General features: G+C 50.8%; 9 protein-coding genes across 13 annotated transcripts; 3 read left to right on the top strand and 6 right to left on the bottom strand.

The window, feature by feature from the left end:
• Positions 1 to 2,014: 2,014 nt before the first annotated feature.
• On the bottom strand, positions 2,015 to 14,005 carry DMC1 (DNA meiotic recombinase 1). 2 transcript variants are annotated; one of them, XM_075155283.1, is made up of 13 exons: positions 13,837 to 14,005; positions 13,163 to 13,207; positions 10,126 to 10,272; positions 9,742 to 9,824; positions 9,089 to 9,141; positions 8,129 to 8,170; positions 6,849 to 6,921; positions 6,130 to 6,221; positions 5,208 to 5,281; positions 4,996 to 5,110; positions 4,087 to 4,147; positions 3,429 to 3,545; positions 2,015 to 2,713 (listed from the first exon to the last, which is right to left on the bottom strand). In XM_075155283.1, the coding sequence occupies exons 1-13, from the start codon at positions 13,891 to 13,893 to the stop codon at positions 2,644 to 2,646; spliced, it is 1,029 nt and encodes a 342-aa protein (XP_075011384.1). In that variant the 5' UTR covers positions 13,894 to 14,005; the 3' UTR covers positions 2,015 to 2,643. The 2 variants fall into 2 exon arrangements, with proteins under 2 accessions (XP_075011384.1, XP_075011374.1); XM_075155273.1 differs by lacking the exons at positions 6,130 to 6,221; positions 6,849 to 6,921 and having other exon boundaries at positions 13,837 to 13,940.
• A 24,547-nt stretch (positions 14,006 to 38,552) lies between these two features.
• Positions 38,553 to 41,903, top strand: CBY1 (chibby 1, beta catenin antagonist). Its single transcript, XM_075160009.1, has 5 exons — positions 38,553 to 38,608; positions 39,243 to 39,509; positions 39,975 to 40,080; positions 40,165 to 40,280; positions 41,315 to 41,903. The coding sequence occupies exons 2-5, from the start codon at positions 39,432 to 39,434 to the stop codon at positions 41,393 to 41,395; spliced, it is 381 nt and encodes a 126-aa protein (XP_075016110.1). The 5' UTR covers positions 38,553 to 38,608; positions 39,243 to 39,431; the 3' UTR covers positions 41,396 to 41,903.
• Positions 41,904 to 42,120: 217 nt separating this feature from the next.
• TOMM22 (translocase of outer mitochondrial membrane 22) lies at positions 42,121 to 44,152 on the top strand. Its single transcript, XM_075155260.1, has 4 exons — positions 42,121 to 42,275; positions 42,386 to 42,504; positions 42,840 to 42,957; positions 43,401 to 44,152. The coding sequence occupies exons 1-4, from the start codon at positions 42,168 to 42,170 to the stop codon at positions 43,473 to 43,475; spliced, it is 420 nt and encodes a 139-aa protein (XP_075011361.1). The 5' UTR covers positions 42,121 to 42,167; the 3' UTR covers positions 43,476 to 44,152.
• Positions 44,153 to 44,383: 231 nt separating this feature from the next.
• On the bottom strand, positions 44,384 to 54,300 carry JOSD1 (Josephin domain containing 1). Its single transcript, XM_075155249.1, has 5 exons — positions 54,229 to 54,300; positions 53,001 to 53,810; positions 48,577 to 48,705; positions 48,266 to 48,460; positions 44,384 to 46,865 (listed from the first exon to the last, which is right to left on the bottom strand). Exons 2-5 carry the CDS (start codon positions 53,183 to 53,185, stop codon positions 46,766 to 46,768), a joined length of 609 nt encoding a protein of 202 aa, XP_075011350.1. The 5' UTR covers positions 53,186 to 53,810; positions 54,229 to 54,300; the 3' UTR covers positions 44,384 to 46,765.
• A 1,483-nt stretch (positions 54,301 to 55,783) lies between these two features.
• GTPBP1 (GTP binding protein 1) lies at positions 55,784 to 75,668 on the top strand. 3 transcript variants are annotated; one of them, XM_075155227.1, is made up of 14 exons: positions 55,994 to 56,009; positions 57,402 to 57,565; positions 58,753 to 58,894; positions 61,617 to 61,728; positions 64,215 to 64,395; positions 65,446 to 65,794; positions 66,245 to 66,368; positions 68,320 to 68,434; positions 68,895 to 69,039; positions 69,182 to 69,364; positions 70,165 to 70,300; positions 70,884 to 71,062; positions 71,577 to 71,774; positions 73,376 to 75,668. In XM_075155227.1, the coding sequence occupies exons 4-14, from the start codon at positions 61,623 to 61,625 to the stop codon at positions 73,466 to 73,468; spliced, it is 1,809 nt and encodes a 602-aa protein (XP_075011328.1). In that variant the 5' UTR covers positions 55,994 to 56,009; positions 57,402 to 57,565; positions 58,753 to 58,894; positions 61,617 to 61,622; the 3' UTR covers positions 73,469 to 75,668. The 3 variants fall into 3 exon arrangements, with proteins under 3 accessions (XP_075011319.1, XP_075011328.1, XP_075011337.1); XM_075155218.1 differs by lacking the exons at positions 57,402 to 57,565; positions 58,753 to 58,894 and having other exon boundaries at positions 55,784 to 56,009; XM_075155236.1 differs by lacking the exons at positions 55,994 to 56,009; positions 57,402 to 57,565; positions 58,753 to 58,894 and adding an exon at positions 58,928 to 59,860.
• A 1,537-nt stretch (positions 75,669 to 77,205) lies between these two features.
• On the bottom strand, positions 77,206 to 87,755 carry SUN2 (Sad1 and UNC84 domain containing 2). The gene is made up of 18 exons (XM_075155202.1): positions 87,673 to 87,755; positions 87,060 to 87,217; positions 86,290 to 86,462; positions 86,008 to 86,142; positions 85,712 to 85,807; positions 85,427 to 85,520; positions 85,135 to 85,205; positions 84,751 to 84,875; positions 84,144 to 84,374; positions 83,984 to 84,061; positions 83,853 to 83,896; positions 83,235 to 83,400; positions 82,922 to 83,149; positions 81,862 to 81,946; positions 81,647 to 81,762; positions 81,295 to 81,462; positions 80,769 to 80,861; positions 77,206 to 80,654 (listed from the first exon to the last, which is right to left on the bottom strand). Exons 2-18 carry the CDS (start codon positions 87,185 to 87,187, stop codon positions 80,541 to 80,543), a joined length of 2,145 nt encoding a protein of 714 aa, XP_075011303.1. The 5' UTR covers positions 87,188 to 87,217; positions 87,673 to 87,755; the 3' UTR covers positions 77,206 to 80,540.
• A 2,298-nt stretch (positions 87,756 to 90,053) lies between these two features.
• Positions 90,054 to 95,235, bottom strand: LOC142086619 (extracellular serine/threonine protein kinase FAM20C-like). Its single transcript, XM_075159880.1, has 10 exons — positions 94,757 to 95,235; positions 93,093 to 93,268; positions 92,927 to 93,005; positions 92,348 to 92,440; positions 92,049 to 92,164; positions 91,565 to 91,745; positions 91,337 to 91,446; positions 90,573 to 90,654; positions 90,374 to 90,433; positions 90,054 to 90,288 (listed from the first exon to the last, which is right to left on the bottom strand). The coding sequence occupies exons 1-10, from the start codon at positions 95,233 to 95,235 to the stop codon at positions 90,054 to 90,056; spliced, it is 1,611 nt and encodes a 536-aa protein (XP_075015981.1).
• A 4,294-nt stretch (positions 95,236 to 99,529) lies between these two features.
• Positions 99,530 to 104,505, bottom strand: DNAL4 (dynein axonemal light chain 4). 2 transcript variants are annotated; one of them, XM_075155181.1, is made up of 4 exons: positions 104,447 to 104,505; positions 102,829 to 103,050; positions 101,897 to 101,980; positions 99,530 to 100,696 (listed from the first exon to the last, which is right to left on the bottom strand). In XM_075155181.1, the coding sequence occupies exons 2-4, from the start codon at positions 102,898 to 102,900 to the stop codon at positions 100,532 to 100,534; spliced, it is 321 nt and encodes a 106-aa protein (XP_075011282.1). In that variant the 5' UTR covers positions 102,901 to 103,050; positions 104,447 to 104,505; the 3' UTR covers positions 99,530 to 100,531. The 2 variants fall into 2 exon arrangements, with proteins under 2 accessions (XP_075011282.1, XP_075011289.1); XM_075155188.1 differs by having other exon boundaries at positions 102,829 to 103,053; positions 104,447 to 104,462.
• A 6,280-nt stretch (positions 104,506 to 110,785) lies between these two features.
• NPTXR (neuronal pentraxin receptor) lies at positions 110,786 to 121,799 on the bottom strand. The gene is made up of 5 exons (XM_075155168.1): positions 121,182 to 121,799; positions 113,797 to 114,019; positions 113,439 to 113,683; positions 112,926 to 113,105; positions 110,786 to 112,519 (listed from the first exon to the last, which is right to left on the bottom strand). Exons 1-5 carry the CDS (start codon positions 121,770 to 121,772, stop codon positions 112,295 to 112,297), a joined length of 1,464 nt encoding a protein of 487 aa, XP_075011269.1. The 5' UTR covers positions 121,773 to 121,799; the 3' UTR covers positions 110,786 to 112,294.
• Positions 121,800 to 122,102: the final 303 nt, after the last annotated feature.

Below are 122,102 nucleotides of genomic sequence, written 5' to 3'. Positions count from 1 at the left end.
CGCGGGTTGTGCAGTCAGGGTTGGCGGAGGGTCGGAGGAGTACGTTAATTTTGCAGCGTAGTCGGGTTTGGAGAATACGGCCTTTCGCCTACGCGCTCGGTGGCCCCGTGGAGCGTGACAGCGGGGCTGAGGAGACAATAACGGGAACGTGGGTCGGCGTCGGGGGCCCGGCCCGGCACGGTGGGCGGGGAGCGGCCCCTCGGGCCTCCACGTCGGCGAGGCCGCACGGGTCCGGCGGGTTTGGGTTTTTCCTCCGCTTTTTTCCCTGGCAGATCACTAGGAGGATCTTGGCGCGGCGCTGGGGCAGGAGCGGGAGTGACAGCAGCCATGATGTTTGCCTTCGCCTGAGCGCTGGGAGAAAATGGCATAATGGGCCGTGCCGGCAACCCCCGGTCACACAGCCCCCTCCGTAGCTGCAGGAGGTTGATGGCAACCTCTCCAGAAAGTAAACTGATAAACTAATTCACCCCTTTGCCCACTGTGGTGTTACTGCATGCGATCAATGGAAGGTTTTGAAGTACTGGAAGGACACCAGCATGGCATAGGCACCATGTTTATGGCTAGCGTTTGACTCCCCAAATCAACCCCCCATCAAGACTCCTAGCTAAATGATAAAATAAGCCATGAGGCAATTAACGTGGCATAGGCTGTAAGTTCTTTGGTGCTGTGCTTATGTTTCTAGCACCTACCAACAAGTAGCCAGTCGGTATGTCCTGGCACAAGAAGGCATGTCTGGTGGGTGACCTGCGTACACCAGCCAAACCAAGCCTTGGCCCAAACCACAGTTGCGCTATCAGCAGTGCTTTCTGGGCTATCAGGTTATAAAAAATCAGTTACATTGGGAGAAGAGAAAGTGAGTCGCTTTTACTTTCAGACTTTTGAAACAAATAGCCTGGAACGAGACACAAATTGTTTACCATTTTAGTTTTACTTTGTGTATGCATATATATGTGAGAAAGCAGAAGGCAATCTTGGTGCTTAAAATAAAATACTGGAAGAAATTTGGGCCTTTCTAAGTGGTGGGAGGGAATCCAGTGATAATGTAGGCTCTCACTGCCACTTGATACTTGGCCATTAGATATGAATGCCTGGTGTGGGAAAGACTGGCACATGCAAAGAATTAGAAGTTACATGAAATAACAATGGCTGATCCATCCCCGGCTCTCTCAGATCAGCCAACCTCTCTGCCTTTGTCTCTGTAGTCTTCTCTCCACTGTGAAAAATACTGCTTTACCTCAGGAAAAATATCAAAAATACGTTAAGAAACGACTCAAGGAAGGCAAACACTCTAGCTCTGTCACAAGGTAAACCCTGGCTACAGTGTCAGGCTTTGCTTGGATGAATTTCTGGTTATTGCTACCTTTTTACTTCGTGTTTTCTTACATGCATTAGTTAATCTAAATGAAAACATTCTTGTATCAGTGAGGACAAGTTCTCTAACCAGACATCAAAGTTAGACCCATTCTAATTGGCATTTTTATACAGGAGGACAAAGTAAGGCCTTCCCTTAAAGCATCTAATATATAAATGTTGAGTTTATTTTAAAACAAGCAATTCCATGAGCATCAGAGGCAATGCAAACTGAAATGGTATGTTGTCCCCTGATCCCCCATTTTTCTCTTTACTCCCGGCTTCTTCGTTTGCCCCCTGTGACATGCGGCTGGTTTGGAGCTGTGCCTGTGCCAGCTGGCCTGCGGGCACGTGCTCTCAAGCCGAGTCATAAGCGCCTTTCCCTCGGTGTAAGTACCGATGTCAGCCTCTCTCCCCTATCTACCCACTAGTTTTGTTTTCTTCTGCTTTTTAATAATAATATTTAATACTATTTGATAATAATCTTTAATATTCTTACTTATAGTCGGAGACTGTCAAGGCAATTATATAAAGTTTGTTTCTTTAGAGAACTAGACAAAAGGTTTTAAAATGTTGGGTCGCATCCGGTTTATTTCTCTCATGAAAGATCAGTGAGATTATTGAGAGCAGAGTTTGATTCAAAGCACCCAAACATAAGCAGAGTGCTGTTTTAATTCATAAACTTTATTTTTAACTTTAATAAGAACAGTTTTAAAACATTCTGTCCAAAAAGTAGAAAATGCTAAATAAAAATACAAAAATGACCTAGTCAAGATAAAAATGCCTAAAAACATATTTTTAAAGTAACTTGTTTGTCTATGGTACATGAGAGTCCATCAAGGTCTTGGGCTGTTCCTCCTGCCACTGCCTTTTCCAACTATTTATGTCAATTTTATAACTTGAGTTTATTCCAATTCTGGTCCATTGCGCACTATTAAATTCTACTGCATAGACACTCTCTTTGAAAGAAACTAAGAAAAAGTATATTAATCTCATGTGAAAGGACAGTTTTGATTTTCACAAAATACAGGAAAAAGATTCTCTGAACAATTCACAAGCTTATTTCTTAAATCTTTGCTGAAAGGTCAACTGAAAAATGAAGACCCGAAATGAACCAAATTCTATTAAGATCACGAAAACTGAACTGTACAGAGCTCATCCCAGTGTTCTCCCAAAATATCTCAAATGGTTCCCAAAAGATAAAAATACAGCCAGGCAGTCGGTGACCTTGCACAAATCTTCATCCCAGCTGCCCAGGTGGTTTTCAGCTGTACACTTACATCGGTTTTCTGCCTATTCTTTGGCATCCCCAATCCCTCCAGCAGTTATTGCAAATGTGGCTTCGTTTTCAGGCATCTCAGGGCTGGGAAAAAGAAGAAACAAGGAACTTGTGGGTTTCCCCGTGTTAAATGCAGTTGTGAAACAGTCCCCAAAGTGTTGTAAGTGTAAGCAACCTGGAATACTTCAACATCTTTATACCTATGTGCAAACTGTAGAACGTGATCAATATTATCAAGAGCAGAAAATGTGAAATCCACGTCTTGGAAGATGACAAACAGAAAAGAGGGGAATGGAGAAGGTGCAGGAAAGGGAAAGATTTCATCTGTGCAAACTCTCATTTCAATTTCTGAGTTCCTGACCAGAGAGTCAGGAGAGTCAGAGACAGTGGTCTCCCCATGCAGTTCCACTAATACAATTTTTAATGACTTGCATCTGCCACAGCTTACCAGGTAAACAGATACTAATTGTGTCAGCAAAACTTAGTAATTTAACAGCTCTGGAATTTTCCTGCCAAGGGACCACTAGTCTTACCGAACTATTTGATGGTCTTCTTTAAGAGATGAGCACCTAGGAGGATTTATGATTAAAGATTACATAATTTAATGCGATATGCAAGACAACTTTAAGTCTGTTAATTAGTTTGTCCTTTCAGATTTTCTCTCAACTTACCATCCAGAAACGTGGTTAGTTTGAAACCGTGCATGAGTTGTCAAGTTATTAAGTTTCATACCATGAACTTTGTCACCTTACGGTTGCTCATAACACAGCTTCCTTCCTGTGAAGGAAAAGTGATTTACCTGTCATATATCTTTGCAATACGCAGCTCCCCTCTCCCTTTCCTCAAACTAATCCTGGTAGTCGAAGCATGAGCAAGGATGTGGCCCCCAATGGGCTTTTTTGGGTCCACCTGAAAGCTAAATTAGCAAGAAAATTGTGATGATTCACTGTGCAAATTCCATAGGTTAATACTGTGATTAACTGTCAGACAAGGCATATTGAACTCAGTAATGAATACTAAATAGGTACATATATCAAAAAAGGACTTTAACACACTTGGCTCAAGATAGGATGTTCAAATGTTTGATGCTGGCATAATTTTCCTCTGATTAAATTCAAGAGGCTCAAGAAATACACACCTTAAACTTCATATATAAACTGCTCCAAAACAAAATGGAGTGCTTTTTCAATACTTTTTATGGGTTGTTCTCTTCGTTCAAGTCACCGTGAAAGAAGCCATCATGCCAGGCAGCAGATAAACATAAAAAAATTCATTATGAAAACTGAGAGAAACCTGTAGGTGTCATCCATAAATGATTTGTCATACCAGAGAGACCAATGACCAATCTCAACCGTCATTTCGGTGCCTCTTGCTCTATACAATCTCAGTTCTCATCTCTGTTAAATATGTAATACAAAAGAGAAGAAATTTTTTAAAAAAGAGAAAAAGTATCTTACGTCATAGTTGCTCCCGGATCAGCAGTCATCTGGTTGGTCACAAACACGGCCACATTATATTCTGCAATAGAAAACAATGCAAGCAAGGTGGATTATATCCAATTAGAATTCCAAAATATTCTCCCATCCATGCTAAAAGCAAGGCTGCTGCTGAAGCATTTCAAATTTCAAATGAAAGAGAAGTAAATATTCTTTATGTCTGATGGCTGGAGTTAATCAGGAGACAGCCTAAATTTGTTCCTGTGTGACTTCAGCTGTAATACTTGTGCCAAAAATGAGCATTTTTGAGAATTCCACTGAACAAGTTTCTCTCAGTTCCCATCTTCTCTGTTGGCTCCCTGCCCTCAGCCCCCTCTCCCCCACTTTGTCTGTTTGCCTTTTTTTTTTTTATTTACTGCATGAAAAAAACATTTACTCATTCCTCATCAACATTTCTGAGTCATTCCAATGAGGAGGAACCCTATTCATCCTGTCATCATCCCTCAGAGCATTCCAAAGTACTGGGAACATGGCAATGGGCACGGCTTTTTTATCTCTCTGTGCCTTCATCCTTTTTTCTGTTCTTCATGTTTCTCCTGTATTTAGACTGTCAAAATTTGGGGAAGACAATTTCTCCTACTGGATATTTGTTGAGTTCTACAACCTATTCTCTCATTTAGGACTTCTCTTAACAGTATTTCTAGGAAAACTCTAAAGGTTGAATAGTTCTAAAGACTCCTTAATCTGTCATCCTGAATAATATATCGGTTTGATCTTTTTGGTAACTGACAGAGGTGTAAAGTGAGGAAAGATTCCTGGGCCAGTGCCTGATTGATAATATATTCGGACTACTAGGTGGTGGTGCTACCAACAGCTACTGTTTCAGTAACTCCAGTCCATATTTTCCAAATTTTGCAATGTTTCCCTTACCTTCTGATATTTTTTGGAGCCTTGACAGCATCTGAGCCAGTTTCTGTTGTCGTTCAGCCAACTCTCCACGACCACTGAAATCCACACGGAAAAGTGCCATTATGGAGTCAATGATCTGCATTGTAATTATGCTAGATAAGTAAATATAGTGAAAGAAAATAGGAAAACGTATTCTGAAAGCAGTAAGCATACAAAAAAAATTAGTCTTGTACCAATAGCTTGAAGATACCAGCTTCCTCGTGGAACTTGGCTGCTACATAGTCAAGCAATTCCATCTGATGTTCACCTGGTGGGAAGTACAGTTGCCAAATGAAATTAGGACCAGAAAGAGCTCTGAAGGAATAAAAGTCTGAATTTTAAAATTCCACTTTAAACATCTGCACTGTTTATATTTTCACTGGCAGTTTTAAATCCAGTGCCCAGTAACAAGCTACCTCCACAATAACCAGCAGTGCCTGTGCTTCTGCAGGCTCCAGTTTCCACTTGCCCAGCTAACAAAACTTCTTTGTGAAAAGCTTCACAACAAAACTATGCATGAAGACAACTTTTCTGTTGTGTTAAGAACTGAAAAGCAATATAAACATTTGAATTTAATGTTGAATTAAATGACACACAGAAATTGTATTAATCATATTATTCAGGTTCATATTGTAGTCTCAAAGTAAAAGTCCCATTTAAAACTTCCGTGAAGTTTTAATGCAGTATCTTGTGACAGAGTGGTTGGAGCTGTCCCTATAAAGTTCCATGCACAAGATCATAGAGAATTTCTCAACAGCATTTATAGAATTATCTTACATTCAGCAATCATGATTATATTAATTGGTGCTTCACTTACTAAGATGCTACGCTGACGCTCATCGTATACATGGCAGAGTTCACTTAATGTTGTGGCAAACTGCAAAACTGTGTTGTTTATGTAGTGCAGCTGAGCTGGAATACTTATGCTGAGCAAGTCTGCTCAGTGTACAACACCAGAAACCGAAAATGGAAGCAAGCTTACAACTTCTTTTGTTAGCAACAAAACATTCTTTATGATCCCCAGTGGGCAATCTCAGTTAATAAACTGAGAACTATTAAAACGGGAGCCTTAGAGAAAAAACACAGATATCATGCCAGCTGCAATAATGATCTTACTAGTATATGCACGCGCATACAGCACATTGTCAAGTACTGCATCGTGGTCAACATTGAAGCGATCAGCAATGTCACGAAGACGATCTGGTCGGCTGACATTAGTCAAAGTTAAGGATTTCTCTTTGTACAAACCATGCTCTGAAAATAATAAAACTCCATTCCAAAATAGAACTATGGAAAAACAAAGAAAAATATTTATTTTCATCCTAGAGAAGACTGACTTTTTGTCTTCACACACCCTGAAGATAGTTTAGGGCTCATGATGATAATTGTTTTGTGTTTAGGGTTTGAGGGCAGGGGGGTGACATACGGATATCTGTGCTTTAGGAATTTAGCTGTGAGCAAAACGTATTTATACACAGTCTACCACAGATATGAAGTGTTAAAAATAGTGTTTAGTATTTAGATTAATCTCTCTTGAAATAAATAGAAAAGCTTCTATCACCTGTATCATTATCAAGAAGACATACTAGATCTCAAAAAACCCAGTTAAAATAAAATCTGTATCCTAACTCTAATTTTTCCAGGTTGGATTACATCAAATAATAGAAAAAAGTCACTGCCTTGCGGGCCACTACACACTGTGCTCTCCAGGCTTTTTGTGTCAGTCATAATATTTTACATGTGTGAAGCTATCTGGAGCCTCCTACTTGGTAATAACGTAATGAACTGTCTTTCCAGTTCATCGTGCCTGTAGCTATCAACAGTCCAAAAGATACAAAGTGTTTTCAGTATCAATGAAGATAATCTTTCCACCTGTGTAGCCATTTGGTCCTGGAAGCTGAGCTGTCACTACAGTGAATCATAGATGATCAAAATGAAAAAGCGGGAAAAATATTTTCTTACTCTTTCTATTGTTATTTTTTAGTAAAATACGACTGCTTATCCATATCACAGAGAACCACCAGTTTTAATCAATGTGGAAATCATGAGTATCTCAAGTCTTACTGCCAGCTTGAGAAGAAACCCAAGCCACTTTTCTCGATTGGAGATCAGATGAGATTTAATTAATGGTGTCAAAATTGTGTTTTTCTCAGTACCATCACTAAATCTGTATATTTTATATTGGAAATAGGTAAGGGTATTATTAATAAGTTCTTACGCACAAAGCATCCTCTTAATCTTCTGCCCAAATTAATGATACTCATTTAGTAGGGTTTTTTTCCAGCTCTAACTCATATGATCAAAAATTCTTTGTATATGAGTATTTCCTGATATGTGAATAGTTACTGATTGTGGGTTTAGTCTTTGGAGTGAATAAGCTAAAATACTCAATTCATTCAGTTGTAATCATTCATGCAAAAGGGTATGACTCTGCTGACCATTAGACTGCACTAAACGGAAGAGGCCTTATTTTTCCAGAAGGTGCCATAATTCCCTTTATAATATAGGGTTCATTTAAAGGAATGTTTGCCTATCCAGTGTCTGGTAACTATATTCCAGCAGCATTAATAGTTACATCAGTTATTATTTACTACTATTTACACATTGAGAGATATTGCTGGGAAATCAGGGTCCTGCTGTATTTGGCACTGCCTAAATATGGTGACTGCCAAAGTCTTTGTTTATCCAGTTACTGTCAGCCAGTAGTATCCTTTCAGTGCCCTTTCAGAATGTCATACTCAGCAAAATCTGTAGAAACCAGGAAATTAAAAGAGTTGCTGAGAAAGAATCTTGCCTTTGCCCTTTTCTGAGCAATGCCCCTGTCCACCTGTAACCCGTATTTGTGCTGTGCTTTTCCAGATGGTGTGTTTCACTGGTTTCTCTAAGACAGTCTATTACCTTCTCTCTCCTTATGGCAAAACTTAACATTGATGTGAACAGTATTAAAAAGTGATCATTTATAAGAGTTCTCTACTCAAAGACAATTAACAGAGGTAAGACTCACCAAGGTCTCTTTCACTGTATTTCTAGAGATAAAAGATTCTCACTTGTCTCTATGTATTTAATTCTGATATAGTTGTAAAGAATGGAGAAGAAACGGCTGTAGTACACCTACCACAAAGGGTGTGAGATAGTTGGGTTTTGCCTGTCCGGAACTCTGTTAAAGAAAGAAAAAGAAAACAAAAAAAGGTCAGGGTTTCTTTTTCCGAGTTTCCCAGATTCAGGAGTTACTGCTGTTAGAAACACTCTTACTTACAAAACTCACCTCTATCTCTGCCTTTTTAAATCATTTAACCCAATTTATAAATCTCATTCTGTGCAGTAGAAATGTGTTACGTGAAAAGCAAAATCTGAAATGCTTTAATTTGATCATGCTTGACTGCTTAAGGTCATTTATTCTTTTCTATGTATAAGTTAAAACAACATGGCACCTGGGGAAAAATGTTAATTGAGGGAGGGGGGAAAGAAATGGTTGATTCCACTGACCTGGCCCAGTTTCATTTTCAGTAAAATAATCAAGGAGAAGCTTATGAGTTTATTAATCTCATTATATCAAATCATGTCAGTTTGCAGTTTATCTTTTCTACAGGGAAGAGTACTGTGTTTTATGAACTCTTATTGTTGTTGAAGTGTTAACCACTAACTGATCAGATTTACTATAATAGAGGCTTAATTGTGATTTCAAAATCTTATATGAAATGCAATGTATCCTAAGTGTGCATAAATAAAACATGCTTTGTGTCAGTTTTGTTACTGGAAAGGAACACCGATTGCATCAGGGAAATCTTTCCTATATGACACATTAGTAATAGTATTAATAACGCTATGTTGTACTGAATCAGCATGCCCCAAATGATTACTCAGCTCAAACTTAGTCTGCAAGCAAATGAAGAAAAGAAGAGGAAAAATGGCAAAATACTAAGAGAAGTGAATTCTTTCTTCTTACCCTCATGCAGGCACTTGTCTTTATGACTACAACGTGATAAGTTTGATAGAAGTAATCCAGCTTGATTTAACATCTAAACTAAGTTGCAATTCTTTGTTCAGTAATACTCATTTAATGTGGTTTTCTCACCTCCAAAGGCCTCAGTGATTGCCATGCTTTCAATCCCACCACCCAGAAGTTTACTGGAGAAAGGGAGAGGATTATGATATAGTTAAACCCACAAAATCACAAGAGGAAAGTAAAAAAGAGAAATTTTTGCTACTTTAAGAAAAGCTATTTCTGCCCTAAAGCCCCTCACTTGATGCATTAAGTGCAGAGCACTAAATGATCACTGATTCATAAAGAATTAACCGTTCCTTTCTGTGTGCAAGAGAAAGATCTATAGAAATTATTACTGGAAAGAAAGGAAAGAGAAAATACCTTTGAAAAGATAACATTCCATAAAAATATCTCAAGGGAGGTCTTGGAAGACTTATTTTGTCCTGAGACCTGCAGTTTGTTTTGACTAGGTGAAAAAATGATGATACATTCAGGATTTCTGGATGCAAACTCTGTTTATTTACAATGACTGTACAAAGTCCAGTTTCCCCTCAGAAAAGGAGTTGGTTTTGTTGCTTACTGATGCAGCCATCTTTGAGCCAGGGCTAGCTCCAAATGCAAGGTAACCTACGTGTCCCACCTGAATATTTGTTCCTTTACATTTTTGTGTTTCATTATAGGCAATAAATATGATTATTGGAACAATTTGGACTAAGGAAGGATTTAAGTAGAGATTAGCTTACTCAAATTCCTGGCTGCCAGTAGTAATATGAAATACCATCTTCCGTTTTTCACTGTACTCGAAGGCAGTCAGGAAGCCTGGTTCCTATGGAAGACGAAAGAGAACATGAGAGGTTTATTTTAGCTTTAACCTGAAGGTAAAGTGCAATATCCCATATAAATACTTCTCTCCACCCTAGCCTTATTTACACAGGTTGTGTATGAAAAGCACCACAGCATTCGTCTGGTTGTTGTAGAGTATAAAGTATTATTTCTTTAGAGTAACAAGCAGAATAATTTTCAAAATTATCTTGATGATGTGGTGAAAAAATCTGATAAAGAAACATTGCACAGCATTTTGGAGATGCCAGCATAAGTTTAAACCATCAGGAAAGTGGTTGACTTACAATAAGCTTGTTTGCAGCTTCTTTAATCTTGTCCACTTTGGCCTCTGAAAGCCCTTTTACATTGCACAGTGCCCGTCTTGTGGTCATCTGGATTCCTTTGATCGTGCAGATCCCAACTGATTTTAGTTTTTTAATATCTGCTACATTCTGTGAAGAAAGTTCCCTTCTGTTGAGTACTCGTGACTAGAAGGCGAAGTAAATCTTTGAAACACATTTTATTCTACATTCATAAGTATGTGTATTTTCACAAAGAAAGAAATAGATTTACAGTACTCTTTGTTATGACACCAACAACAGAAAATTTTGAGTAATGTTGGTGTGAAGGATCATGGCGCAGAGACATCCTTGTGCTTTTGAGAGAAAGGTATCTTGGGTCCAGTTGTATTTACTTGTCCCTGTTCAGTGCCAGTCTTTCTAGACCCAAGCTGGTAGTAAAGAAACAGTACGGATTATTTCAGGCAGTGTGGAGCCCAGCCTAGTAAACCCTGTAACACTCAATCTGTCCTTGGTCCCTTAGCACAGATAATCTGTAAACCAGATAATCTGATCATGGATAATTAGGAGCTGACTCGCAAGAATCGTTGGAAGCTGACTCTAACTGCTGTGCTGTTTCTGGATGTTCACAGTATGTCAGTTTAAAACACACTTATCCTCCAGATCTGACCAACACTTTGGGCTGGAATGAACTTACTAGTTTTTCATAAATTGGGTACAGCATGACTTCAGTCAGCGCCCTACTGACACACTTTGCCTCCTCTCACCTCATTTTATGATTCTGACATCACTGCAAACTTAAAGGCAAGCAACAGATTACTCACAAGAAAACATACCATGTGAAAGGTTTGGGATAATACTTCAATTTACCATTTCCAGCCAAGTTTTTTCCTTGAAAAAAATCAGGAACTGGATGTATCATCTATTTATCTAGAGCGTGTGGGCGCATAGGACGTAAGAACGGAGCGGGGCTATGTTAGAAATTAGTCATGTTCATTGGGAAGCTTATTTCTCATCCTGTGATGTGTTTTTTGATTATTACATTAATAGAGACAGATGAGGTAAAATCGGTCACGAATAAAAATTACTCTTCCACCCAAAAGAATGTAATAACCAGCAATATAAAAAGGATTGAGCTGTTTTATTGTGTTTTTCTATTAAGACAACAGACTACTGCTGCAAAGATCTTTTTTCTAGACCAAAACTTAAACGCATTACCCTGCTTCTGCATTTCTTCAGTGTTTCTGTCTTTCTGGTCACATCAGCCTTTAGGCTGTTCTGCATTACAAGTCTCTGTGTGGTAGACCTGGTTATAGAAGTTCTTGTTCTCTCCCTTACCTTTCACCAACAGCTTACGTACCAACCAAGGTCCTAGGATGTACTCCTTCCTAGACTACAGTTCAATACTATGACGTGTTCAGCAGTGCTCCTGGTTTAACATACTGACTTGCCTGCCCCCTTACACCAGCTGCTCGTCCTGGTCCTCTACCTTATGTTGCAGCCCTGTCCCAGTTTTATGCCTCTGAGGTGGAAAAGGGAGCAGACTGAGAATTTACAAATAAAAAAACTAAACCACGTTTTTTGTTGTGATAATTTTTGGACTAATTGATTCACAAATCCAGTTCACAGGTTGACTACAAAAGCAGACGTGCCAGAAGAAGGGATAGCATGCTCCAGGGGCAGGAACACTCAGCAAAGGCTGTGGGGTCACAGCACCTTAATTCTTACGAAACACTTTTGAACATCAAACCACAGCCTAGGTTGTGCTAATCTGACTCTCTTTGTGGCCACATTGTCAGATCTAGTAAATACTTCTCTCTACTCCTAGCAAAAAAATTCTAAACCCACAAAAACTATTTCTTTAAGCAAATGAATTTAACAGATATGGGCCATCATATGTTCACACAAAGATTTTAACTGGCACAGCTGAGAACAAAAACTTCCCCTGGGATGTGGGAATAACCACTTGGAAGGAAGAAAAAAAAAAAAAGAAGAGGAGCAGGAAACCCTTATCAAGCCAGAAGAATAGCCTAAGTCATTATTCTTTATTTTCAAGATCTTTCATACCTTAGTATCATTCTCTGCATACCATGCCTCATTTAATATTGACAGGCTACTACAGCTCCCTTCTAGCTCATGAGGTCAGCCTCTTTGGTCAACTTGTTAAATTTTTAACACAAGAATTTGTGCATTTTTCCTATGTTGCCCCATAATTAGAGCTCCCAACCTCATGATCCTTCTTCAGAACTCTCTTTAAAACTGTCAATGAATTGCCAATAAAAAAAGTTGACAACAATTATGCTGCTGACATGCTGAGCCCAGTAACTATAGTGCTGACTAATACTGTCTCATGGTGTCTGTGTCCTCCCCATCTGTATCTGTCTGTAGTCATTTATATTAGAGTTAAATCTTACATTACTTTGGGCAAACCCAACTTTTTATTCTGCTTCTGTAACACTGAATGTGATAGGTTTCCAATCCATAGGCCAGTCTCCTGGATAAACATATAATAATAGTAATTCAAATAAATGGGTGATGTTTATGTGATAATGATGATGATAACGATTATAGGAATTTACATTTGATGAAGAAAACTAACCACTTATTTCTCTAGCTCCTAATATTTTCTTCACTCCCACTCTCCCCCCTTCACCAGCATGCTGAAAATAGTATAGCAACAATTGTCACAGTGTAATTTCACAGGCACCAAAAATGCAGGAGTAATTACAAAGATTGGCAGGAACAGGAAGTAATCTATCACACAGTTTTCAAATAAATTAGCAAGTAGTTGGTTTTTCAAGAGTGCTGGGTGCTAAATACTTTGAATATCTTGTCACTTTATTTAGGAATCTGATGGGAATGAGATTTTCTGAAAACCTGTCTTATCACCAAAGGCAAAATTTGTCTTCACATGACTGATTTAGAATTTATTGCAAGGAGGAATTTCAGTTATTTGTATCAATGTGTATACACTTTTGGAGAAATGACCTTACAATAGCTTTATGTGGGCAATTCTGTGTGTAGAGTCTTTGCTAATACTTACAATTCCATGCTTCTGTAGCAGGTCAATATCCTGAAAAAAGGATTCCTAAAAAAAAAAGCAGAAAAAAATAAGAATAGATTTTGCTTTTTCTTGTAATTACATCTATCTCACTATGTGACTGTTCCAAATTTGTAAACATTTAAATGGTTTTCCCTAATAATACATAACTTGTTGGACTACCCAAATAAGCAAAGCCATAGTGAGCCAAGAAGGCCTACACATTTCCTATCACCCTCTTCATAAAGTGTATCTTCACAGGCAAGCAATCCTCTGCTGTGCTAATAAAACCTGTGTTATGATCATCATCATCTTAATTTTTTCCGTCCCTGTTCCTCAGCCTTTTCAGGCTGATGACCATTCCTTGGAAGCATAAAATTAACTGATAGTCCCTTTGCATTTAATATAGAACTGTAAAATATAAACAATTAATGATAATCCCATTAAAAACTGTACATAGCTTTTGAAAGGTTAATGACAAGCACTTGAAGAGCAAGGCTGTACAGGGACTAGGAGAGTGAGATTTTCTTGGTATTAGACTGGAACAAAATTTTAAATGCATTGAACTCCCTGATGGTCTTTGGGGACCTCCTATTTCTCTGTGGATTTCATAACACTATCAAAATATATTCAAACAACATTTGCTGCACATATTTTTCAATGAACTGTAAATTTACCTCATCATCCTGGTATCCTGGTTCTTCTTGGACTACTTGATCCTCCATGGCCTTCATCGTGAGAGAGCAGGCAATGAAGTATTGATCACTACTGGGAAATGCAAACAAAGATAGTATTGGGGTGGCAATAAATGAGTAAATGACTCTAAAAGGACTTTTAAGAGGTCCTTGAACTACAGAACCTTCTCAGTATGCCATCACATATGGATTTAAACTCGGATTCTGCTTTCAACTCTTCGTTATCTGACCAAAAGGAGAAAATCTGCTGCATTACTCTCAGATGAACCAGTTTGGCTAGAAAGGGTTTAACAGGTGTTAGGAAAAGAGGTCTTATTCCCTTGTGAGAATCTTGGGTCAGAGTATGAGTCTGGAGGTGGGAACATTTTATATGATTTATCATTAGTGGAATTTATTCTGGTAAGGCAGTCTGTATTTTTATAACAAAAGTCAGCAGAGTTGCAGACAGAATGGGTAGTGGAAAGGCTATCAACATTTCAGCTTCCCCATCTTTTCGTGACAGAAAGCCCACAAAACAGTGCTATTAAGAAGACTCCTTAGTCATATCTCTTCAATGAATAGAGTAGACTATAAAGCTGTATTTGTTTTCAAGTTCTTGCTGGAGTTCAGAATACCTAATAAATGCTGAAGATGTGCAAGTAATGCCTGTAAGAAGTATGCTTGCATGAAGAGAATAAAAAAAGGGTAATAAAAATCTGAGGCTTTTATTACACAGAAATATAAACAGAGAGCTTATTTCGTGGGTTTTCATGGTTGCCATGTTGGTACTCCACTACAGCTTCACCGTCCTCTTTATGTGACTTCCTATAAGCAAGGCCTAAAGCCAGAATAGGCACTTATCGATAGTATGGTACAGTAAAAGGCAAAATATTATCTCCTTAAATTTTATGAATGCAAGAAAAATTAACACAAAGTAGTTCCTTAGAAATATGATCTTATAACCTGCTGTATCAGTTTTGTGATTTTGTAAATGGATAGGTTGCTTCTGTTTTAATTGTGAGCTTGCCTTCACTGTTCTAGCTACGGCTGATCAGAAGTTTTGTAAACCACCTCATCCAGATGTGTGTATATGTTTGCTTGCTCATCCTTGTTAATAAGATCCATGAAAGGTAAGATGGGTTTATTATGAAACTACAAGATGGGCTATGTCTAGCAGACCACAGGATATTTTAGACTAAATATCTGCAATTAGCTTTTTTCAGCTTCTAAATGAATACTTAAGGTCTGCCTAATTTGCTTGCAAGAATCTTGTGTATACAGAGGATGGGAGAAGTGAGAAAGAAAATATTATAATTTTAGAATTATCTTATTTGGTTTTGGAGTGAAAATACGATGGAGTCACTTCTGTTAGTATTTAATGGAAATAGCCTTGGAGGGAAGAGGGCCCCAAGAAAGCTGGTTATTCAAGGATCACCTCCTCCAAGCTCAGGAGCGATGCATTCCAACAAAGAGGAAATCGGGCAAAAGGCCAGGAGGCCTGCATGGATGAACAAGGAGCTCCTGGACACACTCAAACACAAAAAGGAAGCCTGCAGAGAGTGGAAGCAAGGACAGGTAGCCTGGGAGGAATACAGAGAAATTGTCCAAGCAGTCAGGGGTCAGGTTAGGAAAGCTAAAGCCCTGATAGAATTAAATCTGGCCAGGGATTTAAGGGCAAGAAGAAAAGCTTCTATAGGTATGTTGGGGATAAAAGGAAGACTAGGGAATATGTGGGCCCTCCCCGGAACGAAATGGGAGGCATTACCCAGGATACAGAGAAGGCAGAGGTACTCAATGACTTTTTTGCCTCAGTCTTCACTGGCAAGTGCTCAAGTCTCACCACCCAAGCCGCAGAAGGCAAAGGCAGGGACTAGGAGAATGAAGAACTGCCCACTGTAGGAGAAGATCAGGTTCAAGACCATCTAAGGAACCTGAAGGTGCACAAGTCCATGGGACCCGATGAGATCCATCCGGGGGTCCTGAAGGAACTGGCGGATGAAGTTGCTAAGCCACTATCCATCGTATTTGAGAAGTCGTGGCAGTCCAGTGAAGTTCCCACTGACTGGAGAAGGGGAAACATAACTCCCATTTTTAAAAAGGGAAAAAAGGAAGACCCAGGGAACTACAGGCCAGTCAGTCTCACCTCTATGCCCAGCAAGATCATGGAACAGATCCTCCTGGAAGCTATGCTAAGGCATATGGAGGACAGGGAGGTGATTCGAGACAGCCAGCATGGCTTCACCAAGGGCAAGTCCTGCCTGACCAACCTAGTGGCCTTCTATGATGGAGTGACTACATCAGTGGACATGGGAAGGGCTACAGATGTTGTCTATCTGGACCTCCGTAAGGCCTTTGACACAATCCCCCACAACATCCTTCTCTCTAAACTGGAGAGGTATGGATTTGATGGGTGGACTGTCCAGTGAATGAGGAATTGGCTGGATGGTCACATCCAGAGAGTTGTGGTCAACAGCTCAATGTCCAGATGGAGACTGGTGACAAGTGGTGTCCCACAGGGGTCCATATTGGGACCGTTACCATTTAATATCTTCATCAATGACATAGACAGTGGGATCAAGTGCACCCTCAGCAGATTTGCAGATGACACCAAGCTGAGTGGTGCAGTTGACACGCCTGAGGTACGGGATGCCATCCAGAGGGACCTGGACAAGCTCAAGAAGGCCAAGTGCAGGTCCTGCACCTGGGTTGGGGCAACACCCGGTGTCATAGAATCATAGAATCATTAAGGTTGGAAAAGACCTCTAAGATCATCGTGTCCAAACGTCAACCCAACACACCATGCCCACTACACCATGTCCCTAAGTGCCTCATCTACACGTCTTTTAAATACTTCCAGGGATGGTGACTCCACCACTTCCCTGGGCAGCCTGTTCCAAGGCCTGACCACTCTTTCAGTAAAGAAATTTCTCCTAATGTCCAGTCTAAACCTCCCTTGGCGCAACTTGAGGCCATTTCCTCTTGTCCTATCGCTAGTTACTTGGGAGAAGAGACCAACACCTACCTCGCTACAACCTCCTTTCAGGTAGTTGTAGAGCACGATGAGGTCTCCCCTCAGCCTCCTCCAGACTAAACAACCCCAGTTCCCTCAGCCGCTCCTCATAAGACTTGTGCTCCAGGCCCTTCACCAGCTTCGTTGCCTTCCTCTGGACACGCTCTAGCACCTCCATGTCCTTCTTGTAGTGAGGGGCCCAGAACTGAACACAGTATTCGAGGTGCAGCCTCACCAGTGCCGAGTACAGGGGCACGATCACCTCCCTGCTTCTGCTGGCCACACTATTTCTAATACAGGCCAGGATGCCGTTGGCCTTCTTGGCCACCTGAGCACACTGCCGGCTCATGTTCAGCCGGCTGTCAATCAGCACCCCCAGGTCCTTTTCCTCCGGGCAGCTTTCCAGCCACTCTTCCCCAAGCCTGTAGCGTTGCCTGGGGTTGTTGTGGCCGAAGAGCAGGACCCGGCACTTGGCTTTGTTGAACCTCATACAGTTGGCCTCAGCTCATCAATCCAGCCTGTCCAGGTCCCTCTGCAGAGCCTTCCTACCCTCGAGCAGATCAACACTCCCGCCCAACTTGGTGTCATCTGCAAACTTACTGAGGGAGCACTCGATCCCCTCGTCCAGATCGTTGATAAATATATTGAACAGGACCGGCCCCAGTACTAAGCCCTGGGGAACACTGCTCGTGACCGGCCAACTGGATTTAACTCCGTTGACCACAACTCTCTGGGCTCGGCCATCCAGCCAGTTTTTTACCCAGCGAAGAGTGTACCTGTCTAGGCCATGAGCCACCAGCTTCTCTAGAAGAATGCTGTGGGAGACAGTGTCAAAGGCTTTACTGAAGTCCAGGTAGACCACATCCACAGCCTCTCCCTCATCCACGAGGCAGGTCACCTGGTCATAGAAGGAGATCAGATTGGTCAAGCAGGACCTGCCTTCCATGAACCCTGTATCATTACAGGCTGGGGGATGAAGGGATTGAGAGCAGCCCTGCGAGAAGGACTTGGGGGTGCTGGTGGATGAAAAGCTGTACATGAGCCGACAATCTGCACTCACAGCCCAGAAGGCCAACCGTATCCTGGGCTGCATCAAAAGAAGCGTGGCCAGCAGGTCGAGGAAGGCGATTCTGCCCCTCTACTCTGCTCTGGTGAGACCCCACCTGGAGTACTGCGTCCAGCTCTGGAGTCCTCAGCACAAGACAGACATGGACCTGTTGGAGCAGGTCCAGAGGAGGGCCACAAAAATGATCAGGGGTGTGGAACGCCTCTCCTATGAAGAAAGGCTGAGAGAGTTGGGGTTATTCAGCCTGGAGAAGAGAAGGCTTCGGGGAGACCTTATTGCGGCCTTTCAGTACTTAAAGGGGGCTTATAAGAAAGATGGGGACAAACTTTTTAGCAGGTCCTGTTGTGACAGGACGAGGGGGAATGGTTTTAAACTAAAAGAGGGTAGATTTAGACTAGCTATAAGGAAGAAATTTTTTACAATAAGGGTGGTGAAACACAGGAACAGGTTGCCTAGAGAGGTGGTAGGTGCCCCATCCCTGGAAACATTCAAGGAGGGGGCTCTGAGCAACCTGATCTAGTTGAAGATGTCCCTACCCACAGAGGGGGGTTGGACTAGATGACCTTTAAAGATGCCTTCCAATCCAAACTCTTCTATGACTCTATGAAATATTCCTATAAAATGTTGTATCTGATAGTGTCAGGATATTTCATTTCTATTTCAGAACCCTGACAATTATGGAATGAGAAATCATGCCTTCACATCATGCTTTATATCAAGCAGAAAAATAATTACAGTAAACCACTAATTAAGAAATACTTGAAGAGATTTTAAAAGCCCCTTAGTTTCAAATACTGAAGGAAGAAAAACAAGTAATGCAAAAGGCATTACAATTGTATTACAATCCCCTTCTCCATTAAAAATATCCTCCTGAAATGCACATAATCCTGCCCTCCAAGCACAGCTGAACAGGTCATAGGATCGTTCTCCTACTCCCCATCCTTAGGCAATTGGCATCTCACAGCAGAAAAAAGAGGCAGACCCAGACCTGTGCCTTCCTGACGGCTACGAGAGAAAATGGAGAAATTATACCACACCCTACTACTAAAAGCTTTAGGGATGAACAAAATCCTCCTGTTTAGTGGAGAGTCCTCCTGTTGCTGCTGCGTTGGTGCACTGAAGACCCAGAGGATTTCAGCTGCCGCTACCTGCAATGAACCAGATGGAAGGGTGAGAAAGTCTGAGACAACACAACAAATCCATGAAGAAACGAGGATCTTTGTGAGGAAATACAAACACTTTTGTGCCACCTCGGGTTCCCCGACCCTGCTGTTACCGCCCTGGGAGCTATTCATGAGGGTACGTGAGCAAGACCTGCGTGCTGCACTTTTTTCAAGATACAGACTGTCGGTGTGACAGGGAGCTGGCCCCAGCACATGGCGTTAGGTTTAACGAACCGACAAAACATCACAGCTGACTGGACTGGAGCGGAGTTTGTGCCCCAGGAGGCGACCCGACCTGTGCCGAGGGGCACCGTGGTGGAATTTCACATCTATTGACTCAAAGGAAAATAAATGATTAATCGTGTATCAACACACGGATTTATTTGGCTTTTCCTTGCCAGCTGCCTTTTCAGGGGATGTAAATTTCTGTTCCCAAAGCGTGAGGCACCGCAGAATTTCCCTCCCCCGTGAAGCACCACAATTCCCCCCTCAAAATTACAACAGTCATTAAAACATAGCTCATCCCCAGGCACCTCCGGGAGCGCGAGGCTGCGAGTGGTTACCGTACCCCAGCGCGCAGGCATCTGCACTCCCTAAACCGGCCCCGGCTGCAGCGCCTGCCCTCCTGAAGGGACAGGCCCGGCGCTTTTCCCGCCGCAGCGGGGGGGCGGGGCGGGCGGAGGGGTGGGAGCGGCCCTCCCGCCAAAACGAGGCGGCCGTTAGCTGCCTGCCCGCTCGCGCTGGACTCCCCACGGCCGGCAGGCCGCCCTGAGGGGGGCACGCAGGCTCCTGAGAGGAATGGGGACCGCCCCTTTCCTTACCCCCCCCCGCATTGAAATACAGTTGAATTATTGCCTTGAATTACTTTATCTTCTAAAATTTATCAACTACTGTATTTGCCATCTCTAAAGGGTATTGTATTGCCTTTATTTTACACCTGGCAAAGACAGGCTTAATTAAAAACGTGGAGTGGCGTTGGTTTGGAGTGCATTCAGTTAACTCAGCTCAGCTTTATTTTATCGGGGTGTTACAAGCACGTCCTCCTAAACAAGGCACATGGCATTTTTGGATTGGATGGCCAAAATCTGTCAGAGAGCATCTGTTTCCAAAAGCTGGAAGAGAATTGGACTCGCCTGAAGTCACAGGACAAGAAAATGAGGCTGAGTCATACACATGACTTAATCTGCCATTTTAAAAGGATGGAAAAGGTGCTTTTTAGGATACAAACACTTCTACAAGTCTGCAGTCTTCTTGGAGACAGTATTTGGAAAGCAGTCACTCGCTTTGGCTTGCCTCTGGTAGCACAGTCGGTACAGGACTGCATGTATAGGAGACGTGGGTGTACTCCTGTGAGCAGGACGAGTTGCTGGCTGCCCCTCAGGCGGGTGGGGGTTTCAAATGGCAGAAGGGATAGGAACAGCATCTCAGCCTGTTTCAAGGTGCTTATGAAAACTTCCCCACCCTCCACCCGTGGGAGGTTAAGAGCGTATGCAGGTGTCGACAGTGCTAGCCAAGTCGGGAAACCAACCAACAAACCCCACGGCCCCTAGCCATTATCAGCACACCGCAGGAGTGCTCGCAGGGTCCCCATTCGAGACATCAAGCGATTTATGTAAGCACCTAAAGTCTAACTCTGGGTGCCCAAGGCTTTGTCTATACAGAGGAACTGGCTGGCACTGCTTTTGAAAACTGCATTATTCTGCAAGAGCTATTCCAGAAGAGCACTTAGGCAGACAGTCCTATAAAGATGAATTCCTTCACAAAGTATGCTTTTATTCCAGAACAGAATGCACACGCAGAGAGTGATCCTTCTGGTGCTGCTGAACGGCTCTGCAGCAGCTAATGCCTCTGTAAACAACTTTCCATCCATTATCCTTCTAGTTTGTAAAACTGTTCTCAGAGGGGTCAATGAATGCACAGAATCTGAAGATCATTTCCCACTCCAAAGTGCTACTTTGGGCAATAAATTACATTCTACATCTTCAAAATGTTGTGTGATCATTAACGACTCATTTGGCTTCCAGCTGGCGTTGTGCAATAACCCCACATACCCCATCGCATCACACACCAGCCAAGTGACTTGAGGCATCCCAGAGTCTGCTCCTTCCCTCTTACAGGCTCTGCTGCTGACCAGTGCACCTCCAGCTGCAGGTCAGGCACTGGCAGTAAGACACACCACTGTGATGTGCATTTCTTCTCACTTGAGATCTTATCCCAATTTGGACAAGACAAGAGCCAAGCCAAACCACTGCCATCAAAATACTAAGTATACAGCTGATTTTCTCATCCTCACAAACCATTTTAATCCATGGTTGCAGTAGGGAATTCACATGGGGTTTTTTTGGTTGGTTGGTTTTGATTCAGATTTATGTGGATCAAATGGACTAGAGTCAAGTATAAAAGCTAATGCCTTCTCTGAACTTTCAAGTTGGCAGTTTGCCTGTTCTTAACCAGGACGGAATAATCTGATATTTGGCCTTCCAGAATATAACCCATGAAGATTCAGCCTGGGGTATGAGTGTACATTCATGTCTGAATTGTTTTGGATGAACTGGGCCTTCTGGTTTCCATAGGAATGCATTTCACTTACAGTTGGTCCCGGACTAAAACTGTGACACACCTGAAATCTTCCCAGAATTGCGGAATGCTTCTGGGCAAAGATGCAGCAATTTCTTCATATTCTTCAGCTCTCCCTTTTCTAGCAGCAATTGTTTGGGGTTTTTTTACCTGTAAAGTTGAAAATACATGTTGCGGGGGAGAGGGGATTGTCCTGGTTCCGGCTGGGACAGAGTTAACTTTCTTCCCAGTAGCTTGGGGGGTGTGCTGTGTTTTGGGTTTAGTGTGAAAGGAGCGTTGATGGCCCATTCATGCTTTGGCTGTTGCTGGGTGATGCTTGCACCGGGAGGGGGGAGCACAGCCGGGGTGGTGGACCCAGCCGGCCAATGGGGTATTCTATACCATGTGACATCACGCTCAGTATAAAAACCGGGGGGGGGGGGGGGGGGGGGGGGCGGGGGGGAGAGCTCGCCCCCCGTTCGTGACACGCAGTCAGCAGTCGGTGAGCAGTTGCGTTGTGCATTGCCTGCTTTGTATATTCTGTTATTGTTGTTGTTCTCGTTATTATTACTGTTCTACTTCGTTTTATTTCAATTATTAAACTGTTTTTATCTCAACCCGGGAGCTTTCCTACTTGTGCCCTCCCGATTCTCTCCCCCATCCCACCGGAGGGGGGGTGAGCGAGCGGCTGCGTGGGGTTTATTTTTGCTGGCTGGGGTTAAACCACGACAGGGATGAAAGAGAGAAAGAATACTGAGTATTTCAAAGGCAATCCACAGCACTAGGAAGAAATTTAACCCTATCCCAGCCGAAATCAGGACAACAAGGTAAAAACTTTCTTCTGTCTCCTACAGCAAAGGAATATACAGAGTCAGAGTTCAGCACCACTGTGGAAATTGTTAGCTATTCCATCCCCAAAATTACCCAAATCCATAGATCATGATAGCCTTGCATTGACATCTCACTGTAGCTACTCCCTCAGTCACAGCAGAATTAATGATCACAGCTTCCAAAACAAAGTCTGACGAAAACCTTTCTGCGAGGAAGCACCAGGCCAACAGATTCCATCTCAGACTCAGGGAAAGGCCATGCTGCTTTAATGTGCCCCATGGAATTTGTACTAACTGCATACATCACAGCTCACTCCTCTTTCTCCACACCTGAAGGCTCTTCTGAAAACCACTGTTAGCTAATGAGTTATACCTCTAGCAAAAGACAAGAGTAGCAGAATTGAATTCAGGTTAGCAGAACACAATAGGATGAACCCACACAATTTTTTTGTACTTACGGAGTTCTTATCTTTCTGCCGCTTCTGGTCCAAATCCTTCATTTATCTGCAGTGTCTCTGGTACACTTCTTTGAATGCCGTGTCCATCTTGTGAATATGCCTGAAACTCTGTCTATATATGTTGGGGTAGACTAAGTTTTACATAAAGGAAACCACATTGCCTATGTTTTCCTTCTCTCTGGTCAGAACCAAGATGAACTGCAAAAGCTGTACGCATACAATGGGTCTCAGGATAGGACTGGCAAAATACCAGACCAGCTAAGCTTCATCATTCGGACTGGAGTAACAAGAGGGCTCCGTTGTTAAAATGGAATTACCGGAAGGAACAGAGATGGTACTGTGGGACTGAGTGATGTCTCTGTCGCGGTCTTGAGATCCTTAGGCAAAGCCTTGACAAAATACTCAGTATTACACTGTTGGGAGTGATCCTGCATTAAAAAGACACAGATTTTGCAACCTCTAATTTACCTTGAGTTAATCATTAAGGATATGGTATAGGATTAGAGATCTTCCCTCTGTGTATCAGGATGTCCTGTCCAGACCATGGTTCAGCATTGCAGCTCTGGAGGAAATGATGAATTCGAGGGCTGTGCCCACTGATATTAAAGAGGTGCCAGGTCAAGACAGGACTACAACAGGTTGGATGTGACTGGAGAAGAAAAGATGCCAAAGATAACTTATTAATATCAAAACACAGACTAGAGAATTCAGGCATGGGTATTTTTCTAAACGAAAAAGAAATAATCTCTACGTATGTCAACTATACAAATACAGCAAGTGATAGCAGTCCAAGCACCATAAGCTTCATTTTCTTTGTGATCATTTTAATAGGTGATTGTGAAATAAGTAATTCTTTCTATATAATGAAGAATGAGATGATAAAAAAAATGTAGACTGGAATAAACAAGGCCACTTTTAAGCTTTGCAAAACCTAAACTCAGTTAAGAGGCTTTTTGGAGACGTGCATCAGTATATCGTATGCAGAGTCTATCAAAAAGACAAAAGAGGTAAGAAAAGCATTCCCTTTTGAGAATGCACAAGGAATTTTTTATTTAAGTTAAGAAAAGCAAACTAGTAATAGAGAACAATACGACTGAAAGGGACATCAAGAGATTATCTAGCTCAAAGCAGAATCAGCTAAACTTGGCAGATGTTTGTTTGCGTTGGGAGGCTGTGGATTTTCTTTTATCAGAGTTTTTTTGAGAAAGAACCAAACAATTTCAGTGCTTGACTACCCTTGCCATTACCCTCGTTTTCTACCATTCACTATGTAATGCAATTTTGTTTGTAAAAATATGCAATATACTTTGAGCTAACTTCTAGTTTTAAAAGGTCAGATAACCGGGACTCTAACTCTCACATTCTTGTGTTTTCTACCCCAAAAGAGAAAAAACGCCAGCATACCCAGTTCTTAAAAAAATTACTCAAACCTTATAGATTATCTGGTAGTGTGTACAGCTTTGCTCTTACCTGCTCACAGCTTTTGGGGCTAAAACAATGTAACCACGTATCCCTGTAATACAGTATTGCCATTCTCAGTAATTTGCCATAACGTTTGTACTGAATTTGCAAGGCCTCAGGACTGAGGCTTGTCAGGCTTGCTTTGTTTGAACTTCTCTCAACCCTTCTGTACCTTTGTTTTACTTGGTTACCTGTGACAGCAGTTTCCATAATTGACCAGGTCTATGGCTAATTTGTTTTACTTTTTACCTGTGTGTGGTACAGCCATCATTTTATATAAATAGCAGTAACAAACAGTTATTCAACGTAGAATGAGAGACTTACGACTAGCACAAGAATGCCGGTAGAGAAATACCAGCCTGGTGCAATAGCAGAAGCCCTGAGAAACGGGGACACAAGATGTGCAGAGAAGTACAGGCATGCAAAGGTAACAGGCAAGGCACAGGCTTGGCACTGGAGACCTGGTGGCTATAAGCAACTCACCAGTGATCAGCTGAAGAAATGCTGACCTGGAGCTGGATGAAACCCGTTTTAGGGGTAACGAAGAGAGCAAAAAAATAGTAACTAATACATGTAATAGGCACCACATACCGTAAAATCAGACGTAGTGTGGCACTGCAGACCAATGAAGAAAGGTGTAAATGTGTGCTAGCAAACATATAAAAATGACACCAAGAGCAAGGAAGAAGAAACCATCAACATGAAGATCATATTCTCCCAGCAAAGGACTCCAGATGCTGATAGCTCTCCATATCACCCCACACACACACCAGAATGAAACCACCAACCTTACGACCCACAGGAGCAGTGGAAGGGTGAATGAAATACAAGGAAAAGGGGTAGAAGCCAAGAAGACCATTTTATAGACGTACTCTAAACTGCATTATTATTATTATTCTTTCTCTTTCTGTAAGTTATATCTGCATCAATAATCATTAGACTCTCAAGATTTCAATTATACTAACAATAAATTCTTGGCTTTAATTATACACAAGGTGTGCTTCCTCTTTGTCCATAAACACGCTTCTTAATTTCACTGGTAATTAGAAGAATTAGAAGACCAATAAATTAGAAGAAACGCAAGGATTGCCTGAGCTAACAAGCAGAGCAGTAGCAAAACGGACAGACATGGATTAAGTGCGTATCCTGGTTGCCACTAAAATTCAGTCCTTTAAAAATCTATCACTGAGAACATTTCTAACCTATGCTAATAGATACTAAAAATATTTTAAAGCAGCTTTTTCATTTTTAACAAAATAATTCTTCCTGCTTGGGAGACTGGTGCTGTGACCTTCTGCAACTTATCAATCTCTGCACAAAAATCTCTCTTGCAAGAAATGAAATGCAGTTGGGGAAATATATTACTCTGAATCATGAAATGTATACTTTGGGAGATACAGGTCTTTTTTTAAACTGGGAGAGCTTTCTAAAGAGCTTTTGCAAATTCCAAAATAACTGCTCTTGACTAACTCCACATACATAGATTTTTGTTCTGGAATAAGTGCACCTTATTCTACTTTAGCTTAATCAAAAACCTGTTTATGGTAAACAGGAATAACAGACTAATTATGAAATAAGACTGCCCACGTATGTAGATAAGTGGGAGTAGTAATTGCAGTTACATATATCTTTGTTATTTGAGTTGACTTCCAAGGTCAGCTAAAAGCAGGATGAAGAAAGCAATAGTAAAATTTATTTGCTATGAAACTGTTACCGGTCTTCAAAGTCGGTGACAATGCCACTGACAAGCTTGCATTTGAATTAAAGCTCAGTCACAGGCCTGGTTAAAGTCCATGGGTGAATTATCTTCACTTCACTAAGTAAACCAGAAAATTGACTACATATTCCTCCACTCGCAGATGAAATGGGAAGCCATCACCCAAGGGAATATAGTACTATTACGGCCAGTCAGGAACTAGGGCTAGGCCTGAGCCGATGACAGAGCATGGCCAGGCTTGCATGCTCCCCACAACTAACGCCTCCTGTTGCAGCTCTCAGAGTTAGCCAGAGCTTTGGTTTTAGCCAGCAGGGCATTTCTTATGCTCTCCCTTATCTAAATGGCTTTGCATTTCTCCTATTTGTATTCACTCCGGTGCTCATCTGAACAGTAAAAAAGAAAAGATGGGATCAGGCAGCTGGGGGAGGGGAAGAGAGGCAGGGAAAGACTGCCTCAGCAAGGTGTTGGATCCGTTTTACCATTTGGTGGACTCTCACCATTCCTGGGGAGGGACTAGACAGAGGGACTTCTCTGTGACTGAATGCAAATACAAGAGGTATAATTTGCCTTGCAGCTGTACAGATTGGTGCATGAGACAGGAAAAGAGAGAGAAGCAACAGAGATTATTGCTTTAGGAGGAAGCTGAGGCAGAGAACTTGATTTAACCGCAATAACTCATCAGAAAGGGAGTTAAAACAAGAAAATTGCTCACGGATGCATCTGCCATGCTGCAGAACACAGGACTGTGTGTGTATTCTTCACACCACAGAAATTCTGACTCCTAATATAAACAAGCTGGAAGTACTGCAAATACTGTCTTAACTGTTATGGCCAAAAGAGTCAATGCTTCTCTAACTTACTCACACACCAGCATTGAAAATTAACTGAAAAAGACACAGAGCAAAGCAGCCTTATCCACAGAACATAGGAAAGCAGAGTTTTCAGTGTTACAGCTAAAAAAAGCGTAATTCATGCAGTGGTTCCCCCCCACCACTCTAATACATTCCAGCTCACAGAAGCTGAGTGCTTCTGTTGACAAGTAGATTGAATAATGACTTTGAGTACACTGCTCTGTTTTGTACTCAGGACAACATTTTCATTGGCATGCTTCAGAAAGAAGAATGTATTTAAAGTGCAGCTAACAGAAAATTTTTTATTTCCAGGTCACAGCAGAATTCACTGGTCACATCAAAGAATGGCATTTTACAAGAAAAACATTTTTAAATTCACAGTTGGAAGAGATTCAGCACTGGTATTTGAGACATTTCTTCATTTAAAACAACCCTAAACTTTGAAGAGCCTCTGCTTGAAAAACTAATCATTTTCACAGTGTTTCCACATACCTTATGGGTTTGGAAAAGTTAAGGCTTTATAGCTCAGCCTCTTGGTTGGTAGCAGCTTTTCTTTTAAACCAGCCATGCTGCAGAACTAAACATGCTCTTCTTTTGGCCAGTTTTCTACTCTTGGCTTTGCCTGCTGCTTCTGCAAGTGAGTTTGTATGTAAACCATAGAAAAAAACAATCTTGCTCCATTTGTATTCCATATGTTTGCCAGGCTAGTGGCCAGAAGAGATCATAAGTAGTTTGTTTTTCAAACCCTAAAGCTTGTATAGGCATTGACTGCATCATCACACAGTTATTTTTAGCTTAGAATAATATTCAGAGCTCTCAGGAGTTGTAATTAGCTTTAAAATACTGCGTTTCCTTAATTTTGCTACACATAGAGCCTTAATTTTCAGTAATGGTCCAGCTAATAATTTTCTTCAATCTTGCACCTTTAAACTTCAGAGATTTGTTAGCCTGATTATTCTTGTTTTATCCCTTGTTCCCCTTTCCTTGGATTATCATGGTTTCTTTACCACCCTTACTGGAAGTGTGTCTATTTCCTAAACATTGCCTCTGTCCATATCTGAAGAAAGCTTTTACTCTCTCCTCCTCATGTTTTTGCTGAATTGGTGATTATAAACAACATACAGGTGTCTCTGAAACTCAGTGCAGGTGCACAATTCCCACTCCGTTCAATATACCCCAGTACTTCCTGCTGCAGTCTTTCTTCCTGTTTTATCTGTCCCCACTGTTATTTTCCCACTGGATTATTAAGGCAGCACATATTAATGGCCAGGCAATCCAAGACAGAGGAAAAGGTTAGAGTTTCTGAGACCAAATTTCACACATGACCTCTGTTTTTAGGGCAATGAGTATGAGATAGGTACGAAATCACATGACACTCAAATCTTTGATTTCAAAATAGTATTCAGTACAGAACTGCAGCCACGAGATGTTCCTAACTGACCAGCCACTGTTCCCCACCCTCAGCTATCACAGTGCTAATGCAGCAAAAGCAAATTGGAGAGAAGAAGCTGATGAGAATAACAACCACCTTTCATTGCAGGCATTTGTACGGAATGACTGAGTGGCCTTGAAGGAACTCTCTCTAAAGTAAAAGTGTCTGCAGATCAGCTCAGGAGTCTGAACTGTCTGGGTGGAGGACTTTTCTGGGTGTTGCTTCAGGAGGAATTCAAGTATATTTGATAGGAAAAAAAAGGCAGGGAAGGAAATTCCAGACACAGCTAGAATAAGTATGCAGTATATAGTTTGTCACCAACACTATATTAAAGTTCCTAAAGAGCAACTGCTAAAGGAAGCCTGTTGAGAAGCACACAATGCTACAGACTTCAGAACTGTCATCATTATGAGACTAAAAATATATACAAAGCACTATGGTTTGGAAGCTGTACTTGTCAATAGTTCATCATAACACAAGTTGTTTCAACTATCTTAGAGGACCTGCTTCTGGAGAAAGGAGTAAATTCCTCTCACCCATTCTTCTCAGGAAAACTAAAGGTTTCAACGGGGGACAGGGAAGGGACCTTACTGCCTTAGGGACAGAATCTGTGGTGAAAAACTGACAAAAAAAGCAACGCTAAGAAGTGCAAAGCAATCCCACTTCCACACTCTCTTTACACGAGCAACTGCCCTTAAGAATCTTTTCTGTATTGTAGGCATATGTGGATGCCAAGATCAGCTATGTCAGCAAGAGACAATTATCAATTTATCACGTCATCTTCCATCCTTCTCCAAACGCTGCATCACCTCTCTAGGATGAGGTGCTATTTTTAGTCTTCTAGTTTTAAGCATATGTTGAGACTGCTTCCACACACTTTCCTTCTTATCCTCTTCAAGCTTTGCATCTTGGGTCTGAAGGTCCCCTCACCTAGCACATGTCAGTGAATCCAATATCTGAGGAAGTATTTGCACTAATTAGGCACACACAAGAGGATACACACACAAGCAACTTTGATGGGTTCCAGCTGTCTGGAATTGACAAACATATACACATATATGTACACACACTCTCCTGCTTCTCATATGGGGAGCACATATTGTAGCATAGCAAAGGCCTTCAGAACAAGCAGCCTGCAAAGTCTTAGTAAAATAAATAATATTTTACCTTTTCTTCCCCAGTCTCTACCTGGAAAAGTCACTGTTTTATATTTTACCTGTTAGGACTTGGAAGGCTTTGCTTGTTTGATGAGGTCGGTACTTGCTAGAAGCTTGTCCATGTCTCAGTTCCTTCAAGAAAAATGAAAGGCAGAAAAACTTTGAGTAATTTACCATGTTGGTAGGATTAATGCTTTAACTCTCATGTATTGTTTTTAAAAAGCCTAGCCCATCCACATGTGAAACATAGCTGTTTCTAGGGCAAAATACAGCAGCCACTAGTGCTAGCAGCACCGCAGTGCAGTCATGGGAAAAGGAATAAAAACATCCTCTTCTGCTGAAATGGCAGGAGAAATTTCAGGGTCATAGAAGGCAATTACAGGCTTGCAAAATAGCTGTGACACCAGGGTAATGTCCTTATCTAGTAAAAAATAACTGATGGAACTATTCCATAAAATGCCCAGCCAAGTCAGCTGTCTCCAATGGAAGCAAGTTTGGAAGATTTCATCCCTCAAGATTTATTGATGCCATAAATTGCTTTAACCAAATTAATAAAGCACAACACACTCGTGTGTTTCAATGTGCAGATCTGGGTAAAAAATGGCACTAACATCAAATGGTTACTGTATTTCTCTAAGCCAGTTTTATAAGCAAACTAATCTCTCCCAAATATCCACTCCCTACACAAGTACTCAGTGAAGTATGTTTCCCCCTTGCCATTCCACACTGACAAAACAGCACTGGTAAGGGGGCTTTTTCTAACACTCTGTAATGGCAAGACCCTGGCTGTGGTGAGAGAAATTGATATGCTGGCAACATGGCAGTATCACTTTGATGATATTTAAATATAAGCAAAGACAGGGATTCCAAAGAATAAAAGTGATCTGAAGCCTAGCAGGATTGCTCCAATAGTGTATATTAAAAGAAAAAACACACCAAACTCGATTTAGCTTGGTCAAGAGAAACTGAAGTTGTTGCTTCCACTTGTTGACAGACACGTGACAGTGTAAACTTTCATGACAAAAATATGTAGAAATCAGCAAGATGAAAGCTGAGTAAATTGTGTATTATGCTGAGAGAAGTCCTGTGCAATACGAGTAAATATAAAAGAAAATGTTTGATATACCTAATTTCAGATTTTAGGGAGAATAAGGAGAATAACTTGTTCTCCTGCCAGCTTGTTTTCCACAGCTCTAGATTTTAACAGAACAGGCAGACCTTATGATTGATCACCTATTTCTTTTCCCCCTCTTCAACATATAATTCTGGAAAAAACCACAAAGTATATAACAATACACACATTGCTCTTAATTTCAATTTAAGAACAATATAATTCAATTTATTTACAAAGCATTTGTAGAGAAATAAATGACTATCATTACCGACTTTGAATGTTCTCACTGGCCTCTGTATCAGGTTCAGCGTTCCCAGCCTCCTATTCAATGCAGCCTCTGTGTACGTTTACCGCTACCATTCCTTCCACTGTTCATACTTTTTTCCATGCTACTTTGCCCAAATATCCTTTTTCCTTCTGCCTTACTTTCTTTGCTCTCTGTGCTTAAAACTTTTCCCTTCTTTGGGTGACAAATAACCATCTTTTCCTTTCTCCTAAACCACTAACAAAAAACATGTCTAAAAAACCAGTGAATTTTTATTAGACATTTAAAAGTAATTTGCTACTCTGTATCCAAGTACAGTGGTAATGCTCTTACATTACTCCATCATCCAGGTCAGTCAGGTTCCAAGATTTCAAAACAGGAATTACATTGAGGCTCCTAATTAAACAGCAAAAGCTCAAATGCCAGGCACCTGCAGTTCCCATTGACTGCAAAATAAATGCTTATTATGGAGCATTTTGGAAAGTCTCACTACTTATCTAGGTGACTAAATATCAAATTAGGACATTTGTTTCGGAAACTGCAATCCGCATTTTTTACTGACTTGATTATCCGTATTTGCAACCTGTTGAACACCGGCTCACCTGTCTCAATTTCGATTACAAGCTTTCCTGTGTTCTACACAAGGCTTGAGATACTGACACGAACCCTGACAAGAAGTTATCACCGCCAGTTGTTTAATCTTGGAACTGAAGTAGCACATTACTTCAGCAGTAAATGAATGAATGAATTGTGAGAACAGCCTGTCTGCTGACCCATGAAAACAATTTAGCTTTCTTTCGGAGTGACAAGATTTAAATCTTCAGAGACTCAGATTTTCATCTGCTTTTATTTCCAAAATGAATCAAATTACATCAATGTGTGAGGTGGGAACAAGTTTCTAAATATGATGCCTCTTCCGTCCCAGTAACGTTAAAAGTACAAGATTCTTCACAATATTTAAGCACTTGGTGCATAAGTCAAAGTTAAGTATTATTTTCCCTGTGCCACATTCTTTGCTTACTTCTTTTCTAAAGGAAATGTCTGCTGTATCTGGTCTGGAGAGTACAATATAGACAACGGGTGTTGCCTGTGGAATGATGACCCGCAATGAGCGAGAATCCCTCAACAACAGGGGAAGTGTAATGCTTGTGGGACATGTGATTGAAATCAGTAAGATCAAACTTAGAAAATGAGAAGACTGCTGAGGACCTCAAGGAATTCTTTCTGAACAGTTAAGGAAAAACTCCTTTTTCATGTCATCTGACAAACTGGTCAAAAAAAAAAACAAAACCCCAAACCAACAAACTTGTCCATAATAGGAACAGGATGAAGAGGTCAGCAATGAATACTTTTAATGAAAGCCTTAGCTTCTGTGACACATCCGCTTGCTGGCCGCACATCTTTGTGAACATATTTTTATCTTACATTCTTGAACAGAGTGCTTACCAGTCTTCTCTGGACTGCTTGTCATCTTGAAGGAATCTGGGGAAGGGAGGCAGAATGAAAAACACAGTTCATGAGTTTAGAGAACTGGAACCAAGTGTATGCAGAGAGAGCACCCTTCATAAGGCTCATTTTGCTTGGGCATTCAACGCAAATTCAAAATTCGTATTTTCAGGGTTCTTTTTCCCTTGTGAGCCAATGAAGATCCTGCTTTACTGCTGTTGAACACACTAACACCATCCAGCTATTTATATAACAATTGTTGAGCTATCAAGACCACCTTCTACCTGGTCCTAGAAGGTCTCATGTTTCCATCCCTTGCTACCCCAGGGAACAATGCAAAATTAAGACAGGAAAACAAAACAAAACAACCCGATCTCCCATTTACTGCACTACAGTACCTGGTCTTCATAGGTCTCATAGGAATGGATTCTAAATTTTCTGAGTGTCCCTGAATAGCTTTTACTCCAGACTAGTTCAGGCCATCGGTGAACAGTCATCTGCATTCCCCAAAAGCCTGAAAAGCTACCTCATCTGCATATGAGTTTGCAGCAGATACCCAGGACTGGAAAGGGCTTTTTGGGCCACACAGTCCATTCTCGTGTTTCTGCAGACACCACATCATCTAAAGCCCACGTTATTTCCAATTTTTGCCTTTGATAAAAGGCTGTCCGCAGGCATACCTTTCCACACAAAGAGTCAGTATAGAGTAAGACCTGTAGATCAAGGCATCCTGGGGAGAAAAATGACCACCCGGTTTGGATACGAAACTCTTATTTAGATTAGCAGGGACTACGGAGAACGGCTTACATCGGTGTTCTTACTGTTCTGCTCTCCCTTTTGCAACAGCAGATTGTTCATCTTGAACTTCTCTGGTTCCAGCTGGGAATAGTCCCAGTTAATGTAGCTTCTTGGGGTTGGTAGTGTGCCTAAGTGGAGAGAAAGAAGGAACAGTGAAAGAACACGGAAGAGAAAAGAATACTTAGCACTTTTCACCCATCTTCATAGTGTGTTATACACACGAAGCTTCACATTTTCTCGTGATGCAGTATCACTTGTTTGTATGGACAAAGCACAGTTGATGTTCGTCTAAGGCATGAGATAAAATAAGCTCAGAAGGGGATTTAGAATGCAGGCCCTGTTTGCCCTCCCGTATAAACAACACAGCAGCTCAGCTCAAAGGCCTGACATCTTGTCTCCAGCAGCTGCCAGCTGTGGAGGGTTACAACACCGCGTAAGAAACCGACCCATACTGAGAGATCCTTTCCCTGGTATAGCCTCCCTGTATCCGCTAATCGGGAATCTACAAACTAGAGGTTTAATATTTCTTCATTTCCTGGAAAGGACATCTTAAGTGACCCACAGAAACAGATGGCTGTGAGAGACAAAGAATGAAAAGACAGACATGGAAGCAAGCAAGGAGTAGCCAGGTACTAGGAACAGAATGAAACAGAGCTTAACAGAAGCTTTCACTGCTGCGTGGACTGCATGTGTCCTCTGAACCTTCGGTCTCCCGGTCACCAAGGACAACCTCGTGGCAAACTCCGTCAGGAAGCAATGGATTCTATCCAGAGCATGTGAGTGGCAGAACTGCCTGTATATTTGCTTAAACTCTCTAAGGTGAACAGTGTGGCCAGAATGGTGAACAGTGATTGGAAAACCTCTTCAGAGGCCCGGGAACTGATACAACATCATGGCTTTATATACACTTTTTTTGCTTCTTGGAGCAGAGGATACATGCTTTACACATTAGTACATATAAAAAAGGTCCAAGTACACAAGTGTAAATGTGTGGAATGTATCTGTGTGAATTCAGGGAATGAGGGCAGAAACTGAGTTTGAAAGACAAAGGATAACTCAATTTGCAGCCTACAGCTTGCACAAGCCACATTTCCTGACAGGAGCAAAGCCACTCTCACCTACCATCCATTCTGAAATTGCATTGCAAAGCTGTGTCTTGGACTCCTCAGTACCGAAACATGATCTTGGGAAACCAGAACAGAAGCAGATATACAAGGTTGGACTCTGCAGTGAAGAAGAAAAAACTAGAGTTAAAGGAAAGAAAAACCACCACTCTATATACTTTTTAGTTAAGAGATCACAGACACACTGTTCTTTTGAATAACAAAGTCTACATTTCAGCCAAAGCAATGACTGCAGCTTTGAAGAGCCAGTAATTAAGGAAAGAAGTGCATGATTTGGCAAAAAAAGGATGAAAACATTTCTCCTTCCCCCTTTCTTTAAAGAAGGTCATGTTAGCAAAAGAGAACAATCAGATAGACTGTTAGTGCAGATATTTAGAACTTTTAGGAGACAATAAAAGCCTGCTTTGAAAAGTGAAAGAAAATCAAGAACCCAGGAGTAAGTAAATAAGAGAGAAGGCAGAGCTGAATTACGTGAAGGCATATTCCTTGGGTGAAAGATAGAGGGCAGATGTCAGTGACTAGAAATCAAAACTGTGCTTTACCTCATTTTGTTTTACTTATTAAGAGCTTTCCTATCCAGAAGACAAAGGCATGAACTTTCCTGGCTATCACTTGATGATTCAATGCATGGATGCCACCCACGACACCCCAGTATCCTCAGAAGTTACAGTACAACTGGTGATTGGATATTAGGATTCCGGCAAGAATCAATTAATAGATGCCTGCTCTTGTGTTTTCTTTGCCTAGCTATAAGCACTTTAATGAGGGCCTCCTGGTGGTGGAATCTGCGACAGTCAAGCAAGAGGAAAGCATAATTCTTTGCAATGCAGTGAAACAGCTGTTCTTCTATCTCTTCAATTGGCTATAATGAAAAGAAGAAACAAACAGAAAAAGACACATTTGCTTTGTCAATAAAATATATGTGAGATATTTATGCTAATATCTAGGATACTAAAAGAAGGGACATAATTAAGTGCAGAGCACTGAGGCAACAGGAATTATCTCTGCTGAAGAAATTAATTAGGCATGGAATTAATTTCAATATGCCAAAAAAAAAATTTATTTTGTAGGTTTTAAACTCAGTTTCATTTAGCTCACCAATCAGTGTAGCAAGTTTCAAGCAGCAATAATTACAGTAAATATTCTCTTTGACATCAGAGTAAGCCTGGAGTAAGTCTACTGAATTCACCAGTCAGTGGGGTTTCCCTGTAATTATTAATATAACAGAGAACAATAATAATCCCACAGTGTATATGAAAAAAGGCAAGAGAAACACTATGGAGTTAAATGCAGCTCTGAGACCATCTAAGCTATAGCTTCTGTATCGCTTGTGAACCGAAAAAGCCGAAGGAGATACTCCAAATTAGGCTACCAAGAACAGCTTGGGTCTATTCCAAAATTTCCACATTGTCATGTGCTACAGCCCTATCTTTCGTCCTGTCACTCTCTCAGCCCTCCACCAGCACTCCCAAAGATGTCTTCATAAAAAGATATGCAGTTTTCTTACATGATGACTGCAATATGCAGGTTCCTCACTGTTTAATGAGCTTTTGCAGATCCTAAGTGATATCTCTAGTTATTGTACGGGGAGAGAGCGAGCGCGCTAGGTGTTCGCTTCCCCACAAAGTAACACACACAGAAGGATGCACAGTGCTACACCATAATGCTTTTAACATCGCTTAAAATCATACGTCAAACTACCCGCTGGCAGGAGAACAATGCAACATATTGAGAGGCAATCCTAGAAACAGCAATGGTCAGCTCTTGTCTCAATATCTACCTGATGTAAGTGGAGAAATAACCAACAAAAGCTACTGCCAGAATAGCCTGGAAGGTTGGTGCAGCGAGGAAATTCCACAGCATTTTTTGAGGAAATGGAGTCGGGGAAGAAATGAAATTTAGTAAAACCATGCAAAGGAAGAAAGATTCCTAAAGCAAATCACACTGAAAATCAGACACTGAACCCTTTCTCTTGCTCTCAAACTTCTGGAGAAGCTTTCTGAACTCTCATTCAGAAGCTCTACCAACTGTGAAACTATTCACATACACATGAGCATCCGTGCACGCAGCAATCAGGCACACAGAAGTACATGTTCACCTCACGGACAGGGGGTGGGCTGCCTGGCTTTTTCCAAGTCTCTGCCTCGGAGAAAGAGGCCGATAGAGATTCTCTCTGTCAGAGAATCACTGTGACACCCTGGATAGTTTAGTTACAATAATTGTAATGTATTACTATAATATTCATCGTCCTTAGTGCAAAGAGAACTCAAGCACAAAACTGTGCTGAAACATACAGATTTCTTCTAGGAAGGTGAACATTACTACTCCTGTGTTACTGGCGGGGCACGTCCTGAACAGAGCTTCTTAACATCTGGGTTTTTTCCCCCCTGAAGTATTTATAAAGGAAACATATGTGCCTTTGTCTTTGAGCATCTCGGGGAGATGCTTCTCTCACCTGGAGCTCTTCAGGTCGGAGTATTTGTTTGGAAACTCAAAATTTTTCAGTGCATTTAACAACTGAAAAAAAAATGAAAGCGAGTGTTAAGAGCTTAGTTCCTTACTATCCTGTATGGCTTTTGACTCTTGTAAGCACTTGGGTTAGCTACATTTTTTTTCAGTTCAAAATTGTAATTCTACATTCTCCCAGTTTTTCTTCCAAGGTTCTTGCCCTCATTTAACTTCTGGCCCTTCTTCTTGTCATCTTTCTTATCCAATATATGCACACACACACACATGGATGTTAAATGCTGATACGAGCCACAACTACTTCACAAAGCCCTTGTTCAGAACTGCAAGTTTTTGTTCTGATTTTAAGGGTGTTGGTTTTTTTCCCCACTGTAATCCTTTCTCTTATAAAAAAAATCACTAATTTCCAGTGCACAGACTCTAGTACATAGGGTCAGAAGGCCACTGTTTTTATAGCATACGTCCTGAAGAATCAGTTGTTGCTTAGCTGGACTACCAGAAGATACTGCAGCACCAAAGATTTTTCTTGTCTAAGGTCACCAGGTTGGTACTGTGGTATCTTTCCAATTCTCATTCCAAGTGAGCAGTTTTCTGGTTCACTTCAGGCAGAGTGCCAATTAAGCACACTGAGAATGAAAGACTGTTAAAGAACTTTTTTTTGTGGAGCATTAATACATGTACAAACCAAATTAAAAGGTTGGTGATTCTCTTATTTCCTGCTCTCTTTCCCAGCACTTCTGTTTATCTGCCCCCCCCCCTTTTTTTTCCTTTTCTTTATTGTTCCCCTTTAACTAAAGTCAGCATCCTAATATCTCATTAATCTAAAATTTTCAGGAAAGCCTCACAAAATCCTCAACAGAAGCTTTTCTAACAATGAAGCAAGTAATTTCATATCACTAAGTTCTAACAGATTGGAGAATTATTTTAAATTTTAGAAAAGGAGTGGTATTTCGCCTCTGCAATATAAAAAATATTAGTGATATGTGCTACATACCCCTGCTGTTCATTCAAAATATTATCCAAACCAACTCCCAAAGCCACCTCCCATGGAATACAAGCCAGCAAGTAACACAATAAAACTAAATGTATCCCATCAAGTGCTGAGAAGGGAGGATTTCGTAACATGCACAGAAGATCCGGACGCTGGGACGGCTTCAGAGGACAGCTTATTAAAGAACCACCTGCTCTTCTCTCTCCAACTTCTAACCTATCATTCCCCGACATCGGGGAGTCCAGGACCCCAGACCTTCTCCCCTTCTTCTCCCACGTTCCCAAATAAGAAGGGATTCGCTGCCTAATAGCGTTTCATTGTTATCTGAAAAAAACAATTTAAAAAAGCCTTCCAAGCAATTCAAGCATTTTAGGGAACATGTAAGGAATCAGCGGGCAGAACATCACAAGCTTGATGCAGCCCCACCATGAGAAGAGCCCCATCTCCACAGCAACAGCTCCTCCGCGCTCCCCCCTCTCCACCACAGCCAGCGGGTCCGAGGGGAGGCTGGGGGGCCGGAGCGGGGCGCCGAGCCAGGACGGCAAGAGGACGCCGAGAATACCCGAAGGCCCGTCAGCCAGGCCCTCCGGCGCGGCCTCCTCGGGCTTCCTCGCCCCCTCCCGAGGCGGCAGCCCCGGAGCATCCCTCGCCGCCATCCTCCTCACGGCAGCTGCCGCCCAGGCACGGCCGTGAGTCCCGTCCCGCCGCCTAGGCCTGAGGGCCGCCGCGGGGAGGAGCGGCGGAGCCCCGCCGTCGCTATGGCAACGCAACGGCCGCAAACCGCTCCCGGGGCACGCGGCAGCGGCGGCTGCGCCCACCGACGGGGTGACGGACGGGGAGCGCCGAGAGTAGGCGCAGCTCGCCGGAGAGGTGCTCTTTCCCCCCTACCCCCCTCCCCCGTAATTAAGGCGAACCCCGATGGAGCAGCCTGGCCTCGCCGCCCCCGCACCGCGGGGCTGACCCTACCACTCTGGGGCGGGGGGTGTGGAGTGGTGTTTCTCTCGCCGAGCCCGCTGGTTTCGCCAGTGAGATGTCGGGAGGGAAAACAGGACGTGGGACCGTCCCGGTGGCGGCCCGTGCGGCGAATAACGCTCTCCGCTTCTCCGCTCCCTTCTCCTCAGCGCTCCCCTTGGGTGGTACGGCCTGTGCCCGCCCCCGTGCCGGGCCGCGTGGCGCTGGGGATAGCTGCCGAGTGCGCCTGCGCGGGGGGCGGTGGCGGGGGGGGCGCGAGGGGAGGGGGCGGTGGTGGCGCCGGTGAGGGCGGGGGGGCCTCGCTTCGCGCTTACGGTGGTGCTGAGGCGTGACGTCGGGGGCGGCCTCGCGCCGTTCGCCCCCCTCCCCCCCCCCGGTTGGGTCACGTGGCGGCGGAGGTGCGAGGGGAGCCGGCGGGGCGGGGCGCGGTCCTGTCAGGGCGGCGGCGGGTGGGCCAGCGCCCCCCCCCCCGCCATTTCACCGTTTCTGAAGGGCGGGGCGCATGGCGTGAGGAGAACGGGTCTGGTCTTAGGTGGAAACCGGGCAGCGTCGGTGGAACTGCCGGAAAAGGGGCCGCCGGAGGAAACCCCATCCCCGCCGGTGCGGCCGTCTGGTTGCGTCACGGCTTCTAGCCTAGGCCCGGGACCAGCCGCGCCCCCCCGACTCGGGGAGCAGCACGAGGCCGTCGGGAGCGCCCCGTAGACCCAGCCGGCAGCGCGCGATGCCGCTCTTTGGGAACACGTTCAGCCCGAAGAAGACCCCCCCGAGGAAATGCGCCTCTCTCTCCAACCTGCACTTGGTGAGTCCCGTGGCTTGCCTGCGGGAATGCTTGCTCGGTGGCAGGGGGTGGGTGGCTCCTGCTGTGAGTGCCATAGCCCTTACAAGAGCCCCCAGCAGTGCCTCTTTCCTCCTGCGGTGCGGCACCATTTCTGATCACCAGTGACCAGATATGAAGGTAAAAATGGAATAGCTCAGGGAAGGGTCATCATCGCCCCACCCACAGCCCAGAACTTCCACCTAAAGCTTCTCACCAACGGTCTCTAAGCCCAGGGAGACGAGGGTGTGTTTGGGTGGGAGAAAGTGCAGGCACGGTAGTGCGAGGAGCCGGTCCTCTACTGCAGCAGTACGTGACTGAAGTAGGGTTTCAGGCTCCAGGGCCAGTTGGACCAGCAGCTTTCATTGGAATGCCAGTCGCTAAGAAGTGGGAGAGCAGGGGCTGGCTTTGGATTTCTGTAAAATGCTAAGTGTGATCTTCTCCCTGCAGCTGGATAGATCAACTCGTGAGATTGAGCTGGGCCTGGAGTATGGCATCCCCACCATGAACCTCGCTGGCCAGAGCCTCAAGTTTGAAAATGGCCAGTGGGTGGCAGGTAGAGTGCAGCTCAGCTTGCTTTGATCTGAAGTGGCCACGGTTGGCTGACAATGCCTATTTTGACCTCTTTCTTTCCTTCCAGAATCAGGAAGCTTCACAGGGGATCGCAGGGAAATGCAGCGCTTGCGCAAACGAAACCAGCAGCTCGAGGAAGAAAACAACCTCCTTCGGCTGAAAGTGGATATTCTGCTGGACATGGTGAGTCTTTGCCGAGCCGTCACCTGCCCGTAGCAGCGGAAATGCCTGAGCGAAGGGTGCTGGGACTGCCAAAGGAGGCCGTTCTCGCTGCACCCCGCTCTTTCCGCTTTACCCTGCTATACAAGACAACTTTAATGGCAAAGTGATTGTGGGAGTAAAGTCTGATCTCCTCTGCGGGAAGAGGGGAAGGTTCCCCCCACGGCAGAGCTTGACTTTCCTGAACGCTGTGACTGATTAGAGAGCAGCCCCTGCCAGTGCCGTGTCTCCTCTTTCCCTTTCTGCATGGAATACGCCATTTTCCTGCCCCTCTGGCCTCTTCCCTAACTGTGAAAGCGAGTTGTAGCCACCCTTTCTGGTCACAGAAGAGGAAAGCTTCCATCTGCTGTGACAAGTGGTGTGACATCTATTCCGTGTGTAAACCTATGGGTGAAAGAATTCCCAAGCCCTAAATAAACCGAAATTCAACCTTACCCAGAGATCACAGCTTTCACGCTTAAAATCTGGAGACGTTTTCAGTGAAATAGAATACATGTGTATTCTCAGTCTATTTTAGCCTTTATGTCAGTCCGAGCAAACGCTTACTGCTTCATCATTTTCCTTCCTTACGTTGTTCCCATGTTTTAAAACTGTCAAGCGGCTTTGGTGGCTGGAGCACCGCACTTAGCGGAAACCCCAGCTGCTCTCCAGGTTTTCCAGGCGATCTCTGTGAAGTGTGGAATCTCGGCTTCCTTCCCACTCACACGGGAAGGAATTCCCTCGCGCGGGTGCTGGCCTGCAGCTGTAAATCTCGGCGATGTCTCTGCAGAAAGGTTGTGCTGTGCAATCGGAAAAGCTTCCGAGGCATAAATGTCTCGCCGTGCGCACTGCCGCGACATGAGGAGCTTCTCCAGAGGGAGAGCAATCTCCGATCCCTCTACAGGGGTTTCGCCTCCTGCCGCGCGTCTCCGAGGCTGCGAGGTCGCAGATCCTGTCTTAGCCCCGCAGCTGTAGCGCGGGAGTAGCTCACGCTTGTCGTTGTTCGCTCTGTGTTGCAGCTCTCCGAGACCACAGCCGAGTCCCACCTGATGGAGAAGGAGCTGGAGGAACTGAAGAACCACAGCCGGAGGAGGAAGTGAGGAAGAAGAGGTGGCCGGAGGACGGGGAGCGAGGAGGCTGGCTCTGAGTCTCGGCTGCCCCCGCGCGCGGGACGCCGGCGCTGGCTCGGGCCTCCCAGCCGTCTTGGTACTGTGCGTGGGTACTTCGTTCCGCGGGTAACGAGGTGCCTCCAGCGTTGTGTGGTGCTGCGGGTACCGCGTCACGGCTGGTTCGGCTCCCCAGCGAGCCGTGCCGCCACGCTGTTAATTAACACTCGCCTTTTTTCTCAGAGCACTTTACCTTGCTAGGTTTCCTCACTAGGTACCCTCTTTCCTAAGGCAGCCTGGCCACGGGCGGTGGAGGAGATCCGCCTCCGGGCGGGCCCTTCCCAGCTTTCCGTGCTTAAACACGCAGGGAGACCTCCCGCCCGCCCGTCTGTCCCACCGGGGCTCGTAGCAGTGTCACCGCTTGCCGTTGGCGAGCGGGGTGCTGGACTTGCTTGTTCTCGAGGATTTTGCGTACTTTATATAAAAATTCGCATTTAAAACCAGAGTCTACGGCTGTTTGTTACGTACAGGGTCGTGCTGCGAGCTGGGGGGGGTGGGGGGGAACCGGGACCTGGGGGGAACCGGCACCGGCGGGCGGCCCGGGGGCGCCCCGCGGAGGGAGACGGCCGGCGCTCCTCCCGGCCGCCAGGAGCCGCTGCCTTCCCGCCAGCCCGTGCGGCGGGAGCACCGCCCCGCTTCCGGCGGCGCTCCGGCCGCCCTTCCGCTTCCTCTGGCTCGCCGCCCCCTCCGTCCCTGGCTGGTGGTGATGGCTGCCGCTGCGCCCCTGTCTCCGGAGGAGCTGCTGCCCAAGGGCGGCTCGGGCAAGGCCGAGGAGCTGGAGGACGAGCTGGAGGAGGAGGAGGACGACGAGGAGGTAGCGGGGCGGCTGGCGGCGGGCCGGGCCGGGCCGGAGCGGGCGGGCGGGGTGACCCCGGCGGGCGCGCAGGGCCGGGGCGGGCCTGACGCGGTGCGTGCCGCCCGCAGCTGGACGAGACGCTGGCGGAGCGGCTGTGGGGGCTGACGGAGATGTTCCCCGAGAGCGTCCGCTCGGCGGCCGGAGCCACCTTCGACCTGTCGCTGACGGTAGCGCAGAAGATGTACAGGTGAGGCAGCGCCGGGCCGGGCGGGAGTCCCTCGGGAGCGGTCCTGCGGGCTGCCGGCTGCGTGCGGGGCGGCTCCGCCGGCTCTCACCGCGGCTTTGGCCTCTAATAGCGCGGTGCGGGGCGGGCGGGGAGCGGCCGGGCCGCGGTCTTTGTTTCTCGGCAGCGTGGGCAAAGCCGGGCGGGGGGGAGGTGCTGCGGATGGGCCACCTCGGGGCTGGGGGGGCACTGGGGGAAGACTTTTGTCGGAGGCACGGGAAGGAAACGCGAGAGAAGCCTAGTGCCTGTAAGAAGCAGCTGAGGAACCGATTCTTATTAACGTGCTTTCTCCTCCCTAGATTCTCCAGGGCAGCTCTGTGGATCGGGACCACCTCCTTCATGATTCTGGTTCTTCCTGTCGTCTTTGAAACTGAAAAACTGCAGATGGAGCAACAGCAGCAGCTGCAGCAGCGACAGGTGAGGCGGGAACACCCCGGCCCTCTCCGCTGGCCCTTCAGCAGCCTTCCTCCCGGTTACCGGCTGTTGAAGGAGCTTAGGGAACAGAGTGCAGTTTGTTACACGTTGTGGCCTCGTTCATCCCACCACATGCTCTGGTTGGATGTGCCAATGGGACAGTCTTGCCAATTCCCAGTAACAGGCTGGCGGCAAACTCTGGCAAACGCAACCTGGCTTTCGCTGAGCCGAAATACGCAGCGAGGGCTGCACAACGTCCAAACGTACCCCGTTTGCATTTGGTGTGGCCAAGCATTAACCTTGGTTGTCACAGCAGGGGAGGAACTGATACTGCAAAACGCTGCTGGTGCCTTTGGGGTCCTGCCGAGTGGCTGCGGGAGGGGAGGGCAGCGCGTGGCAGCCATCCCGTGTCCTCACAGCCCCTCAACTGACCGTTTTTATTCCAGATCCTCCTCGGACCCAACACGGGGCTCTCGGGGGGAATGCCAGGGGCCCTGCCTCCACTGTCTGGAAAAATCTAATTTGTGAAAGCTGCGTTGGATTTGTATCATGTGGGAAGACCTTGAGATTATGGTATATTGAACTGTTGATTTGTTGGGTCAGGGCATTTTTTTGTTTGTTTGTTTTTATTTTTGGTTCTCTGTTGGGACATTGACCTGTTCATGATGAGGGGGGGAAGCCCCCTCCCTGGACCTGACAACAGCTCCTGTCTGCGTCCTCCCCCCCATAGAAGTCGTGAATCTTTCCTTTTACGCAATCAGCACGCCATAACCAGTTACAGAGACTTGAAGCGGGAGAGTTCCTCTCCCAGACTCCTTGCCCCCCACAAAACCGCCCCCGGGGGCACAAGTCAGGCTTTGAAAGGCAGCAGCCAAACAAAGCAAATCTTTCTGGGCTGACTCGGAGCCTAAGGACACCGGTGACGGGAGCCCTGTCCCAGCAGGCGAAGCAAAGGAAGGAGGGGTGCGGGTAGCTGTGCCCTGTGGAAAACGCTCTTGGGAAGACGCGCGTGCAAAAACACTTTCACTGCAACTTTGTGTGTGTGCGCGTGCGTGCATACCGAGGGAGCAGCAGGCCAGGTTCAAGACGATCACATCCGCACTGATCCTCTGCCTCATAAAGTAGAACTTCAGATATCAGCTGCGTATTTTTTTGTATTGAATATTAAATAAATCCAACCTGAGCAGTGTGGTTTTAATAGATGTCCTTTAGGGAGGCTCAGTTCTTTCAGAGCTGTCGGTGGCTCTGCGGGTCGAGTCCCTTCTGCTTCCTGTGGGGCGTGGCCGTGGGGGAAAGGATAGACATGGCTTTGTCACCTTCAGGTGGCTGAGAAAGCTTTGCATGGCTTCAGGAAGCTCTCAGAGAGGTGACTCCATCTCGGCACCAGTGACTGACTTTTTGAGGTTCTTAACTCTCAGAAAGCTTGCAGTTTTATAACCAAAGAAAAAAAAAAAATTTTATTTTTCCTTTACATACTTTGTTACAGAACAATTCAGCTGAACATACAGAAGTGATAGGACGTTTATATGGAAATGTTTTTTTCCATTTTTAATATTTGGTTAAACAAAATACATCTCTGTAAACAAACTCAAGACAAGGCTCTAACAAAACCAAACAAGCAAGAAAACAAACAGGCTTCCCCGCTCCCAGGCGGTGGGATTGGACCAGCGTGCCCACCTCTCAGGCACAGCAGCCTCGCCCCCCATGGGGGTGTGATCCTACACTTTCCCTTTACCTGAGCAGCTGGATCACACTGTTCCCCCCCCCCCACGGGAAAGGTGCTGACACACAAGGAGAGGAAAGTAGCCCCAAAATATTTTAAAACATCTTTGCATATTGTGCACTGATCTGTTGGCTTGCAGTTTCCATGCAAATGGGGTTTCTCCAAAGTGCGACTTTAACCAGCACAGAAAATGTTGCTGTTGAGATTTATTTTTTTCCCCCTCTTGAAGAAATGGCTTCAAGTCACAAGCAGAATGCCTGCAGGCTGCGCATCCTGCCTGTAAAGTGTTTAAAAACTCCGCCAGCTGGTATCGGTCAGTGGAATGTGTTACGAAATAGGACTTTTTATAGAAACGTTGGGTCTTTAAAACGTAAGAGCTATTTGCCCTTGACTGCAGGAGGCTGTGCTCCAAAGACTGCAAAATGGTGCTTGCCAGACATCCGGGGGTCAGCAAACATCATCGTCCCGTCGTCACATGGCCTCTGTTCTCTGTTCAGAAGGTGCACGTATGGTGGTCTCTCAGCTTCAAACACCCGCTCGTGCTTTGTGGCACTCTCAAGAGAAAAATAACTGAGAAAAGGTAGTTACAACCCCTCTCCTTTCGCAAGCTCAAACACCAGTAATGAGACTTTCCTGCATGACAGAGCAGGAGGATCCTTCAAGCTCCGTCACGTCCTGGAGATTGCTGTTGAATGGAGACATCCCATGCATAAAGGAGGGAAGCAAATGGCAGCTCACCCAGGAAGAGCTAAACGCAAAGAAGTTTGTTCCAAATTTAACGTTTCCTTCTCCTGCTGTGGAAGGCATGACTGAGCTACAGCTCACCCAGGTGACTGGGAAACAGCCGGCGGAGATTCCTCTTAGCGTCTCCATGTCTAGTTACTCTTCCCCGCGGAAGGGAGGAGAGGAAAAAGTGATTCATCCATTAACGGAATGTTTGTCGGCCAACACTAAAAGAGAGGTTGGTTCAACTACCAGGCCAGGGTCTCTCTAACGCCGAAGGCTCTGGTTGACTCTCTGCATCTCCCACATTATCAGCTCGTAACTATAAAAAGGGCAAAACCCAACTATTACAAAGGCTTCCCTCCTCAGCCGATTTTTGCTTTGTAACTTCACCTCTTTCTGGGACATTTCACATGATGTTCATGACTGTGGGCTAGGCTTCTGGAAAGAGGAAAATAAAAGGGAATGAATTCCTCTCAAAACCCCTTCAGTTTTATTCCTCTCTCTGAGCAGTCCCTGAACTACTGTGTGACCATGCAGAAAACCAAAATAGATACTAAAAAAAGAAAAAAAACCCCAACATAGCACAAAGAAACACAAGCAGACTACGGCCTCTCTCCAGTTCAGAAACTCGATACTCCTCAATTAGCCTGTGCTTGCTGTTTCCACGTCGCCTTAGCCAGCCACATGCTGCTGAACAACCGCTCACCACATACATAAATCCCTGGAGACACTAGGGAAGAATCCTCTAGCTACCTAAAGAATTTCTTGAAAGATGACTCTGTTTTTATTATTGTTTTCTCATTCCTGGCACAAGCCATCCCTAAGAAGCAGAGGGTCGTGCTGAGCACCGTACCATTCCTAGTGTTTGAGAGTGTCCTGAGAGACCCTTAGGAATTGCAAACGTCTTCATGACGACTTGTTTTGGAGGGGGAGACTTGCGAAGAGGCGGCAGCGCGCTTGGCCCTGCTCCTCCCCAGCAAGCCCCAGAGGGAGCAGTGTCCCGCCACACGCGGCCTCAACCAATGCGGAGAAAGGGAGGCCAGAGGCTTCCAGACACCCTAGCCCCAAAGCCCAGTTTTAAAGAGCGCAATGCCTTCTACCTAGCTGAAGGGCATGCAGCTCATCCGCCTTTGCAGTTAAAGTGATTGGCTTCCAGTTTCCTCCACTCTGCCCTCAATTCTTCCCCATCCACCCCCCCTCAATGTCCTGCGCCGTTGCCCTATTGCACCAAGGAAGGAAGAGAAGAGCCTAACAAAGGAAGTTCCAGACGAGAAGAGTCAGGGCACCCGTTATCCAGGTTTCAGGACATCAGGAGTTCAGTAAAGGGGAAGAGCTGTAGTGGGAGGACAAAGTCGGTCCGGGTCACACGTCAGCTCTCCAGCTCTGATGTGCTTCCACCTCCTCTGGCACCACCAGCAGGAGTTCACAGTTCTTTCCTCTCAGCTGGTGTTTCAAAAATTTCCTATCATAAAGAAAAGCAGAAATAAGCACTACTGAATGTAGAACTTCGTTGTCTTCTACAACAACTAAACGCAACTAACTCTGCAAACATGACAAAAAATGGCTGGGAAACCCACACATGCTGTCTTTAGTTATTTTCTGACAAAAAAAAAAAAAGCCCAAATATTAAACTTGCCCCACGAGATTCAACACCTCTAACCCAGCGAGTTGTTGCAGAATCAGATAAGCATGACCTTAACCTCAGCAGAGAGGTCTATATACATATCACTTTCCAATTTTCCAAGGTGGCAAAAATAAAATTAAAACCAAGTTCAGTTTCTTCAGATCTCTGCGATCAAGAATCCCACTGTATTTTAAAATATTTCCAACAAATCTGGAATACTTGCGGGAAAAACACCCCATCATTTAGACGTCCTTATCACACCTTGTAGGAGCAGTGTACCGCCTGGTCATTTGACATGGTTCTGCAGCCCCTTTCTGCCCATAAGCTTTTTTTAATACCAAACTTGGATTATCACCAATAACTAAGAAAGTCAAATCAGTGTTTTCTCTGATGTCTTTTGGCCCGGATTTCCAAAATTCCCTATATAGGAAGCCCTTATTTATTGCTGAAGAACAGCACACCCAGGATAAAATCCACCAGAAGCTCTGCACAGCAGTTCCAGAACTGCGTTACTTTATCCCAGAAGCTCACAAAAGGCTGACATTCACTTTACCAAGACTTTAATGGCATGGTAGGCTCTGCAAATTTGCTCATGTGCAATCCTTACCTCAGAACAAGTCTAGCTGAGGCAGCAAAGCTGCTAGTAGGCTTTAGAACAGGATGGAATGGAAGCTGAATGGCAACTAAGAGCACGTGAGACTTTGCAGTCAAAGTAATTACACCAACCATCTCGTGTTAAGATTGAAGAGGGGAGTCAAGCCAGAAGCACAGCATACACTTACATAGGCAGGTGACTCCTAGCAAGCAACTTTCACTGGAATCTTCTAATCTGGAAAGCCTTTTGCTGGGAACACGCACACAGATTGCTACTAAAGTGGCAACAAGAGGATGATACTCTAGCATTTGAGGAGAGGGCGAGGCAGAGCACATCTCGTTGCACGTGTCACCCACTCATACCAGACTTGGCCTCTACCTTCATCACTAGTGACAAAGTCAGCCATGTAAGAGACAAAGTCGGGCTCTCCTGAGCTCACAGAGATCACCACCAGCGAAAGCATTTCCATAGCTTTGCACAAACGGGGAATAAATCTAAGTGGAGGCACATGAACTTTATTACTCTCAAATCTTTGCTATTGATATTCAACCGTAAATGTTTCAGCTGCTAACTGTTTAAGGACAGATTCCCCACGACTAACAGGGAAGGATTTGAGGAGGAACAGGATACAAAAAAACCCTACCTGAGCTCGCTTTCACCTCCAATCCACTCAGGCACCTTGAGTTTGGAGTCGAGGTTGTAGTAGGTGCCTCCCACCTCCCGGACACAGATCCAGTGCTGTCGCTTGAGGGGGAGCTTCAAGGGGCCCCAGCAAAGGCTGGAGGGCAGATTCATGATGAAGCCCATCACGTTAGACAGGGCAATGACGTTAACATCCCTGAAAGAGTGCGGGAAACAAGACAGCAATAAGATTATATTCTGGTACTTTTACTTCATCTCTTTCTTGTTTTTACAAACAGCAGCCATCTCCAGAATTACACGACTTCTCGGTACCTGCGTTTGTCCCACCAAACCGCCTCATAGCCTTTGGTCTGAAGCGCTGCCATGATCACGTTCACATCATAGTTTCCGTTTCCCAGCATGCTCTTCTTGTGGGGCGTCACCATGGTGTTGGGAGACAGCCTGCAAACAGAACAGGAGACTGCTCTAGCAGGCATTCGCGGAACCTACATTCCACAGTTGGAACGGGCTACTTGCTGTATAACCTGAAGCCCATTTTCAGGGGTTTTGTGTTTAAACAAAAGCTCCCTTCCAACCCAAACTATTCTATGATTCTATTCCGTCCCCCCTTATCACTCAACAAAGGGGCTGAGAGGGCTAAATAACAGATTAAGGATAACTTTGATGTACAAAGCCTCCAAAGATCCTAGCTTTGATGTGAAAGAGACCGCAAAGCAGGAAGCTCTTTTTCCCCTCCTTGAACTGGTACTTCTGAAGGATGCTTCAGTTATTTTTTCCTCAATTCATGGATGGAGTAAATGCCAGTTTGCCATTTAGAACAATGGCTATCACAATTTCAAGAGTTCCAACAGTCAACACCAGTCTTGAAGACTGGATGAGATAACAAGAGGCAGGGCGGGTTGGCTGCAGAAAAGGTTATTCTCCCCCACTCCCTGCTGGTAAATGAAAGAAGTATTCAGACACAAAGCTGTGAAGATACTTGGGCTTGGGAGCTTTCTAAAGCATTGCTGTTGCTATATGATTAAAAAAATATCTGCTGCTGTAGGTAGCTAAACAGCTAACCTTGTTGCAAACACATCTCTTCAGCCTTAATCCATAAGCTTGCCTAGACATCCCTTGCATTACTATAGCATCTAAAAATCCAAAATCACAGTCCATCATGTTGCACACAAAAATAAGACAGCCTTTGCACAAATGCAGATAATGGATGCAAGGCATAAAACATGGAGACACATGGCAAAAAAAACCAGTTAGACACTTTTATTATTTTATGGGTTTTCCCCCAAGAAATTTTGTAAGGAAGGGAAACAAGGGATTGAATTATTATGAAGGTGACAGACAGGCTTCAACAGCTAGAAGAGCAAGCACAGGGGGAAACTGGGAGCAGAGAGCAGCGAGGTTCTCATCCCAAACCAAAGGAAGTCAAGCCTGAGATCAATTCTATTGTGATGAGTTGCTCTTTTGATTGGTAAGGACTCAATTAGCTCTGCTGGCACAAGCTTCAGATGTTTCATATCATCCAAATACCCACATTTCACCTGCCTCTCCCTCATGTCAACTTGGCCCCCGAAACTCCTGATGTTCCTGCATGTTTTCCACTCGGCCTTTAGCACAGTGGAAGTTCTGCAGGCATATTTTGTCCAGTGAAAATCCCTCAGCCTTTCTGCATTCCTCCCCTGACAACATAAGGCATTTGACAAGAAGAAGAAAGCAGTGGATTGAGTAGGGAGTTTCAGACCAGCCAAGGCTAGAGAGGCTACAGACAGGTAGCTTTTTGCATCAGCCTTGAGTTTTCTTGCAGTGGAACAGACTGCAGCAGAACAGTCTGGGAAGTGACTTAACTACAGAAGGGAGAAGAGTCCAAAACAACGTAATAGGAAAAGCTATTAATACCCACCACTGGGCATTTCCGAGCAAGGCAGTGACGTTTTCAGAGAGTCATGGTTTCCAGTCTCCAAAGCTCTGCTGTATTTTACTAATCACAGAGATGCTACTGTAGCTTGTCACAGCTCTTCCAGCATCTCCATAAAGCAAGATCACTTGGCTACAACTAATTCCTCAAGATCATTGCTTCAACCTATTAACTCTCACGAGCGCCAGCAAGCTAGAAAAGCCTTCCAATTAACAGAGCCCTTTGTGTTTGCACAAGCACCCTCTGGTGGCACCGTTTTCCAGAGACAAGCTTATTTGAGAACTGAAAGAACACATTTATCTTTGTTCCCTCCCGTAACTTTCAAAGCCCCAGAAATGAGATGAAGAGACCAAAAGAGGCGACACACTCAAAGAATTGGTACCCGTGATCAAACTTTCACCAAGAATCGCCTCAACGTCTCTATTCACACACATCTAAATAGGGTCCACAATCATCAGCCGAAGGATTCTCATTAGACAAGGAATTAAGTTGCCTCCCCAAAGTTAATTTTTTTTATCTAAACACTAAGCTGAGGAAGACTGACAAAGTTGCACAGAAATGCAGGTAATAATCCTCCTGAGCTTTCTAAGTCAGAAACTTTCATCAACATGTTGTCTTAACACCATGGGCTCCAAGATTCCTGTACGCAGTTGTCTTTCCTAATCAGGTCTCAATACACAGACTCCAGTGAAGCGAAGAGATTTTGTTTGTATCTCCATGCAACATTTGGAATATGCAATCTTACTTCCTGAAACAAAAGCCAGAGGAACATCAAAAAGGTATTTCTTGTGCTAGAAGAAAGAAGAGAAGGACTACAAAATCAGAGGCGAGCTCGAACCAAGTTTTGGCATACAGTTGAGATGATAATCATCAGACTACACTGGCCTTATGCAATGGGATGCAGCAAAAGGGAAACTAATGATTAAGCAATGTGGTTCAATCATTCTTCAAGGGACATGGTAAAAGCTACAGAAAGCTTAAGCTTATTTGTGATTTCGTTACCTTGTCAACACCGGGTTTAAAAATCACACCTCACAACATTTTTGCAGCTTATTAAAAATATTCATCAGTCCTTTATCAAAGTCATCAACACACAGAATATGACTACAGACAGGAAAGACATATGGAAAAATGATGTAAAAAGGGCAACTAAATCCACACTTCTTAAAGGCAAGTCGAAGAGCTAGACATGAGTAGTAACCCAACAGAAATGCAAAGGTAGGGGCCATTCCTAAGCATAGCTTATAGCTTATCCATTTCTAAGAGGAATTTCCACATATATTTCCGTACTTCCACGGGGCTGAATCAATCTGTGTATCTTGATCTGAATATTAGGATGGAACAACATCAGGTTGGAATCAAAGACAAATTTTCCCTTCTAGGGCAAGAGATCTGACAAGACTAACATCCCAGCTCTTTCTGAGAGGTTTCATGCTGCACACTAATTCTCTCTCACCAAACCCAATGAAAGCCAACTAATTAGATCATCACACTCCTACCACATGAACTGCCTTTGTTTGCTTCAGGCCAATAGCAATCCATCTGTGATTAAGATTATGACAATTGCTGCTCTGGAACAAAACCTTAGAGTCTTTACACTGGACAAAGAGTGCCTTGAGCCTGCCGCAGACCAGCTCCACTTCACCAACAGGAATTTTGTTTACAACACTATCATAAATAGCATTTCAATCCAGTATTTGCTGTTTTTTTCTTTTGCCAAAAACAGACATGTGTTTGATGACTCAAGCACCAGTTTCATAAACCTGCTGATTTTCAGGACAGCAGCAACAGGCGCACAGCTCGCTGCTCATCAGCACAGGGTACTGTGACTGCCTTGTCCAACAGTACCTGCGTAACCGCTGCCATGAAGCGCGATTTCCTACCTGTCACAAACACAAGATGCTGTCAACTGCTGGTAATGGGCACTCAAGCGTAACTTATGCAACGTTTACATCTGCAGATTGAAATTCAGAGAAGACCCCTTTTCCTATTTGATTACTTAGCTTCATCAATGAAAGGTCACCAGAATTTTCAAAGGCACATGCAGAATTTCCAAAAAGCATCGAAACAGCATAAAAGAAACACTGAACAAAATATGAGCTATTGTACAGGCCCCATTAATAATTTAAATTTATCCCAGTAAAACTCAAACCACTTTTATTAATTATCTGAGGCTGCTGGGAAACATTTAGCAATGCCACAGAAAATGGGGATCTAGCCACTGAAATTAAATCCAGTTTGAGAGAGTACACAGGGTCTTGCTGCACGGAAAAAAAAACATAATATTTGAAGACCTTCACTTGACCACTTGAATAAGGAGTCACTCATTCGGCAAAGCTCCTAATTTCCAAAAAACTTAGATGTGTTGTGGTGCTAAATCAAGAAGTTTTTATGATGACCCATTTGTCATTCCTGCTGCCTTCACTCTCCCAAGCCAATCCCAAAATCCGTTACTAACATCAAGATAACATACCTACACGAGGGCAGGGACAAAAATATGGAAGACGGGTAGAAGATGCATTAAGGTGGGTAGGGGAGAAGACAGCAGTCCAACCACATGACAGCATCTGCAATAAAGCCCTTGGACACAAAACTGGCAGCCATAATAGTTTAAGAAACAAGTAAAAGGAGAGAGAATTTCTGCATGGAGAGAGGAAAAAAAGAAGGCGGGGGGCAATTTAAAAAAGAAGCTACATTCAGTTCAAAGCAGTGGCACACTCTGAACCCCTCTTTTGCTCTATTCTTCCGCCCAAAAAAGATCTGAAAATTCCTCTGAGCAGCAGAGGACAAGGGGAAGCTAACGCCAGTGCAGAGAGTATCCTACCTCTGAAAAATCTCCTGTAGGGTTTCCCTAGTGAAGGCGTTGCTGTCCTGGAAGACATTGTTGAGGGCATGGAGGGCACACAGCTCCCTACGCTGCTTCTCATGGTAAATATGCAGTGGTGGTAGCTGGGGTGGCTCTGGTGATTCCGATTTGGTCTTGTCACCTTTCCATGGCACGCAACTCATTTTCGCATAGGGTGGATGGAGAGTAGGTGGTGAGAAATGAAGGAGGCTGAAGCTTCTTCCTCCACAGTCACAACAGCAGCCCAGTGCCCCTTTCTTTTGCAGGCTAGTGCTGCTTCCAGCTCACAAACCCTCCTCTTGTGCTTCAGTTTATTCAGTAATTGCCTCTGATGGCTGGTTTTAAAAACCACATAAAGATCTGCAACATATTTTTCCTCCCTCCTCCCATACCCCATAAAATGTAGTACTTCCCTCCCGCCAGAGAAAAAAAAAAAAGTCAAAAGATAAGAATTCCCTTAGTCTCAAGGTACCAGCTGGAATTTATCACATCGCTCCTTTTCTTCCATCTCCTTTGGTCTACAGTGCCACTAAAAAGGTACCCAGAGCAGGTAACAAAGAGAGGCCCACCCCCAAAGTGCCAAAACGGAGAAGATGAAGCCAGCTTCTGGTGCTGCCTATGGGAGCACAGGGTGGTTAAGGACTTATCAGCTGCATTCCTCCATTCCTTTGGGAATGACTGAATCCTGGCAAGATGATGCCAACAGCTCAGGAAAGGAAACCGCTTCTTGCTAGGCCACAAAAAAACCCAGGTCCAGGCTCCGGGGAAGGCAATTCCTCACAAGTCACCCTGCACTCCGGCAAAGGGAAGTCTCCATTAGCAATGAGAAGAGGCAACACAAAGCCCGTGGGAGCGAGGGGAGGGCAGGCAGCAGGCGGGACCAGCCCCAAGGCCTGCCTCGCACCTTCCCACCCCGGCCCTCCCCACCCCGCGCTCTCACAACAACAACCACCACCACCACCACCCCCAGCCCCACCCCCCTGGGCGGCAGCCGCTTCCCACCGCCAAGGCCCAGCCCCGCACCCCGGCCCCAGCAGCCCCCCGGCAGCCCCGTCCCCCCCGCGCTGAGGAGAAGCCCCCTCCTAACCCCCTCCCCCAACCCCCGCCTGGCAACCTCCCCGCCCCCCGGGCCTCGCTGCCGGGCCGAGGCGCCCGCCCTTCCCCTCAGGAGGGACGCAAGGGGAGCCGCTGGGCCCCGCCGCCTCACCCGCTCCTCGGCCCGGCCGCCCCACACCAACGGCCACCCGCGCATGCGCGCCGGGCCCCGCTCTTACACACACCCACCCCCCCCTCCGCCCCGTGACCCCCTCCCCCCGCGGCGCGCGTGCCCCGCGGCCCGCCCCGCACGCGCCGACGTCGCGCGCCCCCTGACGTCAGCGAGCGGCGCGAGGGGGCCCGAGGGGAGAGGTGCGAGGGGCGGGGGCGGCGGCGAGACGGCCTGTCCCGCGCCCCGGGACCGCAGCGGAACCGGTGCCCGCCTCCGAACCGCAGCCGGCTTTTCGGTTCGCCCCCGAAACGTCCCTGGAGCCAGAAGCGCGGCGCGGACGTGGGCCGCGGCGTGGCTCGCGGGCTTCGTGCCCGGAGCGGGGCAGGCAGCCGGCTGGGTTTGCTGCCGGGGCGCGGGCAGGACTTGGCGGGGGAATGCCCCGGCGCGCAGCTTGCGGCAGGCAGGGATCGTTCCTGGCCCTGCGGCTGATTTGCCGCATAACCTCAGGCGAGTTAATTTCCCTGAGCTTCAATTTCCCTTCTCGCCTGCTTAATTAATAAGAGCGCCGAGTCTCACGCTGTGATAAATAAGCCGGGACAAGTGAAGTGGTTTACCGCCTGGTGAATAAACATAAATCCTCCCCGGCTTCGCTTTGTGCCAGGCTGGAGCTTGTGGCGGTTGAGAAGCGGGTGCGTGACCCGGCGGAGGAACAGGACGGGCAGCTTTCCCGCCGGCCCGCCCGCCGCTTCGGGGTCACCCGCCTGCCCGCAAAACCCCTCAGCGGGCGGGATTTTTTCCTTGGAGCCGGCGGCCCTCCCGCGGGCGTGCCCCCCCTCGCCGTCTGAACACGGCGGGCTCGCACGGCGAGCGGCGGAGGGGCTTTCTGTCAGGAGCCCAGGGCCTGAGGGGGCGGCGGGCCCCTTTGCTGACCCCCGACCGACCGCGGGAGCTGGCGGCTTCCTGAGCAAAGCGTGAGCGCTGCCGGCACGCCGGGCCTCCGACGCCCGGGCTGCTCAGCGACGCCCGTCACCTCAGCGGAGCGCCCGGCCGGGACAGCCGGGCCGGCGGCTTGAAGGAACACTCGGCGCGCTTCCTCCCGGTTTCATTGGCTCACACAACTGTCCGTGAAAAAAATCTCCTTTTTCTCATTGGCTAGGCGGAGAGAGTACCCACCCATCAGGGCGGGTGCTGCCCATCTGTGGCAGCGGCTTAGTCCCACCCTGTCGCTCGAGTCTTCTTATCCAATTGGCCTTTAGCGTTGTTTGTCACGAGGGCCAGCTCTCCTATTGGGTAGGACGCACCGGACACGTCGAGCGGGCTTTGTTATGTGTGTATATATAGAAAACAAGTCGAGCTGGCAGTGGTTCTCCCATTGGCTTCGCGCGCTTCGCGGGGGCGTGGCCCTCTCTCATGAATAACAACTACCCCGCCCGCCGTCGTCATGGCTACAGGATAATCGCCCCGTTCCTCCGCCGGTGATTGGCTGACACCGCCTTGGCGCGCCGGGGGCGGGGCTGCCGCGCCTCCCGGGGCGGAGGGGCGGGCGGGGGGAGGGGAGGGGGTGGGGGAGGAGGGCCGGGGCAGGGAAGATGGCGGCGGCGGAGCGGAGCCGATCCCCAATGGGGGGCTCCCCGGTGCCGGCCTGTATGTTCGCCCCGGAGCCCGGCTCCCCGGGCGGGGGGCCTCGCGTAGCGGCGGCCGCCTGTCCCCTCCGCGCCGCCTTCGACGCCGAGGACGGCGAGGCGCTCAACGGCGAGCCCGAGATCGACCTCACCAGTAAGGTAGGCCCGACGGAGGGGCGGGCGGCGGCGAGCGCCATCACCCCGCCGGCCCCTGCGCCGCCCTCTCCGTGGCGGCCGCCTTGCCCATGGGGCTGCCCCCCCGGCCCGACCGGAGCGGGGCGGCCCGTCAGCCGGGACCAGCCCGACGGCCGGGACCAGCCCCTCTCCTCGCCGCTCCCCTCACCTCAGGAGAGCGAGGGGCTGGGGCGCCCGCCTGCCTCCGCCGGGGCGGGGGTGTCACCCCGCGGCTTCCCCGCGGGCTGGAGTTGGGTCCCAGGGGTTCCCCTTCGGCCCAACATCCCTCGGCCGGGCGCGAAGGGCCGGGCGGCAGAGCCCGCCGTGCCGTGGGGAGGCGGCCGGGAGAAGCGCAGTAAAGTTGAGCTACGAAGAGCTGAGAGCGAGCTGTGCCCTGGCCGGGAAAGGGGGATGCTGGCAGGCTTGTCCGCCCTGCTCCTTCCCCTCCTCGGGTCCCCGGGGAAGCGCCTGCAGCGCGTGTTGCATCTTCTCAGCAAGCGCAGGGTTTGAAGCTGACAGCTGCTTTAACGTCTCGCTAACGTTTTTCCTCTGCGCTGGTTCTCTGTAGTTATCTCCACTGCCAGTCGTACTGCTTCCCGGGGCTTTCTTCACAATCTTAAAAGCAGGTCAGGGCTCGTAACTCTTGAGCACAAGGGCTCAGCGACAAGGGTGCCTTGCTCTCGCACAAAGTCTCGCTAAGTCAGCACAAAAAGCTTTGTTCACCTTGTGCGGTTCCTTTCTAGGATCCAAGTCACAAAACTGTGTGGTGGTCTTATTTCTGTCAGAATCTGTTCTCACTTCCATCTTGCAGGAAGGTACATTGTAGTAATACGTGCATGCCAGAGCCCGCCACAGACTACATTAGCTGCCTTTCCACACCGTCTTCTATTTTTTCCCAATTGGCTGATCTCTTTAACTGTATACCTTTTGCTGCCAAGGCTTTGATGTATCGTGATGCCGTCTCCCACTCTAAAGTCTCCTGAAAACTTGATTTGGTCCATTTGTAATTATGTGATCCAGAAGTCAGCATAGCTGGTGTTTCCTCCTGTTTTTCTGCCATCCCTCCTCTTCATGCTTCCAGCTGGAGTTGTTCCAAAGTCCTGGATTTCCTTGCCCTCTGTGGAGAAATGGAGAGAGAGGAATTGTGGTGTGTGGATGTGGAAATGTTTGTTTTTGAGGGGATGACCGGATATTTTACAATGTGGTGCCGTATTAAAATGAATGTTATGAAGATGTCTTATAAGAAAGTAAAGGACAGAAATCAATCCTGCAGTATCTATTGAGCCACCTGTGCGTGTCTTAATGAGCTGGACAAGATTTTGATACAGGATGCCAATATCGATCTGTGCTTTGTCTTGGACGTGGCTGATGTGGAAGAGGGCGCAGGAGGACACCGAGAGCTGTGTCACTGACTCTTGACAGCCAGGAACCTGACCAAAACTCTGACGAAGAGAGAGGAATGTTTTTCTCCCGCAACCTCCGTTTGTGTTGTCAGCCTGTCTTCCACTCCTAGAAATCTGCAGGCAGTATGGAGGCCATAGGTAAGCAATTTTTTTTAACTTTATTACAAGTTACTTTTCCATACAGTAGTGTACACCTGCTATCTTTTGCCTAGACCTCTCATTCATCCCCATCTTGGATAAGAGCAAAGACTATGATCTCTGCCCCATCTCTCCAAGTTAGTCTCCCACTATGTCCTCAAAACAGCAATCCCATATGATGAGAATGCAGTAGCTAACCTGCCCTTCCACCCCGATCCCCCATCTTTTCTGTCTTCCCAGTTGAATTGCTGCCCTCCAATTCCTGCTTAAAATGGTGATTCCCACTGCAGTCAATTTGTTTGCTAGTTGCTACTTCTGTCCTGGTGTGACCGACCCCCTCGCTGTGTTACATATTTTTCTCCCAGTCCTCCCCCAGTCCATTCATTGTAAGGTGTGCTCTTCTTAGAAAGGAACACCTTGGGATTCAGTTATCAAGTGCACCTTGTCAGCTGGTCAAGCAAACAGTTTCATTCATCAGCACAAATTCATTATCGTGTCGATCTTAATGGGTATTTGTTTTCCTTTCAGTACTAACACACTGCAGTAGTAATCATCTTTCAGGTCAAAACCGTATCACAAAAGGCTGTTAGTGAAGCTGATACTTACATTAGATCTACACTGACAACAGAACATTAATAGCACTTGAACTATGTATGTCCACAGGAAATAGAAAGCAAAATATGACATTACAGAAGGTGCCTTTCCCCTGACTTCCCAACGGCTGGTGGTGGCCTTCCAGCCACACAAAATGTCAGGCTGTGTTATTCCAATGAAGAGCAGCATTACATACCACATAGTATTTGGTTTGCCCTTAATCTTTATAGTTTGTCTGCCTCATGGATATGGGATGCCTCTGTTGTAAGGACGGCCTTTAGTAGTGCTGATATAACCTTAGCTCAATCTCACTGGTGTCTTGAAACTGCTGTTACTTAATACCATGGCCTCTTGCTTGCTGTTGGGCAGTGCAGGATGGCACAGTCCAACTTGTCCCCCTGGAGTAAGCTCAGACAGCTGGAGCTATTACCCACCTCTGGTGTATGTTAATCCCAAAACTGATCAGAGGAAAGGTGGGATTGGGAAGGGACTTCACAGAAGGCATTGTGAGATATCTCTCACTTGTGAGATATATTTCCTTCTGCTGCCATAAGAATAAGACAGTAACTGGTTGTTACTTTTTTGCCCTATAGGAAATCTGAGACCCACATGGCTCCTCCTGTTAACTGCTCAATGCTGGCAAAGTGGAAAGAACAAAAGTGAAAATTTTTGACTTTGTGAAAACCTCTGCAAAACACGAATACGTAGTGCAAGCATGGAGGGGATTGCTCAAAGGTGAAAAGCAAAAAAAGCAGAGAGATGGCAAAGAACAGGCTCCCTCTGTCCAGGAAGCTAGCTAAAGAAATCTTCAAAACAGCAAGTGAAGTCTTGCAGTGACTTAGGAAACTGCAGAACTGGCTGGGGGTTGCGGGCTGCAGAAGAAATACTGTTAGAAATATTGAACGGCATTGGGAGGTGTGATCCATGAAAGCTGTGTTTGTTCTACACATCCTTCTCTTGACGTCCCGCTATATCGTATCAGCTGTAAGCTTCGTCGGCCCCAGAGTAGGCTTTGGGAGCAGTCTACCACTGGAACACCCTTCAGCAGCACCGTTGCATGGCAGTGGAAGCAGCGGGGTGGGGAAACTGTTCTGAGCTGATGTGTGTGGGTACCATGCTGTTTGAGCCCCCAGCCCTCCTGCCTGGCGTCTTGAAGAAAGGCTGCAGCGAGCTGCTCAGCTGAAATGTTCCCTGGTACTTTAGACAACACCCTGCCCACTCGCACGGCTGAAGCATTTGATCTCATAGAAGAATGAAGCTGGTGATGAGACTTGAAGAAACTGAAGCTAGTGTGCCTCTGCACTGGTGGCCCCTGTTATTTTATTGATCTTTATGTGCATGACAGCCTATTTAATAGACCTTTCTGAGTCCCTGACCTGTGCTGGTGCACTAGCCTAAACAGTGAGCCTGTCTGCTGTGCTTCCAGGAATTCCTGAAAGTGCGTGCTGGGCAAAACAAGCCCTGCACATCAACACACAGCCTTCCATTCCTGTCCTGATCAAGCCTCCGAACAGTTGCTGATTTCCCTGTCAATACATTAACATCCAGTGGTCTCCTTTAAGAAGAAAACAAAACCAAAAGAACAACTAATAAAGGCAAAACTCAGCCCTGCGTAGCGTGAAATAGAAAGTCTATGTGGCGTTCCAGATCAGAGTGCTTTGCTACCCTTTGCAGACCATGCCAAGTAGTTAAAAGGCTTAGGTAGGACATGTGTCTAAAAGGGGCAGGTAAAGGTGATTGTCCCTCTCGTAGCTGTCTGGCCCTTGCAGACACGTACATGCTCTGTGTGACCCTTAACATTTGAGGAAAGCGTTGCTTTGGCTGCCTTAAACCTTCTAACCAGCACTTACTGTCTGTGCTTCAGTTTTCCAGATGCATGCATTGCTATAGTTTTGAAAGCTGCTTAAGTGTTAGTTGTGAGCTTTTGGGTTCCCTTACACTCTAGATTTCTAATCAAGGTCTTTATCACCTATGTAGGTGGTAAAGGTAGTTCCTCCCTGAATGCACGTTTTGTTAGCTGTGCTAGCGAGTCAGGCTGTGTTAGTAGAGAATGCTGGGCAGGCTTGAAGATGTAATCATTGTGAACTGCTGTAAACCATATGTTTTAGGCACATCTAGCACAGATTTCAGACTGGCCTTTGTGCATAGTGAAGGGAAGTACCTCTTTCTGGAGATGATTTTGGAATGTCTATGTAAGGACAGCTAGTGGAAGTATGGATTTCATTGAGTGTTGTGTGGCACAGGCGTGCCTACCCATAGGGCTATCAGTAGGTGATAGCCTTTACAACTCTTACTAAAAGTGACTTGACTTTTTAATAGCAATGCATATCAATTGCAACAGCGGTTGAGCCACTGTACCAGGATGCTCGGCCACCAACAGATTTGTAACCATGGAGGCAGCCAGAGAGCAGGTAGCCATTCGGTCTTGAATGGGTGATGAAGGTCTCCTTGGTCTGCCACTGCCACGCCACCATTGTGGCCACTCTGTGCGAGTGTCTTCAGCTGTACTGTATGAGCGACACAGGTTTTTGCCAGAAGTGGTGCTACACCATTCTGTTTTAAGAAAAATCCTTCCTGAAGCACTGTCTTGTTGTCCTCATTTTCCACTTTGTTTCTGTCTACTTTTTCCTTCTCTTGATGCCTCTGCAGGGAAGGACAAAGGAAGTTGTGGTTGTTGCAATAACTGCAGTCAAAGCTTGCTGGTAACACAGCTGCTGGGTTGCAAAACTGCAGCTCTCCGCTGGTGAAATGTCCGAATATGCTTGTACAGACTGCTTTGTATGGCTGCCTCTCAGCACTGTAGTGTAAAGTACCTAAAGTTTTGTTAGGAGTTTGAAAATAATGCTTGTTTGTGTTCTCTCCTTCCGCTCTGCCCCCTCAGAAAACAAAATGGGAGATCAAGTATGTGAAAGACTTACGAGATGCCCTAGGTTTCGATGCCTAGGTGTGCTCTGCAGTGAGGTCTGGCTGGCTTCCTCTGGCTGTCCTGTCATGCTTTGGGGGAGCAGCAGCACTCTGTGCAGCGGAGACTGGGGAGTACCCAGCTAAGGAATTTCTTTGGAGAAAATAGCTCCTTCCCTTTCTGTTTTCCTTGCATGGAAACATGTATTACACAGAAGTAGAAGTGGGGTGTTCATTTAAATGTGGCTTTTAAACATTGGTTACCTCAAAATGAGATGCTTGGTATTCTTATTTGCTTTGAAGTATATCTTCCAACATAAATGAACTCTGAGCTCAGACAAATAACCTCGTGCAGTGTCACAAGGAAATAGCTGTCAGTGAAGCTGGGTTTAAAAAAAAAAAAAACCAACCAACAAAACAAACCACCAGAAAGCGGTCTGTGAAAAAGAGCCCTTCTCTTTCAATAAAGCACATGGATTGATTGTCCCTATAACTGAAGCTGGTTTTGAAATTGTTTGCTTGACATCTGCAAATGGATATTTAATCTTTTTTCCAGCTGGTGATGGTGAGTCCAACTTCAGAGCAATATGACAGTTTGCTCCGGCAGATGTCAGAGAGAATTGATGAAGGATGTGGGGAGACCATCTATGTCATTGGTCAAGGATCGGGTGAGTATAGCTTCCTCAGGAAAACAACAGAAAACATCAAAATTATAAGAAAAACCTAGTTCATCTCACTGGGCTGCTGCTGAAGGTAGTATTTACTTCTCCAGAATAACTTGGAAACCTCCATAAAGTATAGCAGAACATGTGGGACAGATTCTTTTATTTTATTCCTGCCTGCAACTGTCTTATGTAGTGGAGCTAAACGTGGTTTTTTGTGCAAAATCATACAAGTTCTTTTTGGAACTAAGGCATAAGTTGTCTGGGCACACCAGGAAAAGACAAAGGATCTGAAATTACAATAATGGTTTTAGGACAGACGTCCTCAATGTCTGGTGGAGGTCTTATTCTGTCTGGTTTTGTTCACTTCTCCATTGTAAGTAACAATATTTTTACCCCACAGCCAAAATATATGCTGCTGACTTACTTTGTTAGTGTGTGTCTGTACTACGGAGAGAAAGGTTTTCCTTTTCTCAGCATGAGGCCTTTATTGTCACGTTAACTCAGGTGTGACTGCAGTCATTTGCTTTTGCAGATTTTAGCAGTTAGCATGGGTTACCTTTTTGTTCTTTTTCACAATTTGAATATTTGCATCTGATGCTGGTAAAATAATACTGAACATGGCCTTGCTTTGAAATTGAGATTTCTTTTCTGAATACAAAAAAATTGCCTATCGGTATCATAAGGCTAAAGGCATGTTTCAAATATATTAGATATCTCCTGGATATCAAATTGTTATGATCAGACGTTCTACTAGTTACTACGTTTGAGGAAGCATACGAAACTGGTGTCATCAGTGCCAGGGTTGGCTGAGATAAAGGAGGGAGAGAGTTGTGTTACCTCAAAACGGTGTGCTTTTTGGGTTTTCTTGGTTTCTTGCGAAGCAGCCAACGTAGGAGAGAAGCCAGGATTAGAAGACCAGTTGTCATGCAGTATCACAGGGATAATGCTCTTCTGTCCAGGCCAGCTTCCCATGTGTAGTCTGAATCCTTGATGTTTGGGATAACCACCTCTGCAGGGGAGATCTAACTAGTCAGGCTAGTAACTGCTTTCTCTTCCAGGATACCTTGTGAGGGTGTTAACTGGTGGTTGTTGCAATGATATACTTGGAAGTAGGCATTTGTTTCTTAAAAGATGAGCTAAAACTTCTGACTTCATTTCGGATTACTGCATAGTCGAGGAAGATGGGGATCTTTTCTGTAAATTGGAAACAATAGCCAACTGAAAATAAATCTTGATATCCCTGCCACCATTCCTCTTTCTCATTCACTTTGAGTGTCTATGATTTTGATCATCATGGATACCCAACTCAGATGACTGAGAGCGAGTGAAGACTGCCTGGTGGCTCACTGCTTCATCAGTAGTGACCCTTCCCTTTCTCCCTTGGCTCTCACCCTCTCCTGTCCCCTACTTCTCATTCCCCTTCTATGTCCCAAGATACCAGCTGTGGTGCTTTTTGTTTTCCCCACCATCTCAACAGCTTCTCAGCCAGCTTACGAGCTAGGTTGGAAATCACCCAGCAGCTTGACTTGTTGTGGAGCTGTGCAGTAGTTAAAATGCTGATTAGTTCATGCAAACTGCAGTTACTGCTTACCAGCTGATGAGTCAGCCATGCGTATGAATGCACACACAGCAATAGCTTTGGTCATCCAGGTGCTATGTGGCTCTCCACCTTTGTTTGTTGCTTTTTTTTCACCCACAGAGGAGATTCTGGCCTGAAATCTGTGCAGCTTCTCAGCACCTGGGTTAGGAGAGAAGCTGAGAGCTGTGGTGGCATTTAAACTGTCTAGATAGTTGCCACTGGCATGCTCTGACTGTCAGCTTTTTGCTTGGGTGGGCTGTTCAGAGGCAGCGGTGCCTCCTTGTATTTTTCTGGCCTCATGTGCTGTCAGCATTTCTTTCAAGTGCCAGGACGAAGGCAGTGAGATATGCCAAAAACATTTGTTTTAACTGGAGTACGTGGGGGCTAAAGAAATTGCTGTGCAGGCCAGACTTGCAGAAAATGTGCGCTTGGGATGTGGTTTTATAAAATAAGCTGATTGTTTAAATTGGTCCCACATTCAGTGGTTAATTGTGGTGATATTTCAATCAGACCTTTCCTTTTGCTAATGCTTTTCCCTTTATTGCAATGCGAGAGGAGATGTTTTATCTGACTGCAGGACATTGCACGCAAAGTACCTTCAGCATGTGAAGTAAGGGAATTGCGCAGAAATGTGTCTTTCTTGCCAATCCCTAAGCATTTGCTTGTAGAAATTGTGAAGAAAACTCCTCTAGATTAAAGATGGTACTTTCCTAGTATCTTTTAAGACTTGGAGTGAAGACCGACCTTTTTTATTTTGGGCAAAGGGTGCTTATTCTGTCTACATGTCTGACATCTCCAGTCCACATAAAAATCCCGATCGGTGTGAGAGTCCCAGGCAGAATGACATTGCTGCTGGCTGTTGCAAGGTGGTGCTCTCTGACTGTCCTTTGTCTCCTCAACGTCATACTAGATGGGACTGAATACGGTCTGAGCGAGGCAGACATGGAAGCATCCTATGCCACATTGAAGAGCATGGCAGAGCAAATCGAGGCAGATGTGATCCTCCTGCGGGAACACCAGGAGGCAGGGGGCAAGGTGCGCGACTACCTCGTTCGGAAACGTGTGGGTGACAACGACTTCCTGGAGGTCAGGTGAGGAGCCGGGTGGAGACAGGGTTAGTCAGCAGCCCAGCTGCATTTTTACCATGTGAGCAGTCCGTGATGCTGAGCCAGCAACGCTAATTGGAGTCTGGGTGTTGTAGCTACGCAACAAAGGGAATTGAGCTTGACCACTCCTTGCTAATAAAATCGCCTTTTTGTTGTTGTTGCTGTCTCTTTTGTGAACAAACTGTTTGTGGAGGTTTGCCTGTGTTTAGCTGAGGGCTGTTGCTGTCTGGGTGACAGCTTCGCAGGTTGGGGATCTTTTGTGGGCTGGAATCCCAGTAGGGAGTCACATGTGCACGTGTGTCTGTATGTGTGTGCATATACGCATGCTGCTGGAATACAACACTTTTGACTAAGGGTTCAATTCTATTCCAAGTCTGTGATGATCCAAGTCACCTTTTAATGGACATATAATAGCTTGTGTAACATGTCTTGAGAGTCTGCCCAGAGCTGGATGGAATGGGTTTCCAACATTTGCCAACAGCCATAATAGCCACCTTTATCAGAAACAAGGAAGGAGATTGCTGTAGGAGAGGGTTTTCCCCTAAAACATTTCATTGTTGTTTGAGCTTTTCTGGGAACAGCAATTTAAATTTCTGTTCTCTCCCTAGCAGCTGGTGCTATTTGCAACATGAAGAATATGAGAAAGGCAGAAGTATTCTAGACCAAGTTGGGATTTAGTCTTTCTTTTGAATTGCCACTGTATATGTTGGATTGCGGAGACTAGGGTTGGAAGAGAGAGATTCTGTATGGCATCAAGCGATGTCGGGTTCAGCTGACTGTGTTCTGGACACCAGTGACATTTCCACAATCTTCCACATCCCAGTCCCCATAGTCTGGGATCTCCACTGTTAACTAATAACTGTGAAAGAATCTCTGCTCTGCTTGTGAAGGTCTAACATTTTTGAATCTCTGTTTGAAGGTTAAGGAGGAAAAGCTAGTTATTTGGAGGAGCAGTGCTGTTTGGAGTTTTTTGATTGCTTGTTTGTTTCTGCAGGTATCAGATTTTACCAGGTTCTTTCTTCCTTTCCCCTCCAGGGTTGCAGTGGTTGGCAATGTGGATGCAGGAAAGAGCACGTTACTGGGTGTCTTGACACATGGCGAACTAGACAATGGCCGAGGCTTTGCTCGACAAAAGCTCTTCCGCCATAAGCATGAGATTGAGTCAGGCCGCACCAGCAGCGTGGGCAATGACATTCTGGGCTTTGACAGTGAGGGCAACGTGGTGAACAAGCCCGACAGCCACGGTGGCAGCTTGGAATGGACAAAGATCTGTGAGAAATCCACCAAGGTCATTACTTTCATTGACCTGGCTGGTCATGAAAAGTACCTGAAGACCACCGTCTTTGGCATGACTGGCCATTTACCTGACTTCTGCATGCTTATGGTAGGTAGCAAGGAAGATGTATGGTACCAGCAGGAGCAGGGCTGTTCACAGCTTTAACAGCCTCAACTTCTTTCCTATTGCAAAGTTCCTGTCGGGTTGTGGAGGGAGGCAGCATCCCCCAGAGGTGGAGAGCAGCATCACTGTGGATATCTAGCCAGGGCTCTGAGGCAAATGCCCCAGGACTGTCAGTTTCAGACAGGCCCAAGATGTACGGTTCTTGAAAACCTAAAGATTTCTAAACTCCAGAACACCTTCCTAAAATTGAGGAGCAATGAGTTCTTAGCCAATGTCCAATAGAATTTGAAATGAAATGGGTCTGCTCATACAGTCCCAATGATGCGCCTACAACCTAATCACAGTCTACTGCATGTCTGACACAAGACCTTCTCTGTAACCCAACTCACTGCAGGAGGAACATTTACATCACCGTATCTTGTATCCCTGGTGTAGGTTGGCAGTAATGCTGGTATTGTTGGAATGACCAAGGAGCACCTGGGCCTGGCGCTTGCACTTAACGTTCCCGTCTTTGTTGTGGTGACCAAGATCGACATGTGCCCTGCCAACATCCTGCAAGGTGAGTCCTACAAGCTCTCTCCAGGGCTGTTTCTTTCCTCTGTATGTGCTGTTGTCCTCTGCCTGGGTTGAGGAATTACTGCTGGAGCAAAGCTGCTTTATCTGGTTTTGACTACATCTTAAACACCTTCCAGAAATCTGTCCTTTTCCCTTGCCCATTTTGCAGGCAGTTCACTCGTAGTCACCATTTCAAAATTACCCGAGTTGGGGGACTCAGCTGGGCCACCCGAATGTGTTTGCTACAGGATTTTGCTTAACTGAGCTCTAAGAGAAGAAGCATACAGTTGGGCTTGTGGCTTTGCTTTCTCTCTGGGTATTTAAACCTGCAGGGAAAGTCTAGAAGTTCTCTTGAAAACTGCTTTCCTCCTTGCCCACAGTTTGAGTGTGATCTTAAGCTGTGATCAAACCTGTTCTCCGGCAGCCGTTAGGTGAAGGGGCAGCTGCTTGTTACATCCTGCTCACCTGGGCACTTCTCAGATATGCTGGCATAACTACAGCAGCTCCTTCCCCTGCCTGAACAACCAACCAACACTTAATAAATCATGGTTCAAAGCAGCTGCGTGTGTGGGCTATGGTAGCAGGACTGGACTACACACAAGCGGGAATGGCAGTGAGCAGCAGGGGCTAGTGACTTTTTTGCTCAGCAGCAGTTAAAGCAGCCCCTCTAACCCCAGCAGTGTCCCTTTAACCTATGCTGGACATTTTTTAAGGCTGTGACCAACTCTCACCTTCAAAGTTCTCTTGATGCGTTTCTCACACCTTCAGGAACATGCTGTGGTTAATTGGAGCAATGTTTTTTTTGATAATCAGTCCTAAGAGTCAGGAAAGTGAATGTTCCTGGTACTATCTGTGGTTAGTTCATTATTGTAAAAATCCTAAATATGTTTCAGGTAAACAGACACATGTGATCAGAAGATAATCTTAATGTCTCTATAATAGATGTTTGGCAAGTAAATGTAAGGCCCAACCACAAGATAATAACTGGGAAGGAAGGAGAACGTTTGGCTCGGGGTGAGGAGAGAAGAGCTGCTCTTGGGAGAAGCCACTCCTGTGTCATGTTCTGTTTAAATTAAATAGACACAGATTTGGCTCAAGTGTATCTGTGAAGAGCAGATGGCATGATTAGATGTTTGTGTTTCTGTATCCAAAACATTACTTTCCCATAGGCAATCGTTTGTTGACAAAAAACATCTAATTGGATGACAATTGTAGAGTATAAATTATTTGCTCTTTTAAGCCCTTACTAGCCTTTTTTCTTTGTCATTTATTGTAAGGCATTTTGCAGGAGACTGATGTTAGTGCATCAGGTAATGCCCCTGCTGGCTGATAGATATGAGCCTTAGACAATAAATTTAAAAGAGGCAAAAGATCAAAGTTGGGAGCCATGAGATTTGTCCCAAAATATTTATTTCTGGATCTGGTCCACCTACACTGTCCTAGTCTGTGATGGTGATCTTTACCTCTTTCATGCTTCTCTAACCTTCTAGGGCAGGTTGATGCCAGGGAAAGTGTGTTGAGGTTTGTTTGGTCAAAATTGATTTCTAATTCACGTATTCTCCAATATTTCAATTCCTGAGTGCTGCTGGTTTTCATTGAATTCGAGATGAAAAATCCTTTATAGGAAGAGGAAATACCTTGTAACTGCTTAAAGCTACTTAATAGACAGCTATAAAATGTCTACTTCACAGCATTGCACTTGCAGATGCAAACATGTATGTCTGTTCATGTATGGTGTCGCTTGGCAGCAGGCTAGCTGGCATGAAATGGAAGATGGAATGGCTCCTAAGTCCCACCTGGGCTGCAGCAAACTCAGTCTCACTCATGCACCTTTAGCCATCTTCTCCTGTCTATTTGTGGCAAGAGCACCAGTCTCCCTTCGGGGAGAGACCCCACAAAAGCGATTTGTATAGAGGGGAGATGCTGCCCTAACAATATTCATTTCACCCTTTAAGAAACCCTGAAGCTGTTACAGCGACTGCTGAAGTCCCCAGGGTGCAGGAAGATTCCCGTGCTGGTTCAGAGCAAGGATGATGTCATTGTAACAGCCTCCAACTTCAGCTCAGAGAGGTAACGGGAGTAGAGGAGAGTCGTTTCTCTTTCGATCCTATTTGGAGACTGGGTGAGAAGATTCAGAAAGAGAGTCCCATTGTCTAGATGTGTGAAGGTTGCATCTGCCATGTGGTGTGTTGATTCCATAAGCATGTGTTGATTCCGAGATTGACCTGTTTGTGTTCCCCTCTCTGAGACAGAAATGAGAGGCTGCTTCTGGGCAGTCTGCAGAAGATGGCAGGGTATTCGGCTTCCTTCAGTCCTGGAACCTTACACTTATTCCTGAATGTCATTAGAAGGCAGAGGCAACGTTGCAGGTTTTCAAAGAAGGGGTGTTGTGCATCTGACTGCTTTGCCAGGCTCTCCCTTCCTAGCACTGTGTATTGAATTCAGTCCCAAGATTTTGGATGTCTCCCTACACGTGGAATTCCAGGCAGAGAGGTGAACTAACTCCATTTTCATCAATTTTCCTTTACAGGATGTGCCCGATTTTCCAGATTTCAAATGTCACCGGGGAGAACCTAGATTTGCTGAAGATGTTTCTTAATCTCTTGTCTCCACGGACCAGTTACAGGGAAGAAGAGCCAGCAGAATTCCAGATAGATGATACTTACTCTGTTCCGGTAAGGGGCCTGGTATTTGGAAGAATTTTCTGCTCCCTCTTTTAGGTTGAAGAAGGCATCTTCCCTAGAGAGGGGAGTTCTAGAGCTCTTCTGCTAGCATGGTTGAGTACCCCCAATTACTGTTTTTTCTTTTTTGGCGTAGGGTGTAGGAACAGTTGTGTCTGGGACGACACTGAGAGGCCTAATCAAGCTAAATGATACCCTGCTGCTGGGGCCGGATCCCCTTGGCAACTTCCTACCTATTGCTGTCAAGTCCATCCACCGCAAGAGAATGCCTGTCAAAGAAGTGCGGGGAGGCCAGACTGCCTCCTTTGCTTTGAAAAAGGTGAGATTATCTGCTCTAGACTCTCAGAACAGGAATGACCCTCATAATTTTAAAGTGCTTTTGGAGTTCAGCTGCAATCAGACTGCTTCTGCAAACCTCAGCTGCCTCATTTCACAGCGCATCAAAATCCCATAGAGCCTCTGTGGGTCCTATGTCCCACTTGCTCCACCTGACAGCTGCCAGGTAATAGCAATGGGACCCAAGGTAATGAGGAACAGTGTTAGAGATGTGTAACAAAGCAGAGGCATTGCAAGAAAAGTCTCCTCTTGTGCTGCAACTGCATTAGTGGCCTAGGCAGGATATTTACACTATTCCTTTCAACTTGTAGGACCAGCTGTATGATTTGGGGTTTAAAAATCAGCAAAATTTGACGCGATTCCTCTGGTGAAAGGTTTCTGCCAATAGAAACTGTTCTGATTTTAAGGGGATATAGTTTAAGCTATACCAAACTTCATGTGTTCAGTGTTAACATCACGCTTTTGGAGAGATCATCTGCTTGGATAACGTGCAACCAGGATGTATGTTTTGCTTTTAAAGGATCAGTGAGTTAAAACTTCTGTGTCAGTGTCCAGTATTCCCAGCACTCTAACTAAAGCTTCCTTAGAAGCTTCAGCTGAATTTGATTTTTGCAACCTTTGCATAACATCGTTACATACTGCTCAACAGCTCTGGCTTTGCCTTTTTGAGCATGAGTTAGTATCTGTGAAATCTCTTAGGATCCTTCTGTGTACAGTCAGCCAGAGAAGCAAATTTCTTCCCTGGAGAATCACACTAAGGTTTTTTGTGTCTCTGCTTTTCAGATCAAGCGTTCTTCCATCCGAAAAGGCATGGTAATGGTGTCACCCCGCCTGAATCCACAAGCATCGTGGGAGTTTGAAGCAGAGATTCTGGTGCTCCATCACCCCACCACCATCAGCCCACGATATCAGGCCATGGGTATGTGTCTCAGTGTTGTCTCATCTTTGTTTCCCAGTGGTAAGAGCTTATATCAGCTCTGGCCTGAGATCATTTTTCTCCTGATGGCTCTGTCAGCCTGAATATAAGCCATAGTTCCTGGTTTGACCTTTCCCAGCAATGCTTTAGGGAGAGAGGAGGGAGCTGACAGAGGAGGGTGGTGAAGGCTGTAGGTAAAAAGGAGCTGTGTGACTCCAAGTGTACTTGGAGCCTGCCTGAGCCAGATCTCCATAGTGCAAAGATTCTTCAGCTTCAAATGCTGACTGAGAGACTCATTTTAGGTCCTGCACTCTAGCTTGGCTGCTTGGCGTGTAGGATTCTGTTGAGGATGTTTCAGGAAAGTCTCCATTCAAAGGCAACTGTTCTAGCTTATATGTCTTTTCTCTTTGAGGACTGAACAAAGGCAGCCGTGTGACCTGTATAGTCTATGGTACACAGTAGGCTTTTGCGTTCCAAACTCAGCGCTGTTAGCTGTAAGGTAGCAAGAGCTGCCTTAGATGTCTGTCTGAAGCTTATTCCACTAATGGCACTGGCTGTTGAAAGCCTTTGTGCATTACATTCACAGTGCATTGTGGCAGCATCCGTCAGACGGCCACGATTCTCAGCATGGACAAGGACTGCCTGCGGACGGGGGACAAAGCCACAGTGCACTTTCGCTTCATCAAAACCCCGGAATATTTGCATATAGACCAGCGTCTGGTCTTCCGTGAAGGCCGCACCAAAGCTGTGGGTACCATCACTAAGGTAAAGGCTGAAGAGTCTGACTTTTTTTTGCCCATTATCTTCTTTTGGCACTGAGAAGCCAGCAGGAGAATCCGGATAGCTCTGAAAAATTGAGGGAAGAGGCCGTCCTTCGATCACAAACGTCAGCCCTGACATGGGTTGCAGATGACCAATGTGCTTTGTCGTGTGGTGGGTCTTAGCTGGTGTGAATGGGGGAATGCAAAGGCGGGCGTGAGCCAGGTGCCTCTGGTTCTTACGGCTTGGTCTCTTTCTGACAGCTTGTAGCTGGTCCCTTTGAGTCACGTTGCGGAGGGCTGAGTGTCACCTCAGCCGAGTGGCCCTTTCCACCCTGTAAAGGTTCTTGAGGGCAGCTCAGGGGCCTAGATTTCTTTGAACAGCTGCTGCTGCATTCTTCTCCTGATGGCTATTGGTATCAATTCTCTCAAAGCTTTTTGTTAAAAAGCAGCATTGAACCTTGCCATATTGGCCTAGCTATTTTAATGCTGATTTTGGCCTCTCCCGTTATAATTTGCAGTTACTCCAGACCACCAATAACTCGCCAATGAACTCCAAGCCACAGCAGATCAAGATGCAGTCAACCAAGAAGGGAGCCGTTACGAAACGAGAGGATGGTGTTCCCCCAGCTGGGACGGCAGCTGGAGGCCCACCCGCTGGGGACGAGGCCCCCTCAACAGCCGCAGCGCCACTGACACCTACTGCCCTGCAACCATTGGTACGTGAGGAAAATATCATGTCTGTCCTAACTGTTTGCGTCCTGGTTTCATCTGTCGGAGGAAGGGCACTCTAAAGCACGAGCATTATCCCCTCATACCCTTGAACTCACCTTGGGACTCAATGTGCAACAGAAACAAATAGAAATATAAGTAGTCTCACAGCAGAAATGAGAATTCTCTGATGACTGGATAACTCCTCATGGCTGACCTTTCAGCAGCTAGCAGCTTAGGGTCCTGGGACAATTCGGGTTGGCCTTCAGGAAGCGTCTAGTCTAACCTCCTGCTCTAAGTAGGATTAGCTGTGAGGTCAGATGAGGTTGCTCAGGGTTTTATCCAGTCATGTCTTGAAAACCTCCAGGGAGGAAGATGCACAACCTCCCTTGGTAACCTGTTTCACTACTTGACGGTGCTCACGGTGAAGAAGCGTCTCCATATACCCAGTAGCTGAACTGGTGAAGCATCTAACAACCAATCACAGAATGGGTCTCTGCTGTCTGAATGAGAGGTAGAACATGCCTACACTAGAGAAATTACAACCTAAGTAGTAGTATCAGACACAGGTCGTCTGCCCTGTCAAGGAGGGAGGATGGAGACGTCCAAGGAGGAGGAAAGGCTTAGCTCTTTTGAGAGAATTTTATCCAGGTTGTTTTGTTGGTTAGGACTTCTCAGCTCAGCTTGTCCAAAAAGGATACCTAGCCTTTCTGGGCTGAAAGGAATGGAAACTTAATCCTAACTGCAGGCTTTGGGAGCTATTTATCAGCTTTATTACATGGGCCTTCTCATTTTAGTGTACTTACCTAGTAAGCGAAAGGTTCAGGAACTGACTCTGTCAGGAGACCTGGTCAGTGTTCCCCCTCTTAATTTTAGCTATCTTAGTTGTCTTGCCCTCTTGAGCCAGGCTGGCTGCTGAAAGAGGGCCCTCTGGCAGGGGTTCTCTCCCTTTGCCTATGCCTGTGGCTTCTTACTGATCCCCTATCTCCTTGTCTTGTCGTAGTGTCACTGTGGTTGTAAGTAGTGCTCCCAGCTTGCTCTTTGTTTCGTCCCTCCCCCCGAGAGTTTGTATTGCTTTTGTTCTTGCTTACCTCTGCCTTTCTCTCCTTGCTGCCTCCCCTCAGCCTGCGCTGGATGAAGAGCCCCACATCCGTGAGGGCAATAAGGTATTTGGCTGCTTTAAAAGAGAACGGTGGGCTTGACGGCCTGAGGCTGGGAACAGAGTCGGGTTAGCAAGAGAGCCCTGGTAGGGGGGCGGGGGGCTCTCCTTCCATTGTGCTCAAAGCCAAGGGAGCCTGAGGCCTCAATTTCCCAGATGCCGAGTGCCATGGCACCTGCTGACTCTCATGGGACTGAAGCATTCAGAAAATTGGGAAATCGGGTCCTCCCCAGCTTGAAGGGCTGAACATGGTGTATCTGTCTGTCTCTCCTCTTCCTTCATGGTGTGTCTATCATCTGCCTTATCTCCTTCCTGCAGTGATAGGAAGCTGATCAGTCACAACTGCCCTCCCGCTGTCTGGATGTGTGTGTAATCCATCTGAACTCCTGCGGTGTTGATACTCTGCTTCAGAGGTCGCTGCGCACTAAAGTGTATCTTCTTGTTTTTCAGTCAAAAGTCGGAGGAGGAGGCCGGCGACGTGGGGGTCAGCGCCATAAAGTGAAGTCTCAGGGAGCCTGTGTGACTCCTGCCAGTGGCTGCTGAATTTCTTACTCCTCCTCCTTCTGAGGAATTCCTCCCCTTCCCTTCATTTCTTATCCAAAAGATCCAGAGCAGCTTAAACCAAAACCCATCCCAGCTGATCGGCTGCAGAAGAATCATCCCTCCTCCCTGAAGGAAGCGATGGAGAGGAGCATAATTTATAAGCTAATGAAGGTGGTAAGACACACAGAACTGAGTAACTGACACCTTCCTCCTCCCCTTATCGACACGTTTTTGTACATCATGGGCTTAGTTTTTATTCTTATTAGTTTTTATTATATTTTGTGTGCATGAAGATGAGAGTCTGGATAGAACTGCAAAGAGCCAGTTAGCTGCCTCCCCTCCTCCCTCACCCCATTGTGTCCACAGGACTTGCTGCTCTCCTCCTATTTGCTGTCTCAGATCCAGGGGTTATCAAACGCCTGAAATTTCAGACTTGCAAAGGTAAAAACAGGTTGCTTAGGATGGCTCCATAGGACATTGTTTCCTCACCACTGTGGCCCCGTGCCAAATACGTTTCTGGATTCCCTCCGTCTTAAACTATTTCTGAGTGGGTTTAATTTAATGTTGTAGTGACTGAAGTTTGAAGGAGATGATAAAAAAGTTCATCAGTTGGAGATCTAAGAGGGAAACAAGTTGGAAAGCAGTTCTTGATGTTGAGGAATCCTATACTAAATGTCCTTGTCAAATACGTTGATAGCACTTACGATTTTAATGAGAGACAGAATGAAATGGGCAGTCATTTGCCCATCCTCTTCCCCTTCCCATCATGCTGCTTTTCCTATTGTTTGTTCAGTGCACATCGGAGCAAATCGAACCTGCCTCTCAAGGCTGCGGCAGCTCAATTGACAGTATTAAGAATACAGTGCAGGAACACTCGGTCCGTCCCTTGAGCCAGAGAAAGCCTTCTCACCTTGACGGACAGAGGTCACAGGTGGTAATATACCTTTGGAACAGAGACACCAGGCAAACATGACCTCCCCCTGATTGTGTTTACTCCAAGATTTCCCAAATCTTTTCTGGAACTCACTGGCCAAACTTTGCCATGGCAGAGGTAGGATTTGTCTTCTCCCCTCTTGGCTGAAGAGGGCAATGATGAGTTGGTATCAAACTAACAGAAGTGCTTTCAGGTTTGGAAGTACTGGTAATTTTTCTGACTTACTTACTTTTTTTTTTTAAGGGTGTGTTTTTTTTTTTTTTAATGACAAATTCTGGCTGCTCCAGGAAGGCCCTGCAAGGACGGTCTATGAATTAACTTTATTGTTATCATGTTTTTTAACCCTGGATCAATTCCCTGCTTATTTTGATTTCTCTTCTTCTAACCCTGCCTCTTTGCTTGGCTCCCGTGAGGACAGGAGTTATCCTCTGCCAGCTTGTGAGCTGTGGGAGTGTGGCAGCATTTTGAGGGGGTAGGTGGCATTCTCAGCAAATCGTTGCTCTCCCAGCAGGTGCGGTCAGCCTTGGTTTCTTTGAGGACGTCCTCCTCCAATGAAGGACTTTTATTTTAATTAGAGGGAGACTGAAAAGTTTCTGTCCCTCCTTAGTGGGTTGTTCCTGTTTCTCACTCTGTGGCACCTCTGTGGAGTTCATTCCAGTTCACCTTGTGATTCGAGGTAGGCTTTCAAGCCGACTGAGGGACAGCAGGCTCCGGGTGGGGGGAGAGCGCATCTCCTGATGCCAGCACCAGCACTCCAAGAGCATTAAGCGGCGTGGGAGAGGTGAGGAACGTGGTTTGGAGACGAGGCTACTTTGCCTTAGAGACTGCAGTGGCCTGAGCGTGGGTGGAAGCGGGGAGGTCAGACAGTCCTTTCCAAGCTCTGTGCCTAAATACCAGCACTCTCCTGGCGAGGGAGGAACTATAGGCGGCTACAACACTAATAGCACCCGCATTGTGAGAGGGTGTGAAGTGTGGCTAAGCAGGGCACGAAGGCCTGGTTCGTTTGTCTTCTGGCCCTGTAGCAGTATCAAACTGCAGCTGATTTCACTGCCCTCTGCTTCCGAGGGGAGCAGGGAGCTCCAGGCGGTTTTCTCTTTCTCCATTCCTTGTGCTCCAAATGAAGGAGACTGCCGAGACTGGAAGAGGGTTTACTTCAGATTGTGCAAAGGAGGTGGTGTGATCTCTCTTTTGTGACCAGCATTCAAAGATCACTCAGGCTGGTGTGATCTATAAAATAAATTTTAAAAAAGTTTGTTCCAAGTTAAAGTATGTCTTGTTGCTTTTTGTCCCTCTGGAAAACCAGCAGTTGCTGCTTTAACGCTGAAAGCCAGACCAAGTGGGTTTGCCTGGCACTGTGCTCCTTTGCTGGCTACGAGAGGAGGCTGCGTTCGTAGTGACGGCGGGGGGGGCATGCCATGCCGCAGGAGAGCTGCCGCCGAGCCTCTGCACAGCCCCGACAGCTTTTACTCTGCCTAAGATTTAGTGCTTCTCGGCGGCAGAGTGGTGAAATGAGAATGCTTGCATGGGGTGAGCTACGCTCTGTGAGATGCGGACGTGTGTGTGTGAAGAGCTGCTACAGCAAATCGTTTGGGTTCAACTCTGTTGGAGACACTTTGCTAGAGGATGCAGTTTTAGCACAACACTTCCAGTGCCTGCATAAGCTTGTGCTTCCCCAGGCCCTCACAGCAATTTGCACCTCACCTGTCTCTGTAAATACAGTGGGACTCTCCAGGGCTTGGAATGGGCCTTTTCCTGCCTCCTCGGTTGATCTCAGAGGTTCATGAAGACTTTTCCTGCCCTGCATGGCTCTTTCCTAACAGGTAAGCATTGGGCTGGGAGCTGGTGGTAGCCAGAGCGAAGGCCCACCCAGCCCCTCTATTCCTGATGCGTCAGGCACTATGGACCCTGCGGGGAATGGAGATGCTGCTGGAGGTGTGCTCGCTCCTCTGCTCATGTCTGTGCTTGAGCCCTTGGTCCTGAGGATCCAATACGCCATCCCTTCCCATTTGTTGCCCATATCAGTTTTTCTGTCTGTTCCCTTCCCCATTTTTGTGTCCCTCCCCCAGCTGGGACACTGATGGTGCCCAGCATCCCTCCCCACAGGGAAAACAGGTGAGGGCAGATGCAGGGCCAGCAGGGAACAAGCCCTTCCCTAGGGTGGCTTCCTGCAAGGAGCTCTGTGGGTGCTCCTCAACACAAGCCTGCCTCTGGTTAAGCAGACACCTGTGTGACCCTCCTCAAGCTCAAACAGTCCAATTTCCCTTTTTGCAGCCTTTTTTTATGCTCTAGGTTAATTGTCCTCAGCATGAGGAAGTTAAGTATTTCTTTTTTACTTGCTCTTAGCTGCCTGCTGAGTAATTTACAGTCTATGTTACGGAAAAGAGAGCAACTTGCAGCTACCCTTAATTGTGGTTTGTGTCAGGCTTTGTCCTGCCCTCCCTGCTGCCCCAGACTCATTTGCCACTCCTCGGGGCCAAGCCAGGCTCTGTTCCTGCCCATGATAAGGCAAAGGGTGGACTGATGGCCAGGGATGGCTCGGAAGTCACTGTGGGAGGGACTGAGCACATAGACCATGGCTGTCACAGACTTAAGACTACTAGAAGTCATCAAAGTCCCAAGGAGTTTGAGTTTTTAAGAGTAAGTCTTGTTTTCATCATTGCTCCAAGCAGTTTTTGCATCCCAGAGCCTGCTCGATAACAAGGTGAAAACTGCTGACCCTAGAGTTAGTATGTCAGGCTGGAAAATAAGGATTTACCATGAAAACACATAGAAGAAGAGCAAATTCACCTGCAAAACACCCACAGCAGTTTTGATATAATTTATTTGTCTTGGTCTTTTTTTTTTCTTGCATAGGCATAAATTACAATCTGTTGATTAAAAAATAAAATGAACAAAACAGTGCAGCATTTGCAACAGGCTACAGCATCAAATACAAACTTGTCTCCTGCCTGTGTAACCATCTGTTTCTGCAGGACTATTTCGTAACACGTGTGTAGGGCAAACCAGGAAGGAGGGAGAATAGAGGAGGGAAATGGAGTCAGTAAGGGAAATCTGCTCTGACAGCTGTTTTGCATTTCTCTTGCCTCACCAGACTCATCTGCATCAGCCCTAGGATTAAATACCCCTGGGTGGAGATGCACATGCTGAAGCAGCAGTTTTAGGTGCCCTCTTTTCCTTTGCAGCTCAGGAAAGTGTTGCAGAAATCCCGCAAGCTGCTGGGGCGAGAGGCAGCTGGCCGGGCACCGATGCAGAATTTGGGTGCTGAAAAACCACACATAGCCCCAGCGTGCCTTCCTGGGGATCCTCACACAGTCGGCGTGGTGAGGCCTCCAAAACCAGCACTATCCCCTAGAGAAGGGCAGAAAGCCCCAGGGTGACCTCTCGCTGGTGTCTCCAGGGGGTTTTACCTCAGAACAGCAGAGACTTTCATCTCCAAAGGACAGGGCAAGCCTGCCCTGTAAAGCCACATGCTCCCTACCCCACAGCCAGCAGTTGTAACAGCCCCTTGGAAGGAGCAGAGACCCTGCTCCAACTCCATTCTAGGGAAAGAGCTCCCCCTTTCCCACCTCTCACCAGCATGCCCGATTTACCATGAAATCATTTTTTTCTTGGGCAAAGACCCTGTCTGCCCCAACAGCCCAACCCAGAGGCCAGGGAGCCAGAAGAGACATAAGAAAAGGGGTTTTCCAGCCTCGTGGTTATGGCATTTGCTCCAGCAGGCTGAGAACCCCAGGGGAGGGGGGAGAGCTTCATCTCTGCTCTCTCTTTATCATTCAATTAAATACAGGAGCTGCTCTGCCGAGGCCGGGACAGGTCTAGGCATTTATAAAAGCACAAGGCCATGCGCAGAGGGCACTCACGGACATGACTCCAAGGCAAGCGGGCAGCTGTAGACAAGTTTAAAATAACTTTGGCTGTGGATGCCAAGAATTAAGACTACGCTCAATATAGGAGAGAATTTGTCGTCACTGGATCTGGCTGCAGGTCTGCTTTCTCCCGGCAGCAGGGCCTCCCAGCTCTGCAGGGGGCTCCACGGGGTAATTTTAACCCACTGGAGACGGGTTAAACCCATTCGGGCTCACTTCCCTTGCCTGGAGTGAGAAGACCCCTCCAGATGCTGCCATCATCCTCATCCCCTCGGGCTGGCAGGGAGGGGGACAGGGCTCAGCGCCTCTGCCCAAGACACATCAGGGCGTGCTGAAGGGAGACACTTCTTCAGCCCCTTCCCCTCCTCTACGCCCCTCGCCCTACAGTGCTTCAAGCAGAGAAGGCCAGAGTGGGAATCAATTCATGGTGCTCCCCTAGTGCTCGCGGTGCCAGGGGAAGGATGATGCCAGCATCGGACAGGGCTGACACGCTAAACACGAGCCCTTTAGCTTTTCTTTCAACAAAACACAAGACAAATGTGGAGGCTGTAAGCGCCATCCAAGAACGTAAGCCAAACTAAGCGTGATGCAGGCAGGAGGTGGAGTGGCCAGATGGCCCTGGCACTCCTCAGCCCGCAGAAGGTCCCCGAGCATCCTTCCTGCAGTCCCCTGCCACGGCTCCCCCCAACCACACCATGGGTACAGACACGATTTACGTGCCCACTGCAGGCAGAATTCCCCATCCTGCTCCAGCAGCCAGAGCTCAGGGAACCGAGCAATGCCGGCGAGGAGAAGGCAGAAGGGAAAGGGAGACCTTCCAAGAGAAAGGAGGTCAGCCTGCGCCAGCCATCTGCCATCGGGGACCGGGAGGTGACGGAGGCAGCCCTGAGCACTGCAGGTGCGGGGAGACCCTGTTGCTCCCCAAGGTGCAGAAGCGTGCTGACACCTGCAAGCCCTGGGGATTGCCCCATCTCCCACCCAAGAGCCCGCCGAGGCACAGAGAGAGTCGTGCAGAGCACTGGGGCAGCAGCTCCCGCTCGCTGCGAACAGTCGCCTATATACAGATGCGGCCACGGGTGAGAGGCCACAGCCACATGTTGCAGTCTCGGAGGACATCTCCGGAGCAAGAAGGGCAGGAATGCCTCCAGCACCCCACCGAGCAGCAGTCCACAGAGGACCTTGTCTCTCAGGTCCAGCTACAAAGCCACCAACGACCCTTATTTTAAACAGCTCTGCTCATCTTATTCTAGCTTATCCTACTGCACGCGCTATTCTCTTATTAAAAAAAGCTCTAGCCCTCTCTGCGTCTAAGCCACTCACTCGAGCGGCACCACATAGCGTTCTCCGGTTAAGTAGAAATTGCACAGAAAAAAAATCTTTTTTCCTTTGTTACTACAAAAAAAATTTCCAACACCCCAACTGGAAAATAACTCACCTCCCTGCCCCCCTTAAAAAAAACAACCACAGAACAAACCCAAAAGGGGAAGCAGGCGACGGGAGTTTTCAATAGCATCGTCAAGCTTAATGCCGGGGAGCCGGCCAGCCGGGGTGGCCAACGGCATCGTCAAGACCCAACACAGCCGCCGGCGGCAGGAGGGCTTGAGCGGACGGATGGCAGCACCGGGGTGGGCTTTGCCACCAACGCGTGCCGAATTTCTCCCCTCCTGCTGCCCCAAACTGTTAGGTTTTATGTTAATACTTCGTTAATACTGTCTTATTTCCCCTCTGCCGGCCCAGCATCGGAGGTCTGGAGATCTTTACCTAGACCAACACCAAGGCAGAAATGACCCTGCGTGGAGGGGAGAGACTCGGTGGCCGTGACCGGTGGCTCCCACCCACTCCGGCAGCACTGAGCCGGTCATCGCGGTCCCGTACGCCCAAGCCCGCGTGAAGCACATTGCAAAGTTACATACCCCCTTCCCAAGCCCCGGTTACACGAGGCGCACCGTCAGAGAGGAGCAGGGTAACGGGGATGAGGGGCTGTGCAGACCCGATAAAAATTAGCTTAAAAAGTTAAAATGTCCGATACGCACTGAAAACAAGCCAGGCTGCGCTAGGACCCACGTGGGACGCTCTTGCCTCACCACCCCGGTCCTTGGAAGAGTGAAAGCCTCACCCCTTAAACACCAGCTCTTCTCCTCCTCGGAGGGGAGCAGCTTCCCGGGGCGGCTGCTGGCACATCCCAGGATTTCTACGTGCGAAGCGGCAAACCGGACAAATCCCCTCCTGCTGTCGGCCCGGCAGCATCCTCGTCCCGCACGGGAGCCGGGGGTCAGTGCGCCGGCTCCCCGTGCACGCGGAAGCGGTAGATGCAGGTGTATTCGGGGTGGCCCCAATTGCTCAGCACCCGGAGCTCCACCAGCTGGTACGTGCCCACGGCATCACCCTTGGGGAGGGGAGGAAGGAAAAAGCTGAGCCCTTGAGAGCTCTTGAGGGCTCAGAGACCCCGGGGGCCCCATTTTCTTCTCGGGGTCAGGTGCTACGAGGGCAAAGCGCTTACCTCCAAGTAAAACGTTTGGATGGGGTCACCATTCTCGTTGTAGGTGAACTGCCCCAGGAGAAGACCCTCCTCCTCTCCCTCCTCCTTCAAGGCCTATGGGGGGGCAGGGAGGCACAAAGGGAGAACCAGGGGTGGTCAGAGAGGGAGAACCGGAGGTGATGAGCGCACCCAGGGCAGGAGAGGGAGATGGAGACACAAGCGCGCTTGGCCCCTGCTCCTGCTCTTCCAGGCCAAAACAGACAAGCGGGGACGGGGGCCAGTGGGGAAGGATGGGGGGAAGACCGAGAGTTACACCCACTCGATCCCCTCTCTCCCAGTGTCCCCCAAAACCCTTCCCCCAAAGCCTGGTGCTCCCCCTCTCCCCCCCAGTAGTGCTTCTTCCTCCTCTTCAGGATAACACCCACCCCCCAGAGCACCCCACAGCCAGGTACGGGGCTCGCTAGCCCTCCCCTCCTGCGCCCTCCACCATGGCATCCTCCCACTGTGTCCCCCCGCTCCTCCCTCGGGTCCGTCCGAGGGCACTCACATAGACAGCGAAGTCCTTGGGGGCGCTGGGGATGGTCCCCTGGGGCGAGAGGGCTTTTGGGATGTGCTCCAGCGTCACGGCCGTGGGGCGGATGATGCTGGAGAGGCGGATGACGGCAAAGCCCTGGGACCCGCAAAACGCCCAGCAGTTCCCGGGGTTGACGTCTGGCTACGAGCACAGGAGCAAGACACCAGCAAGGTTATCGCCATCAGTGCCATTTTCTCCCCCCCGACATCAGCCTGGCCGCTTGCTTGGAGCAACAGCGAGAGCCCAAAAAAACCCACCAAGCCCACAGAAGAACCAGCCTGTCCCGTTCTCCCCCTTGGTGGGGTCTTGCCCCGAGGGTGCCCACCTGCAGGATGACACGGGGGGACTGCGAGTGGTACCACAGGGGGATGCCGAACAAGCTCAGCAGCGCCGTCCGCGTCTCGTAGGTCTCCGAGCAGCGGGTGTTGATGACGCTGGCCCCTGGGATGGAGAGGGGACAGCAGCGGGTAAGCCCCATGACACCCCTTCCCCAGGATGGCTGGCTTGTCCCAGGGAGGTCGAGAGCCCCCCACCACCTACCCGCCGACTCCAAGGCGTAGTCGACCATCCCCACGCGGTCCTCGCTGTAGCGCTTCAGGGCTTGACCCACGATGAGGTGCACTTGCTGCGGCGGGAGCAGAGGGCACAAGAGGGGTGAAGGGCTGGGGCAGGCGTCCTGCCGCCCACCCGCCTCCACCCCACGGGGACGGAGAGGGCACAAGGACCTTCCCACAGAACAGCCAGGGGATGAATCACCACAGCAAAAACGAGAGGACACGCATTTGGCTGGGAAGCTTCGTTAGAGGTTGCTAAAAATACCCCAGATAAGAAGCGCTGTGCAATGAAGGGGCGGCACCCAGGAACACTGGGCTCGCCTGTCCCCATCCCAAAGGGCAGACTGGTCCCGGATCCACCAGTGGCTACCAGACACAACCTGACAGCCCACCTGATCACCACCACAGCATCGTCTGCTTGTCGCCCCTACCCTATTCCATGGGATCCCCATCTGGAAAATATGGGAGCCCACCAGAGCATCCCTCAGGAGCCAACCCCAGGAGCTGGGACCCTGCAGCACCGCTCTGGGTCTAAACTTTACGGTGTGCACAAAGCCTGCGCAAGCTGCGGGGCTGCTAATCCTGCTTGATCCCTCCCTCCTTGGGGAATTGCCAACAACTCTTTCCAAAGCAAGCAGGCTCATTTTTTCCCGTGGTGTCATTCTGCTGAAATGCTTTGCCCCAAATGACTCTGCGGCGCTGCTGAAGGAGGGAGGTAAGCAAGATGTTCAACCCATGGACATGTTGCTGGCACCTGCCCTGCTTCTGGGTGAAAGATGCACAAGCAGAAACTTGGATTTTAAGACAAGCAAGAGCCTCGCAGGCATGCGGATATCACCACCTACGACCCAGGGGAGGCTGATGGAAGAGAAGGGATGGAGGAGTTTCAGGTATGCTCTTGCCAGGTGGGATGCGAGTCCGGGATTGATGTCCCAGCTCTAAGGGCTGTCCCCCGGCTCAGCCATCTGCCAGGCACGCGTGCCAGCTCCCCCCAACACCGTGCCTGTGGCCACCACCATGTCCCCAGAGCTCAGGCCAGATCTCACCTCCTCTGTCACCCCTGTGGTCCCCCCTTGCCGCAGGGCTACTCCGATGCTGGCCTGAGCATCCCGTGCCGACAGCCTCCGGTCCTCCAGGACTTTGGCCAGGATCTTGCGCTCCAGGGCCTGGAGCTCTGCTTGCAAATCTTCCCGCTGGAGGACAAGGCTGGCAGCACCGTCCCGCTGGGGCTGCGACAGGAACCGGCTGATCCATGCCGGGAACTGCGCTTCCACCTGAAACAGTGGGGACAGAGCTCAGCCCCAGGGCAGGGACCCTCGCGCCTCCCTCTGCCAAACAGGGTGGGGACCGGGGACTCACATCAGCCCGCACCACCTTCAGCTGCTCCAGCATCCCCTCCACGTGCTTCCCCATCACCTCCTGGTCCGACTTGAGGCCGGTCAGCTCCCTCCTCAGCGCTGCCACCTCCTGCTCCAGCTTGCCCACCTCCCGCTGGAAGCTCCCTCGCAGGCCCTCCTGCGCCGAGCTGTGCCGACAGAAAGGCAACAAAATCATGCGCCAACAGTCCCAGCTCCCCTCTGCAAACTGGGGGAGGAGGTTCATCCCCCATCACCTATGCTCATCACCCCATCTCCAGCCCCAAATGGTTTTAATTCCTGTGGCAATGACCCCTTCTACTGCATCCCGCGGGGCCAGCTCACCCCTCAGCTGAAGGGCCACGTTCCCCATGGTGGTGCAAAATGACGGTGGCGAAGACAATTTGCTGCAATCGCCCTTTGAGCCCTGCTGCCAGCCAGGGCACTTTCTTGTCGACAAACCCACGTATCCACCCCTCCTCTCCCGCCCCAAGATTGTACCTCTCAACCTCTCCTTTCCTCACCAGACCTGGAAACCCCTCCCAAGCCTCTGTGGGCATTTCACCCTGCTACCCGCCTGCCCCGAAGAGGGCGGCAGCTCTGCCCGGACAGCCAGTGTTACCTCTGCCACTCCGAGTTCAGCTCCAGCAAGCGCGCCTCCATCTCCTGCCAGGAGAAGGGGAAGGGGTGAGACCTGTGATGCCGGTGGTGAAGATGTCCTGCCCGGGTACCATCACACGCTCACCCCCTTACCTGAGAGGCTTGTGCAATCTTCCCCAGGCGCCAGTCTAAATCCCTCTGCACCTGGGCTCGGAGGGCATCCAGCTCGCCCTGCAGGGTGAGGAACAGGGGGGAACATCAGAGCCCGACCCCGCATGCCCCCATCTCCCCTTGTGCCCCCCGCGCCCCTCACCTGGAGGTGGCTGGTCACATCGGTTCGGAGATGCTCCTTCAGCCCCGCGTCCCGGCGGTTCACCAGCCCCTCCAGCAGCGCCAGGACGTCTCCCGGGGGCGGCTCTCCCCCCGCCGCCACCGCTGCCGCCCCCCGCCGCAGCTCCCACCGCAACACCTCGGCCTCCAGTGCCTCGAAGCGCTTCTCCAGGGCCTGGAAGCGAGCCAGGAGCCGGTGCTCACCCCACAGCCCCTGTGGCAGCAAAGGTAGGGCACGATGCAGCCCTCCAGCAAGGTGCAGACCCCCGGGGGGCCGCTTGCTCCACAGGGACCCCTGTGGAAGGGGACCCAGGCCACCCGGTCCCCAGAGTCAGTGGCATCTTATTCATCTGCTGCTTCTCAGGAGAGGACAGATGTTCCCCCTGCTCCATCCCTGGGACACCCCGAGAGTGAGATGGCCACAAGCTGGGGGAGCTATTTCCACCAGCACAGAGCCACCATCTGCCCCATCCTCCACCACTTCCCCATCCCCTGGAAGGGCTCCGTCAGCCACAGACCACACTGTCCCGGCTCTCCCTGCAAGGCACCCACCCCACCCGGGCCACCGCCGTGCCTTTGCTGAGGCTTACCTGGTCCAGCGCAGTCAGGTCCCCTGCCTGCGGACCATCGGAGGAGGAAAGCTTTCCAGCTCCCCACCACGGGAAGGCGGGGAGGCTGAGCGTCGACAGCCCATACGGGTAGAAGTACCAAGCTCCTGGGCACGCAGGGGGATGAGATGGTTACAACGGCAGGCCGGTAACGGGCCACAGCGGGGGACAGGGTGGACGTGCAGAGGCTCAGCCATCAGCATCGCCTGGGGTTACCAGGAGGCCCCAGCACAGGGGTGCAGATGCACCAGGGTACCAGGAGCCACGAGCACTGAGCTTGGAGCCATCGCATCCCCTGGGAACAGCGGTGGGGTGCTCTGCACTGCCCCAGATCTCAGGGCAACAGATCGAGCCAGGCCAACTCACCATAGGCGGCAGCAGCGAGGAGCAGGAGGAGCAATAGCAGAAGCAGGGACCTCTTCAGCCACGGGTAGCGCCTGGAGCACGGAGAAGAAAGAGGCGCCTGCAGGACTGCAGCCACCTTCCCCCACCGCAGCGCTTCTCTGGATGGGGGCCAGAGGGAAAGCAAAGCCCAGCCGGGTTTCGGCACAAGACACCCACCCCATGTGTGCCGGGCTCTGCAGGATACCCCCTCTCTGGGGTCCTGCGGATTTTCCCCACGCCTCTCCCCATCCCGGTGTCCTACCGCCATGCTCACCTGGAGAAGGGGACGCCGCCCAGGCGGGGAGCCGCGCCGGTGAGGCGGTGCCAGGCAGCTGCCAGCCCCGAGAACAGCCACCCCACAAACCGAACTGCCGGGAAAGAAGCTGAGCCTCAGGCAAGGTCCCAGCAGAGATGTCCCCTCTGTCCCCAAGGATGCTCCCACAGGGGGATAAAACCCCTCCACCCGATCAGGGAACAGCACACATGGCACGGGGGGAAGGGAGAAGCTGGCAGGGAAGAAAGGTGCTACTAGAAACCCCCCCGCCAGCCCTCCACTCACCCGGGGAAGTGAGCACCTGCCAGAGGAAGGAGCCCACCCGGGAGGCTGCGGTCCTCAGCCCCGACCCGGAGCTACTCTGGCCTGAGTAAAAGTGACCTAGAAAGGAAGAAGCGAGGCGGTAAGTCACCAAATGGAGCCTGCATCCCTGGGCATCGCCCAGAGCAAGGCTTTGCACAGGGGGAGGCATGCAGCAGGGGGGCTGGCAGCATCCTGGGCAGAGCCAGGCCCTGGCTGGTCCCCTTGGGGACGTCTCCCCCAGCATCCCTGCCATCACAGAGAGGCTGGTGCATCCCTACCAGCGTAGTCATCTTCTGAGGAGTACCCAGATGAAGAGGCGTAGGTGTCATACGTCTTGCTCTCCAGCAGCCCGTTGATCTTACTGGACTCGGTGTCCCCTGTGCCTCTTCTCCTCCTGGTGGAGAGCTCCCCACCTGCCCTCAAAACACAGTCCCCCTGAGAAGCCACCCACAACCACCTTCACAGGGGCCAACCCGGTCAGCCGGCCTGGGGGGCTGCCCCAACACCCCCCCGATGCCCAGGGAGGTCCCCAGCTGCTGCAAGAGGGAGGGAGGGCTCACCCCAGTACGTGCTGCTGTCCAGGGCATCGTCCAGCACAGAGCTGCCCAGGGCGGCGAGGCCCCGGCTGCCCCCCAGGTAGGACTCGCTCATCAGGGACTCGCTGTAGTAGGAGGTTTGGGTGCTGGGGGCAGGAGAAAGGCGCTTTGTGCTGCTCGATTTCCTCCTGATTGTCCTGCCGGGGGTGAGAATGGGCTCATCAGCCATGCGTGATTATGGGGTGGGGGTCATGGTGCACCCGCGGGGGAGAAATGGGGAATTCACCCTAATCCCTCGGCGGGCATCACTTCCCTCCACCCCCCCCCGCCGTACCAGATGGCGGTAGGTTTCGAAGGGTGCAACCGCTGCTTTGCAAAAGGTCCTCCCGCCCGTCCCCAGGCAGCTGCCGGCACCACTTCCGCTCGCACCGCTGCGGTTTTCCGGCCCGGCGCTTGCAGCGCACCTCCCTCCCGCCATCGAGCCAGAGGCGGCCGCGGCTGGGAGGAGGCACGCAGCCGCCCCGAGCCGCCCACGGCAGCCTCCTGTGCCGGGGCAGCGGGGCAACGCAGAGGTGCCAGGGGTGGGGAGCACGGGGCTTTTGCCAGAGCGGGGCACAGCCAGTGCCAAGGTGGCCGGCGGCCATGCCGAAACACAGTGAGCTTGCCGCCTAGCTCCCTTCTGCAAGCCGCCCTCATGCCTCACCCTGGGACGGTGCCTGGTCCGTGGTGTGGGATAGAGTGTCCCTGTCCATATTTGGGAGGGGGGACCCCCCCCACCCCTGCACCCCACTAACCTGCCAGTGCTCTCCTTAAAGGGGAGCTGCTGGCCCCCCAGCAGGGAGCTGCTGCTGCTGCTGGTCGTGGCATCGTCGTCCCCGGGGTAATAGCGCGTGGTGACAAGGCGCTGGCTGCGGCGGGACATGGCGGCGGCACGGGGGGGGTCACGGTTCACCTGGGGGGCCGGGGAGAGAGGAAAGTGTCAGTGGGAAGGGACCCACCTGGAGGGACCCCACTCGCGGGGAACCCCACCCCTGCGATAGGGGTCCCGGTACCTACCGAAACCCCCTCCCGTGCAGGCGGCCGTGGTGCGGCGGGGGGTGCTCCGAGCCCGCCGAGGGGCACCTGCTGCCCCGGGCCGCCCCCGCCGCCGGGGCCGGGCCGGGATGGAGCCGCCCGCCCCAGCGCCAGCGCGGCCGCCTCCCCTTATAGGGTTATAAACCCCCTTCCCTTCCTCTCCCACGGGCCACCCACGCGAGCACCCACCCGCGCGCAGAGCCGCTGCCCCGTCGGACCCTCTGCACCCCCCCCGGCCCGGCTCATCTCCCCCCGGTACGAGCCAGCCGGCCCACCCGCAACTCCCCTTCCCCCTCCCCAAACCCGCCGTGCCCCCACCCCACGCAAACCCACCAGCAAGTCGCGCAGAGCAGGAAGGCAGCCCACACCGTCCCTCTCGGCTGCCGCCGCCGCTCCGCTCCCTTTTGTTTTGCAGGGGAAGGCGGCCCCCGCCCCCGCCCCCCTCCGCTGCCCCCCCTCCCCGGTCCCGCCGCCACCGCCCCGCCCCGCTGCACCGCGCGCGCGCGCCCGCCGGGGCTGCCGCGGGGGGGCCGCCACCGCCCCCCCGGCCCTCGGGCCTCTTCGGTATCCCCTTCTTTATTATTATTATTATTATTATTATTATTATTATTATTATTATTATTATTATTATTATCGCTATTATTATCGCTATTATTATCGCTATTGTCATATTATTATTATACTTTTATTTTATTTTATTATTATCAACATCATTTTGGGCTGCCAACCTGCCCATCCCCACCCCATCCCCACCCCCTGGCTGCCCACGGGGAGCTGGTCACCAAACGCCTCCTCCCCGGGGGGTTCCCTCCAGCCTCCATGCCCACCAAGGGCCGCAGGCAGCCCGGGCAGGTCCCCCCTCCATGCCCACCCCGGGCAGGTCCCATGGGTGATGCCGGCCCAAAATGGGGGCTCCCAGGTGCAGGGCTGTGCTCCGACCCTGTTTAGGTTTTGCTGGGGCAGCCGGTTTGCCAGCCCGGATGGGGTGGGAAATACCCGGCACCCCCACGCACCACCCGGCACGACGGCACGGCTGAACCCGTCCCCGCGGCACGGGCAGCCCCACTTGACGCCCGTGTGCCCACGCCGCCTCGACCGGGCGGGCGGGTTCTGCTGCTCCCCGGGCCCGTGGCCTCAGACACGCCGTTACCATCCCTCTCCCCCCACGGGCGGCCAGGCCGGCTCAGCAGGGGGATGCGAGCCAAACCCGGCTGCTCCCATGGGACCTTGAATGCGCGGCGGCACAGCCGGGACCTTGTGCAAACTCGCTGGGCTGAGAAAACAGCCGCCCTCCCACGCCCCGGCTTCTAAATCCGACAGCACCTCGGAAAATGATTTGCCTGGGAGGGCTCAGCGAGGAGCGGGGGGACCGGCCGCCTGTGTCCGGACACAGTTGTGGGGCTGCATCCGTGGGGCTGCATCCTTGGGGCACGGGGTGGGAACGGCCCCGCCAGCTTTGGGTATGGTGGCAAAAAGGCATTTATAGAAAGGGTTAAAAAATATGAAGCCGGCAGAAGGGGAGTAACCTGTTGCAAAACAGCCCCGAAACCTTTTCCTCCCCATGCCGGGGTTTGGTGCGCTCGCCGAGGCAGAAGCAGGAGGACGTGCCGCCGGCGTCGGGGGGGGCACGCCGCAACAAACCCCGATTCAGAGTCCCCGGCCCTGTTGTGTAACGCGGACAGATCCTCTTTGTCTCCCCTTTTTTTTTTTCTCCCTTTCGAGCCCATTTTTTGTTCCGGCCTAAATCTCCGCCTGGCTTTTCCAGGGCAGCTCCATCTCCCGCTGCACCAGCCGCCCTTTTTCACCCTTTCCTGCAGCTTCCCATCGCTCCGCGGGTGACCGGCCGGGCCGGAGGACAGCTCTCCTCCCCAGTGGCACCTTTATCTCTGGCCATGCCGATGCCAACCCTGTGCCCCGTCCTGGGGACACTGGCGGTGGCCTAGCGATGGCACCTGCCCCAGCTGATGTAACCCTGCCGCAGATTAACCCCCCCGGGAGGCTCAGGGGATAAGCTGGGTGCTGAGCCACCGGGCACTAAATAGGGTGCACGGACCCGGGTCAATCCGTCCCCTCCCAAGAGCCACTTTTTCGGGCAGGGAGGGAGCCGGCGGCAGTTCCCGGAGGATTTGGGGGGATGCTGGGAGGACAGTGGGGCTTGTCCCACCTTGCTGCACCCCCGGTGCTGCGGCAGAGGTGGCGATGCTGGAGCCGAGGGGGTTTTTGGGTGGGCGTGGGAAGAATGGGGCAGGGATAAGCGGTGAGTGGCTGGGAGCTCATGCCTCAGTTTCCCCACACTGGCAGCGGGGAGCCTCAGCTCTCTTTTTGGGGGTCACCAGGGCATCGCTGAGCGGGGGGGGTCAGAAGGAGCTTGCCAACTGCTCAAGTTCGGCAGCTCTTGCTGGGGAAAGACAGGAAAAATCCCTACCCTTTCCTAAAAGGCTTTGGAGGGCTGAAGCGACACGTCCAGGCACGCACGGACAGGCCAGGGCTGGGAAAGCAGCTCTGGTGGGGGGGGATCTCAGCTCGTGTCTCCACTAGGCCAACCTTTTTATTTAAATACCCTCCCCATCCCGGCTATCCTTACAGCCCGCTTTCCTGGTGCATTGTGCTGCCGAAAGCCGACGCTACACGGAGTCAGAGCTGCACGCCGGTCCCCGTATCGCCCTCGGCAGCTGGCCAAAACACCCCAACCCAGCGGGGTACCGAGCCCTCCATCACACCCGTGACCCCACATCATCCACCAGCACCTCATCCGGGCGGGCTGCTCCAGCCAGGCAGCGTCCCACCGCTGCCAGCACCTTCCCCAGGCGTCGGTCCAGCGCTCGCAGGTGGGGCTCGGCCAGGATGGGGGCCAGGGGGTCGGCGGCCAGCGCCTCCCGCAGCAGGTCACTCAGGCGGTAGGGCTGGGTGGCCAGCAGCTGCAGCCGCAGGTAGGTCGACTTCTTGATGCTGCCGAAGATGAGGAGGGAGAGGTTTCAACCCGGGGAACCTCTCCCCGACAGCAGCTCTGGGGCGGGCGGTGGGAGCCCCTTACCTGCAGCATTGCCGGAGGGGGGCCAGGATGGACGGTTCGTCGCGTGAGTGCGTGCCGAAGCTGGGGGGAGAAGCCCGCCGGCCGGTGTCAGGGCAGCATCACGCCGCAGCTCAGAGCCCAACGCAGGGCGCGTTTCGGCAAGATCCGCGGTCTCCCCCCACCCCTTTGCTGGGATTGCTTTCCCTCCGTCCCGCTTTACCCGCGACCGTTGTCCAGGTGAAGCAGGAAGGTGTCGTTCCCAAATTTCTCGAAGGTCTCGTAGTGGTGCCGGTCCATGTTGCCTGCGGCAGGGCAACAAATTTGCCATCGGGTGGTGGGCCAGGAGGTGGGAGCAGGGACATGGAGCACCCTCCTGGTGCGAGATCGAAACGCAGAGGCTGGGGAAAAGGGCTGAGGGCACCTCTAAGGTGCCCGTCTGGTGGCCATGGCCATGGGGGGAACGCGAGCAGAGCCCCCGGGGCCTCCAGGCCCCTTCTCATTCCAGCAGCCCCGTGGAGGGACAACAGCGGCAAATGGAGCAGAAGTAACGGCAAAGGCACGGCTGCGGCGGCCGGGGACGAGGAGACGGGAAGCTCTCCAAGTCAGATGATGGTGGGGGGACAGCGCGGGGAGGAAGGAGTGGCCCCGGGGACGGGAGAGGCAGTGCGAGCCCCGGGGAGCATCACCGCCAGCCCCGGCTCCACAGGGGCTGCACGTGGGAGCTTGCTGGGAGGCGCTTCCCGTGCCCGGGGTGTTCAGCTGGGATCTCCCCGGCATCTCTCGTCCTTTGGCTTCTGCCTGGGGTGTGTGCTAATGGCACAGCCCTTTGCTCTGGTTTTGGGCAAGAGCGCAGCTCTCTGCAGCCCAAGCAATGGTTTGGCCAACAAACCTCGCAGGGTGCGGTACCGCAGGACACGGAGCTGTTTGGGTCCCTCAGTCCTGAGGGGCCCCCGCAGCCCCCAGCGCCAGCACGGCGGGGCTCACCCATAAGGAAATCGAGGACCGTCATGTCGATGAGGTCGAGGAGGCGATGGCCCCTGTTGTAAGGCGGCGTCTCTCGCACCTGAGCGCAGTAATTGGGGTTCAGCTCCCACCTGCAGGCATAGGCCGGGACGGGGCCGTGAGAGCGGCCGTGGGGTGACCCCCTCCTGTCCCACGGCTCTGCTGCCCCATGCCCCCCGTGCCCCCCGTGCCCCCCGTGCCCCAGCTCACTCAGCCTTCTTGCTCTTGTGGTAGGAGCGGCGCCAGGGGCTGCGCCAGGAGCGGCGCTTGGCCAAGGTCTTGTCGGGCAGCAGGGCGGCCATGGAGCCCTCCAGCCGGTCCGGCTTGCCGCAGAGGGCGTGCTCGGTGGAGCAGTAGTAGGAGCACTCCCCGTAGAAGCAGACGTTGCCCGCTGGCCATGGGGACAAAGCAAAGGTTGATGAAGAGCAGGAAGGCAACGAGCCTGCTACCCCCATGCAGGGTGGTCTGGCAGGCAGCCAGGTGAGGATGGTCTATGCACCCTGGCCACGTGCCACCAGCAAATGGCGAGGAAGGCCTTGAGGAGCAGAGCCCCGTGGCAGGGGACCCGGCAGGAGCTGGAGCAGTCCCCAAAGGGACGGTTTGCCCCACTGCAGGGGGAGGCCGGGCAGGAGCTGGCTCCAGGTGAGCTCCATGTGGGTGGCTGCAGGAGAGGATGGACGGCATGAAAGCTCACCTGGGGAGATGAAGAAAGTCTTGGCCAGTTTCTTGTCCGTGGTGATGTCACGAATCTCCTTCGTTATATTGACCAAACGGCCAGAAACTGGGGGGATTCGCCGGAAATCCAGGATCCTGAAACACAGAACTTGGAACAATATCTTGCCGACCCTGGCTGGTTTTCACAGCGAGTTATTAAAAACACCATGAGATGCAGGTATCCCTCGCAATGGGGAGGAAGAGGTGGGATGAAGGAGCAGCTTCTCTGCTGCTTTGACATCACGGGAGGGCAGAGTTGGATGCAAAGCTTGTGCTCACCTGTCCAGGTGGAAGGCTGCAATCTCTGCATTGTGCCGCTCAAAGTCCGAGAAGTAGAAGAAGTCGATGGGGGTCTCCTGGTCCCGGGTCTGCCTGGGAGGAGAGGGGACAGCGGGGGTGATGGCCATGGATGGGGTCACTCCAAACCACCCCTCACCTTGTGTCCCTGGTGCCACTGGAGACACAGACAGACCCAGTCTCCTCCAGTTGCTCCCTGCTGGGCGATGCGGCCCCAAACCCCCCAGCCAGGCCCCCAGGCACCCCCTGCTCCCAAGCCAAGGGCTGGGAAGCCCTCATGGACTGGAGGGTTCTGGGTGGTCCTCATGGGCCATCTTCTTCTTTCCACCACTGGAGGTCACTACCCCATCACAAGCTGCACCCAGTCTGCCGCAAGCACTACCAGGGAAGGCGAGGGGAAGGGGAGCATCCCGCTCGCCTCAATTTTGGGGTGGGGGGGCTGAAGCGAGGCAGCGCACGAAGGATTTCTCCATTTCTCCCTCCGTGGTCTCCTCCAGCCACTCCTTGCCAACTAACGGGACAGTGTGGGTGGGGTATGGCGTTGTCCCTGGCTCTACTCACTTCATGGGCTTGAAGAGGGCCTGCCCGTAATTCGGAAATGTCATGATGAGCTTCAGCTGCGTCCCACCGGACTTCTGGACTGAAAGGGGGCACATGGGGATGAGGGAGGCGGGCAGCAGGCAGCAGGGCAGGGGTGTGGGCAGGGGTGCAGGCAGGCAGGTGGTACCCGAGCTGACGATCCTCTGCGTGGCCAAGTCCCGGAGAAGGGTGGGCATCAGGGGGTCCTGGCGGGGGTACAGCTCGTAGCGGTTGATGCCGATGTGGAATTTAAGCCAGGCAGGGTAGGTGTCGTAGGCCGTCTTCCCTGTCGGGAGGAGCGTCTCGGCTTTACTGCTGCTGACCCTGCAGCCCGACAGCCACCGCCACCCCAACAACAATGACAGCGTTTAGTTGGGACGGGACAGGTCCCACGTCCCCAGGCCCTTCCCAGGAGCCGGTGCATGGAGGGTGAGGCGGGGGGAAGGCCCAACACAAGCCCTGGATGGTGGCAAACCCCCCTGCCCTGCATGCCCTCCTTGGGGCTCCTGGCACCTGGGCAGATCCCACCCATGGCTGGTGGCTGGGGAGATCCACCTGCACGGCCGGCGGGGGCTTGGTGTCTTCCCTCGCATCCCCCGTGGAAAATCCCTGGGGTGATCCTGCTCCTCTCATCTGTGCCTTTATTTCCCTGCTGGAGCAGCTTGTCTTGCTGTTTTTCCCCAAGGGATTAGCTCCCGGGAATACAACCGGCTACACCCCCCCACATGCTCGCTGGGGACACACACGTGTCCATAAAACAGGAGTGGAAGAGCAGGGACTTCCCAGCCATCCCCAGCACTGACCTGAACTCCCACCCTCAATGTCCAGTTCCCCTTGGATGGGTTTATTGCAGACCCCTGGTTTCCCCGGGGGAATGAGTTTGGGTAGCACTATCTCTGTGCCTCCTGCAAATCTGCAGTTTGCTGGCATTCAAAGGGGGGCTCCTGGGGGTATCTGCCCCCCCCGCACCAGCACCCACCGGCACTGCAATGGGACAGTCTGGCCCAGGGCATCTATAACCTAAATCCACATCTTTCTCTCTAGGAAAATGCAGACTGTGCCCCAATTTCATCAAATCAGCCCCATCTCCCATGGTTATCCACAGGCGAGGTGGTCCTCAGAGACATGGCAAATGCCCAGTTATGGAAACCAGCTCTTAAACCGGCTTTTATTCTCTCCCAGTTTTAGCAGCCACCACATTTGGAAGGTGTGCTTTTCGTAAGAAAGCTGCTACGTGTTATCGACACTAAAGCTTTTAATATCTTCCCTCCTAATTAGGGGTTAGTAGACCAGTGGTAAAAATAGGCGGCTGGCAGTGGTGAGCTCACCATACGGCCAAGCCTAAAGAGGTCAGGCGATGTCCTGCGAAATGCAGGACGGGAACGGTCTCACGGTTAGAGGTAACCTACATTGCAGGCTTTGCACCTCCAGCGTGTCGGGAGAGGGGGATAAAACTGGTTAGAAAACTGGAGTGGAGACTTCCTCATATATAGAGGGAGAGACCAAAGGCTAGTCTGCATTGGGGAAGGAAAGAAGACAAAGAGATCATCTAAAAGATACCCTACATAACACTATGAATAATTCAAGAGTCTCCTTTGGCTTCGCCGTGTGCTACAGGCTCCCAGGTAGCAGCCCAGAAATTCAGGGCTAAGAAAGGATTTGAGGCACAAGAAGAGCACGCTCAGCAGTTGGGGCCCCGCCGGGGTAGGATGCTGATCTACGGCAGGGAAACGGCATGTTTGGTCCCTGACGCTTGTCCCCTCAAACCTGCGTATCCCCCAAAAGCAAGTCAGGGCTGAGCTCGTTCCTCACCATTCGTCACTCCCGCTGCTGCGCAGGCTGAACTTCTCCATGGGGTTGACGACAAACAGCTTGTCTTTCTCTGTCACCTCCGGGATTGGGATGTTGTAAAGAGGATGCTTGAAGAGTGCCGCCAGCTTTGATCCCTCGGTCCACCCCGCATTCTCCTCTCCGCGCTGGTGCCGGAGCCCCGGCTCTCCAGCCCTTGCGTGCGGCTCCGCTCCCTGCAGCTGGGAGCTTTTCTCCAAGGAGCCATTGCTGCCACTGAAATCCTGAAGGATTCGCAGGCTCAGCTTTTTGGGGCTGGCCAGCACGGGGCTGCCTGATGGGACACCCGAGGCTTTCGGTGCTTTCGCATCACAGCCACAGGGCCTGAGGGCTGCGGGGAGAGCCAAATCCATCGCCAGGTGCACCAGGAGGGCCAAGAGCAGGAGAAAGAGGAGGCTGACTTTAAATTTCCTTTGGAAAAGTGTTCGCAGCCGGCACCGCATCCTTCCTTGCCAGAGAGGAGGCAGTGGGACAGGGCGGGAGATTGCAGCGGGGGTTTAACAGCGCTGATAAGGGGCAAGCTGGCACTGCCAAGGTTAGCATGAACGGGGCAAGTTCCAAATCAATAGCCGCAAGACTGGCTTGGGGACAGCGATGGCTGCAGATAACCCCCACACTGTCCTGTCCCTCTGTGCTGTCACCTGCACAGGGCTGCAGAACATTTCTTGGTATACAGGGCATTAAAGCGGTTCTGCCCCTCTGCAGCACCCACCCTGCCCAGCACTACGCAGCCCCATTCCCCATGTCCATCATATCCGCACATTGGTCTCCTGCTGCTCAGCCAGAGCAATTTTATCACCCTCCTCCATTCAAAATCACTTGTACTCAACCGCCTTTTAAAAAAACACTCAAATTAGGTAAAACGAAGGGGATGTGAGTATCAGCATCGCTGGGAGGGGAAAAGCTGGGCTGGCAGTGGGAGGAAGGGCTGCCAGGCAGGTGAGGGTCACAGGCAGGGATGCTCTGAAGCAGGCAGGGGAGGCGGGCAGGCAGGAGTTGGGGTGCTGCCTGCTGCCTCGGGCATCAGCACAGAGGGGCAGTGGGACCCACTGAGGACTGGGGAAGACTGGCACCTTGTGGAAGAGAAAGGCAGCCCATTTTTACAGGAAATGCACTTTTCCAGTGACACCCAGGGACACAGAGCTGGGCTGGGTGGGCAACAATGGTTGGTGACTTGTAGGGAGGGAGCTTTGGATTTGTTAAGGGACAAAGAAGAACAGGACCACCCGCAACAAGCCTGGGGGCTTGGGTACAGAGTCCGGAGCGATGTTTTTCCTCGATGCAGAGTGCATGTGAAATACCATGCAGTCCTTCCTTGCTGTGTGATGTACCAGCAGCCAGCTCGGGCATCCTTGCTCCAAGCCAGGGAGGGTATGATGAGCGGGAGACAGGAGGGGATATGCTGGACACCCCCTCCTCTGCTGCCATCCCTGCACTACCCTCTTCCTCACACTGCCCTCTCTGCACCATCCTGTGCCGGCTCCGTCCGTGCCAGGCTCGGCCCCCTCCCAGGCGGTGCGGCGAGAACGCGGTGTTCCCGGTGTTCTCGGCTCGCCGTGTCCCACGGCGTGACAGTTGCCTGGAAACCACCTCCGGCTGACACCATCAGCCGCCCCAGATTCAGCCAGCCCCGCGTTCCCTTCCCCGCTCCTTGTGCTAACAAGATGGCCGATGGGAGCTGGGGTGAATGGGGAGGAGGAGGAGGAGAGCTTTCCAGCCTGGCTGGCGAGCTCGAAGCCCTGCAGAAGGAGCCGGGTGGAGGGGAGCAGATGGCTTCCCCTGGGAAGGGAACACGGTGTCTTGCTCCAGGAGGTTTGCTGGATCCAGTCCGGACGTACGGTTTGGAAAGAAGGCACCTAGGAGGGGCTGTAGCTGGAACACGGGATTGTTAGGTCATTGCTTAGCAAAAAAAAACCACCAACAAAACCCATGTGCTAACCGCTCGCATCAAAGGAGCTGGGCTCGGCTCCTGGAGCAGGGCCACATATTTCTTTATTCCAGGGCCAGCCCTGGGAGACCGAGGGGAGGGGGAGACCCCCCTCCTTCCAGTGCCTCAAACCAGCTCCAAACTGGGCTGGGGGGGATAGAAACATCCCTCCCATGTCCTAGAGCCAGACGGGGACAGGGACCCTGTGGGCTGAAGCCACCCTACTGACTGGGAGTCCCACCCCCGGGCTAGGAGGGCTTGCAATCCTACCCCCCGCCCCTATTTAGCATCCCATTGGAAAGTGGAGGCAGGGGGATTAGGTGGGGCACTTGCCACTCTTAGCACTTCAATGCCGGCATTAAATATTAACCAAAAGATTTTTCAGTGAGTCAGACAGGAGCCTGCAGCAACGGGGAAGAGCTGGAGAGCTTCAAAGCCTGCCCCGCCTGACAGCATGTTGACGTACCTCGTTGCCATGACATCATCACAGAGAAGCGGTTGAGTTTGCACCTCTTTCTTCCCATCTCAGCCCCCCCTCCCCAGCTTTTCCTCCATCTTCCCAGCACCTTCCCCCCTTCCCAGCAGGTTCGAGTCACTCTTGGGGTGGAGGAGGAGCCGTACATCCGAGGACATTTCCACTGCTGGCACCGAGTCAGGACTCCCCGGCAGCCGATAATGATGTTGCCCATCTCCCCTCAGCGGGGAGGGATTAAGTCATGAAGCACAGCCCTCCGAGCTGCTATCGCAGCTTTCCGGGACGGGCGGATAGGAAGGGTCATTTTGGCTGGCACTGATGCATCACCCTGCGTTTTTCATCTCCTTTTCTACATCTGACTCAGCCTGATGCTTTGATGGGTAATGGCAGCAATATGCAGGGGGCAAGAAATGAGAGGGAGAGGAGAAGACAATAGCAAGCCACCTGTTGCCAACTTCCCTGGCTTTCTGCTGAAAATTCGTAAGGTAAAAACCTCCAGCAAGAGACTGCAGTTTTATAGTCAAAAGCAGGTAGGCCCTAGAGGCTCCAAAGCATCAGCCGCAGAGGGGTCTCTTGCAGGAAAACATAGGACAAGGGACAGTCTCTGATCCATGAACCATACTTTTATGCCTGAAAATAGCAGGCATGCTCGAAAGCATGCCAGTTCCACAGCAAAAAGAGGGCAAAAGCCTCTTTCTTCTAACACACAGGGACCAGCACAGCATGGCTCAACCAGCCATGGGCAGGAAAATTGATCTGTCTTATTGAACACTTGCCTGACACGCACAGGTGAATTTTGGGAAGCTGAGGTTTGTGCTTTTGCATACAGCGCCGATGACGGGCACGCAAACCAGCTAACATGGGTTGGCTTCTTCGTGGTAGCTTCTTGTGGGAAAGCCGTTACCCTTGGAAACAAAAACAGCCTCCTCTGAGCCACCTTGCACTTACCTTGGGGGAGTTACAGTGGGAGCTGACTTGCTGCAAATTCACACCTAGCTCACCTCAATCTGTTTGCACGCTCATGCTTTGAGAAGGCTGGGGAGCGGTCGGCGTTCGCTTATTGCCGATGCAGGTCACAGAGACATTAGCTTTGGTCAGCTGGCGGCCAAAGAGATAACAGACAGGCAGCGAGGCCAAAAGATTGTGTGCTGAGGTAAGCAGCTCCCTATGATCATCTGCAGGTCAGCACGACCCTGAAGAGATGCCTGTGACCAGCGTGTCTGGGCATATGCACACAGCAGTTAATTATTCATTAGTGTGAAAGAAGCATGAGTAAAGAGAGTATGGTATGGCTGAAGGTATCATCACTCTCCAACAGGAGGCATTCCAAAGACACTGGCTTTACCTTTTCCTCTGGACCTACGGGGATAAAACACAGAGGAGATAGAAAGTCATGTAAGAGAAAATCATCTTTTCCACCTGCCAGCTCAGAAAGTGCCAGTCAACAGTGCTATCTTCATGTAAAGGCAGCCAGCTGGAGTGAGACAGAGTAACCACACCAAGAGACAGCTCAGAGGATTTGGACTCTTCTGCATTGCACAATGCACCTGGCACAGTGGCCCACCGCACAGGGCAGGTATCATGGTACCAACTACCTTACAATACCAGTTATGTGTCCCCCCTACCTCGCAATTCCCTTTCACCTGATCAGTAAAGAATTATGTGAGAGGACATTGGGCCCAGCCAGCACAGATGGTCCAAATTTGAAATAATTTCTAGTTGTCTTCATATTACTCTAATTCTTGGCTTATAGAAGAGCTCCTGACATGATGAAATGGAGGAAGGAGATCTCTAGCATCACACTGAGGTTCAGAGAAGGAACAAAAGGCATTGTGAGACCCTCCACCAGTCTGATCCACCGCAGGCACTAGTGCAGAAAGGTCCTTCGGAATCGAATTATGGACTAGACTGCGGCCTCTCATAAAACACGAGATGCCAGTGGTACTGCTGGTGACATCCTGAGAGGAAAGTCTGAAAATCAAGAAAGCCTCAACTGTGAGACCTGACAGTCAGAGCAGAGGCACACTGGCTGGGCAGAGGACATGGGTATGCTCCCTTGCTGCTACTTAGACAGCCATGTGGACCGAGGACTTTGGCCAGCAGCACTACGGACCTGGCAACCTTCCTCAGCATCGTGGCTTGGACTGGTGAAAGGAATTGAACAGGGAGGATGAGACCGCGTCTCTGGTACCTACGAGTCACCCAGGAAACAGGCAGGATGGACACTTGTTACTGTCCTCCGCATGAGCTACACCATTGCTTCCATGTTTCCTGAATTACTTTTCCTTCTCGTCCTCCACGTTGTGATTTTCATTTTAGAACACACACAGAAAAGGACATTTTACTGAATTTTTATTGTAAAAACACAGTTCCCCAGGTTTATATAAATAAGCCATATACGTAACATACAATTACGTTCATTCCATCCTCCAACATTGACAGCTTTAAAAAATGAAACAGGCTAAAAGAACGCAAGTCCAAAAAGACATTAGGTTTCTGATGACCAAGTGATATCTCACATGGAGCCTCCTTCCTCTACCAGCCTCCAAACAAGATGCTGAAAGTACACAGCACTTGCAACACCCCCAAGAACTGACAGGGAGGCATTCAAGCCTTATGAAGAGTTCTCACCCACTCTGCAGGCGTCGTCAGCCGCCTGTGTTTTCATGCTATCTCAGTGTGCGGTGGGTGAGAAAGGAGGGGGCGGTTTGCATAGCAACCTCCTACATCCAGGCAGCTCAGCTGTTGTACCCCCGAAAGAAGCAGGGAAGGGCAAGCCGAGTCTGCTTCCCTGTGGCTAACACCTCCATGGGCAGCCCGAAGGGAGACCCTCGGCATTGCCAGTTCTGTTCGGACATCTTAGAAGGAAGGAAGAAGGTATTCTTGGCATTCAGAGAGAGGAGAGACAGATGCTGGTCAGAGCCATACCACATGGTAGTGGGGAAGGCAGGACACGATGTGGAACAAGTGGGAGGGGAAAAAAAAAAAAAAAGATAGCACCTCTTCTCTTTCACTTCCCCCTCTTAGCGCTGCTGTACAGCTCTGCAGCGTGTCGTGAGATTACCTATTCCCCACCTCCTTCCTGCTTCGGCTCAAACACCAAGGAAAGAGCCACAGACAGATGAGAAATCCCACGAGTGAGGACAGGACAGCTTAGCAAGTTTATACAGACACACACCAACTATATGTATCCCACGGAACTGTTACGTCAGTATGAAACAAAAAAAACCTTGACGTTTAACTATTAAAAATAAAGCCCCACCTCCAGATTGTACAAAACCGGTCAAGAGAAGGAAGAAATCTCTTGTATGCAGCGAGTCTGGGACCCAGCCAGATGTCAGGAGCACTTCCAGACACACACAGCCAGGCTGCCACCAAAGAACATGTACAGCAGATTCTTCACCTCGTGAGTGATCTCAAAGCCAAAACCTTCCCCAATCACCACGTGCCAGGAGGACCCAAATTTCTTGTCCATCATCTCTTTGATCATCTTGGCAGCGCTCTGGAGAATGTTAAGGAGGAGAGTGTAGGGTCAGACAGAGCAAGCAGTGAGTTTTTATGCAAACATCCCCCTAGTCGTCTTCTCCCTTTAATAGACTACTCAAGCCATGGGCAACAGGTATAGCAGCTGCACTGCAGGAACTGGGAGCTCCCCAGAGCTACGCCCAAGGGTAAAACAGGTCTCTGTCTTCAGCAGCCTCCGACACAGCAGCTAGGAGAAATTAAAGAACTGCATCTAGCAATCACTTCTCTCGTTCACACAGTCTGAAGCAAGAGTTGTGGTTTAGATGCTGATGGAGTTATGCTGAGCGCAGTGAGCATGAGAGGAGATTCAGGTCACTAAGCTGCGGCTATTTTTACAGGAGTCCATTTTTTTTTCTCCAGCTAATTACCAAAACACTGAAAATAGGCTGACTTTTAAAAGGCTCACTTCTCCCAGATCACAGCCTGCTTGATCTAAAAAAAGGAGAGAGGAAGATTTTGCAGTGACATGCGGTGTCTCAGGCAGGATGGGACGGAAGGAATCTCTGGCTTCGTAGCTTTGCCTTGCTCCAACACAAAACTGCTCTGGCAACAAGCAGTCTGTGCCCTGCCCATGGAGCAAAGTGTGTTCTCCTCTTTGGCTCTCAAAGGGCAACCTTTCCAAAAACCATAACTTCTGCATCACCCCCCGTTTATATGGTCTCAGTAATTTCATTCAAGAGGCTGAAAGCTGAGAGGGAAGACTTAACAGACTGTACCTAAAGGTTCAAAGACTTTCATGTGCTCACCCCCAAAACAAGACTCTCTTCACCACTCTGGTGGGGACGGCCTTGCTCAACACTGAAGAACAGACGGGAAGGGCCCATCTCCTCACAGTTCTGAACCAAGCCCTCAGGACACAGGGCATTTTATGAATAGAGTGGAAGCACGTCACAGGCAAGGCAGGATCAGGAAGGAGGTAAGGTTTGGGAGACAGCATCACTACTAATCTCTGCTTCCTGCAGGAAAGCAGAGGGCTATTATGGATCTTACTGACAAAGGAAACTGAATCTGAGATCTAGCCAAGCTCTTTGCCTTCTTCTACTGTTGCTCCGTGCAAAAAGAGAGTAATAGGATGTCAGGACCTGACTCCACTCTGCTCTACACCCTTAGCCCTCCTCCTGCAGGTTCCCTGAGCTGCAGCAACTCAAGGCTGGCCATTTTGGGCTTTGGCTAGTACCTCATTGTTGGTGGCATATTTCTCACATGCTGTGACACACAGCTCCATGGCCTCTACACGCATCTCCTCCGGCATGTCTGTGTGCTGGAAAGAGCAAACAAACAAGAGGAACTAAGCAGAAAAATAAGAGCTAGACACAAGACAACAGAAAGTAGCCCTTACTTTTGCACAGGCTATAGCGGGGGCCTAGACTGCTGGATGTGGGCAAAAGGCAGCTAGTCCCTGTGACTTTTAATGCTTGCTTCAAGGTGGGGGGCATCCCCAGCAACACGGGCTTGTCCGTACACCAAGCATTTCCACTGTTTCAGAGAATGGTAATATGAAAATGGCTTATTGCATTGTAAGTGATCCACTCATTCCTTTGTCCCAGCCAATGCAGAATTCTTCTCTACCTAACATTAAGACTAGCACTAAGTAAGCACAGCTTAAAGGAGGAGATAAATATATTTGTTAGATTTTCTGTTAGAAGATGAAGGGAAAGCATGTTAATACTGCTCCAGCCACAGTCCTTAATTATTGCTATAAGCATAACAAAGAAATCTAAATTACACAGCCTTTTCTTCCTCTTCTGCTATCTGGCTGGCTAGCAAGATCTTTTACTCCAGCTCCTCTAGGAAAAAAAGCAAGCTGCATCCAGAACACAGGAGAGGGCTCCAAAGGTGGCATATTCAACCTATTAGACAGATCACTTTGCCCCAGGCTTCCCCTGGCTAATGGGGGGAACAACGGTGCTAATAAATTTCCCTGACACGAAGTCAAGGAAAGGGAGAAAGCAGTGGTCACAACTGGGATCCCTCTGCAGGACCATCAGTACACAGGTTCTCAGAGCAACTACTCAGTGGGAGAAATTCTAATTTGAAAGGTTGGTAAGAATGAAGCTAGAATTTCATATCTGTAACACTGGTAAATGCGTAATCCATCCCTGTTCTTACCCTAATCAGTGGAAAGCTGTGAAGTCTTTTATAATCAGCCTCCTCCTTTTTCCCCTCCCCGGTGTCTGCCATGGTCCTTCCACAGTGACCCCGGGAAGGGGCAGAGGGGCTGCCCGGAGCTCAGCAAGGTCCTGTGATGCGGACAGCTGAGAGGAACTCAGCTCTGTGAACACGGGCAGAGCAGCTTCAGCAGGAGGGGAAAACTCCTCGGCCCAGAGGACACTGCTTGAACAAAAACAAACACAGGAAAGAGAAAGCAAGCTTTGAATTAAAATGGAAGGCCAATAAAACTATTACGAGAATATTGTTCCATCTCGGTTACTTGCTGTTTCTCAGTACCATCTTCATACGCCACGCACTTAAGAGCGTTATCTTGCAGACCATTAATGCAAACAAATTTAAAAAACTTATAATTTTCCATAAATGAGGCTTCAAGAGCACAGCACTTCCCAGAAGCACCAATCGAGCTTGAGGGAAGAGCCGAGTCGGGTACAGCTTCTGACAAGGGAGGAGAAAACAATACATCAGCTGTTATGTCTATTGATTAATTTCAAAAGGATTTTCCCAGGACACTATTATCCATGAGGGTTTCAAACTGTGCATGACAAGCAAAGCGTAAGAGTAGTTTCGGAACAGGATCAGTGTACACGTCTGGACGGAAATGTTTAACGGGAACACTTTGGTCTGGTTTGTGCATTTGCTCCTCACATCCCTGAGCATTTGTCAGCTGGGGAGGACCATACAGGAAAACACTGGACCACACCTTTGGGCCTAATTACCAACCAGCCTCTTCTTGGACAACGCAGAAGCACAGCACTGTCTGACTAGCAGATTCAGAACATTTCACCGTGGTCTTCCCTCTGGTTCTCTCATCCAGGACAAAGCACCTTCCTCTCCTACCCAGAGGAAGCAAGGGTGACCCCATATTAAAGGGAAAAACAAAACAAACACAGTGTCAGGCAACACCACACAGACCAAGCATTTATGCCAAGCGTGTAGAGTTGCTGGCTAAAGCACCAAGTCTAACAGGCTACTGCTCTCACACGAGGGACCATGGGACCTGTAGACATCCCCACTACAACCTCCCCAGGACAGAACAGCCGCTTGGCTGTCACCAGCCTCCCGCAGGGGGGCAAACGCTAGGAGCCACTTCAATAGCCAGCTTCTCCCCGAGACGTGCCCGGGGCCACAGACCGAGGCAGACCGCCAGGGGCTGCCCCACGGGCCGGCGGCGGTTTCCCCGGGGAGAAGCCGCCGACAGGCAGTTGCACCGGTTAAAAGACAGGACAGGGAGGCGGTCAGGGGGCAGCCCGCCAGCCGTGAGTCCGGAAAGGCACGCCACAGCCCCAGCGGCGGGGGGTGGAGCAGCCGGGATCGAAGCCACCGGGCACCGGGGCGGGAGGAAAGGAGGAACCGCCTCCGCGGCACCACCAAGGGCTGCGGGGCGACGGAACACGGTCCGGGCAGGCCGCACACCCGAAGCAGCCCCCTCACACAGGCCCGCCGCCCTCAGCCCCACGAGAGGGAAGGGAGCGGGAGGGGAGGAGGGAAGGGCTCAGCAAGCGGCCCCAGAGGCCGCAGGGGGAAGGGGACGAGGGGGCTCCGGGCGCGACCTCACCTCCGCCGCCGCCACAGCCCGCGCCGCCGCCGCCGCGCCGGTTGCTAAGGAAGAGCTGTGCTTGTCGTAGCAACCGGCGCAGGAAGTCCCACCTACCTGGCCGCCCATTGGCTGTGAGCGCGCCGTCGGGGGCGTCTGATTGGTAGCGCGCCCTACCGGTCTACCGCGCGGGGGCTTGGGGCGGTGGTGGGGCGCCCGTGGGGCGCCTGTCGTGCGCCGCGCCCGACCTCGGCCCGGTGCCTTTGCAGGGCGTGGCCGTGCCTGCGCCCGCGGCCCGGCGTCCCCCCTCAGCGGGGGAAGTGGCTGAGGCCGGGGGGGGGGAGGGCGCCAGCACCGCGGGGGGGCCTCGTTAAACACCCCCACCGTGGTGAGCGGGAAAGGCCCGCGACCCCGGTCCCGCGTGGCCGCAGGAGCCGCGGCTGTGCCCCGCGAGCGCCAGGCCCGGCCCTGTGCGCTTCCCCTCCGTGGGTCGCCGCCGGGGCTGGGTCAGGAGCTGCTGGGAGGGAAGGCCGTCTCCCGGCAGCGAACGGGAGCCATGACTCCCCTGGCCTGGGCTTGGAAAGGGGGCTTCCAGGAGACTCCCGGCCTTCCCGCCCTTCCCGACTGAGGGTTTCGGGATGGGTTTCGGCTGGGCAGGCGGCAGCGACGGGCTCTGAGCCGCACCCACAGTCGAACCGCCTTGTATGTGGAGTCTCACTGTTCCTCTGACTTCAAAGCCTTTTGGGGCCTAGTTCTACCTTTTGGTTTAAACAGCAAGGATAAATATTGGAGCAGTTTGGGGAAATGAAGGGATTTTATGTGTTTTCATTCTATGGGAGAGGCAACCGGCCATGTTTGCATGTTGATGCAACTGGAGAGGAGGAGGAAATGATGCTGTGAGGGTGAGGATGGGTCATGAGTTTGCAAGCAGCTCCTGTAACACTAACCTCCATCCCCCCTGAGCTCATCATCCCCCTCCTGCCCTCCATGGCCTTTATATTTGTAATGTCTGTTTGCTTCGAGGTTTTCCTTGTCTCTCAGCTCCCTGTGTTGTCTCTGCATCCTGCTAGCCAAACACCAAGTGCCTCTAAACCAGGGCTTACATAGTTTCCTGGGAATCTAGGACTGTATTAGACTGAAATTAATACAGGTGGAGAAGCAGCAAGTTCCAGGATAATACCGAGGGGAAAGACTTCTCCTGTGCAAAGCCCCGGCTGCTGCGAGTGATGCCGGGGTTTCCATTGGAGCCCATCCTTGTCTTGCAGGGTGGCTCATGGGCCAGATCTTCCGTGTGGTCTTCCGGCTGGTGTATGTTTGAAACATCTTCATTGCTGGCTGGCTGCTCAAAGAATAATTGCTTTCTAGCTGTCTGAGAAGGAAAAGAGTGGGGGAGGAACAAGCTGGGCACTCTCCAGCTGGCCCCTGCCAGCTCGTGAAGAAGTCGTCTTCCCTCACCATAATCTCTAAGCACTCCCCTCCACCCTATAACCATAGGGAAGACATCTTGTTGTCTCTTTTGCTGGTGTAACAGTGAATCAGACCTCCTGGTTGTTGTTTGCCTGACAAAGCAGTGGTGGAGGCAGCGGAGCCGTCTCTGAGCTTGGAAAGACAACGCTGCAGTGATCGTTCATCTTTCCCTTTGCCTTCGCCGCTGGTGGTGACAGAAATGAAGCGCTGCTTCCTGTCCCCCTCGTTCTCCTACTGCTTCTATCATCTCCTGCACCGATTCCTTCTCCTTCCTCCTTTTGGCAAGCATCGGCCTCTTGCAACGAGGCAGGTGCGGTGCTGAAATTGTTAAGAGACAGAAAAAAGCTGGGAGATCATCTTTTTTTTTTTTTTTGCAGGGGAGATAATTAGGAATAGAACCTCTGCGAAGAAGAAGATCTTTCCATTATCATTACTTTATCTGTCTCCAGGCTGCTACTCTAATCTCTCCAGGGACACAGCGCTTTCAAGCATCGTATTCTTGCTGTGGTTTTTTTAATGCTTTAATCCCTATGTAGTTCACCCACTTTTGCTACTAAACAGCAAGTCGGCGCGAGCTGGTGTGTTTGTGTGCATATGCCTCTGTTCGTGTGTGTGTGTGCGTGGGGAGTGCGCATGCGTATGTGATTCTGGATTCAATTAAATGTGCTTTGGTTTTGATCAATGTGTCCCCAGGGAGCGTTTCCCTCAGGAAATGCTGGGACTGGTTGTAAGGATTATTCATCAGTGGCTCCTAGGTGAAAAGCTAAGGAAAAATAGCCAAACCCAAAACTGCAGAGGGCCCAAAGATAGGAACGCTGTGGTTTTTGTGCTTGTGCTGGGTGATACAGCGGGGCTGCAAGGTAGAGATGCCTCCTGAGGAAGGAGAGCATCCCGCTGGCCTGTCTCCATCTGCTATGGCTTAGCAAAATGCGGGCAGTTCGTTTCTGGACCCTCAAGTGCAGGGTTTCGGCGGGCTGCATCTCTACAGCACCGCAAGCCAATCAAAGCCTTGTTGGTCCAACACAGCTAACACGTACTGGTCCCTTAGCTGCTAGCGCAAAAGGCAGATACACGGCTGGCTTCACATCACCTGGTCTTTAGTTTCCATACTCAGCGACCAGGTGCCCGTCTGCAGGTGAAGGTGAGTCCAGAGCAAGGGTCCGATTCGCCCCTCTGGATCTTTAAGGAATTATAATCGTTGCTCTGCTCTGGCTGGTCCTTTCTTATTTGCCACTAATCACAGATGGAAACTCTTTCAGCCCTTTGCCTTCGGCAGCCACGGTGAAATGCATTAAAACAAAGCTGTGCTGTTTGCCGCCCGACTATAGATTGTGGTGTACTCCTTAGCTGAGAAACAGAAATGTAACCGCCAACTGCAAAATGTATGTATATATAATGTGTATACTGCCCCAGGCTTCCTTTTGGCCATCTCCATCACTGACGGTAAGAGGACACTGGACGGCAGGCTGACTCTTCATCAGGCAGAGGGAACCCACAGATTCTCTCTTTTTTTGACCGCTTCTAGCCAGGTTTTGGGACCTTCCCATCGTCCCCACGGGCACAGGCCCTACCGTGCCCCGTCACCTCTCTGCGATAAAGCAGGAGGCTAGAGATCGCTGTCCTGCCTGTCGGCCGCAGCCCAGGGGCTGGGCGCTGCCCCACACTGCCTTGGGTGGTACCAGAGGGGCCGGGCTGGGGACTTGGGACACACCGAGGTCTGCCCTGCAGCTGCTGCGGGGTGGGTAAGAGGGTTGCAGCTCTCTGGAGGCAGGAGGAGCGCTCAGGAGGCCCCGTGAGGATGCTGAAGCCACGTTTTGCTGGGATCAGAGCCCCACCATGTAGCGCTGAGCTGAGGGAAGGCAGAGACAGAGACGCTGGTGTGTGGGAACGGGTGGCAGCCGAAAGCAGGCTGGCCCTCTACTCTGGAGGAGAGAGCAACCCGCTTTGGGACAGCTGGATCCCCTGGTCTGCAGGGCAAGGCAGTGCCGCACGCGTGGTCCCGAAGCTGCTACCTCTAGTGATGGCTGCTGCCGCAGCACTCGCAGCTGCGCAGGGGCCGTTCCTGTGCCAGATGCTGTGGAAGCATGGCACGTTCCTTCTGCGAGCACCGCACGAGTCTTAATGAGCCTTCTCGGGGAGGGAGCGGAGGAGGCTCCTGGCAGGACGGAGAGGCACGGGAAGGCAATTAAGGCAGCCCCCCCATTGCTAGGGCAGTGTGAGTAATGGGGGCTTCGGAAGTGTCACCTCCCAGGGACAAAGTATGGGCTGGCTCCACCTGGTTCAAGGGGCCTGGGAGGTTGACACAACGCAGGGAGCCACAACCTGTGAGCCCAAAGCTGAGGCCACAGGTGTCGGGGAGCACAGGAGCTCCCCAAAGCCCACCCCAAGGTGGGGGGTTCCCAGGGCTGCCCATGTCCCCAGGGAGGGCAGAGCCTGCATCGCTGGCAGTGCCCTCTGGAAAGCCGGGCAGGGGCTGAAGGGGTTCAGAAATTGCAGCATTTTCTTCTCAAACCCGATAACTAATAGCCGTCAGGCCTGAAGGTTTCCCATTGCCATGTTTGACCTGGTCTTCTTGTCCACTGCAGGACGAAGCCCTTTTCGGTGGGGCGTGTTTCAGTTTCAGTCCAGCTAAGCCCTTGGCCTGTGGGAAGCCCTCCGGCAGCGAGTCCTGCAGATTAGGGAGGGAAATGGCAGTCCCCTTCCTCCCCTCGAAGCACGTTAACAGCCCCTTGGTGGGGGGATTGACGAGAGCGCGCAGGCGGTATCCATCACAGCTGTCCGCCTCCCCCACCATCTCCTCTTCTGCCAGCCCCCACTGAACCACCATAGCCCCGTGGTGCCCCTGCCTCTGCTCAGCCCACACCTTGGTTGCCTTCAGCTCTTTCCCTCTTTTTTTCTCCCCCACCTTAGTTATCCGGACACAACACAGCATCCCAGCTGAGCACACCTACCCCAACGGTAAAACCTTCTCTGTGCCGTTGTTAAAAATTTCCTTTTTTAACCCCTGCTAGAGGTGACTTTGTTGTTCCTTGCCTCTTCTGTGTGCGACGGGTTGTTTTCCAACTGGCTGCCCTTAGAGAGATGCAGGTCTTCTCCTGAGTGCTTCTGCTTAATTTAGAAGCAAGCAATATGTGTAAGTCATTGTAATTACTCCTTCCAGCCAGCAACACCATTGATTTGTTGTCTCTTACACCTTTTAAGCCCTGTCGCAGGTTTGCAGCTCTTGCAAGGCTCTGCGTACCAAAAATAAATGGTCCCTTCTTGCTCTCCTCCTCCCCAGATGGGTGAGAAGCAGCTGCTGCTTCCCAGAGAGAGTCAGGGCAGGATGGAAATCAAATATTTATTCCTACTCTTGATTTTCTGTCTCCCAACCGGTTTCTAATCTCTCCATAATGCCTTCGGTTCCTGAAGAGCCTTATACGGAGGAGTTTGCCGTAAGCTTTTAAAATGTCTGGATAAATTATAACAAGTCTTCCTGTGTCCCCTGGTCTGCCCAACTGGCTGTGACCCTTTGGCGGGAGAGGAGGTCGCCCTGCAGAAGCTGTGCTGCCAGGCTCCCCCCTTTCTCCCATCCCAGAAGTGACAGATCCACACGTCCTGGGGACACGGCTGGGGTTGGGATCACGCCAGCATAGTCTGGTGGGGAGGCGGAAGGCAATCCCTGCCCGAGCAGCTCCTGGTGTCCCTTTGTTTCTGCTTTTCCGAGGGGGGGTTTCACACAGATTTCAGCGTGGGCTGGGTTTCCGGGCTCCGGAGGAACAGGTTTTATGCCAATACCCTACACCAGCGGCCAGGCTGTTTCCATCCTTGTTCATCCTCCCACAGGTCTTCTGCCTTGGCCGGCAGCCCCAAAAGCCCCCTCACAGGGCTCCTGCAGTTTTAACAGGAGGGTCTCCTGGACCAGTCCCCCCCTTATTTCACCTCCTCTCAAGTTTGTAACCCCAGCAGCGGTTTTGGACATTTCCTCCTCCAAAAGGTGCTGTCCTTCCTAATTATGCTGCTTTTATTTGGGCACACAAGCAGAGGTCACCTGTTGAACCCCCTCCTGTTAGTGATGTGGGGGTGAGCCTCCAGCTCAGCAAAGCCCTTGAGCGTATGCTTCAGCTGAAGTACGTACTCAGAGGTTTTGGGTTTTTTCCTTCAAAAAAACCCTCAGCTTTGAGGAGATGGGCTGAAGGCGAGAGCCCCAGAGTTTTTTTTATGGCATTAAATACCCTCCAGAAGGAGCAGCGAGGGCCATGGGGATGGTTCTGGCTCAGTGAGGAGATCCCACCAGCACGCCAGCAATGGCAGGGCCCTGGGGAAAACTGAGTCCTCTGGCTTTATGCTCTGGTTTCCCCAAATATGGGTGAGGTTGTGCCTTTCCTAGGAGGGACAGGACCCACTGAGGGGCAAAAGCATTGTGCAGACCTGGCCATGGGTTGCTCTAGAATAGACGGTTCCAAGAGGCATGCCGAGGGCAAACCAGCTTGTGCCTAGCTAGGTCAGGAACTCATTACTAGTATTTAATTAGATTTGTACCCCACGTGAGCTCCTCGCCATCATGGTTTGACCTGGAGGTTGTGATTTCCCACTGGTTTCTGTTTCCCTGTCATGGGGATGGGGGTTCCTCCTCCACAGAGCGGTGCTTCCCCCCAGCCCCCAGCAGCAGCCTGTACCCCATGCTGCTCCATGATGGGAAAGATGAGGGGTGCCTAAACTGTGACAACACCCCCCGCCGGGGCAATGATACCCAAACCCTTGCGATGATATTTCTGTAAAGCCAGCTATGCAGCTGCGGGCTGGCCGTCTCCCCCCAGGGATGCCACCCTGAGCATCCCAGGGGAGGACACCTCGGCTTGAGCCGGCTGGTCCCCTCCATCCCTGCAGTGACCTCATGCCCCGCAGGAGGGTCCAACAGAAAAAGTCACATTTATTGTCCACAATCAGCTTTACAAAAGAAACGTCCCAACACGGGCGCGCGTCAGGGGCCCCTTTCACGAACGTGCATTAGAGAAAGCGAGCGAGCGAGGAGGAGGGGGCAGCTCGGCGGGGTGCACGAAGGTCACAGTGTTTCCCACTTGGCACGAGGGCTGCGCCCCGTCCCTGCTACGTCCCTCCCCAGCTGGCTGAGCCGCCCCGCTGCTGGCGGGGACCCTGCGGGGGACAATGCTGGGTGGCAGGGCTGTCCCCTCTGCCCGCTTCACCTCCTCCGGGCTGGGGGGCAGCCGTCGCTGAAAGCGCAAAGTGGGACTTGGGGTGGGGGGGGAGCACTGGAAGCTGGACACCACATTGAGCAACCATGAGACCCCCGAAATAACCCCCCCCACCCCCCGAGACACACACGCGCACACACACACACTCTCACATATCGAGACATCGGTGACCACATGGTGTGGAAACAGCGTATTCTCAGGCACTCCACAGGGAAAATACCTGCCTGCACCATCGCCCTCCCAGTTCCAAGGCCGGCAGCAGCCCCGTCCCTGACCAGGAGCAGCTCAAATCAGGGGTCCTAGGCAGAGGCGAGGGCAGCAACCCAATCCAGCACCCAAAATGCCAGGGGATAGATGGCAGGGCTCCTCCAGCCACCACCATCCTCCATCTCCTTGGGTATTTTTCTTGCTTTCGCTCCCTTCGATGGCAGTGCTGCGCTCCCTCCCCCTTAGCCAGGGCTGGGGGAGATCCTTTGCCCCCTTCCCCCTGTTCCCTTGGTGGCCAAATGACCCCTCGGCTGGGGGGGTTCCACCCTGCTTCCCTCTGCCTCGAAAGCCTGACTCCCCTCGGGCAACCCTGCCCAAACAGGCAGCAGAGGCAGGGGAAGGGGTGCAGGAGGGGTGTGCTGCCCCGCCGACCCTCTGCCATCCTCCCTCGGCCTCCCCGGGGCTGTGCTTGAAAAACCAGGGCGGCAGGAGAAGAGGGGATGGGGCTGGCGGGGAAGATGCTCATGGCCATTTGGAGTACGGGCTCACAAAACCGGGTAGTGGGGTGCTAGAAATAAATAAGGAAAGGGGATGTGCTCGGGGGATGCCCACACACTGGCATCCCACCGACGCCAGACCGTGCTTGGGGCAGATGGAGGTCTCCTTCCCACTCCCCATTGGGGCCGACAAGGTGGGGACCCTCGCCATACCGGAGATGCCTGCAGGTACGGTGAGGTCCTCCCGAAACAGAAGCGGGGCAAGGCAAGACCCAGGGGCAGGTGTGCCGAAATGGGGGACAAGCCGCGCCACCGGCATGAGGGCAAGAGGGAGGCTGCCGGGGCCACCCCCCTCCCTCCCAGGATGCCGGCGCAGGGGGCTTGAGCATTGCCCCGGTGTGGCGGCAAGGCTCGGCGGTCTGGAAAGGGAGAAAGGGGCTCCTTGCTGTCTCCTTCGGGACTGCCGCTGGGCTCCTTGGCGCTGGGAGGGGGTGAGGGGCCACTCACGCCTTCCTCCCTTCCTCGCAGGCGGTGAAGTCCCCCTTGCTTGCTCCCCCGAAGACCTCCACCGCCTGGTCGTCCCACTGGATCACGTTGCCTTGGAGGTGGGAGGTGCAGTTGGCCAAGCCCAGGATCTCCGCTGGTGCCAGCATGTGGTCCCACACGCCGAACTGCGCCAGCTCTCCCACGAAGGCCTGCGTGGCATCAAAGCGGCCGCCCAGCGTGTCCTGGGAAAGAGCGGCAGAGGTGATGGGACAGGGATGGGGACAGGGATGGAGTGGGAGAGGGGATGCACATCCACCAGGCAAACAGAGTGGAGGAGAGGGGGAGAAGCAGAGCGAGGCGCCCGAAAGCAAGAAGGAGAAGGGATGGATGCATGGGGGAGACGCAAGCAGACAAGGCAGGGAGCAAATGGGGGACAGAGGGATGGGGAGAGGGAAGAGGAGAAGATGATGAGTGCACGTGGCCTGCCCAGAGGTCGGATGAGCAGGCAGGAGACCCCCTTGCCCACACTGCCAATGCACCCTGCCCGCGATGCCCCCCGCCCTCCCCCCATTTGGGGGCTGTCCCCCCGGCCGGCTTCGCGCCTGAGCGATGCAAACCGGCAGCCCTTGGTGGCAGGCCAGCACATACCTGCTCCTGGCCCAAGATGATGACGCCCTGGGGCTTGATGGCATGCCAGGAGGCCAGGTTCTCGCCGGCACCCCGCTGCTCACCGTCCTGGTATGCCGACCACTTGCCGTCCCGGGTGGTCCATGCTACGCAGACATGGTGCCAGGCCTTGTCCTTCAGGTTCAGTGGCAGCTGGGCGACCTTCGCGAGAAGAGCAAGAGCCCAGCGCTCAGTGGCACTGCTAGAGGACCCCGGCGTGCCCCCAGCCCCTCGCAGAGCAAGCGGTGTATCCCCATGGTGGCAGCAGCCCAAATTCTACAGATATCTGGATGCGCTGCTTCTCCCTCTCAAAATCCAACCCGGCAAGCCATCCTCCCCATCTTCCTCATCCTCCTGCCTCCCCCCTCCACCCCAGGCCCCTTCCTCCCAGCTCCCCCACCCTGGTATCCCCAGGAGCATCATTTCCCAGGAGGGTTGAAGCAAGGGAGATGAGGGCAGGGGCTTCCCTTCCGTCCCCCCTCCGGCTGGACTGACCTTGTCGTTGATGAGCAGTTCCAGGGGGTTGGTGCCCCACTCCAGCAGCACAATCTCGTTGGCTTGGCTTGGGACGGAGTAGGAGAAAGGGGTGCCGAGCCCCGCCAGGGCCTTGGACTTCAGCCACATGCAGATGGTGAAGGCGTAGAGCTCCGGCAGGGTCTTCTTCATGCGGGCGTACATGTAGTTGTTCTGCACTGGGATGGTCACCTTGAAGGCATCAGGAGGGCTGTAGCCTGGCGGTCCTATATGTCAAGGATGGGGAAGAGAGAGGAGGGTCAGCACCCATCGTTGGAATGAGAGTGGCTTGTCCCAGGCCCACCCCGTGCCACCTCAAGCCCCATTGGGCAGGACTCACCATGCTCCAGCTCCTTCACCCGGTTCTGGAGCGAGTTCAGCTCCTTCTCAATGTCGTGCTGCTGCTGGCTGCGGTCGGTGCTGGCGGCCTGGCGCTCCTTCTGCAGGGTCAGGATCTTGGAGAGGAGCTGCTCCTCCAGCTGCTCCATCTTGGTGTGGAGGTTGTCGCGGGCGAGCGCCGGGGTGGTGGGCGCTGAGCCGTTGGTGCGGGCTGGCAGCTCCTGCTGCACTTGGCGGCAGCCGCGATGGGGGGAAAAGGAGGGAGAAAAGAGAAAATTCAGTGTGGTGTTAAGAGGTTAAATAAGGACATGCCCAGCCCGCACCACCGTGGGCACTGCTGGGACCACAACACCATATCTGCAGCGGGGTCTTCTCCAAGAGCCTCCAGCTGACTTTGTACCTTCCCTCTCAGAGCCCCCATTGAGTTGGTTACTGCGAAACAAAGCTTGGCTGCTCTTAATGACTTTCTGCCACTTCAGAGACAGAGCAAGTACGGGACGCACGGGCGCTCGGGTCACCCCTTGGCTCTGCTCCCGCGGGCAGCCTCCCATGAGGAGGGGACAATGAGTTCAGTGCTCCCCTTCCCCACCGCGCGTGAGGCTGCTTCACCGTGGCCAGCGCGTTAACATCACATAATGGGGCTGTAATCCTCTTAGCCCAGCTCAGCCGGCGTGCGGGGGTGCGTGCACACGTGCCAGGTCAGGCAGGTAGCTCTCCGTAAGCATAAGCCAGCCTCTCCTGGGCCATCAGGATGCCACAGAGAAGTGGGGCCAGTGGTAATCCTCCGGTTCTCAAGACATGACCCATCACTTGAGGATGTCAAGCACATCTTTTCCCATCACGGTTAAAACCCAGATCAAAACTCTTTCCTTGGCTGATCCAAAACCTGGCACCTGGCAAAGATGCTCCCAACCACTACTGCACCCTGCAGAGACCCCAGATCCCACCTCGCTGGGAGACCCCATCCCAGCTGGAAGAAAACCAGGCTGGAAGGGAGAAGGTTGCCCTTTGCCATCATCCTGGGGTTTCTCCGTAAATAGCAGCCTTCTCCCTTCCCCACGTCCTTGGGACATTAGGCTGTCTCCCATGGGCTGGAAAAATGGTGACCACCTTCTCCATGCTGCCAGACCTTCCTGGAGGTGCCGGAGCAACCATGGTGGCCCCTGCTTTGGCCTCTGCAGAGGTCTGGCAGAGGCCAAAGCAGGGGCCATCATGGCCACTCTGGCACCAAGAGGGGTCTGCATGGCTGCTTCAGCCCTGGACATTCGCACGGCTTGTGCTGGTGGGAGATGGGGTGATGCCATCCCTGCTGATCTGGACAGCCCCCCCCGGCCTCAGAGCTGGCCTGGAGGGGGTCACCACTCTCATCTATGGTTGTGGCTTCCAGCTTTTTCTTCTTCCCTATATCCCACTTTTTCAGGATGGACAGAATCATAGAATCATAGAATCATAGAATCATGGAATCATTAAGGTTGGAAAAGACCTCTAAGATCATCGTGTCCAACCGTCAACCCAACACACCATGCCCACTACACCATGTCCCCAAGCGCCTCATCTACACGTCTTTTAAATACTTCCAGGGATGGTGATTCCACCACTTCCCTGGGCAGCCTGTTCCAAGGTCTGACCACTCTTTCAGTAAAGAAATTTCTCCTAATGTCCAATCCAAACCTCCCTTGGCGCAACTTGAGGCCATTTCCTCTCGTCCTATCGCTGGTTACTAGACAGGAGCTGATGATCGCACACACAAAGATGAAGGGGAGGGATACCCGCCGATGTCACCCCCAATCTTTGCTATCCATCATGAACAACAGAGGGGAGGGGAAGGCCGGAGGAAAGCCGGGTTTGGCCGGGCAGGATGCAATCTTGGGGGATGGGAACAGCAGGGAGAAGGTAGCAGGGAGAGGGAGAGGAAGAAGATGATGTTGGCATGAGCACAAATGGCCCCGCACTGGGCAGGAACACACGCAGGCTGCAAATGAGAGGGTGGCTGTGATGCCCTGGAGTCTGGAAAAGCCTCCAGCAGGGTCTGCTGGGACAAACCCACAGGTTTTGCGAAGAAAAATAATGCGGAGAACCAAAATCAAGCGAGAAAAGAGAGGTTGTGCAGGGGACATCTGCCAGCCCTGACCAAAGGCCAGCTCTCACTGCCTTGCTCCGGTGGCACTAGGGATGCTCTCAAGGAGAACAAAACCCCTCTGGGAAGGGAAAAGCGCCTGGCAAAGGGCATCCTGCCTTTGGTCCCTGTAAACCAGGGAGGGATTAGCTGATGGGGAGGGGGCTTTAGCCCTTTTTTGTGGGGGGGTCTTGGGGACCCGCTGGTGCAGCCGGCTGAGAAGCAGGGGAGGGATGGTGGGCGGGAAGGAAAGGCGAGTGGAAAGGTTAATTCCCATCCTCCCGGCAGGCATAAATCCCAGCCGGGGCTGCCTGCGCTCATATCCAAGGGGAGCTGGCTGTGTTGGCGGGGGGCAGCGCAGGTGGGATGGGGGTCGCCTTTGCCTCTTTGTCCGCATCCGGCAGCCTCCAAGAGCTTTTCTTATCCCTTCAGGCCGCCCGGCTGCGGCGGAGGCTGGCACGCTCCTGACTGCCGCACGCTTTGATTGCTCGAGCTGCAGGTTTGGAGCCTACGTCCCTGCTTTCATGCACAGCTCCATCTGTTAATGACGAAAAAAGAAAAGGCTGGGAGCTTTTGTCGCTCTCGATAGCCCCTGATAACCTGCCCTACATTATTCAGTAGTGACTGAGCACTTTTTTATCCTCCCCCTTCCTCCTGCTTTTCTCCCTGCTGCTATTTTCTTCCCTCTGTAACTTTTCTCCCTATGCCTTTCTCATTTCTCTGGCTTCGGAGCGTCTCCTCCTGATGCTTCGAAAGGACACACGTGCTGTCTCTCCCCTTTTCCTCAATTCCTTCCCCTTTCCTGAGTTTTTCCCCCTTCATCCCTCTCTCCAGCTCTTCCCGGCCCCTCCAGCCCAGCAGCCGGAGCACCGGTAGCCAGACCCACACAACCAGCCGAACCACTGCCAGCCCCATGTTCCTCGTGGCAAGGGATGCAGCTGGTACCCTGATCCGGCAGAGTTTGGGGGCCACCCCATCATCCCAGCAGACACCATCCCCATCCCTGCAGCCAGACCACAGCCAGTCAGGAGACCGGACCTCCCCATCCCACCCCCTGCAGCCGGGATGTACCGGGTGATCCCCCCGGTGTGGAACTGGGCTGCATCCCCTAACCATCCTCCACATCCCCAAGCTGTTGCTCGAGCGTCTTTCTCCCAAATCAAATTATTTGCAAAATTATTAATGTGCAGCTGTTATCTACCGGTGACCTTTGGGGAGGGGAGAGGGGGGGGAAGCGCCTTCTCCCCGGCTGTTCGGCAGGCTTCCCATCTGCCGCCGCGCAGGCAGCAGGAGAGTGGGCAGCGGGTGCGGGGGAGGCTCGCTCGACGCTTTTTGGCCACCAGAACCGGCAAAAAAGATTGAAAGATGCCAGGTAATATTAATCACGTTAAATGTCAGTGGCTGGCTGGGGGGTGGGTAGGGGGAGGTGGGGGGCTGGGGCAGCCACGTCAGCGTGCGCTAGCTCGGGCTATAGCCCTCAGTCGGTAAATTCACTTTGATTTATGTAAGGAGATCAGAGCCTTATTTACTAATGCACTGGGAAATCTGGGCCCCGCCGCTCCCCCTTGGCCACCGGCACGCAAGTGCCCACCTTAGCTGCTGGGACGGGGCGGACAGGACCACAGGACAATGCCCGGGGGACGATGCCCCCGGCACATCCCCAGGGATCATGATGCTGAGCTGGGTGTGCGCACACAGCAGTCCCATTCCCTTCCCCGGACCCACGAATCCTCCCAGCCTGCCCGTAGCTCCTCCAAGGCCGCTGCCAGCACGGGATGCTCACTGCTGCAGGATGGCACACCCGCCGCACCAGGGTTTTTCGGACCCTTTTGGACCCAGGAAGGAGCTTGGGGGTCATTAAACTCCAGGAGGTGGGGGGGTGAGCAGGGATGCATTGGCCTTTCCCTCCTCTTCCTCCTTGCAAGAGAAGAGCTCACTGCAGATTCCCGTCCCCCTCAAACTTCAGGGCCTGGGGCTGTCACGATTTGGGGCTCTTCATCCCCGCTCTGCAGGAGACGGAGGCAGGAGGGAGGCATCGGCTCGCTCCCGTTCCCGTGCCCATACCCGAGGGTTTCCTGCCATCAGCCAGGTCGCCAGCCACAATGGCACAGCCAGGCTGGCACGGCCGCACGCCAGCTAAGAAGCAAACAGGCTGTTACGGCTCTGCCGAGGCCGGGTCCCCCGTAGAGCCCGTCGGGCTGTCCCCTCTCCCACTCGGCTCCTGTCTGAGGGATGACAGGGACGAGGAGGGCATCTGCACCCCGGCACAGCCCAGGGGGCCGAGACGATTCCCTCCCCCCTCCGAAACCCCTCCATTTCCACTTGCAGCAGTAATTAAAATAATGGAAAAGGAGCATCTGGGCCCCCCAGATCTACGTGCCAAGATGCGCCTGAGCATACGGACGTGAGCACGTGTGGAGAGTTGGGGGGGACCCCTCAAAACCGGGAGGAAAAAGCCCAGCCAGGCTGCTGCGCACGAGGAAAGGACGAGCGATGCCTTGTGGGGGGTTAGGAGGAGGTGAGGGAAGATGTCCCTGTGTGAACACCGCGCCGGCGCTAGCCTGTCCCCGCTGAAATGGCAGGGGGCAAAGAGCAAGCCCCCTCCCTGCATCCCTCCTCTCCCCGGGAAACTCTGCCATTGTGCCACCAAAATTAAGAATCAAATGACTTAATAGGTTTTTCGGCACATCGATAAATCTTGTTATGCCTTACAGGCGGGGCTGAGAGCGTCCAGATTAGATCAGCGATCTTCTGCCAGCCCCCTCCCCGCAATCCCAGCTCCGGAGCCTCCGGCAGTAATCCCTGCCGGCAAACCTGCTGCCTGCGGGGAGATGCCCTGGGCTGCAGCCTTCGCCGGGGGGCCCACGGCATTTTGTGTCATCCCCCTCCTGACACTAAGCCACTCCAGGCTTCCTCTCCTTCCTTCCCTCCCGCCGGGATTTGCAGAGCCTCCGGCACACTGGAAGCCACTCTGGGACTGTCCCCATCCAGGTGACTTTTTGGGGTGATCACCGCCTCCCTTTAGGAGAGCTGCTGGGGCTGGGGGTGCCCCCCATGCCATGGGGTACCCCAGAAAGGTTCCCGGGGCTGACAGATGGAGCCACGCGGGATGGAGAGGCGCAAGCACTCCACCATCAAGTTTTAGGTGTCTGCTCCTATGTGGGGGGGCAAAGGCAAGCCGGGGCGGGGGGCCACAGGCAACCATCACTGCACGGCCGAGGCGTGACCCCAGGGCTCGGCTGGCCGGGCTGCGGCCACCACCGGGCCGGCCCAGGCAGGCTGGAGCCAGGGCAGCCGAAGTCCAGCCCAGCTGCGACAGGCTGCCCTATTGCCTGAGCCTGCGGGGCTCGCCGAGCCGCGGGGTGCTGCGTCTCCCCTGCAGAGTACCCTTGGGACCCTTGGGTCCCCGGCACCGCGAAAGGGAATGTTTTTGGTGATGTGCTGCTTGTCTTCCTTATCAGTATGTGTGTGTGCGAGCCTTGACCCAGCGTTGCTTCAGGCTCCCCGGGTGCACAGACAGCTCCGGCCCTTGTGAGCTTCAGCCTCTTCCCCCCCAAACCTCCCACGATCACCAGAAACCCCAGAAGAGGGGCCAGGCAGCTCACGGGTGACGCAGCCCCTCAGGGAAGGGGGAGAGTGTGACCAGAGAGCAGCTAAAGGCCCGATGCTCCCCAAAGTTCAAACCGATGTGCCAGGCACTGTCCCACCGTGCATCGCCTGGTCCACGTGCACACACAGGTATATGTGTGCAGGGGCTTATTTTCCTCCCCCCCCTTTATTTCTGGGTGAGCACGTCTGCTGTCTGCACATGCATTTCTTAGCCCAGTTGTGGGATCCCGCATATGGGAATCTGTTTGCTTGGGGCTGCAGGGAGGTTTCGGGGTGACTCTCTCCCTCCCTTTGGCTGCATCGGGCTCCCGGCATCGTGCTCAGCCAGGCTGCACGTCCCCCTCTCCCCACGCGTGCCTGACATGCCTCTCTGTTTCTTTTCATGCGTGTGTGCATTACCCTGGCAGCTCACAGGCGCTTCCTCCGGCCTCCAGCTCTTTCCCTACGCGTGTGCATGTGTTTACTTGCCTTTCCCCGTCTTTCTATCCCTGTTCGTATCTCCATCCATTACAATAACCCTCTCTCCCGGTCTCGTTTCTCAGCCTGTGACCTTAGTGGCTCTGAATTTTCCACCCGTTGCTTGCTGCTACTGCACCCACGTGGCTGTAGTGAGGGGGGCAGAAGGGCAAAGCTGGGGAGAGGAGCCCCACGGAGTGCTGCCTGACCCCCCTCCCAGCTCCGCGCTCCGGGGAGGAGTGAAGAGGGCAACAGGGAACCAAACGGGAAGATGAGGAGGTTGAAGACTCGCAGGAGGCTCCTTGCAGGTGGCTCTGGCCCCTGGCAGACCTCAGGGGACAACACAACCCCCAGAAAAGAGCAAACCCCCAGGGAAATCAGACGACTCCCCTCTGGCAGCTCTCGCGTGCCCAAACTATTGCCCCAGCCGTAACCTGCAATGTCTGCCAAGGTCTGTGCGACTGCTGAGCCCACATCAGCCCAAATAAATCGACACACACGTGCGCCCTATGATGGGCCCATCCCAGGCGTCACCATAGAGCCTTTCGTGCCGCTGGCTTGTGGCTGGGCCAGGGTGAGCCCGCTGGGCACACGCTGCACGGATGCTACAGAGTGGGGACCGGGGGTCTGTGTCCTGAGTGCCAACAGCCTGATGCCACAGTGATGGGCGCAGCACGTGGCTCCGGCTGCCCCCTTCTCTACAGCTCCTATGAGCCGCACGGGGAAGGGGTGCTGCGCTCGCGGCAGGTGGCACCGCATTTTACTTTGAGAGACGTCCTGTCCGTAACTGCAACGGGATCAGATGGGATTAACCTTTCTGCTGCAAGGCAGGATCTGGCCCCGAGCTGACACCCTGCTGCCCTCGCTCTGGTGGAGGCCTCAGCGGGGCTACAGGGCGAGCGAGGTGCCCCACCTGGGTGCAGGTGGGGGGAAAGCAGGGCAGCCCTGGCCCCCTGGAACCACCCTGCTGCGGAGGGAAGAGAGGGGGGCTGAGGGTGAGCCCCTTGCCCCTGGGCAGAGACCTCGGGGAAGAGCAGGGCGAGGACAACCTTCCTGAAGCCTCGTGAGGGGGACGAGCTGGTTTGGGGTGCGGGTGGCAGCAGGCCTGGGGAGTGGTGTGTGTGGGAGCATCCCCCCCGCCAGACTCCTGGGAGCATCTTCCCCCAGGAGCATCCCCCCCCGACCCCCGGGAGCATCCCTCGCACCTCTATCCGGTCGATGCGGTCCTGGAGGGCGCGGACGGCCTCCTCCAGCTCCCGCACGGCGGGCGGCTCGGCGGGGGGGTGGCCCATGGTGCCGGGGCGCGGGGCGGCGCGGAGCCCGGCGGCGGCGGCGGCAGCGGCGGCGGCGGGGGGGGGCGTTCGCAGGCCGCCCTCGCAGCGGCTGAGCTTGCCGGTGAGCTCCCGGATGGTCTCCTGGTCCATGCGGATCCGCTCCTTCTGCTCCAGCGCCGTGCGGCGCAGCTGGGCCGCCGCGCTCCGCAGCGCCAGCAGCTCCTCGGGGCCGGGGCCGGTGGCGGGGCCGGTACCGGAGCCGGTGGCCGGGCACTCGGCGCTCAACGGCGTGCAGACGAAGCGGCTGAAGAGCGGCGGCGGCGGCGGCCCCCCCGGCAGGCGCGGCCCGGCGCTGGCCAGAGCCTCGGCGGGGCCGTGCAGCGCTCCCAGCCCCTTGTCGGCGGCGGGCAGGAGGGCGGCGGCGGCCGAGTCATTGTCGGCGGCGGGGGCGGCGGGAGCGGCGGTGCCGGCCGGGTGGACGCTGGCGATGATGCAGATGATGGCCCCCAGGAAAGCCAGCATGCCTGCCGCCAGCAGCACTGCCAGAAACTTCAGGGTGGCAGCGGCGTGGGGGGCCCGAGCCCGCGGACGGCGAGAAAACAAAGCGGGCGGGGATGGATGGACGGACGGAGGGACGGACGGACAGCCCGGAAGGAGCCGGCGGGGAAGGACGGTACCGGCAGCAGCACCGGCGCCGGGGCCCCGGCGCGCTTCGCCGCGCTTATATCTGCCGGGCGGCGCCGCACGCACCGCACCGCACCGCACCGCCCCCGCCGCCGCCCCGGCCCCGGCTCGGCCGTGCAGCCCCGCCCGGCCCTGCCCCTCTTAGGGACCCCCCCCACTCGAGCATCC

Source organism: Calonectris borealis, chromosome 1, assembly GCF_964195595.1.
Source record: "Calonectris borealis chromosome 1, bCalBor7.hap1.2, whole genome shotgun sequence".
NCBI lineage: Eukaryota > Metazoa > Chordata > Aves > Procellariiformes > Procellariidae > Calonectris > Calonectris borealis.
The sequence above is the reverse complement of the archived record's forward strand: the minus strand, read 5'-3'. Positions and strand labels throughout refer to the sequence as shown.

Bases quoted from the DNA above. Each gene is read 5' to 3' on its own strand.
- DMC1 (XM_075155283.1), bottom strand. From the start codon at position 13,893: ATGAAGGCCATGGAGGATCAAGTAGTCCAAGAAGAACCAGGATACCAG. The intron at 13,208-13,836 runs GTAAATTTACAG...TTTTTTTTTTAG, and splicing joins CAGGATACCAGGATGATGAG to GAATCCTTTTTTCAGGATAT. The intron at 9,142-9,741 runs GTAAGCTAATCT...CCCTTTCTCCAG, and splicing joins ACTGGCAGCCAGGAATTTGA to TAAACTTCTGGGTGGTGGGA.
- CBY1 (XM_075160009.1), top strand. From the start codon at position 39,432: ATGCCGCTCTTTGGGAACACGTTCAGCCCGAAGAAGACCCCCCCGAGG. The intron at 39,510-39,974 runs GTGAGTCCCGTG...TTCTCCCTGCAG, and splicing joins CTCTCTCCAACCTGCACTTG to CTGGATAGATCAACTCGTGA. The intron at 40,281-41,314 runs GTGAGTCTTTGC...TCTGTGTTGCAG, and splicing joins TGGATATTCTGCTGGACATG to CTCTCCGAGACCACAGCCGA.
- TOMM22 (XM_075155260.1), top strand. From the start codon at position 42,168: ATGGCTGCCGCTGCGCCCCTGTCTCCGGAGGAGCTGCTGCCCAAGGGC. The intron at 42,505-42,839 runs GTGAGGCAGCGC...TCTCCTCCCTAG, and splicing joins GTAGCGCAGAAGATGTACAG to ATTCTCCAGGGCAGCTCTGT. The intron at 42,958-43,400 runs GTGAGGCGGGAA...TTTTTATTCCAG, and splicing joins AGCAGCTGCAGCAGCGACAG to ATCCTCCTCGGACCCAACAC.
- JOSD1 (XM_075155249.1), bottom strand. From the start codon at position 53,185: ATGAGTTGCGTGCCATGGAAAGGTGACAAGACCAAATCGGAATCACCA. The intron at 48,461-48,576 runs GTACCGAGAAGT...GCACTCTTTCAG, and splicing joins GTTTGGTGGGACAAACGCAG to GGATGTTAACGTCATTGCCC. The intron at 46,866-48,265 runs GTAGGGTTTTTT...TCTTTATGATAG, and splicing joins GGAGGTGAAAGCGAGCTCAG to GAAATTTTTGAAACACCAGC.
- GTPBP1 (XM_075155218.1), top strand. From the start codon at position 55,818: ATGGCGGCGGCGGAGCGGAGCCGATCCCCAATGGGGGGCTCCCCGGTG. The intron at 68,435-68,894 runs GTAACGGGAGTA...TTTCCTTTACAG, and splicing joins TCCAACTTCAGCTCAGAGAG to GATGTGCCCGATTTTCCAGA. The intron at 71,063-71,576 runs GTAAAGGCTGAA...TATAATTTGCAG, and splicing joins CTGTGGGTACCATCACTAAG to TTACTCCAGACCACCAATAA.
- SUN2 (XM_075155202.1), bottom strand. From the start codon at position 87,187: ATGTCCCGCCGCAGCCAGCGCCTTGTCACCACGCGCTATTACCCCGGG. The intron at 83,897-83,983 runs GTAAGGGGGTGA...TTCTCCTGGCAG, and splicing joins AGATTGCACAAGCCTCTCAG to GAGATGGAGGCGCGCTTGCT. The intron at 83,150-83,234 runs GTGAGTCCCCGG...CCACTGTTTCAG, and splicing joins TGAAGGTGGTGCGGGCTGAT to GTGGAAGCGCAGTTCCCGGC.
- LOC142086619 (XM_075159880.1), bottom strand. From the start codon at position 95,235: ATGCGGTGCCGGCTGCGAACACTTTTCCAAAGGAAATTTAAAGTCAGC. The intron at 91,447-91,564 runs GTGAGCTGGGGC...CTATGCCTGCAG, and splicing joins CACAAGAGCAAGAAGGCTGA to GTGGGAGCTGAACCCCAATT. The intron at 90,434-90,572 runs GTAAAGCGGGAC...TTCTCCCCCCAG, and splicing joins CACCTGGACAACGGTCGCGG to CTTCGGCACGCACTCACGCG.
- DNAL4 (XM_075155181.1), bottom strand. From the start codon at position 102,900: ATGGCAGACACCGGGGAGGGGAAAAAGGAGGAGGCTGATTATAAAAGA. The intron at 101,981-102,828 runs GTAAGAACAGGG...TGCTCTTTCCAG, and splicing joins ACAGCTTTCCACTGATTAGG to CACACAGACATGCCGGAGGA. The intron at 100,697-101,896 runs GTACTAGCCAAA...AACATTCTCCAG, and splicing joins AATATGCCACCAACAATGAG to AGCGCTGCCAAGATGATCAA.
- NPTXR (XM_075155168.1), bottom strand. From the start codon at position 121,772: ATGCTGGCTTTCCTGGGGGCCATCATCTGCATCATCGCCAGCGTCCAC. The intron at 114,020-121,181 runs GTGCGAGGGATG...CGCCAAGTGCAG, and splicing joins ACCGCATCGACCGGATAGAG to CAGGAGCTGCCAGCCCGCAC. The intron at 113,106-113,438 runs GTCAGTCCAGCC...CTTCTCGCGAAG, and splicing joins AACTGCTCATCAACGACAAG to GTCGCCCAGCTGCCACTGAA.